The 144,179-nt window shown below is 44.5% G+C and overlaps 1 protein-coding gene across 1 annotated transcript; it reads left to right on the top strand.

Moving 5' to 3' along the window:
* Positions 1-34,902: 34,902 nt before the first annotated feature.
* LOC130369614 (organic cation/carnitine transporter 2-like) lies at positions 34,903-92,824 on the top strand. Its single transcript, XM_056575052.1, has 10 exons — positions 34,903-36,169; positions 52,778-52,881; positions 54,703-54,857; positions 56,955-57,126; positions 66,038-66,164; positions 73,669-73,769; positions 76,011-76,225; positions 79,291-79,473; positions 85,225-85,360; positions 88,266-92,824. The coding sequence occupies exons 1-10, from the start codon at positions 35,777-35,779 to the stop codon at positions 88,354-88,356; spliced, it is 1,677 nt and encodes a 558-aa protein (XP_056431027.1). The 5' UTR covers positions 34,903-35,776; the 3' UTR covers positions 88,357-92,824.
* The last annotated feature ends 51,355 nt before the right edge of the window (positions 92,825-144,179 follow it).

A 144,179-nucleotide genomic window follows, 5' to 3' on the forward strand; every position in this document is an offset into this window, starting at 1 on the left:
TGAGGTTAAACATCATAGAACATACCCTGAATACTTGCCAATGCAATTTTTTTGTTTTTGCTTTTAGTGAATTTGCAAACAATTCTACAATTCTATTTCACTTAGTCATTATGGGGTATTTAGTGCAGAATGATTAGGGAAAACTTGATTTTATTTTAGCACAAAGCTTCATAACAAAATGTGATAGAGTAGCGGACACTCAGGGGGAAAAAAAAGTGTCCACTATTAGGAGATGTCCCCTATTTGGAAAAAAAAAGGCTCAAAAATCTTTCTAAATGACCGAATACTTTACCGTACTTACTCCAGAGTGTAATTACCTATGAAACATGATAAAAAGCAATATAACAGTAGAATCTCCCAGTGCCGTTTTATCACCCCCCTATACCATTTCATCACCCCCCATATCATTTCATTCCCCTTTTAATACTTTCTGTGTAAATTCATCACCCTCTCTTTGCCACCCTCTGTGCCATTTCATTACTCCTTTATCCCCTCCATTTATCCCCCCTGTGCCAAATCATCCTCCTCCTTACCCCTTGTGCCACATCCCTTTTCCTCTTTCCTCTTCTCTCTTTTGTTCTTCTTACCTGGCCAGCAGGTTCAGGTTCAGGGGCTCTAAGTGGGTTTGACGTTCTCCTGACGCCCTCTGCACTGCACTTAATGAGAGGCTGTGAGCAGCTGCGGTTGCAGCACTGACAGGCGACGCTCCTGATGTCACTCGTCACAAGGGGTAAGGGGGAGGGGATGATTTGGCACAGGGGGAATAAAGTGGTACAGAGAGATAAAGGGGAAATTAAATAGCACAGGGGGGGGTGAAATGGCACAGAGGGGATAAAGGAGGGAATGAAATGGCACAGGAGGTGGTAAAGAGGGGATGATGAATTTGCACAGGGGGAATGAATTTGCGCTGGGGGGATCAAGGGGAACTTATGTGGCACAGGGGAATCAGAGGAGGGCGAATGTTGTGGCCAGCAGATATGCAGAAGTAGGAGACCGTTTTTTAAACAGCAGACTTCTGCTTCTGTGCTGGGGCTCCTGCAGGGGGGTGCAGCAGGGGACAGGGCCCCTTACTGGGGTATTGGCTGTACCCCACTGACAGCGGCCCTGTGTACAAATAAGGGCCGGCACATAAGCCTGGTTGACCTCTATTGGGAGTGTTTTGTTCACTATTGGGATGTTTTGTTCCCCATTGGGTCTGTGTCCACTTTTGGGAGTGTTCCCTATTCAGAGGGTGCAAATACATGAAGTCTTATGGGACTCTGCCAGGGAATAAAAAACTGTCCTCTATTGGAAGTTGTCCCCTATTGGGAGGTGTCAACTAAAGGAGATTTCACTGTAAAAGTGAAAGGGTATGAAAACATTCGAATACTATTGTAAATAATAGCATAAAAGCATGATACATTTTTAATGAGAATTTGAAGGGTTGACAACATTTCCTGTATCTTTTAGAGTATAGTTAGGGTAAATCTTACTTTTTACTAACTTACTAAGTATAGGATTTTCCTTGTCAAAAAGCAAATTCTTACTTCTGAAAAAGACAGCACAACCTGTTAGAAAGCTTGCAGAATATCTCTGCTGACGTCTAGTGGTTGCTTGCAGGTAGTGTAGAGTCTGCAGTCAGTATCTTTAGTATATTTTCACATTGCATAAATCTGCCTGTGTTATGAAGGGGTTTAAATAAATAATACAACATACAACACCTATAAAAATTATTAAAATGGACCCTGCACAGTGGTACAAGTTGTTTACTAGCCAGCAAATAGGGTTTAGTGTTATAGTTAGCAGGAAAGGGCATCCCTCTATTTCTTTTACTATACATCACTGATCTATAGAAAAATGCCCATTACAGTTTTTCTTAACCAGGGCGCCTCCAGCTGTTGCAAAACTACAACTTTCAGCATGCCCAGAAGGACAAAGGCTGCCCGGGCATGCTGGGAGTTGTTAGTTTTGCAAAAGCTGAAGGCACCCTGGTTTGGGAAACACTGGCCCATTATATCACTGCGACATGATTTGAAATCCCATATGGTATGGGAATGGAAAATACATATTGAAAATGGTTACCCCACTTACATGTTTTTAGTGGCATCTTTTATTTTGTGTCATTTTGTGCAGTCATTTTCCTGGCATTCTGGAGTCCTGTAGAAAAGATTATAGAGGCACACGCCAGAAGATCTAACATACTTGAATGCAGTCTCACAAGTAGAAGTAGGAATGGAGCACTCACCATGTACTTTCTTGCTTCAAAGTTGCTTTATTTCATGACAATGGCTGAACTCCCCCACCTGCACCATCTGTCTGCCTCCCAATGTGTCTGCATGGTCATGAAATAAAGCAACTTTGAAGCATGCAGGAACATAAATACCAAAGCCAAATAGACTTCTAGCCAGCGGGCACTCTCCATCGAGTGATCAAGAAACTGACCTAGGAGGAAACTGAAATGCTAAATACAAGCAAACACGGGTACATACACAAGACACACTCACTCCTAGATAGATGAATTAGCCCAAGGCTCAGAGCAGGATTCTATCCTAGGCATATACAAGGTAAAAACTGGACTGACTTAATGCATTAACTCTTCCCAAACCATGGAGAATTAGCACAGAAACTGTTCAGACACAAAAAACAGGACCTAAATCTGAAAAAAATCCCAAAACACAGAAACGGACGTTACAATGGCATTATGTTTAAAGGGGATCCGACCCCCAACACTTTGACCCCCAACACTTCAACCCCTTCACTGTTTCTCCGATCCACCCTGGGAGATGGAGAAGTGCTGCAGTTTGTCTGAACAGTGATTGGCTGAGGTGTTGCTGTGCTGGGAAAGAATGTGAAGAGCTTGCAGCCCCTTAATGCTTAATATCAGGGAGGGTCCCAGAGGTCAGACCCCCACTGCTCATGAAGTAATGACATATCTTAGAAATTTGCCATCACTGCATGAGATAACAATACCCCTTTAAATGTACAAGGGGCCTTTTAGAGTCAATAATTAAATCACAAGGCCTCCAAGCGTGTTAGCCATTCAGCTGACCTGGACCTTCCAACGTGGAATAATACTTCAGCTAAGTACAAGGGGACAGTTCAAAATTCACAGGTGGTAAAAAGTCTGAGCTGTTGTTCATCTGTCCTGCTGAGTTCGCTCAATCTGAAAAGCATAGAAAATAGTTTACCACAAAAGAAATTCAGTAAATCATCAGCTATAGGATGCCTGTTTGTTATATGAGAGCCACGCACAAGCACGCACACTAGTCATGTAAAAAGACAAACTATAAAAGGTTCACTATTTACTAACAGAAGAAGACATATCAATAGTTTATCATTCAAAGAGTATATGGAAAAGTAACAATTAATTATTGAACATAAAACACAGATCTTCCATTTTCTTTCTATGGAAAAAGAACCAATTCCTAGTGTTTTCTCTTTGGCAGAAGGGTTGTCTTATATCTGTCTGTCTGTCTTTGGCATTGAGTGGCTTATTCCTACATGTAAAGTTTATTAAAGTATAAGGGGTCATTTACGGCCATTCAGTTAACACAAAGTTCAGGGACGGTGCTGCGACAGGAGCTGACTCCACACCACCAGCAACAGGTAAGAGTTATAACATACTGGTGTCAATAGACATCGAAAGTCATCAGTATTCCCCAAGGAAAAGAGTTTCCTCGAGTGTTCTGGAAAAGGTACAGTTTATATAAATTTCATTTGTGATTCCTTGAGCCTGTACACTAGCTAACTTGTATGTTGCAAGCTTAGATTTATCCTCTCAGACAAGAATAAGTACATCCTAGTCCATTGCCTGCTATTGCAGATTCGTGGATGACAATTTCATTGTGTTGGCGGACACGAAGTCCACCTTTGTGGACTTCGTGTCCGCCCTAAACGAGGAGAATGACTTGAACTTGAAGTTTACCTGGAAAACGGGGGTTCAGAACTGGAATTTCTGGATGTGTCAGCAGTGAGTTTGGTAGAAGGAGAGATAGTTACCAAGGGTTACCGCAAACCCACAGCATGCAACTCTCTCCTGCATAACGGGAGTTACCCTCCTGAGCATGTTAAAAAAGTTCTCCCTTGCAGACAATTCCTAAGATTAAATGCTTACGTACACAGCCCAATATGACTTTAAGGACCAGAGCATTTTTTGCATATATGACCACTATCACTTTATGCATTAATAACTCTGGAATGCTTTTAATAATCATTCTGATTCTGAGATAGTTTTTTCGTGACATATTCTACTTTATGTGGCAAGGTTTCCATTTTTTGGGGGGCAAAAATGCCAATAAAAAACGCCCATTCTGCCGCATGGCGTTTTGGTGAAAAAACGATGCGGCTAGATGTTAGCTGCAAGTCAGTAGGGAACTGCAAAATGCCATATCCACTTTGGGTTTTTCAGTTTGGCATTTTCTTTAATCCTTTTAGTGTTTTTCAGCTATTTTTGGCTCCTTGGCAGTTTTTCAAAAAAGATCTCTTGCTGAGACTTGAGAAGTCTATGGGAGTGAAAAAAAGCCAAGAAAAACGCCATGTGGGTTTTAACTCTGGCGTTTTTGCTGGCGTTTTATATTCTTTTTGGGACTTTAGCGATCCAAAAAGTGATGGAGATACCTTTTTTAATAACATTTCATAGGGTACCATTAAAAAGAAATAATAAAAAGATACAGTAGTGATGGAAAAAATTGTATTTAACGAAATGTATCTTTTTTTATAAACATAGAAACATAGAATGTGTCGGCAGATAAGAACCATTTGGCCCATCTAGTCTACCCAATAATCTGAATCCTATCAATAGTCCCTGGCCCTATTTTATATGAAGGATAGCCTTATGCTTATCCCATGCATGTTTTAATAACAACATTTTTATTCATTTTTAAACAGGGATCAATTTATGTGTGCAGGCAGGGCACTAAAAATGTAGCCGACAATAATAAAAATGTAATGTGTGTGTGTTCTTCCCTTTTTTTTTTTTTTTTTTTTACATTTTTTAGGTAGTACTACTACTCCCAGAATGGAACACACTGTTTCATGATGGGAGTAGTACTACCTGTACAAATTGACAGATTGCCCCAGGTGCATTGCGATCCATCTGTATCATTTATAGATGCGGCCAGCTGCTCTTCTATGCACTGCTGTATATACACCTATTAATATTGGTTCCAGCCAATCACAACTCTCTGTGGGAAATATGAATAGGTGTATATATAAGTCAGTGCAGGGGACCATAGAAGAGCGGCCGCCCGCATCGGGTGTCAGAAGTGACACTTGCTGCAATCTGTCTATTAATGCAGGTACTACAGCTTTCAGGATGGAGCAGAGTGTGCTCCATGTTGGGAGTAGTAGCACCAGCAGTTAAGATCAGATCACAGTGGGTGTCAGGAGTGACACCCGATGTGATCGTCCTATCTATTGCAGAGATGCGGAGCGGCTTTCTCCTGCGCTCCGCATGTCTGCACTAAATTCCTGCCGGCCAGTGATATGAATAGAACATCACTGATTCATATTTCCCGCTGAGAGCGGGGATTGGCTGTAACCCTCCGGCCAATCCCCACTCTGAGCGGAAAATATGAATGAGTGAGGTGAATATCTATTCACATCACTGGCCGACCGGAGTACAGAGCAGAGATGCGAGCTCTGTATAGAGCCGCTCCGCATCTCTGCAATAGATATAAACGATTGCCTTGGGTATCAGGAGTGACACCTGGGGTGGTCTTTCTATTAGTACAGGTACTACTACTCCCATCATGGAACAGTCTGTTCCATGCTAGGAGTAGTAGTATTACCTAAAACATTTAAAACATAGAGGAAAAAAAAGTGAAACACACATGCACACACTTTATTAATAATTAAGTAACATCTCACTATAAAAATTTTTTTTTTGCTAACTACATTATTTCCCATCCCTACTGCATTATTATTTATTTTTTTTGATACCCAACAAATTTAGAAAAAAATGCCAGAGGGGCCAAAAATGCTTTTTCCACTCAAAGGCAAAAACGCCAGAAAAACTGGCAAAACCTAGGAGAAACCTGTGGCAGTTTTTTTGGCATTTTTGCTAGCGTTTTTTAAGTGTAATAAAAAATAAAAAAAAAACAAGTGGAAACATAGCCTATTAGTGGTAAATTTTTGTCGATACTTGCATCATTTCTTGGTGAAAAATTCCAAAATTTTATGAAAATTTTTAAAATATTGGATTTTTCCTAACTTTGTAACTCTCTGCTTGTAAGGAAAATGGACATACCAAATAAATCATATGTTGATTCACATATACAATGTGTTTACTTTATGTTGGCATCATAAAGTTGACATGTTTTTCCTTTTGAAAATGTCCTAGGGCTTCAAAGTTCAGCAGCAATTTTCAAATTTTTCAGAAAATTAGCAAAATCTGGATTTTTCAGGGACCAGTTCAATTTTGAATGGGTTTGAGGGGCCTTCATATTAGTACTACCCCATAATGACCCCATTATAAAAACTGCACCCTTCAAAGTATTCAAAATGACATTCAGAAAGTTTGTTAACCCTTTAGGTTTTTCACAGGAATAGCAGCAAAGTGAAGGAGAGAATTAAAAATATTCATTCTTTTACACTCGCTTGTTCTTGTAGACTGAGTTTTTGAATTTTTACAAGGGGTAAAAGGAGAAAAATCCCCCCAAAATTTGTAACCCAATTTCTCTTGAGTAAGGAAATACCTCATATGTGGATGTTAAGTGCTCTGCGAGCGCACTAGAGGGCTCAGAAGGGAAGGAGCGACAATGGGATTTTGGAGAGTGATTGCTGAAATGGTTTTTGGGGGGCATGTCACATTTAGGAAGCCCCTATGGTGCCATAACAGCAAAAAAAATAAAAAATAAAATAACACTCGGATTACTATTTTGGAAATCACACCCCTCAAGGCAAGTAACAAGGGGTACAGTGAGCCTTAACACCCAAGAGGTGTTTGACGACTTTTCGGTAAAGTTGGATGTGTAAATTAATTTTTTTTTCCATTAAAACGCTGTTTTTTCCCCCCCCCCAAATTTACAATTTTTACAAGGGGTAATAGGAAAAAATGCCCCCCCCCCCAAATTTGTAACCACATCTCTTCTGAGTATGGCAATACCCCATATGTGGACATCATGGAGTAGATTTATCATTGCTTTTAGAGCATTTCTTTTGTCTATATTTTGGCGCAGTTCAGGCGCAAGCAGCATATTTTGAGACTTTTATGCGCCTTTTGATGTAGACAGTTTCACTCTTTTTGCCTACCCATAGACCTTTTTCTTTTTGACCATGCAGTGGTCACGTATATATAATTTGCGACTTTTGTGAAAAGTTGCTATTTTGTGCGCAAATATACACCTACATCACCTACCAGTAGCCGTGAGAATAATTTCTACCTTCCATAGTTCAACCTTTAACCCCTTGTGGACGACAGCGTCCCACTCCCCTTCTATGACACGTGCTCAGGAGCTGAGCGTGGGTCATAGCTGGGTGGTCCTGGTGGCAATCTGCCACCAGGACCCATCTCTAATGCCAGACATCACTTATCACGGTGATGCCCGGCTTTAACCCCTTAGACACCACAATCAAATTTGATTGTAGTGTCTAAAATGCAGGTAAAAATGTCCAGGCAGTTCTGTGAAAGTAAATAAAAACACCTAACCTGCCAAATTCAGGACCCGGGAAAGTGTCTACTTCCCTCCCTCACAAGCATCTAGAAAAAGTATATGTGGTAGAGCTTTTCCCACCACAGCAGAGCTGCGCAAAATTCATCATCCTGCTGCACCTTCTTGATAAATAAGATGAACGCTAGTCAAACCCACCCCCCAAATAAATGTGGGAAAATAGCTCTACCGTAGACATTCTTTGATAAATCTGGGCCCATGTGCTCTGCTGGCACACTACAATGCTCAGGAGAAAAAGAGTCACATTTGGCTTTTGGAGAGAGAATTTTGCTGAAATGGTTTTTGGGGGGCATGTCACATTTAGGAAGCCCCTTTGGTGCCAGGACAGCAAAAAAATAACTATTTTGGAAACTACACCCCTCAAGGAACGTAACAAGCAGTACAGTCAGCCTTAAAGGGGTACTCCACTTGCGACTTTTGTGAAAAGTTGCTATTTTGTGCGCAAATATACTTTTTTAGGTGCAAAGCTACACCACCTACCAGTAGCCGTGAGAATAATTTCTACCTTCCATAGTTCAACCTTTAACCCCTTGTTGACGACAGCGGCCCACTCCCCTTCTATGACACGTGCTCAGGAGCTGAGCGTGGGTCATAGCTAGGTGGTCCTGGTGGCTATCTGCCACAGGACCCATCTCTATAGCCAGACAACCTTTAACCCCTTAGACACCGCAATCAAATTTGATTGTAGTGTCTAAAATGCAGGTAAAAATGTCCAGGCAGTTCTGTGAAAGTAAATAAAAACACATAACCTTCCAAATTCAAATTCTAATAACCAGGGCACATTTGCTATCTCTGGACAGTTCCTAAAATGGACAGAGGTGTCAGCAAATAGCACTGTGGTCAGACAGAAAGGAAATTCAAAAAGAAAAGAACTTCCTGTGGAACATACAGCAGCTGATATGTACTGGAAGGATTAAGATTTTTAAATAGAAGTAATTTACAAATCTGTTTAACTTTCTGGCACCAGTTGATTTAGAAAAAAATGTTTTCCAGCGGAGTACCCCTTTAATACCCAACAGGTGTTTAATAAATGTTCACTAAAGTGGGATATGAAAAGGAAAAATTAGATTTTTTTTACACTAAAATGCTGGTGTTACCCCAATTTTTTTTATTTTCACAAGTGGCAACAGAAGAAAATGTCCCCCACAATTTGTAAATACATTTCTTTGGAGTAAGGACATACCTCATATTTGGATGTTAACTGCTCTGTGGGTGAACGCCAGGTCTGAGAAGAGCAGGAGCGCCATTCAGCTTTTGGAGAATTTTGCTGGAATCGGTCAGGGGCCTTGGGCATTTACAGAGCGACCATTGTGCCATTGACCTCCCCTCAAGGGCCATAATTTTGGAAACTACACCATTCAAGGAACGTAACAAGGGCTCACAGGTGTTTTGAACAGTGGGCCGTAAAATAACAAAATATTTTTTTCACAAAAATGCGTGTTACCCCAAATTTTTCATTTGCAAAAAGGGTAATAGGAGAAAATGCCCCCCAAATTTTGTAACCCCATTGCTTCTGAGTATGGAAATACCCCATATGTGGAAGTAACATGCTGCGCGGGCACACTACAGGGCTCAAGAGTCATAGAGCTATGTTTGCATTTGAGGCCTATGGCATATCAGTAGCTGACGGTTACATAGTGGTCCCTCAACATATGATGGTAATCCGTTCCAAACGGACAATTGTTTGTTGAAACCATCGTGTTGAGGGATCCCTGCAATGTAAAGTATAGGACAGTGGTCTTCAACCTGTGGACCTCCAGATGTTGCAAAATTACAACACCCAGCATGCCCGGACAGCCGTTGGTTGTCTGGGCATGCTGGCTGTTGTAGTTTTGCAACATCTGGAGGTCCGCAGGTTGTAGACCACTGTTAGAGGAAGTTGTACTCACCTGTCCCCGCCGCTCCGGACCGTCACCGCTCGTCACCGCTGCCCGGGATGTCGCCGTCCATCGCTGTTGCCGTGTCCCTGAGGTGTCCCCGACGCTCCGGCAAGGCCTCTGCTTCCCCGGCATCCTCGCTCTCCGTCGCCGCCATCACGTCGCTACGCACGCCGCTCCTATTGGATGACGGGACGGCATGCGACGTAAACAGGGCACCGTAAACGGCTATCCGGTGGCAGCTGAAGCAGTCTGTGCTGCCGGATAGCCGTTTATGCGATGGCCCTGACATACAAAAGCATCGTATGTTGATGCTGAGAGGCCATCGCATTTTTTAATTATCGTATGTCGGGGCCATCGTAGGTCGAGGGGTCACTGTATTCAGTGTAAAATAACAAAAATAAACACCCACATGTGACACCATTACAGACAGTACACCCCCTGGGGAAGGTGTATAGGGGGGACTTGACATTTGGAATGGACGGGTGTTCCCGAAATTTATTTTCCCGGAGTGGATGAAGTGTACTATGGGGAAAATGAAAATGACAATTTTACTACTGATATGCCAATTATGATCCCAGAATGATGACCCAGAGCATAGCCAAAAGTAAAAAATATGCCCGCCCCAAACCCTATGCTCAGAATCATCATTCTGGGAATGTGATGTGTGTTGCCGTCCCTAACCTTTTGCCTCAAATGTGCACCCCGCTCAGGTGGAGAGAGCGCTGCGCATTTGAGGCAACATAACCCCCCCTAATGATAGTGACTCAGTGACCCACGACCCCTTTTTTTTTCAGTTTTTTTGGGCAATTTAGTGGTTTATGGGGTTAAAATTTGGAATGTACTCTGGACTTGGTACATTGGGGTGAGATTATGGAAAATTAAAATAAATAGGGAAAATGTAGTACTCCATGGAAGTGTGATACTCCCTGAAGCAATCCTTAATGCAGATTGTGGCAAGTGTCACATTGAGTGGTGGTGTCCTTCCGTCCTTTTGTCTGGGATCATCCCTTCGTTCCAGTGTGGGGGACCTCACCTGGAAAGTGCTGGCCTGGGACGATCCTGGCACCTATAACTCCAGTTCCTTGGGAACTCCGGCCCTGGAGGAATGTCCCTGTGTTGCCAGCATACTGGGACAGTACAAACGAGTTGTACATGGCAACCTGTACCAAGTAGACCGCAACTTTTTTTGTATTATACCCGTGTTTTCCGCATGGTGTTATATGGCTTAAGAGAGATCAACTCCCCCCCCCCCCCCCCCATATACCGATTGTAGTCCAGAATACAATTGGGCTCGAGGACCGGTGTTGTGGTACCTCGCACAGGGACAGGTGAGCTGATAGTACCATGAATTGTGGTCAGCATAAGGACATCCCTCTTATCCTTATACCTAATCAGCAACAGGTTTTCAGGGTAAAGGCATGGGACTCACCCTTGAGCATAGGCGTTTGCAGAAAATTTAGAGGGAGGCCTCTCTGGTTCTTCCACATGGTCCCACAAGCGGACATGGATCTGGCGGCGAGGTATGTGAACAGAGGGATACTGGTATAAAAGTTTTCTATGTAATGGTGGTAACCCTTATCCAGCACTGGGTGCACAAGGTCCCAAACGAGTTTCCTGCTAACACTCAGAGTCGGGGGACATTCTGGGGTTCAATACGGGAATCTCGTCCCTCATATACATATACTGTAAACTTGTAAGTGTACCCAGAGGTACTCTCACAAAGCTTGTAGAGTTTCACTCCATACCGCGCCCACTTCGAGGGAATATACTGGCGGAAGATGAGTCTCCCCTTAAAACTGATTAGACTCATCTACAGAGAGCTCCCTGAGGGGTACCTCACTTTGTAAAGCCGGTCACAGGCAGGATCACTTCGGGGGGACAGACGGACGGACATGCAGCATTATTAGTGTAATGCAGCCATTTCCTTATGCCTTGAACCATCCTCGTGTCATGGCCATACAGTAACCCCCCGACCTACGATGGCCCCGACATATGATGAAATCGACATACGATGGCCTCTCAGAGGCCATCGCATGTCGATGTCAGCATCGACATACGATGCTTTTATATGTCGGGGCCATCGCATTAACTGCTATCCGACAGCGCAAAATGCTTAAGCTGCTGTCGGATAGCAGTGTAATGTGCCCCAGCAGGTTCACTTACCTATTCCCGATGCTCCGGGTCCACTTCGCGATCCTCCGGTGTCTTGCGCATCTTCTCCAGGGTCCGGGCCTTGCTTTCCGGCATCGTTATTACATCACTACACACGCCGCGCCGGCACAGCAGCGTAATAATGTCACCAGAAAGCGAGGTCCGGACCCTGCAGAAGATGCGCAAGACACCGGAGGATCGCGAAGAAGACACCGGAGCAGCGGGACAGCATCGGGAGCCCCTGGAACAGCATCGGGAGCAGTGAGGACCTGGTGCGGAGCGGCGGGGACAGGTGAGTACAGCTTCCTATACTTTACATTGCACAGATCCCTCAACATACGATGGATTCGACAAACGATGGGTCGTTTGGAACGAATTACCATCGTATGTTGAGGGACCACTGTACTGTAAAGTGGGGTCTGGTAGAGGACGTCCCCACTACAGTACTGTCTGACACTTGGTTTTTTGACTAGGCCCATATGCAGCGTGAGGCCCCAAAATGTCATCATTTCAGCTGCATTGATGGCATACCATCCATTGGGCCTAGCCAAAAACGAAACTGGTTGGTGGACAATGAAATGTTGGGCGTACAAGTTTGTTTGCTCCACAATTAGATTCACAAAGTCGTAACTGAAATAAAAACTAAAAAAGTCAATTTCAGTGTACCCGACTATGTCAATCTGGATTCCCGAGTCACCAACAAACTCAGGAATCCGGGGGGGAAAAAACACAATGTGTGGGATGTACTCAATCTGTCGGGCGACCGAGAACTACTTGTCAGGGTATAATCTCCTTGTTACCCAGAAACAATAAAATAAATAGTAGAGAAGAAAGTGACTGGTTCTCAAATTCAGGAATCCGTGGCTAATATCCCTCTGGGGGTTTCCAGACAGGTTCACCGGAAGGGGGCTCCGGTACGCTTGTCTGGGGGGGGTCGGACTCCTATTACGAGGGGCATGGCCACTCGTGCTAGTGTCAGTCTCTGGGTCACTATCATGGGGGGGGGGCCTCGCCTGGCGGCGTCTCTGCCGCCCTACATGGGGCTCATCATCAGATGATGATGAGGACGAGGAAGAACACAGGAAAGTAGGATCTTCCTCATCCTCGCTGGCAGATTCGGAGGCACGTAAGGCATGTAAGGCATATGCCTCCTCCAGCGAGGCTACTTTTTCTGCCCTCAGGGGTACAGATCTTTGCAGAGGGGGGGGGGGGGGGAGTCCCTGGCACCTTGTCTCATCTCTGCTCACTGACTGATATTGGTGGGCTGGCCGAGCTGAGAGAAGGGGACATTAACCCCTCCTGAGCCTACTGCTATTGGTCGAACAATCGTCCGACCAATAGCAGCCCTCCTGGGGAGGTAACGTGATCGCCACCTCCCCCCAGCAACAGAAGGTGATTGTCAGTGTATAGTACACCGCCGATCACATTCTAATTCTGGATCGCCGACACGGGGGGGGGGGATCTCAGTACCCCCCCAGGCATTGTCAAGGGATGCCTGCTGAACTATTTCAGCAGGCATCCCGGTCCAATCCCCGACGGGCGAGATGCAGGGACCGGAACTCCCACAGGTGTACAGGTACGCCCTGGGTCCTTAAAGGGGTATTCCACTGCTCAGTGTTTGGAACAAACTGTTCCGAACTCTGAAACCGGCTTCGGGAGCTCATTACGTCACACTCCACCCACTCAATGCAAGTCTATGGGAGGGGGATGGGTGTAGGGAAAAACAAACATCAACAACATTTTCCTTTCTCTTACACTTACAGACCAAAAGTGTCCCAACCCCCCCCCCCCCCCCCCCCCCCCCCCCAAAAAAAAAAAAAAAATCTATTAATAGATACCTCCTCCAACTGGCTTGATAAGGAAACACCAGAAGGAACCTATTAGTGCGGAAATTGTAACTGGTGCAGTTTTTGCTGCACAAATAATTATGTCACTCTAGGAGGAGTTGAGGTTACAAGATTTTATATGCTGTCGGACTAAAAATGTAGTCTATGCCATTCGCTGTGCTTGCAATAGGTTTTATTTAGGCTGTACCACTCGCCCCGTTAATATTAGATTCAAAGAGCATGTAAATTCCCTTAAAACAGGAAAAGGCTCCCCTAGCCTCATCTCTCATGTGCGAGAGGAGCACAATAGCAATCCTAAAACTTTCATGTGGTTAGAGAAGAAAAACCGTCTGGCACCGCTAGCTGTGAATCAGTCCTCTATTATGCAGTATAGTAATCAGCATTCAGCACGTGTGTTGGTCTTGGTATACTGTTGATCGTGGAGGTGCTATATTTCCAAGGGACAAGACTTCAACATATGTAGAAAAAGAGAAATTGCGGTTCAAGCACTCTCCACCAATATTGATCGATGCAACAAACCAGGCTTTATTCAGTTCAACGCATGATAATACATCCAGTTGGACAGACACACTAGGGAGAAACGGTGGACAGGTGAGGCGGGGGCGTATACAGGGGCGGCATCAAGTTTCGCGCACAAAGGCGCTTCCTCTAGCCCGTATTCACCACGGGCTGTACGGGCCAGAGGAAGTGCCTTTGTGTGCAAAACTTGTTGCCGCCCTTGTGTACGCCCCCCGCCTCACCTGTCCACTGTTGCTCCCTAGTGTGTCTATCCAACTGGATGTATTCTCATGCGTTGAACTGAATGAAGCCCAGTTTGTTGCATCGATAAAGATTGGTGGTGAGTCCTTGAACCGCAATTTCTCTTTTTCTACAGATCCTAAAACCTTGCATTTTATGGGGATCGAAAGGGTGAGCACAGCGGATGGCATGCATATAAAGAAATCCTTTCTGAAAAAAGAGGGGAAATTGATATTTTAAACACATGCCCAGGGAGGGCTCGGATTAAATGACAGACTAGATATGAGCATCTTTTTATAGTAGTATTATTGCAGTATTTGGATTTATTATTCTTCTTGGTTTTAGTGTTTGTATGGGAACGCCTACCTTCCGTGACGTGGAAAGAGAGATGCATTTACCAGCCTCCAGGTGCCCTTGGCGCAAAAGCCGCTGTTCACTTTACCTGACTGGCATCCTGCGTTATGAATCGATGTATGCACCTTGAATAAGGACAACGTTTTTACCACTGATGTGCCTCCGGATCATAAGGGCTTCCCTAATTCTTTTTTTCTCCTGTTATAACATACAGCGTAAGGCTAAGTTTCTACTTGTTTTTTTGGGGGGGAAAACGTCAAGAAAATCGCCAATTCTGCCGCATGGCGTTTTTTGCCCAAAAATCGCTGCGGCCAAATGTTAGCTGTAAATCAATGAGAAATTGCAAAATTCTTTTGGTGTTTTTTCACTCTTTTTTGGCGTTTTTCAGCTATTTGGCGGTTTTGCAAAATCGCAGCATGTTGAGCCAGTGGCGTTTTTTCCCCTGAAATTGTGGCATTTTTCTCCCATAGAAGTCTATGGGAGTAAAAAAAACGCCAAGAAAAACGCCATGTGGGTTTTAACTTTGGCGTTTTTTATTCACTTTTGGACTTTAGCGATCAAAAAAAGTGACGGAGATACCTTTTATTAATAAAATTTCGTAGGGTAACATTACATTTTTTTTTTAAAAGATACAGTAGTGATGGAAAAAATTATATTTAACAAAATGTATCTTTTTTATAACAAATTTTTTATAAATTTTTAAACAGGGATCAATTTATGAGGGCATTAAAAATATAGCCGGCAATAATTACAATGTAGTGTGTGTGTTTCACTTTTTATTCTATTTTTTTAGGAGGTACTACTACTCCCAGCATGGAGCACACTGCTCCATGATGGGAGTAGTAGATCCTGTACAAATTGACAGATCGCTCGGGTTCCATTGCGATCCTTCTGTATAATGTATAGATGCAGTCGGCTGCTCTTCTATGGTCCCCTGCACTGCCGTATATATATACACATATTCATATTTCCCGCAGAGCTGTGATTGGCCAGATGATTCCAGCCAATCACAACTCTCTGTGGGAAATAGGTGTATATACGTCAGTGCAGGGGACCATAGAAGAGTGGCCGCCGCATCCATACATTATACAGGAGGGACATCCGCTGTGATCTTTCCTTAACTGCAGGTACTACAGCTCCCAACATGGAGCAGAGCGTGCTCCATGATGGGAGTTGTAGTACCTGCAGTTAAGGACAGATCACAGCGGGTATCACTCCTGACATCCGCTGTGATCGTCCTTTCTATTGCAGAGATGGAGCGGCTCTATACATCGCTCGCATCTCTGCACTGTACTTCGGCCAGTGATGTGAATAGAACATCACTCATTCATATTTCCCACTGAGAGCGGTGATTGGCTGCCACCATCCAGCCAATCCCCAATCTGGGCAGAAAATATGAATGAGTGATGTTCGATTCACATCACTGGCTGGAGTACAGAGCAGAGATGTGACCGCTGTATGGAACTGCTCCGCATCTCTGCTATATTATGGACGATCGCATATGGACTTATGGACTGACACCGGGGCAATATGTCTATTAGTACAGGTACTACTGCCCCGATAATGGAACAGTCTGTTTCATGCTGGGAGTAGTAGTACTACCTATCCTGCTCTGGAAAGTTCCTAAAATGGACAGAGGTGTCAGCAGAGAGCACTGTGGTTAGACAGAAAGGAAATTCATAAGAAAAGAACGTCCTGTGGATCATATCAGAAACTGATAAGCATTGGAAGGATTAAGATTTTTTAATAGAAGTAATTTACAAATCTGTTTAACTTTCTGGCACCAGTTGATTTAAAAAAAAAAAAAATTCCAGTGGAATACCCCTTTAAATTGGATGCCACATACGGCCCAAAAAAGTCTCACACTGTAATGCACATACTGGGAGGAATTTATCAATGGTTTTTCTGTAGATTTTGGGAAAAATTAGTTGCAAGTTTCTAAGCAGTCCCTTATTTGCGCAATAAATGTATGACTTTTCCTGTTTGGCACTAAAATTTAGAGCATTGCGCAAAAATTTGCAACTTTTTTCTCCCATTTTCTGGTGAAAGCATTAATTAAATCCCCCAATAGTCTTGAGTTATAATTCACCTGTACCTAACTGTTGGGAATCCAAATAGCGGAACCCCTGTACTAATGGCTGACACAGAATCCTTGGGGCAGGTTGCATTGAAAATCCAGGTCTATTCTCCTTTCTATTCTTCTAGAGTTGTGGAAATGGAGACTTCTCAGAGGTGATATGGAAGGTCGGGCAAGTGAACCATTGTCCTACATGGTGCCCACTTGCTCCTGTGTATCCGTGCCACAGCAATGCATTTGTTCACCCTCTAGCTTTTTGTGCAAAAAGCTATGCTTCCTGGCCACCCGCCCGCATCTATCACCCACCCGCTAGCTGTTGCAAGACTACAACTCCCAGCATGCCCTTACAGTGAGGACATACTGGAAGTTGTAGTCTTGTGACAGCTAGCGGGCGGGTGGTAGATGAGGGCAGGTGGCGGAACAACAGCTCACAGGAATATGGAACTACCGCAATGCAATTTCATATTTTCTGGCCAAAGCTGATGGGAGTTGTAGTTTAGCAACAGCTGGAGGCACCCTGTTCCTAAACTACCACTCTCGTGATGGGAGTTGTAGTTTCGGAACAGCGACACACCAGCTGTTGGTAAACTGGAGGCTTGCTGTTGCTAAACTAAAATACCCCTCATTCGCAGACTGCCAAAAGCTGTATGAAAATGTCGGGTTGTAGTTTAGCTACAGCTGGAGTCTCCTTGTTTGGAAATGCTGCTTTTTGGCATTCTTCCCAGGGGAGAGCACCATAAATGTACTAACCTATTTTTTGTGGGGTTTTTTAATTATCATTTCAGATCTGTGTATGCACAGGGCTACTTCAGATCCGCTGGACTACACTGATGACCCACATTGTTTTGTTTAATATTGATAAAATGGTTAACGCGGGCTCGTGGGGGAGTGTTTTTGGAATAAAAGTTTTTAACCCCTTAAGGGCTCAGACTATGTTGGCCTTAACCCCTTAAAGATGCAGGATGTATATTTACGTCCTGCGCCGGCTCCCGATATGCGTAGCGCACTCAGGGGCTTCATACCCGGCAGGTCCCGGTTGCTATCAGCAACCAGGACCCGTGGCTAATACCGTACATCACCGATCGGGCTGATGTCTGGTACTAACCCTTTAAATGCCAAGATCAAAGTTGATCGCAGCGTCTTAAACGGGAGAAAACTGTTGCCGGTTAGCTCAGTGGGCTGTTTGGGATCGCAGCAGTGAAATCATGGTGTCCAGAACAGCTGAGAGGACAGCAAGAGGCTTCTTACCTTGCTTCCCTCCATCCGATCTGCTGTTCCATGCTTAAACATATGTGGTATCGCCACGTGCGTAAATGTCCTAACTGTAAAAATACAATGTTAACTAAACCGCACGGTCAATGGCGTACACGTAATTTCCAAAGTCCAAAATTGCGTGCTTTTGTATAGCCTAAAAAATAAAAAACGAAAAAAATTAGCCCTCATATATCCCTGGATATGGAAAAATAAAAGTTATAGGGGTCAGAAAATAAAAATGTTACACATACTAATTATGGTGCATGTAGTTATAATTTTTTTAAAGTAGTAAAATAAAATAAAACCTATATAAATTAGGTATCCTTGTAACCGTATGGACCTACAGAATAAAGAAATGGTGCTGATTTTACCGAAAAGTTTGTTGCTGAAATGATCGATGTCATTATACAGTTCAATTGGTGGTGCAAAAAACAAGCCCTCATATGCGTCTGTAGGTGGAAAACTGAAAGAGTTATTGTATTGTATGAAAATGCTCCGTGAAACTGAGGCCTGTTGGTTTATAAGAACAAATGTCCAAGAAGCAGCGGGTCTCAATGACCGGATTGATATGGGATATTTTTTATTTTTAAACTTGTTTGTTATTGAAGTTGTATTCCTCCGCTTGTAATCCCCGCCCGTTTCAGACAACACCTTGGAAGGTGTATTTAGATGTTGTACCTGAACCGGAAGGGGAGGGTCTGTTGAAGCGGGAGCACGTGCAAAACAATTGCCACCTGAGCAGAGCACACTGGCATCCGAGCCTCAAGCGGCGTAATGCCTTTTTTTTGTACCTGCACCTGAATTTGATAAAAGTCTTAAGAAGTACATGGTGAGTGCCATTCATACTTTCTACTATCTCGTATTGGATTTTGCTGTACGGCGTATTTCTGAAGAGAGCACTACTGACAAGACGTGTCCGATCTCCCGGGTCAGCAGTTGCCAGATATCTCGTGCACCCACATTAGAGGTAGTGCCTGTCACGAACCGACACGATTGGGTCGTAGGGTTATCCATAAAATCACAATTTGTCTATGCTAGAATGAAAAAAATCCCTCTTATACCACCCAAATTATGCCCCTTCCCATAGACTTGCATAGCGGGGGCGGGGGGGTGACGTCACACGGGGTCGTGACATCATGATACTCCGGCCCCGTGGTCGGAACCCAGCAGTTTGTGAGCTGGCAGCGTGGATTGCAGCTCAAAGAATGAAAGATTGCCGGGGTCCCCAGCGGCGGGACCCCAGCGGTCAGACATCTTATCCCCTATCCTTTGGATAGGGGATAAGATGTCTTAGGGCCGGAGTATCCCTTTAAGGACCCAGCCAATTTTCGTTTCTGCATTTTCGTTTTTTCCTCCTCTCCTTCTAAAAATCATAACGCTTTAAAGGGGTACTCCAGTGGAAAACTTTTTTTTTTATTAACTGGTGCCAGAAAGTTAAACAGATTTGTAAATTACTTCTATTAAAAAATATTAATCCTTCCAGTACTTATTAGCTGCTGAATACTACAGCGGAAATTATTTTCTTTTTGAAACACAGAGCTGTCTGCTGACATCATGAGCACAGTGCTCTCTGCTGACATCTCTGTCCATTTTAGGAACTGTTCAGAGAAGCATATGTTTGCTATGGGGATTTTCTCCTATTCTCCTACAGTTCCTAAAATGGACAGAGATGTCAGCAGAGAGCACTGTGCTCATGATGTCCGCAGACAGCTCTGTGTTTCAAACGGAAAATAATTTTCACTGTAGTATTCAACAGCTAATAAATACTGGAAGGTTTAAGATTTTTTAATAGAAGTAATTTACAAATCTGTTTAACTTTCTGGCACCAGTTGATTTAAAAAAAAAAGTTTTTCACTGGAGTACCCCTTTAAATTTTGCACCTACAGACCCATATAAGGGCTTGATTTTTGCACCACCAATTGTACTTTGTAATTGGGGGGGTTGAAGTGGGTGACATGAGGGTGGACATGGGTGACAGGGAGGGTGGACAAGGCGGACATGGATAACAGGAGGGTGGACATGGGTGACAGGGGGGGTGGACATAAGTGACAGGGGGAGGGGGGACATGAGTGACGGGGGGAGGGAGGGTGGACATGGGTGACAGGGGAGGGTGGACATGGGTGACAGGGGGGGTGGGCATGGGTGACAGGGATTGACACAAGGCGGACATGGATGATAGGAGTGTGGACATGAGTGACGAGGAGGGAGGTTGGACATGAGTGACAGGGATGACAGTGGGTAGACATGGGTGACAAAGGGGTGGACATGGGTGACAGGGGGGGTGAACATGGGTGACAAGGGGGTGGACAAGGCGGACCTGGATGACAGGAGGGTGGACATGAGTGACTGGGAGGGAGGGTGGACATAGGTGACAGGGGGGGTGGACATGGGTAACAGGGAGGGTGGACAAGGCGGACATGGATGACAGGAGGGTGGACATGAGTGACAGGGGGGTGGACATGGGTGACAGGGGGGGTGGACATGGATGACAGGAGGGTGGATAAGGAGGACATGGATGACAGGAGGGTGGACATGGGTGGGGGGAGGGTGGACATGAGTGGGGGGAGGGTGAACATGAGTGGGGGGGTGGACATGGGTGACGGGGGGGTGGAAATGGATGACAGGAGGATGGACATGAGTGACAGGGGGAGGGTGGACATGGGTGACAGGGGGGTGGACATGGGTGACATGGATCACAGGAAGGTGGAAAGGTGGATATGGTTGACGGGGGGGGGGGGGGGGGGGTTGGACAGGGTTGAGAAGCGGTAACAGAAAGGAGGGGTGGAAAGGGTACAGTACCTCAAGCAAGCGGGCACGGGAATCCGGCACGGCTTGCAGTTCCACGGCACGGGAATCCGGCGTGGCTTGCAGTTCGTTCCACGGCATTCAGGGCACCAATTTCGGCTCACTGCGCCACAAGGGAAGGGTGGACATGGGTGACAGGGGGAGGGTGGACATGGGTGACAGGGGGGGGGTGGGCATGGGTGTAAGGGATTGACACGAGGTGGACATGGATGACAGGAGGGTGGGCATGAGTGATGAGGGGGGACATGAGTGACAGGGATGACAGGGGGGGTGGACATGGGTGACAAAGGGGTGGACATGGGTGACAGGGATGAGAGGGAGGTGGGCATGGGTGACAGGGGGTGGACATGGATGACAGAAGGGTGGACATGAGTGACAGGGGAGTGGACATGGGTGACAGTGGGGTGGACATGGGTGACAGGAGGGTGGACATGAGTGACGGGGGGGAGGGTGGACATGGGTGACGGGGGGTTGGACATGGGTGACAGGGAGGGTGGACAAGGCGGACATGGATGAGAGGAGGGTGGACATGAGTGACGGAGGTGGACATGGGTGACAGGGGGGTGGACATGGATGACAGGAGGGTGGACAAGGCGGACATGGATGACAGGAGGGTGGACATGAGTGGGGGGGAGGGTGGACATGGGTGACGGGGGGTGGACATGGATGGCAGGAGGGTGGACATGAGTGACGGGGGGAGGGTGGACATGGGTGATGGGGGGTGGACATGGGTGACATGGATCACAGGAGGGTGGACATGGGTGATGGGGGGGGGGGGGTTTGGACAGGGTTGAGAAGTGGTAACAGACGGGAGGGGTGGAAAGGGTACAGTACCTTAAGCAAGCCAGCACGGGAATCCGGCGCGGCTTGCAGTTCCACGGCACCGGAATCCGGCGAGGCTTGCAGTTCGTTCCACAGCATTCAGGGCACCAATTTCGGCTCACTGCACTGCAAGGGGGAGGGGGATGCTGGGGGACGCTGTGTGCGCAGTACGCACGCACGCTTCCCTTCCCCCCTGCAGCGCCGTGAGTCACAGGCGCACAGGCTGGGGCGGGAAATAAAAAAAAAATTCTAAATTCATGACAGAATCCCGCGGCACCCCGGGCAGTGCCGAACTGGGCCACCCCAGTTGGGAATCACTGTGCTAGAGTAATAGAAATCTCACCAATAATTGGAACAGATATGACCACCACCTCCACCTCTTTTTAAATCAACTGGTGCCAAAAAGTTAAACAGATTTGTAAATTACTTCTATTAAAAAATCTTAATCCTTCCAGTACTTATACTACAGAGGAAATTATTTTCTTTTAGGATTTCTTTTCTGTCACAACCACAGTTCTCTCTGCTGACATCTCTGTCCATTTTAGGAACTGTCCAGAGCAGCATATGTTTGCTATGGGGATTGGCTCCTGCTCTGGACAGTTCCTGACATGGACAAAGGTGTCAGCAGAGAGCACTGTGGTCGTGACAGAAAAGAAATCCAAAAAGAAAAGATTTCCTATGTAGTATACGGCTGCTAATAAGTACTGGAAGGATTAGGATTTTTTATCAGAAGTAATTTACAAATCTGTTTAACTTTCTGGCATCAGTTGATTTAAAAAAAAAATATATACGTTTTCCACCGGAGTACCCCTTTAAGGTGGTCAGTGATACTGCAGAAAGAGGAATTGCTCTGACAAAAAAGTTTAACGAATCAGTCAGGGACGAACAACAAAAACAATTATTGTTGAGGGTGCGTTCACACGGAGTAAATCAAGAGTAATTCACGCCCAAAATTTTTTTTTATTTAGCGCAAAATTTGCACGCAATTTGTGCGGAATTTGCGCAGAATTGCACGTGGAATTGCGCACGGAAATGGGGGAGAAAGAAGCGAAGGGTTTTTCAGCCATTTTCGTGCAAATTACGCGCAAATTACGCACAAAAACGATGTTGGGCGGAATTTTTTTTTAACCATTGACTTCTATTGATTTCTGCTAGCGGATTCCGCTTGAAAAATGAACATGCTCATTCTTCAAGCGGAACTGAATTCAGTGTCGGAACTCCGCTAGCAGAATTTCCGCAGTGTGAACAGGACAGCGGAAAAAACATAGAATTCAATGGGCAGAGGGGATGTGCATTAATTTGGAGCGGAGAATTTAAGAGGAATTACTCGAGTAAACTCCTCTTGAATTACTCCATGTGAACGCACCCTGAGGGTAGTCGAGCGTCACAGAAAAGTCGTCACCAAGCGAACAAAAGAAGGGATTGCATCGTTCAAAGTTGATTAATATAACACATGTTTTGCCTATCATACTACTTATTGATCTTAGTGTCTAGTTTTAATATTATTTTACATTTGTGATTTCTAGTTTTCCCAATAAAAGTAATTAACTATAAAAAATCATATTTGTTGCCTACTTTTACAAAACTGATCAAAGTGTGTAACCTCTAAATATTATCCAATCTTCTTGAAATTTGGCATACCGTATATCCTCGAGTATAAGCCGAGTTTTTCAGCACGATTTTTCGTGCTGAAAACACCCCCCTCGGCTTATACTCGAGTGAACTCCCCCACCCGCAGTGGTCTTCAACCTGCGGACTTCCAGAGGTTTCAAAACTACAACTCCCAGCAAGCCAGGGCAGCCATCGGCTGTCCGGGCTTGCTGGGAGTTGTAGTTTTGAAACCTCCGGAGGTCCGCAGGTTGAAGACCACTGCGGCCTTCAACCTGCGGACCTCCAGAGGTTTCAAAACTACAACTCCCAGCAAGCCCGGGCAGCCATCGGCTGTCCGGGCTTGCTGGGAGTTGTAGTTTTGAAACCTCCGGAGGTCCGCAGGTTGAAGACCACTGCGGCCTTCAACATCATCCAGCCCCCTCTCACCCCCTTTAGTTCTGAGTACTCACCTCCGCTCGGCGCTGGTCCGGTCCTGCAGGGCTGTCCGGTGAGGAGGTGGTCCGGTGAGGAGGTGGTCCGGGCTGCTATCTTCACCGGGGAGGCCTCTTCTAAGCGCTTCGGGCCCGGCCTCAGAATAGTCACGTTGCCTTGACAACGACGCAGATGCGTCGTTGTTAAGGCAACGGCTCTATTCCGGGCCGGAAGCGCGGAGAAGAGGCGCCCCCGGTGAAGATAGCAGCCCGGACCACCTCCTCACCGGACCACCTCCTTACCGGACAGCCCTGCAGGACCGGACCAGCGCCGAGCGGAGGTGAGTACTCAGAACTAAAGGGGGTGAGAGGGGGCTGGATGATGTTGAAGGCCGCAGTGGTCTTCAACCTGCGGACCTCCGGAGGTTTCAAAACTACAACTCCCAGCAAGCCCGGACAGCCGATGGCTGCCCGGGCTTGCTGGGAGTTGTAGTTTTGAAACCTCTGGAGGTCCGCAGGTTGAAGGCCGCAGTGGTCTTCAACCTGCGGACCTCCGGAGGTTTCAAAACTACAACTCCCAGCAAGCCCGGACAGCCGATGGCTGCCCGGGCTTGCTGGGAGTTGTAGTTTTGAAACCTCTGGAGGTCCGCATGTTGAAGGCCGCAGTGGTCTTCAACCTGCGGACCTCCGGAGGTTTCAAAACTACAACTCCCAGCAAGCCCGGACAGCCGATGGCTGCCCGGGCTTGCTGGGAGTTGTAGTTTTGAAACCTCTGGAGGTCCGCAGGTTGAAGACCACTGCGGCCTTCAACATCATCCAGCCCCCTCTCACCCCCTTTAGTTCTGAGTACTCACCTCCGCTCGGCGCTGGTCCGGTCCTGCAGGGCTGTCCGGTGAGGAGGTGGTCCGGTGAGGAGGTGGTCCGGGCTGCTATCTTCACCGGGGAGGCCTCTTCTAAGCGCTTCGGGCCCGGCCTCAGAATAGTCACGTTGCCTTGACAATGACGCAGATGCGTCGTTGTTAAGGCAACGGCTCTATTCCGGGCCGGAAGCGCGGAGAAGAGGCGCCCCCGGTGAAGATAGCAGCCCGGACCACCTCCTCACCGGACCACCTCCTTACCGGACAGCCCTGCAGGACCGGACCAGCGCCGAGCGGAGGTGAGTACTCAGAACTAAAGGGGGTGAGAGGGGGCTGGATGATGTTGAAGGCCGCAGTGGTCTTCAACCTGCGGACCTCCGGAGGTTTCAAAACTACAACTCCCAGCAAGCCCGGACAGCCGATGGCTGCCCGGGCTTGCTGGGAGTTGTAGTTTTGAAACCTCTGGAGGTCCGCAGGTTGAAGGCCGCAGTGGTCTTCAACCTGCGGACCTCCGGAGGTTTCAAAACTACAACTCCCAGCAAGCCCGGACAGCCGATGGCTGCCCGGGCTTGCTGGGAGTTGTAGTTTTGAAACCTCTGGAGGTCCGCAGGTTGAAGACCACTGAGGGCGAATGATGAGAAGAGGATGATGAAGGGGGGGGGGGGGGGTGTGGGGATGATGAAGGGGGGTGGGGATGATGAAGGGGGGGGGGGTGTGGGATGATTACAAGGGGATGATGAAGGGGGGATGTGTGGGATGTGTGGGATGATGACAAGGGGATGATGAAGGGGGGATGTGTGGGATGATGACAAGGGGATGATGAAGGGGGGATGTGTGGGATGTGTGGGATGATGACAAGGGGATGATGAAGGGGGGATGTGTGGGATGATAAGGGGATGTGTGGGATGATGACAAGGGGATGATGAAGGGGGGATGTGTGGGATAAGGGGATGTGTGGGATGATGACAAGGGGATGATGAAGGGGGGATGTGTGGGATGATGACAAGGGGATGATGAAGGGGGGATGTGTGGGATGATAAGGGGATGTGTGGGATGATGACAAGGGGATGATGAAGGGGGGATGTGTGGGATGATGACAAGGGGATGATGAGGATGTTAATGACGGGTCTGGATGATGACAGGGGGGGATGAGGTATTTCCCACCCTAGGCTTATACTCGAGTCAATAACTTTTCCTGGGATTTTGGGTTGAAATTAGGGGTCTCGGCTTATACTCGGGTCGGCTTATACTCGAGTATATACGGTATATATCTTTTACATCACTGAGACTCAGGGCGTAAGCAAAGTCTGCAAAAAAAATTACATTTTATTTTTTGCCTTACAAAAGGAAAAGGTGCATATTTTGTTACAGATTTTCTGACAACACATTCTAAAACAGGTTGTACAGGTTTAGAACACCTGATTGTTGAGTAAAGTGTTGCTTATTCTTTAGGTAATTGCCTCAATCTAACAAGAGTGGAACAAGCTGTTATGATACCGATGTTAATGACTTCAGGTAATGAAGGTAACTTCACGTCAAGCACTTATGTATGAAACAAGTGTAGACACAATGGGGGAGATTTATCAAATCCTCTCCAGAGGAAAAGTTGCTGAGTTGCCCACAGCAACCAATCAGAAAGCTTCTTTCATTTTTGAAAAGGCATGTGAAAAATGAAAGAAGCAATCTGATTGGTTGCTATGGGCAACTGGGCAACTTTTCCTTTGCACAGGTTTTGATAAATCTCCCCCAATCTACAACAATCAGTTAAGATATTGAAAAAGTCAGCACAGCTATATCCCATGAACAGAGTTGAAATGTCCTCCGAATTATTGGAGTTCCAGTGCTCCATTTATTCTCTATGGGGCTTCCTATAATTGCCAAGCTCGGGACATTTTTCTTAAAGGGGTGTCCAGGAATATAAATTCAGAGCTAATATTTTTCGAAAACAGCATCACCCCTATACTTAGGTTGTGTGTTATTAAAACTTGTCTCCATTCACTTTAATGAAACAGAGCTGCAATACCACACACAACCTGAGAACAGGGGTGGCACGGTTTTTGGAAGAAATTAGCTCTGGTTTCCTTTTGATAGGTGATAAGTGACTGATAACTATAGTTCCCCGGACTACCCCTTTAAAGGAGTAGTCCAGTGGTCCAAGTTGCAGATCGCGGGGGGTCCGACCCCTGGGGCCCCTGCGATCTCCTGTACGGAGCCCCGACAGCCCGCGGGAAGGGGGCGTGTCAACCTCCGCACGAAGCAGCGGCCGACACGCCCCCTCAATACAACTCTATGGCAGAGCCTAAGCGCTGCCTTCGGCAATCTCAGGCTCTACCATTGAGATGTATTGAGGGGGCGTGTCGGCCGCCGCCTCGTGCGGGGGTCGACACCCGCTATCTCGGCGGAGAGCCGGGCCCCGTACAGAGAGATCGCGGGGGGCCCCAGCGGTCGGACCCCCCGCGATCTCAAACTTATCCCCTATCCTTAGGATAGGGGATACGTTTTTCACCACTGGACTACCCCTTTAAGATATGGTCTGGTTTCCCTGGATACATGAGGAAAATACAATCCACTAATAGTAATAACCCCCATGTAGATTCTAAAGCATTGTATACATTGCTCCGTATGAGCTCAGCAGTAAGGACTGAGGCGCTAGCACTACCACTGAGTGTTTAGCACTGTGCCAATAGTTCCACACATTATGGAAGAAATAATAAATGGGGCTCAAGGGTCAAAGATATCTAGTTTAATTAATAAGTATTTATTAATATAAATGTAAAAAAGAAACCAAATAGGGATGTACAGGGCCCTTGTACCTCCCTAATTAATTACATAAAAATATAATAATCCCAATATAAAAAACTAATAACAACTATAAAATTGATATGCAATTTGAGCCTGTAATATCAGTATAAAGATATAAAGATCTCCTGATCTTGAGGAACAGCACAATATAAATGTTCATTCAAAAAACACTTGTTGCCGGAGATCTTCAATATAAAAAATATAGTAAAATGTATCCGCTTGTGAGTAATCAATTGATGCGGTAGTGCTGTATCCGTCCAAATCTTGGCAACTAATTACACCAACTGAGTGATACAATGTGGCACTTTGTGAACAGTGGACAGTCATTCAAAATCACTCTTTAAGCATTTCTGCATATGACATACATCAAAGAAGCCAGTTGGTAGTACATTGCATATAATGCTCACCACTCCGAAATGTCACGGATCTCCCTTTAGTATGGTTCTGGGGGCCGGCTGTCAAGCGTCGTATGGCCGGTGCCTTGCCTCTATCAGGGATCGTGCTGCTGGAGTCTCGGCCAACTCCTAAGATCGCAGCACTCGGTGGTGGGCACCGTTTGGGGGACTGCAGCGCTGTCAAGCGGAGTCCCTTGATCTGGTCAACTTGAAATGATGGTGGTCTATAGACCTCAAGTCCTTATTGCAGATGGTCCAATTGGCTTCTCACTGGTAATTTTTATATTCGATAAGCAGAGTGAATAACCCGGCGGCGTTCCTCGTGCAAAGTTCGCGCGCTCGGGAGATGGTTCACTGTGATGAATGCCTTGGATCTGGCGAATGATTGCTTATTCTCTCAGAAGAGTATTCTTTAATAACAGGCTCAATATCGCAATGTCTGAATTGCTGGACGCGTTTCAAAACCTTCCTCGGTTTTTTCTTCAGCAGCGGAACGTGTGAATTACAACAAACTAATGGTTTATATATCATTAAATCACGCCCCTTCCTAATGACCTAACTGATGACCTCACATCCTGAACAAAAAATCTATTAATTACCATTGTGGGCACTATCCAAATATAAAAAGAAAAAGTAAATAGATAAACACTATTTAAGCTCATCTGTGAACATATCAACATTTTTATACAAACTATATAACATCAGAATTTATATATACTACATATATAATTAAAAGACATACAGGAAAAAAAGGAGAAAAGCTGTTAATACTATTCAATACCAGTAAGATACTGGAACTGACACTGAAATAACATAATATCTAATTGTGGAAAGGGAATAATATATATAAACGAATATGTATAAAAAATATATATAAAATGCAAATAAAAATCAAATATAATAAAAAATAATGATAATATGTAAAACATATATATATATCCATATATATACACGGAAAAATATTAAAAAATAATAAAAATAAAAATAAACATAAAATAAAATGATACATGTATCATTTTATTTTATGTTTATTTTTATTTTTATTATTTTTTAATATTTTTCCGTGTATATATATGGATATATATATATGTTTTACATATTATCATTATTTTTTATTATATTTGATTTTTATTTGCATTTTATATATATTTTTTATACATATTCGTTTATATATATTATTCCCTTTCCACAATTAGATATTATGTTATTTCAGTGTCAGTTCCAGTATCTTACTGGTATTGAATAGTATTAACAGCTTTTCTCCTTTTTTTCCTGTATGTCTTTTAATTATATATGTAGTATATATAAATTCTGATGTTATATAGTTTGTATAAAAATGTTGATATGTTCACAGATGAGCTTAAATAGTGTTTATCTATTTACTTTTTCTTTTTATATTTGGATAGTGCCCACAATGGTAATTAATAGATTTTTTGTTCAGGATGTGAGGTCATCAGTTAGGTCATTAGGAAGGGGCGTGATTTAATGATATATAAACCATTAGTTTGTTGTAATTCACACGTTCCGCTGCTGAAGAAAAAACCGAGGAAGGTTTTGAAACGCGTCCAGCAATTCAGACATTGCGATATTGAGCCTGTTATTAAAGAATACTCTTCTGAGAGAATAAGCAATCATTCGCCAGATCCAAGGCATTCATCACAGTGAACCATCTCCCGAGCGCGCGAACTTTGCACGAGGAACGCCGCCGGGTTATTCACTCTGCTTATCGAATATAAAAATTACCAGTGAGAAGCCAATTGGACCATCTGCAATAAGGACTTGAGGTCTATAGACCACCATCATTTCAAGTTGACCAGATCAAGGGACTCCGCTTGACAGCGCTGCAGTCCCCCAAACGGTGCCCACCACCGAGTGCTGCGATCTTAGGAGTTGGCCGAGACTCCAGCAGCACGATCCCTGATAGAGGCAAGGCACCGGCCATACGACGCTTGACAGCCGGCCCCCAGAACCATACTAAAGGGAGATCCGTGACATTTCGGAGTGGTGAGCATTATATGCAATGTACTACCAACTGGCTTCTTTGATGTATGTCATATGCAGAAATGCTTAAAGAGTGATTTTGAATGACTGTCCACTGTTCACAAAGTGCCACATTGTATCACTGAGTTGGTGTAATTAGTTGCCAAGATTTGGACGGATACAGCACTACCGCATCAATTGATTACTCACAAGCGGATACATTTTACTATATTTTTTATATTGAAGATCTCCGGCAACAAGTGTTTTTTGAATGAACATTTATATTGTGCTGTTCCTCAAGATCAGGAGATCTTTATATCTTTATACTGATATTACAGGCTCAAATTGCATATCAATTTTATAGTTGTTATTAGTTTTTTATATTGGGATTATTATATTTTTATGTAATTAATTAGGGAGGTACAAGGGCCCTGTACATCCCTATTTGGTTTCTTTTTTACATTTATATTAATAAATACTTATTAATTAAACTAGAAAAAAAAAAAAAAAAAAAAAAAAAAAAACAGCAATTCAGACATTGCGATATTGAGCCTGTTATTAAAGAATACTCTTCTGAGAGAATAAGCAATCATTCGCCAGATCCAAGGCATTCATCACAGTGAACCATCTCCCGAGCGCGCGAACTTTGCACGAGGAACGCCGCCGGGTTATTCACTCTGCTTATCGAATATAAAAATTACCAGTGAGAAGCCAATTGGACCATCTGCAATAAGGACTTGAGGTCTATAGACCACCATCATTTCAAGTTGACCAGATCAAGGGACTCCGCTTGACAGCGCTGCAGTCCCCCAAACGGTGCCCACCACCGAGTGCTGCGATCTTAGGAGTTGGCCGAGACTCCAGCAGCACGATCCCTGATAGAGGCAAGGCACCGGCCATACGACGCTTGACAGCCGGCCCCCAGAACCATACTAAAGGGAGATCCGTGACATTTCGGAGTGGTGAGCATTATATGCAATGTACTACCAACTGGCTTCTTTGATGTATGTCATATGCAGAAATGCTTAAAGAGTGATTTTGAATGACTGTCCACTGTTCACAAAGTGCCACATTGTATCACTGAGTTGGTGTAATTAGTTGCCAAGATTTGGACGGATACAGCACTACCGCATCAATTGATTACTCACAAGCGGATACATTTTACTATATTTTTTATATTGAAGATCTCCGGCAACAAGTGTTTTTTGAATGAACATTTATATTGTGCTGTTCCTCAAGATCAGGAGATCTTTATATCTTTATACTGATATTACAGGCTCAAATTGCATATCAATTTTATAGTTGTTATTAGTTTTTTATATTGGGATTATTATATTTTTATGTAATTAATTAGGGAGGTACAAGGGCCCTGTACATCCCTATTTGGTTTCTTTTTTACATTTATATTAATAAATACTTATTAATTAAACTAGATATCTTTGACCCTTGAGCCCCATTTATTATTTCTTCCATATTGATCCTATTTTTTATACACCGTGGGTATAGGTGTATGTTGGGTTGCTCGGGTCCTCGGTGATTGTCAGATAGACAGGAGCCTCTCCATTTTGTTTATAAGTTCCACACATTAGTCATTGCTGCCAACAAATGATTGGTCCAATCATTGTCATTGTGCCCTTGAGTGAATGGGTAGAATGGTGACAGCCAAAGGTGGCACAATGCACTATGGGGGGAGATTTATCAAAACCTGTGCAAAGGAAAAGATGCCCAGTTGCCCACAGCAACCAATCAGATTGCTTCTTTCATTTTGCAGAGGCCTTGTTAAAAGTGAAAGAAGCGAGCTGATTGGTTGCTATGGGCAACTTTTCTTCTGCACAGGTTTTGATAAATCTTCCTCTATGTATTCATGGGATCAGGATGTACTCCCATTAATTAATGAATTTGCTGCCACTGCCAGCAGCGCAGGTAAGCTTATGGCTGTGGTATCTTTTTGTGGGCATGTGTCAAAACCTAGGGGTCACTTTAGGAAGGCAGTATGTGGTGTCCCAGCACCAATAGCTGTCCTGTGGCTTCGGACTGCTTCAGGCAGTTTGGCAGCACAAGGTGTTGGACCCACCAGAGACTTTTTGTTTTATTAAATATAGCAAACAACGTAGAAAGAAAGCAGCGGCAGCTCACCAATTAAAGCAGGGCTTCTTTATTTTCAGCGGGTTGACATACAGGTGTAAGTTTCACAAAAACCAAGCGATGTTCGTTTCACACAGGATTGTGCTTCTTCTGGCTCTCAACACTATGTCAGCACTACTTTGGTTATATACAGGTAACAATTATGACGTATGCCGAGCCGGTGGCGCTGGACAGGTAACTCCTGTTGCGGCGTGGGCGCCGGCGTCCCCGGGTTCTTGGGAGACGGGGATTCCGCACAACTTTGAGTGATGACATGCCGGACAGAAGGTAGGTGGGGGCGAACGTCATCATGCGGCGCCTCCGGCTCGGCATACATCATAATTGTTACCTGTATATAACCAAAGTAGTGCTGACATAGTGTTGAGAGCCAGAAGAAGCACAATCCTGTGTGAAACAAACGTCGCTCTGTTTTTGTGAAACTTACACCTGTATGTCAACCCCCTGAAAATAAAGAAGCCCTGCTTTAATTGGTGAGCTGCCGCTGCTTTCTTTCTATGTTGTTTGCTGCATTTGAAGACTTCATTATTGTGCTGAGCACCACCTTGAGGCTTACTATAAGTGACTGTGCTGCACTGAAGAGTTGGGGATTGCCTAACCCCAGGGATATTATAGCAGTGCTAGTTGATCCTCTATTTACATTTTGTTTTATTGCATATTCTATTGCAAAATAATATATTTTATAAATTACAGTGACCCCCCCCCAACCTACGATGGCCCTGACATACGATAATTTCAACATGCGATGGCCTCTCAGAGGCCATCGCATGTTGAAGGCAGCATCAACATACGATGCTTTTGTATGTCGGGGCCATCGCATAAACGGCTATCCGGCAGCGCAGACTGCTTCAGCTGCCACCGGATAGCCGTTTACGGTGCCCCGGTGATGGTCTCCTACCTGTCCTCAGGGCTCTGGCGCGTTCTCTTCGGGATCCTCTGCATCGTCGGCGCTCTCCATCATCGATGGAGACTCTCCCAGTCTTAAAAGTCGCTATTAATCTGTTTGATGAAAGCACCACAAGTCCCAGCAAGGCAACAGGGCACCCATGGGGTTACGCTGCAGTCTCTCACCCAGAACCTGCGGTATGTGTAATACCATCTGCACCCAGCTCAGTAAATCCATAACCTGACATCGGTGTGTTTATTGACTTCCCGTGTCTGGCTCAGAAGCTGTCTCCAACCTTGGACTGCGTATACGATAACTGTGCCCTGGCGTCATGATGTGATAAGGTATTTCTCCTAACATCCCCATGGCTACCACAGATATATATAACTGCATCTGTAGTTGGTATGATGTATGTGTGGCTGGCACAATGTTATGGGGTATCTGAGGATGGTACACAGTTATGGAGTATATTCTGCTCCCAAAGAGTGGCATGGGTTATAGGACTTTTTTCATTTTTAAAAAGGCCTCTGAAAGATTAAACAAGCAATCTGATTGGTTGCCATGTTCAACAACATATTTGGTATTGTGTAAATGTCCGAACTATCAAAATATAATGTTAATTATCCCGTATGGTAAATGGCGTAAACGTAAAAAAATGTAAAAAAAAGTCCAAAAATTTTTGTCACATTTCCAAAAAATTACTAACAAGTGATAAGTTTCATATATGCAAATGTGGCATTGATAAAAAAAAAGTACAGATCACGGCGCAAAAAAATTATCCCTCATACCGCTCTGTATACGGAAAAAGAAAAAAGTTATAGGCGGTCAAAATAGGGCGATTTTAAACATACTGATTTTGGAAAAAAAAAGTTTGATATTTTTTAAAAGCAGAACAATATGGGAAAGTATGTAAAGATGGGTATGATTTTAATCGTATTGACCCACAGAATAAAGAAAACATGTCATTTTTACTGTAAAGTGTACAGTGTGAAAACAAAACCCCCCAAAACTTGCAAAATTGTGGTTTTCATAAAAATTTCCTCACCAAAAAAAACAATTTGGGGGGTTCATTATACATTTTATGGTAAAATTATAGGTTTCATTACAAAGTACCAATGGTCGGGCAAAAAACGGATGGAAATATAAATATGGATTTTAGAAGGCGAGGAGGAAAAAATGAAAATGCTTTCAGATAGTGGGGGTCCGACCAATCTTCCGTACGGGGCCCTGGCAGCCCGCAGTTGGAGGGGGGGGCGTGTTGACTACCACCCAGAGCGGCGGCTGACACGCCCTCTCAATACAACTCTATGGCAGAGCCGAAGTGCTGCCTTCGGTAATCTCCGGCTCTGCCATAGCGCTGTATTGAGGGAGTGTGTCGGCTGCCACTTCGTGTGGTGGTTGACACGCTATCGGGCCAGAGAGCCGGGGCCCGTACGAGAGATCGTGGGGTGTCACTGCAGTCGGACCCCGCTATTTGAAACCAATCCCCTATCCTTAGGATAGGGGATACGTTTTTCAGCACTGGATATGTCCTTTAAACCCTTAACGACCATGGACGTAAATGTACGTCCTGGTTTGGCGGGACTTCCCGCACCAAGACGTACATTTACGTCCTGTGTATGACCGCAAGCATCGGAACGGTGCTCGCGTCATACACAGCAGGATCCGCCGGTAATGGCCGACATCTGTGATCGCGCGGATGTCCGCCATTAACCCCTCAGATGCCGTGATCAATACAGATCACGGCATCTGCGGTAGTGCGGTACTTTGAATGGATGATCGGATCCCCGCAGCGCTGCCGCGGGGATCCGATCATCCAGCATGGCGGCCGGAGGTCCCCTCATCTGGCTCTGGCCGTCTCCTAGGATCTTCTGCTCTGGTCTGAGATTGAGCAGACCAGAGCAGAAGATCACCGATAATATTGATCAGTACTGTGCCCTATATATAGCACTGAATAGTATTAACAATCAAAGGATTGCTATAGATAGTCCCCTATGGGGACATAAAAAGTGTTTTATAAAAAAAAAAAATACCGCCCTATATATGGAAAAAGGAAAAAGTTATAGGTGGTCAAAATAGGGCGATTTTTGATTACTGATTTTGTACAAAAAGTTTTAGATTTTTTTTTAAGCGGTACAAAAATCTAAAAGTATCTAGTCATGGGTATCATTTTAATCATATTGACCCACAGAATAAACAACAGATGTCATTTTTACCGTAAAGTGGATAGTGTGAAAACGAAACCCTCCAAAATGTGCAAAATTGTGGTTTTCATTTAAATTTCCTCCCTAAAAATTTTTTGGGGGGTTTGCCGTACATTTTATGCTAAATTGAGAGGTTTCATTACAAAGTAAAATTGGTCACGTTAAAAACAAGCCCTTATATGGGTCTGTAGATGGAAATATAAAGGAGTTATGGATTTTAGAAGGCGAGGAGGAAAAAACGAAAACGCAAAAATAAAATTGGCCTGGTCCTTAAGGTGAAAATGGGCTTGGTCCTTAAGGGGTTAATAAAGTGTGTGTGGCTGGCACATTGCTATGCAGTACCTGCCCCTTGCACTGTTATGAAGTATCTGTGGCTGGCACAATGCCATGGAGTTTGAGGCTGGTAAACCTTGTTATGGGGCAGGCTGGCACCATTGCTGTGTAGTACCCGAGGCTGGCACACACCGTTATGGAATATGTGGCACCTGTACATCTCTCTCGTGAACATTACAGCCAGTACACCAGCCCTGGCCGTACAGTACAGTGTGTGAGGTTGGCATACAGGGCACAGGCTGGGCGGCCACATGCAGCGCTCTACAGATTGTCCCGGTTCCTAGGGTAACGCTCAGTGTGAATGGCGGCCTGTAGTAAATAAGGTGACAGGTGACCATAAGCGGTGCCCTCTGCTGTGAGTGGAGGGCGGACTGTGGAGGGCAGGCTGGGGGATGCCAGCTCTGGGACTGGTCAGGGTCACCATCTGGGAGTCACCGTGCCCAGCCCGCTCCGCCCGGCGGGTGTATTAATGTGTGTCGGTGCAGGGTGACCGCATTGCCCGTCGTCTCCTCATCCCCGCACCGGACTCCTCCTCCTCCTCTTCCGCCCGGGCGCCCGCCTCCCCCGGCAGCGCCGACCATGCGCGACTATGATGAGGCCACCTCATTTCTGGGGGACTGGGGACCCTTCCAGCTCTCCGTCTTCTTCCTCCTCAGTGCCAGCATCATCCCCAATGGCTTCACCGGCCTCTCCGCCGTCTTCCTGGTGGCTATCCCCGAGCACCGCTGCCTGGTGCCCGACAGTGCCAACCTGAGCCAGGCTTGGAGAAATGTCAGCATCCCGTGGGAGGAGAGGGACGGGCAGCGGGTGGAGAGCAAGTGCTGGCGGTACCGACTGGACTCCCTGACCAACTACTCTGCCCGGGGGCTCCTCCCTGGGGTGCACGTCAATGTCAGCGACATCCAGAAGGAGAAGTGCCTGGACGGCTGGCACTATGACCGGGACCTCTACCACTCCACCGTGGTCACCCAGGTCAGTACCGTCCATCAGGCTGCTCCGTAGGAATGTGCACCACCTGTGTGTGCTGTCAGTGAATAGACGATTCTTCTTTACATCTAGTGACATCATAAGAACAATATCTAGTGACATCATAAGAACAATACTCAGGGGGACACATAAAGACAAATAGCAGACATCACAATAGTACACACTATTTGAATGGGCAATGTCACTTAAAAGATCATTTGACATGTCAAAGGTTTTTGATTGGAGAACTGTTTCCCAACCAGGGTGCCTCCAGCTGTTGCAAAACTACAACTCCCAGCATGCCCGGACAGCCTTCGGCTGTCCGGGCATGCTGGGAGTTGTAGTTTTGCAACAGCTGGAGGCACCCTGGTTGGGAAACACTTGGTTGGAGTGTCACTGCTGAGAACCCCACTGATCAGCTCTGAGCGATCTTTGTTTCACTGCTCCATTTTAAGTGTCCCAAATAATAAACACTTGAAAGAATGTCAAGGCACTGCTCCCAAGAGCTTACAATTAGAGATGAGCGAACTTACAGTAAATTCGATTCGTCACAAACTTCTCGGCTCGGCAGTTGATGCCTTTTCCTGCATAAATTAGTTCAGCTTTCAGGTGCTCCGATGGGCTGGAAAAGGTGGATACAGTCCTAGGAGACTCTCTTTCCTAGGACTGTATCCACCTTTTCCAGCCCTCCGGAGCACCTGAAAGCTGAACTAATTTACGCAGGAAAAGTCATTAACTGCCGAGCCGAGAAGTTCGTGACGAATCGAATTTACTGTAAGTTCGCTCATCTCTACTTACAATCTACCACGTCACTTCTCAGAGTAAGATTGTTAAGGCCCTTTTCACATTCGTTCTGCCCCCCGTCAATTACGGCCGTCAGACTATCATTTTATTTTATTTATTGGAGTTTGACGGCCATCATTTTGTCGGGTCATAACGGCCAATAACGGGTCCTGATGGACCCCATTATAGTCAAGGGGGTCCATCGGGCGCCGCTATTTTCAGAGAGAATAGCGGGAGAAAAAGACGGTGCAACCACTATTTTTTTTTTCTCCTCCCGCTATTCTTGATCCTAAAATAACAGGCTTCACCCTGCCGGAGGTAGCCAGCATTGTGAATGTAGTAGCCAGAAGCTAAGTTTCTACTTGTGTTATTTATTTTTATTTTTAAACACCAAGAAAAATGCCAATTCTGCCGCATGGCGTTTTTTGGTCAAAAAACGCTGCGGCCAGATGTTAGCTGTAAATCAATGAGAAATCTCAACATTTTTATTCCACTTGGCGTTTTTCAACTGGTGTGTTTTTTTTTAAATCCTTTTGGCATTTTTTCAGTCCTTTTTTGGCGTTTTTCAGCTCCTTGGCGGTTTTCCAAAATCGCAGCATGTTGAACCACTGGCGATTTTTATTTAATTTATTTATTTTTTGTCAAAATCGTGGCTTTTTTCTACCATAGAAGCTTATGGGAGTGAAAAAACTCCAAAAAAAACGCCATGTGGGTTTTAACTTTGGGGTTTTTTCAGGCGCTTTTTATTCTTTTTTGGACTTTAGCGATCCAAAAAAGTGATGGATACCTTTTTAAATAAAATTTCGTAGGGTACCATTAAAAAAATTAAATAAAAAAGATACAGTAGTGAAGGAAAAAATTGTATCTAAAGAAATTTATCTTTCTTATTACAAAATTTTAATTAATTTTTTAACAGGGATCAATTTATGTGGGCGGGCAGGGCACTAAAAATGTAGCCGACAATAATAAAAATGTAGTGTGTGTGTGTGTGTTTCACTTTTTTTCTCTTGGTTTTTTAATTGTTTTTAGGTGGTACTACTACTCCCAGCATGGAACACACACTGTTCCATGATGGGAGTAGTAGTACATGTACTAATTGACAGATCGCCCGTTGCGATCCTACTGTGTAATGTATAGATGCGGCCGCCCTCTCCTCTATGGTCCCCTGCACTGACGTATATATACACCTATTCATATTTCCTGCAGAGAGCTGTGATTGGCTGGAACCATCAGGCCAATCACAGCCACTGGACACTGACACCCACTGTGATCGTCCTGTCTATAGCAGAGATGGAGAGCGGCTTTCTCCTGCGCTCGCATCACTGCACTGTACTCCGGCCACTAGGGATGTAAGAAAAAATCGATTCTCGCGATAATCGCGATTTTTTCATTTGCCGATACAGAATCGATTTAAAATATTTTTGAATCGATTCTTTTAGGGATGTGGAATTTTTATCTGCGGACGCCTGGAACAGCATGTCCTGGGCATCAGGAGATAAAAGTTCCACATTTGTGGAGCCGGGCAGGCCGGATCTGACACGGCGTCGCTCTGGGTGTATGGAGCGGGCTCCGACTCGTGCCCACTCCGTACTATGCGACCCCCGGCTGATTTCAGTAGCCGGGGGCCGCCGCTAATAGCCAGCATGCGGCAATCGCCGCGGCTGGCTATTAAAGGAGTATCCGGTGCGCACTTTTCTCATTTTATCCTATCCAGGCTGCAAAATAAAATAAAACGCACTTTCTCTTACCTGCCAACGAGCCCCCGGAGCTCCGGTACAGGTGTACGGTCCCCGGGCTGTATTCTTCTTACTTCCTGTTAGTCCGGCACGTCACACGGAGCTTCAGCCTATCACTGGCCGCAGCGATGTTCCGCCTCCGCTGGTGATAGGCTGAAGCTCCATGTGACGTGCCGGACTAACAGGAAGTAAGAAGAATACAGCCCGGGGACCGAACACCTGTACCGGAGTGTACCGGAGCTCCGGGGGCTCGTTGGCAGGTAAGATAAAGTGCGTTTTATTTTATTTTGCAGCCCGGACGGGATAACATGAGAAAAGTGAGCACCGGAGTACTAGATCGCCGCTGTCAAAGCTGACAGCGGCATCTATTGGGATCTATGAATGCTCCCAGGTGGGCGATGTATCGGGATATATCGCGATGTATCGTCACCTAGACGGTATCGCGATATATCGGGATATATCGAATCGCCACACTGGTATCGCGATTCGAATCGAATCGCCAAATTCTTGGCGATTCACACCCCTACCGGCCACTCACTCATTCATATTTCCCTCTGGGCTGTGATTGGCTGCCACCATCCGACCAATCGCCACTCTGGGCAGAAAATATGAATGAGTGATGGTCTATTCACATCACTAGTCGGAGTATAGTGCAGAGATGTGAGCACTGTATAGAGCTGCTCCGCATCTCTGCTATATTATGGACGATCACATCGGGTGTCAGGACTGACTCCCAGGGCGATATGTCTATTCCCATCATGGAACTGTCTGTTATACATTAGACATTTTTTTTTCAATCACTACTGCATCCTTTTTTTTATTATTATTTATTTATTATAATTTTTTTGGTACTCAACAAATTTTGGGTACCAAAAAAAAAAAAAACGCCAAAGGTGCCAAAAATGCAATTACCACACAAATGAAAAAACGCCAGACGCAGCACATTGCACTGGCGTTTTTTCAGTTTTTTTTTTTTTCCAACCAAAAAAAACGCAGGACAAAAAACCAAGTAGAAACTTATCCTAAGATTGTTAAGGCCCCTTTCACACACAATTAGTGCCGTCAGACTATCATTTATTTATACATTTTTTTGGGGAGTTTGACGGCCACCATTTTGTCAGGTCATGACGGCCAATAACGGGTCCTGATGGACCCCATTATAGTCAACGGGTTCCGTCGGGCGCTGCTATTTTCACAGAGAATAGCGGGAGAAAAAGACTGTGCAACCACAATTTTTTTTTCCTCCCGCTATTCTTGATCCTAAAATAACAGGCTTCACCCTGCCGGAGATAGCCAGCATTGTGAATGTAGTAGCCTAAGACATATCCATCAAGTATACTCTTTGGGGGAGATTTATCACAACCTGTCCAGAGGAAAAGTTGCTGAGTTGCCCATAGCAACCAATCAGATCGCTTCTTTCATTTTTGAAAAGGCCTCTGAAAACTGAAAGAAGCGATCTGATTGGTTGCTATGGGCAACTCAGCAACTTTACCTCTGGACAGGTTTTGATACATCTCCCCCTTTGTTCATATGTCATTTCTTGTGTTGCTGTGTATAGTGGCAGATGTTGCCTCTTGACTGTGTATTCACATGTACAATATCCTGGGCAGGATTTGAAGCTGCAGATTTTATGATGCAGATTTCAATGTAAACTATATGATTAAACACAGCATCAAATCCTGCACATCAAATATGGGCAGGATACTGTACATATGAATAGACCCTAAAGAGTTATTCCACTTGATAATACTTATCCCCTATTCACAGCATCGGGCAGTGTTTCCCAACCAGGGTGCCTCCAGCTGAAGCAAAACTACAACTGGGAATTGTAGTTTTGCAACAGCTGGACATACCCTGGTTGGTAAACACTGTCATAGAGGTTAAGGGCCTGATCACAGGGGGTTGACCCTACACTAAAAAGTAGGGATCGACCGATATTGATTTTTTTAGAGCCGATAACCTGTGAACTTTCAGGTCGATATACCGATATTCCGTGCATTATATGGGCACATGACGGGGGGCGGGCTGTCTTGTGCCCCTCATATATAATACCCCCTGTCCTGCAACCCCCCTTATATAATGTCCTGTGTTCCTGACATGTGCCCCTCACTTATAATTTGCCCCCCTCACTTATAATTTGCCCTTCCATACCAGTGGTCACCTTTCTCACACGCTGCTCCGTTCTTGCAGTGTGAGTGAGAGCTGCGGGGACGTCATCTCTAGGCGCCGTCACGATGATGTGATGTCATCGCGCCGGCCTGCTGTCGATGGCGTCCCCGCGGCTCTCACTCCCACTGCAAGAACGGAGCAGCGTGTGAGAAAGGTGAGGGAGTGGGGGAGCGAGACAGCTCCCGCTCCACCATGCTGTCAGCTGTCAGGGAGAGGCAACAATCTCGGGGGGGCCCCGTTGCCCCCCCCCCCCCCACTTCCCTGGATCCACCATTGCTTCAGGGCCAGGACTGAAGTCCCGCGATTCATGCGCCTAGTGTGCATGCCTTGTTTTGCCGTGCGGAGCAGCGCTGGACACATTGAGGGACATTTATCAATGTTTGCTTATGTATTTTTTTTTTTTGTAATTTTTTCCTTACTTTTTTTTTTTTGCTTATGTGCGACGTATTTATCAACTGGTTTCAGCCTGTTGATAATTTTCTTTCACGTAAGCAATTTTTCTTTTTTTACTTTGATAGTAGCTTTTTCTGCTCCATGCTTGAGCTGGAGTAAATTTAATCAATTTTTAACGCTGTTGCGACTTTTTTTTGCGCAGTTGCGACTGTCGCAGTTAATAAATACCTTACTACCCGTAGTCCATTTTAAAATTATTACTACATAGTAAATCTTAGGAAAACTTGCTTTTCTCGCTTTCCAGTCAAAATGTCGCACGAAAAATCGTGTAGTCGCAGTTGCGACAATTTTGCGACAATTATAGTAAAGAAAACCTGACTAAACCCATTGATAAATGTCCATAATTATCGGCAGGTTAGATGCCGATAACTTTCAAAATCGTGAATATCGGCCTGTGTCACTGGAGCCGAGACTATATTGTGACCACTGCTTGAAGGTGAAAACTCACCAAAATGCAGCAGCCAATTACCGCAAGACTTAAACGACATCTGCAGCGTTACAAACACTTATCCCCTATCCTCAAGATAGGGGATAATTGTTTGATCGCGGGGGGTCCGAACGCTGGGGCCCCCGGCGATCTCCTGTATGGGGCCGCGGCTGTCCCGTGCAGGGGGCGTGCCAGCCGCAGCATGACTTTGCGGCCGGCACGCCTCCTCCATACATCTCTATGGAAGAGGCGGGGAGGCAGCATTCGTGCCTCCCCGCATCCCCCATAGAACTATATGGGGACGGGGAGGAGCGCTTATGGCGGCGCCCCATTACGGAGATGGGGGGGGGGGGGGTCCCAGCGGTCGGATCCTCCGCGTTCAAACACTTATCCCCTATCCTGTGGATAGGGGATAAGTGTAATTCCGCTGCAGTTGTCCTTTAATATATGGGTCTCTATATAAGGGGTAAAACTCTCCTTATTGCAATCACAGCTCAGATTTTATGTTACCAAAGCAGATTAAGAAATTAAAGGAGTACTCCGGGATAAGTAGCTGATCACAGGGGGTTAGCTTAAATGTGTGGTCAGGCTGCATGGCCGATCACTGGATTGTTTGTGCGGGCCACTTAATTCATCACGGTCAGCTGCACATCACCAGTTTACACAGGGCAATGTGCATCCTATAGAGATAATTTAAATATCCACAGACTGCTGGGACCCCCTGCAATCTCTGGAATGGGACCTGGCTCTCAGTGAGGAGCACCGTAGATGGCACGCACTCCATTCATTTCAATGGGAGCGCTATAGAGACCCGAGTACAACACCCGGGCATCATCAGCGCTCCTATAGATATAAATGGAGCGTGTGCCGTCTGAGAGAGTCAAGGTCTTATTCTGGAGATACTGGGGGGTCCCGGCAGTTGCGCATGTGACTAGTGAGTGACCGCTCTGTTTTTAGGCACTAGCACTTTTGCTAGAACCTGTGTGTTTGTTTGTGTACAGATGTCCATATGCTAACTCGTGCAGCAGTTCTTCCAACCTTTCCCGATTAAGGATAAGTGCTGTCCAGTTTGTGCTATACACTTTTTTAAAGCAGCTTGTTCTTCCAGAGTACAGCGGACTGTGGGGAGTATTAGTTCTGGAGTCTCCGATTTTTAACAGCGGCTAACATCGACCATTGGCTGTTGAATTGGATGTACTATAATAATGTGAAAAAACTGTGACAAGGTTTCACAATTCTTTTTAAGGGTAGGGTCACAAACAGCGTATGTGCTAGAAGCAGCCACACAGGGCTTTTCCATCCACAGCCCTGTGTGTGCAGTGAGGGTCCGTGGTGGGCCTAGCGCACCAGCGTAACTGGGACACGCAGCCTGTCTCCGAACCTCACTGCACACACAGGATTGCTGCGGGGAAAGCCCTGTGTGTCTGCTTACACTGTGTATGTGCTATATCAGTCCTGAGACAACTTTCAAGCTATTTTATGAACATATCAAAGGTCAACCATGATTTGGTTATAAACCAGCTAAGGATCTTTATACAGAGCCATATTAAGCTGAAATGACGAATGAGTGTTTATTAAAAGGATTGTTCCCAATAACTGGCCTGTGTAAAAGGGCCATCGATTAGTCGATGAACAAGACAACACTTGTTTGTCGGCTGATCTGATCTTTTAAACAGACATCGGCTGCACATCGCACGAAAGATCCAGTGATTGTACAACAAGCCAGATCAGCTCCTGTTGTCAGCACCTGCTCTGCATATTCTCTCAGAAAAGAAAGGCTGATAAGAAGCCCAGGATATAACTGCTTCTCTGAGGGGCTTTACTGATAATTGAAGCTGAAGGACATATAATAACCTTTTAGGTAATAGTGTTTTTTTTTAACCATAATAAGTACAAAGCAACAATTAAAACACAAGTCCTTAGCCTTTACTCGTATCCCAAATGGATACATTGCTGCCCCTATGTCAGGAGAAATATTGAAAATGGGAAGATACAAAGGGGTGAATAAATTAAAACTGTGTAATTCTTAGTGTAAACTTAGACTAGTTAGTGTTAAGAATGCACCAGATTTATAACAGACTGTTTAGTCTAAGTGTGCACCTTCTATAATCTGGCTTAGTTTGGGAAACATGTATGACATATTTTGGTGCATTTAAAGGAGATATCCAGGCTAGGGGATAAGTTTCCGATTGCGGGGTTCCAACCTCTGGGACCCCCCTCGATCTCCCGTACAAGGCCATGGCAGCCCGCGGTAAGGGGCATGTCGACCACCGCACAATGCGGCAGCTGACGCGCCCCCTTAATACAACTCTATGGCAGAGCCAGAGCGCTGCCTTCGGCAATCTCTGGCTCTGCCATAGCACTGTATTGAGGGGGCGTGTCGGCTGCCGCTTCGTGCGGTGGTCGACACGTGCTCTCTGGCTGGAGAGCCGGGCCCCGTACGGGAGATCACGGGGGTCCCAGCGGTCAGATCTCCGCAATCTGAAACGTATCCCCTATCTTTAGGATAGGGGATATGTTTATTTATTTATTTTATGCTGGATATCTCCTTTTAAGCCCACTTTATCCAGCTAATTGAAAATGTGCATCATGTAAGACAGATTTAGGGCACAAATTGCACCACACAGAAGCAGGATCTCAGCATGTATCTGTTACTTGCAGAAGAGGTAGAACATGAATATTCATTAGGGGGCGTGAGGCACCGGTCGGGAATAAGAAACAGTGCACTTCAGGGCTAGGGAATGCCCGGAGTGCATCAAAAACCTCATTTACATATAGAAATTTATAGGTTATCTTATCTTATATTTATTAACTTGGGAATGGCGCACCTATGAAGATAAGGCAGCTACCTTTTAGATCTTCGCCACCCGCACTAACAGGCAGTACCAGCAGGTTAGTGTGGGTAATGCTGCCGTCAGATTCCTTTTTATCTGGAGAATATCCGACAGAAGGAGAGAGTGTTTCCATTTTTACCCATATGGCCTCGGCAGTGTACCCTCATACTTCCTATCCAGATCTGACTAATCCTAGGAAGGACACTGCATTAGGGGATAGGCTGCATTTTCATAATGTTTTTGACATCATGTCGGTGTATATGTTTGTAAAACTTTGATGTGTGCCAAATATTGGTGTAAAGTAAACCAGCCAGGCAAATGGTCTGACATGTCTAGGGTGATATAGTATATTTAGTGTAGTTTCTACCTTTCATGCTGCCCAGATATAGGACAGTAATAATCTGCCGGACTGATCTGGTACAGATAAGTGTCATGGACTGAGCATTTTCCCATCGTTTTCCTGATGGTATAAGTATAGGTGCGGGCAGCCTCCATATGTGTTCAGTCTGTGTTCTTGACAACTGTGTTACGTATATGTCACTTTGTGAACAACCATTGATAACAATGTGATGATAATACAGCAGTGTTACAAAGGTCACCAGTCTTGTCAGGATAATTGTTCCAAGGTATGAAATTACGTTTTTTCCTCTGGTTTAGAGAGATAATGTCCTATGTAAAAGAAACACCCCTTGTAGTGGCCTAACAAATCGCAAGGGGTAAACACTGAATAAAAGTCATTATCCAGAATTAGAAAATTGTGGAGTTTTTCTCTTTTTAGCCCAGCCTGTCAGTTTGGGTGGGTATGCAGTTGTGCCATATTCTTTCTATTTTTTGATTATGCATATTATGGTGCTCGGGGAGATGTAAAGCTTGGGATATTTTTTATTATAACCTAACCCTGTTTTTTACTTCTCCGCAACTTTATCCCTGGCCTGTTTGGTGAGCTCCTTGGTCTTCATGCTGCTGTTTGTTCAGCAATGTTCTCTAACAAACTCCTTCACAGAACGGGGAGTTGTAGTTTGCAACAACTCAAGGCACACTGGCAGAAAAACGCTGCCCTGGAGTTTAGACCAATGGTCTCCAAACTGTGGACATCCAAATGTTGTAAAACAACAATTCCCAGCATGCTTGTAGGTCCACAGTATGGTGACCCCTGATTTAGACCATTTAGCAGTTTTCAGCCATTATTTTTATTACTATAGACCTTACAATTCTCCTAGTAATCTGTGGTAACATTGACATACCGTAATTGTGAACGAATGTTGACACCTTACCCCTGGTCTCCTATGTTACCTTACCCAAGGTCAGTGTAGAATTGAGGAGGTACTGAGATAAGTATTTGCTATATTCTGATCCAGTGATGATTGACAGCTCTATCGCATACACATCTGGTAAAAGCGGTCAGCCATGTTTTGTGGGTGGGAGAATCAGGACTTCGGCTTTCTCTATATGTCGTGGTGTAAGCTGCTGTTTACACGTTACAGATTGTATCATAAGTTTACTATTACAAGTAAGAAAACATTAAAATGGAGAAATATCCAAGGGCATATAGTCTGTCTCGTGATTGCTGAAAGGAGAACTCTGCATGTAATTTTTGACCAGAAGACGTATGGTTCACTTAGTCACATGTTCATTTCCTCATAAGTCTAGTCAGACCAGCATCTGTACTAGAGATCAGCTGAATATTAGACGGCATTGCTAAGGGCATCAGTAACTGTTGACTGGTAAATAAATGGCATTTCCAGTTCAGCCAGTTAACCCACATAAGAGCTCTGTCAGGGTGCTTATATAAGAGCCGCTACGAAAGTTCACATGTACAGTGATCCACATAGAAGAAATGGAAAGAAATCCAGTGCTCCAGAGATTCCATAAGGCTGCGTTTCCACTTGGCAGGTTTTTTTTGTTTGTTTTTTTGGGAAAATTGCCACATCAGTTTTTGAGCCCAAGTCAGAAATGAATGGGAAATATATAGGAAGGACTCATACTTCTCCTTCCTACTGGATCCACTTCTGGCTTTGGTTTAAAAACTGCAGTGGCAGTTAAAAAATTTTTTTTTTTTTTAAAGCAAGTGAAAACGCAGCATAAAAATAGAATTATTATTATTAAAAATATACCTGTACTTACCTCCAGCACACGACCTCCTATTGTCACTCCGTCTCACTCCGGGCCCAAGCATCATGCTGCAGCTCTGTAGAATGGACATTTGTAAAAATAAATAAATAAAATTAAAAACTTCCTGCTGGATAACCCCTATTGAAAACAGGGCTGTACATCATCTCAGCAGGACAGGTAAAGCTGTCAGGTAGGACACTAGATTGGGCGTAAAATTATTCCCTCCCATGGGTAAAGGGATCCACCTCCTCATGTACCAGAAAGGAAGAAGATGAAGGAACAAGAGCAAAAAGGAGCAAGAGAGGGGACTAAAAGGGGAGCAAAGAAGTAAAAGCCGAGGGTGAGTACCGAGTTAAGGGAGAGCTACACCAGACCCCCAAATCTTTATAGAACTTATCAGGGCATTTTCTAGTCTTAAAGACCAGCTGCTCAAAAGGGATAGTAGCATTAACCAATCTTTTCCACTGCGGGAGGGAGGGGGACCGAGGGTCCATCCATCTTAAAGCCACTGCCTTCATGGCCAGGAACAATGCCTCCCGGAGAAAAATCTTCAAGTAATGTTGCCAAGACTCATCCAGAAAAATCCCAGAGACAAATCAGAGGATCTAACGGAACAGGGATAGAGGCCAAAGAAGAAAGGAAGTCAACAATACCCTGCCAATAGGATTGAAGGGGGGTACACATCCAAATCATGTGCCATAAATCAGACCCAGGGGCATGACACCTATGGCAAGCATTAGAGGGTGCCTGTCCCATCAAGTAAAGTCTGACCAGGGTATGATAACCATGATGTATGATATATAACTGTATCAATTTGTTGTTTGCTGCTGGCGAGACTGTGAGGTGGGAGGCCATCATTTCAGACCAGTCCTCATTGGTGAGGAAAGGGACGCAGGCCCTCCAATGAGCCTCCGCAGTGCCTGAGAAATCTTCACCCTAGTCAGGAGGGAACGCAGAAGGGAAACCAGACCACCCGGTCCCTGAGAGCGGGGGATCCCTATGAGGGGATAGACAGAGATAGGCAGCCTGAGGGCGGGAATAGAGCAGCCAAAGCATGCCTCCCGGGGGATGTTAAAGTCCGATTGAACCTGCTAAAATGATTTCAGTATGTCATCTTGAAACAGGTCGCCCCGCTGAGTAACCCCATGGGCCATCCAGAAAGGAGCGTCAAGATCGTCTGTAAAGTGTGTGAAGTGTCCCAGAGGGGGAGGTCAGCCTTAATGTTGGTGAAGGAAGTGGCAGTTTGCGTCTGGCGCCAGACCTGCAAGGCGCTTTCTTGCTGTTTTTGATCTTCACATTAAATTGCCACAACTTTGTCAGTGTTGATTTGCTTACCTCAGACGAGAAGATGCAGTTTATGCCTATATTATACTTTGCCCTTGTTACTCTAGACACAAGCCAAATGGCCTAGAACTAAGACTGGATTAATATATAAATAAACCCCTACATGATGGCATCCACAGGAAAACAGGCCCGCAGAATGTTATGTATATCTGGATATCTCTACAAGGTTTTTCTTTAGATACAAGGGGGGAGATTTATCAAAACCTGTGCAGAGGAAAACTTGTCCAGTTGCCCATAGCAACCAATCAGATCGCTTCTTTCATTTTGCAGAGGCCTTGGTAAAAATGAAAGAAGCGATCTGATTGGTTGCTATGGGTAACTGTGCAGCTTTTCCTCTGCACAGATTTTGATAAATCTCCCCAATGGGCCTTGTAAAGTCACCAAAATATTAATTGTGTGCAAGCTTTGTATTACTGTACAGTATATTTGTGGGTTCTGCATGGACAACAAAATCGACATACTCCTTGAAAATACTCTAATAAATAAATTACCAAAGACAAGAATTTTGGCATAAAAAGGCTGCAGTGTTTTATTTATGATTACCAATAAATAAATAAACATACTTATTAATAAGAATCCAAGAAATATATAGCAATATACCAATTATATACCAAACTCTATGGGGGAAAAAAGGGCGATCAACACGTATAAAATTAAATACATAAGAAAGAGGGGGAAGTCCATGTGTATCTATGGGCCCCCTACTGCATACGCTTAAGGGGGGGGGGCTATCAATTGCACATTATTTTCAGTGCCATCTTGGTAACAAAACATTGATTCCAGTGTCTTGTGTTCTCCGCTACTCAGTGATGTCACTACTGAGTACAGGCGGGGTGCACTCTCACCTACTTTCACGTTTTCCTAGAATAATCTAATCGGCTTTTCCAGAGGCCAAAGAGCACAGTAACCGTGATATACTGGAAGTGGTGCCAACTAATGGATTTGTGAGTTACAGCACTGCGCTCATGTAGGTGACACATTAAACCCAGTGTGAACACAGGAATACAAGGCAGCACCTACATAACAGTGTGCTTGTGGGAGAGCGGGTCGATTCAGGCTATTAGATCTACAGTCGGGCCTAGACTGTCAAAACAGAATAAGGCAGCAGAATTACATTTTTGTGAAACTGGCTTAACCTGAACTCTCAATGTAAAAATTGTATCCTCTCTTTCAGCCTCACTTCTGCTAGTGGTTTACTTTTCCCTCATTACAAGATACTGGCATTATGGGGTTAATAAGTCACAATGGAGAGCTATTTACACTGGGTTCACACACCTTTTCATTGATTTAGTCAGGATGCCAACATATACCATGGGGCACTGCAGTGGTTGGAACGTAGTCAGCTTTTGGCTATGCTCAGACCATGTCTCACACATATGTTTATTTAGTGGGGCTCACACAGCAGAGTGCACTATTTAGTCTCTGTAAATATATATTATATACATATATGTTTGGGAAATGGACCAAACATAGTTAAAGGGGTATTCCATTCCGGGCAAAAACATTTTATCCCCTATCCAAAAGATAGGGGATAAGATGTCTGATCACAGGGGGGGGGGGATCCCCGCTGCTGAGACCCCCCGGAGGTTTCCAAAACTGGAGATTCAGCACCCTCATAGAATGTGGGTGCTGCAGGGAAATCGCGGGGGGTCTTGGCAGTGGTACCCCCGCAATCAGACATCTTATCCCCTATCCTTTGGACAGGGGATAAAATGTTTTTGCCCAGAATACCCCTTTTAAAGCTGAATACATTTTGTCCATATAGTGAATGGGCCTGCTGCAGTGTCCCTTTTATTGATGAGATGTTGACATATACCTAGGATAGAATCCTTTAACACTGTGTATCCCTGACCTTAGTGATGACCATCCGCTTTAAGAATCCTGATAAACTCCCAGTAGTTCAGCTTCTCGTGTTAGGGGGTGGTATATAGTGCAGGCCGACATAAGAACCCAAAGCTCCATCTTCATTGTGTTTTTTTTTTCTTTTCTCCCGAACCTTTGGTAGAACAGGTTGTCTTCAGTTGTCTAACTTATTTTCTAGTGTTTTCCATGCTTATTTTTTAGGTTTAGTATTAATGATCTTTTTGGTTAATAATTCTTTCTTTACTCTCTGGATTTTTGTCTTCTTCTTTCTACTGTGTTTTCTTAAAGGGGTACTCCACTGGCCAGCGTTCGTAAGTAAATGTTCTGAATGCTGTTTTCGGGCTATGGGGGTCGACCACGCCCCTCGTGACATCACGGCCACTCCCCCTCAATGCAAGTCTATGGGGGGTGGAGAACCCCTTTAATTCTAGGCTGAACCCAGGCCCGTACATTTGCATGACGTGCACCAGACGAGAGCCTGGATACTGGATACTGCACTGGATACTGGCGTGCCTTACGGCCTGTACCCAGTGTACAGCAAAATCTGAACACACCGGCACCAAATAGAGGAAGAGGACCTCTAGTGATGGACAATATGAGGAAGGATTTTTATTAAAACAAGCATGATTTTTTTTTTATAACAGTATATTAAAAACATTATAAATAAGCTATTCTTGCTATGATATAAAAAGTTTTATCTGATGACAGTGCCCCTTTTAACCCTCTGTGCTCTATTTATGTTAATCGTTTACTTATACTCCCTAGCATTTAGTTTTCATTTTCAGATTGACTTTTTTTGTGTCCTCTATTTACCGTAGTTTTTCCATATTCTGGGCATGCACACTATGCACCCAATGCCCTATTTGGCATTTGTTTTTTGTGTCCCTTATCGGCCCTTGGTGTTCAGGTTTGTGTCTGTATAAACCCCACTCATTCTCTAGGTTCACTTGTGTTAAAATATATTTTACTTCCTTGAGTTGATCTTCAGCTCTTGTTACAAGTACTTCCTTTCAAGTCTGTGATGTTTGATGCCATCTTCTGGTCATCTATGTGTATTACACTGTAGATTGTATATTACAGTTTTATTAGGTTCCCTGAATACACCAATTTTTGGTTATATTGGATTTTGACCCTCTCAAAGTACAGGAGAAAGACAGCAGAGTGCAAAATGCCCCTTTCTGGGCAGAAGTGAACTGTTTTACTGCAGGGACTACAGATCTTGGGATCCATCTACAAGTCCTCCTTCAACCAGCATTTTACCTGGGTAAAAGACTCCTTTTAATAGGCATACATACAGCAAATGAAAGACTAAAGAGTACCTATCATGAACTCATCCGTCCCTAATTGCCCCCTATTTGTCCCTGACTCTAATCCTACTTTTTTTTAAATAATTTTTTTCCTAAAACCCCTTTTCCTACCTTTCCCTTGCTCAATTAACTGTTGTCTGTGAGAGCGGAAGGGGGAGTGGCCCAGCTGGTGTGATGTCAGCCTGCCTGGGCTCACTTCTGCCCTTCTTTCTCACTGCAGACCAATTTGTAATCAAGGTTAGCTTGCAGTGTCCCCGACGCTGCGGGTCACATTATAACCATGGGGGGGGGGGGGGGGGATGGGGTTGGCTTGTGGTGTTGCCTGGGCTCCGGGCCACCTTATAACCATTGGGGAGGGGGGGGTGGCTTGCGGTATCACCAGGGCTGTGGGCCGCCTTGCAACCTCGGGGGGAGGGGGAGGTGCCGTCGGGCGCTGCGGAAATCAACAAAGGAGAAAGCTTTTGACTTCATATCCCGTCCTCATATATTGTTGTCATATCCCAACCCCATATCCCGTCCTCATATGCCGACCTCCTATCCCGACCATCCCGTCCTTCTATCTCGACCTCCTATCCCCACCTGTAATATGTGCAACAGGTATTGAAATATCTCCAGCCGTTTGGAAGTTATGCAGTAACATTTATTTCCCATTGACTTGTATGGGGACTTTAAACAAAAATCCCGACCCTGGCAAATGGGGGTGAGTAAGGGTTAAATCACCTATCCTATGTTTGTTGACATATAAGTAACATGTGTGCCAAGTTTCATGTTAAAATCTTTAGCCGTTTGGACGTGATGCTGGAACATACACACACACACACACACACACACACATACATACTTACACACACACGCGTTGTTTTATATAGATAGATAGATAAAATAGGTACTTAATAGGGGTACAACTTTGGGGTCCTTACATTAGGTCAGGTTGTTTTTTTTTTTTTTCGTTTTTTTTTCTTTTCTTTGCTTCCATGTTCCGCGCCCCCTATTACAGAAAGCTATGTTGAATATAAGGAAATTGCTGGTGGTATGCTTTTGACTGAATTAGTTGTGCAGAACCCTCCAGTAGTACCCACTGATGTGTGATAAACAGAGGGGAAGATTTATCATTGCCTTCCTGACATTTTATTGGCTGAAATTTTGCACGATTTCAAAATAGATAACTTTGGCAAAAGTGACTGTGAAAAGCAATGCTTCATTCTTGACTATGTATGTAGTGCATGAGATTTATTAACTGTCTTTTAAAAAAAAAAAAAAAAAAAGCGCAAAAAAATGAGCAAACATTAAAAAAAATAAATAAATAAAAACGCAAATTCATTCCACTTCTGCCTTGCCTTAGAAAAATGACATCCTATAGCAAGTTCTGAGGTGATTTTTAATTTGTGCAAAATGTATTAAAGTCTGATTAATTTGGACACATATTGATAGATGTGCCCCAGAGTGTCTTTATAGGACCGCTCTTGTATCCTTCCAGCGCAAAACTCAGAAACTGAAGATAATACATGGTGGTACCTGTGCTATGAGGTTTATTATTGACTTTCATATTATTATTTGCTTAAATGCCTTTTTCTTTATTGCTCCAGTGGGATCTGGTCTGTGACAATGACTGGAAAGTGCCATTGACCTCCTCGCTCTTCTTCCTGGGGGTGCTGCTTGGCTCATTTGTATCGGGACAGATGTCAGACAGGTAAACTGCTTTTCCATCAATGTGGTATGATCACTAAATAAAAATTAATCTGCATATAAATATCTTAAATCCCTATTGACACAATGGATTTTGACACAGAATCTGTGCCAAATCCATGTGAATACTGCCCATAATATGCCTCCCACAGTTTTTTTTTTTTTTTCCCCCCGCTGAACTCCGTTAAAATACTGGACAGCCGATGGACTCAATTTAAAGGGGTATTCCAGTAAAAAACTTTTCTTTCATATCAACTGTTCATACTTCTATTAAAATATCTTAATCTTAATCCTTAATCCAGAATTTATCAGCTGCTGAAGCTGAGTTGTTCTTTTCTGTCTGACAACAGTGCTCTCTGCTGACACCTCTGCTCTGAACAGTTCCTGAGACACGTCTCCTTTACAATATGGCCTTAAAATGTTGTGCCCCAATTAAAATGATAGCATCTGTTCATAGCTATTGCCCCTAGGATATGAATGTTTGGGTTCTTCTATGGGCGGACGGAATTTCTAAGATGAGAAATTCTGAGGCAGCCTGCCTCCCATTGTCTTCAATGAGAGCACTGTTGTCAGACAGAAAAGAACAACTTAACTTCAGCAGCTGATAAGTACTGAAAGGATTAAGATTTTTTAATAGACCAAATCGGTTTAACTTTCTGAAGCCAGTTGAGATATATTATATAAAAAAGTTTTTTGTTTTTTTTACTGGAATACCCCTTTAAGTCATTGGGATCCGTTGGGACCTGGTGGTGTCAGTTGGCCTGTTTAGAGTCCATTCGCACACAAAAATGAGAGCCAATCAGACACTGAATGAGAACAAGAGACTTTTCACATGACAAGGCATTTGTTCACTAAAAAAAATTGGCACTGTACAATTAGACACGGGGCTAACCTGCCTCTAAATCCTTAGTCTAGCAATCGGAAATATTCCGCCAAAATCCCATGGTACTGCTCACATTTCTGATGTGTTTTGAAGTACTTTATGCCACACTGTGCACACATTTTTTTGGCACACTATGGGGAGATTTATCAAACCTGGTGCAGAGGAACAGTGGCGCTGTTGCCCATAGCAGCCGATCAGACTCCAGCTTTCATTTGCTGTGCCCCACTCTTTCTCTGCACAAGGTTTGATACATCTCCTCCTATGGGCCTCACCTAAAAAGTACCTAGAAAGAAAACTATATTCTTTTCAATAGCAACCAGTCAGAGCTTTTTTTTTTTTCTTTCTTAAACTGATCTGCTAAAAATGAAAGCTGAGCTCTAATTGGTTTCTGTGGGCAATAAAGACAATTTTGAAGAGTGAAGAAACCATACCGATTGGCGCCCCTTCACAATATGGATTCTCTGCCGGTAGATATTTCGGTCGGAGATTTTTTTTTTTTACCGGCAACTGAATTTTACAGCAGAAGTTTAGCGAGTGCACAATGCAGCAGAATCTCATTGAAGACAATGGGAGGCAGGCTGCCTCAGAATTTCTCAGTTTAGAAATTCCGTCATGTGAATGGGCCCATAGAGGAACCCAAACATTCAAATCCTAGGGGCAATAGCTATGAACAGATGCTATCATTTTAATTGGGGCGCAACATTTTAAGGCCATACTGTAAAGGAGACGTGATACATTGATTCGGAGAACACGAGAATGTATCTGTCTTTCACCTCCCGCACAAGGTATCACCCTTTGTATCTGTTCAGGTGTAGAACATCATGTGGAAATGTCACTCAGAATACTGTAATGTTAGTGTTGTTCTACAACATGTTGTATAAAACATTTGACATTCTGGAGTTTTGCATAAAGTGACATTTTTGTCTAACACCATGTTCACAGGTTTGGCAGGAAGAAGGTCCTCTTTGCTACTATGGCAGTGCAGACCGGGTTCAGTATAGTACAAGTTTTCTCTGTCAACTGGGAAATGTTTACTGTGCTGTTTCTTATTGTTGGGATGGGACAGATCTCCAATTACGTGGCAGCTTTCATACTTGGTAAGATGTTCTTATACACAGTGCTATGTGTTTGGACATAGGTAGTTTTTCTTTATCCCCCCTAAGGGTACGTTCACACGGACAGATGCACAGCGTATTTTGATGCTGCGGATCCACTGATAATGGACCCCCTACATTGTGCCTCAAGCTGTGTCTGCTCGTAGCAGTCCATCGTCGGCGGATCCGCAGTGTATAATACGCTGCGGATCCGTCCGTGTGAACGAGGCCTGAGGGTCTTTTCACACGTACAGTACCCTGCGCATATTTGATGCTACAGATTTACATTTAAATCTGCAGCTTCAAATATGCTGCATCAAATATGTGCAGGACACTGTACGTGTGAATACACCCTGAAAGAGAAACTGTCTTAGATGCCCTTGGCAACCAGTCATACCAACTTTTATTTTAAGTGATCAATATCCAAAATTAGACTATATTAGACAAAATTAGCTGTAATTGGTTGTTATGGGCAACAAAGAAAGATTATCTATTAGCAGTTTTTATTTATTTCCCCCATTGTCTACCTTGTAGTATCTTTATTATATGGAAATACACAGACTTCTTCCCCCCCCCACAGAGGCCTATTTTACAGAATACCTGGACTGTAGTCACATCTGCATCGCTTTCTTTGTTAGGATTTGGTAATTGTGAAGAGGACCTTATCTAGGATATACTGTCCTTTATTTGTACAGATGTAACGACAGGGACAGTTGCCCTATTCTTGTCAGTCTTTTGACTCTTAGAGGGTTTTACCACTCCAGGCGCTAACTTGGGGTATTCCCAACTCTGTTCTTGGCTCTGGCAGCTGTATGATCTTAGTAGTCCTCTCCATTATATCTGATTATGTATGATCTTAGTCCTCTCCATTATATCTGATTATGTATGATCTTAGTCCTCTCCATTATATCTGATTATGTATGATCTTAGTCCTCTCCATTATATCTGATTATGTATGATCTTAGTCCTCTCCATTATATCTGATTATGTATGATCTTAGTCCTCTCCATTATATCTGATTATGTATGATCTTAGTCCTCTCCATTATATCTGATTATGTATGATCTTAGTCCTCTCCATTATATCTGATTATGTATGATCTTAGTCCTCTCCATTATATCTGATTATGTATGATCTTAGTCCTCTCCATTATATCTGATTATGTATGATCTTAGTCCTCTCCATTATATCTGATTATGTATGATCTTAGTCCTCTCCATTATATCTGATTATGTATGATCTTAGTCCTCTCCATTATATCTGATTATGTATGATCTTAGTCCTCTCCATTATATCTGATTATGTATGATCTTAGTCCTCTCCATTATATCTGATTATGTATGATCTTAGTCCTCTCCATTATATCTGATTATGTATGATCTTAGTAATCCTCTCCATTATATCTGATTATGTATGATCTTAGTAATCCTCTCCATTATATCTGATTATGTATGATCTTAGTCCTCTCCATTATATCTGATTATGTATGATCTTAGTCCTCTCCATTATATCTGATTATGTATGATCTTAGTTGTCCTCTCCATTATATCTGATTATGTATGATCTTAGTTGTCCTCTCCATTATATCTGATTATGTATGATCTTAGTCCTCTCCATTATATCTGATTATGTATGATCTTAGTAATCCTCTCCATTATATCTGATTATGTATGATCTTAGTCCTATCCATTATACAGTCTCTCCCTATATAAGAAAGCAGAGACTGTACTCTGTGAAGGGTTCTTGTAGATCTAATTGAGTGTCATACAGGTTATACAGGTAATAGTGGTGAAGCATGACCTAGTCATTGTCACGGTGCTGCTGCAGGTGCCACAGGCCTACATATAGTGGGTGGTAGCACCAACAGTGAATAAATGTTCTGTTGTTCTACCCAATGTAGAGGTCATAGTATGTAAGTGCTGGGTGGAAGGACGTGGGAGGATTCCAGCCAAAGCTTAGTGTACCATGGTGGCTATCTTTTTCCTTTTACTATCCTGTATATTTAATTTATCTGATTATGTGATTCAGTATCTTCCTATTCTTTATATAAAAGGATATCACCTTTCCAGTAAATATAACTTTTTACTTTCTTTAAAATAGGGACAGAGATCCTGGGCAAGTCAGTTCGCATTTTATTCTCCACGCTGGGTGTGTGCATTTTCTATGCTATTGGATACATGTTGCTGCCGCTGATCGCGTACTTTATCAGAGATTGGCGCTGGCTGCTGCTGGCTCTCACCGTTCCTGGCTTGTTCTGTATTCCTCTGTGGTGGTAAGTTTCCTACTGACTTTACCCTCAATACGAGAGCTTTATTATAATGCAGATGAAATAGGGAACTTCTCCACATTTTATTTAGACTAATGCCGGTAACCCTCCCCCATTATCTTAGTAAGATTCATATAAAAATACAATCCATAGTCATGATATCTGAGTGCAAATTACAGGTAACATTGTTGGCCTGCTAATTGTAGTGTATTAGGGTCTATTCACACGTACAGTATTCTTCGCAGATTTGATGCGCAGGATTAGAAGCTGTGCTCAGTCATTCAGTTTACATTGAAATCTGCAGCAGAAAATCCTGCGCATCAAATCTGTGCAGAATACTGTACGCGTGAATAGACCATTAAGGGTCAATACTATCGCCATGAGCCATAACAGAGAGTTTAGTAGGATATTAGTAGTAGAATCCCCTCGTGGCAAGTGAACAAATGGGTTTAAACAACTTAGAGTGGTACTCCGGCCCTAAAACATCTTATCCCCTAATCCAAAGGATAGTGGATAAGATGTCTGGTGGGGGTCCCGCCGCTTGGAACCCCCGCAATCTCTCATGCAGCACCCACCCAGTCATGCCCCCTCCCATAGACTTGCATGGAGGGGGCGGAGCATGACATCACACGAGGTCGGAGTCGTGATATCACGATACTCGGGCCCCGTAGTTGTGAGGCTTCAGACTCGGAGCCTCCAGCGCTGGCGTGCAGCTCACACAGGTGGGTGCTGCATGAGAGATTCGGGGGTCCCCAATGCCGTTTCTTCTCAACTATCCCAGACCCCCTACCTTTGCTTGATTGATACTTTTGCAATCCTTTGTCACTTTCAGGGATGGGACGTCAAAGGCGCTGTCAATCAAGTCAAGGGGGTGGAATAGTGGAGGAGAGTCTAAGCACTTACAGCAGTGTCTCCCAACCAGGGTGCCTCCAGATGTTGCAAAACTACAACTCCCAAGATGCCTGGACAGCCTTTGGCAGCCTTTTGCTGTCCAGGCATGCTGGGAGTTGTAGTTTTGCAATACCTAGAGGCACCCTGGTTGGGAAACACTGACTTACAGTAATTGTCCACAGTGTAGATACCGGCACTGTCTGCAGGCTTCTGCCAATAATGACTCTGCTCCTTGCACACTAAAACAGACCCTCTCCTCACAGATGGTGCGCTCAGCAACAAACAGGTAATAGTCTACAGTGTAAATCCAAATGACAAAGCATGAAAAATGAAAAAAGCAGCACTCACCACAGAGGTCATTCGTACAGGCGTTGATCTTGGGTTACATGGTCAGATGTCAGAACAACGGGAGTTGTAACTAAGGTCTTTATTAATAGAAACTTAATAGGCAGACCTAAAAATACTTTAACCCCTTAACAACCAGGGCAATTTTCATTTTTGCACTTTTTCCTACTGGCCCTATAATAGTCATAACTTTTTTATTTTTCCATCTACAGGACCAATTCATTTCATTTTTCCATAACATATGCTCCAAAAAATAATAATAATAATTTGTGAGGTGAAATTGAAAAAAATAATGCAAATTTGCTAGTTTGGTTTAGTTTTCTTGACATTGTGGTAAAACTAAGGTTATTTTGATACTTAAGGTTGGCCTGATTACAGCAATACCAAATTTTTACAGTTTCCGTCATGTTACTAATTTAAAAAAATTCTGAACTTTTTAGTATTTTTTATTTAATTTCTATTTTCTTACCCTAATAACTTTTTTATTTCTCGGTCGGCTCCATTGGGGGACACAGAGAGAGTAGGTATATCTTGCTACCACTAGGAGGCTGATACTAGGCAAAGAAAGTTGGCCCTTCCATGCAGTGTATACCGTGCCTACTGACCCTGAGCTAATCAGTTTTAGATTAGTGTCAGTAGGAGGCAGACACAGGTCTGGAGTTCTCCAGACCTGGTCTTCTTTTTTTATTTTATAGCGAGGGCCTCTTTTTAGGTTTTCTCCTTTTTTATTTTCTTGTTTTTAGGTGGGTATTCAGGAGCATGGCGCTACCTGTTCCCCCATATGCGGCTAAGTGGCTCAGGGCATAATGAATGCACCGTTAACCCCTTCCTGCCAATGGACAGCACCTGGGGTTGCACCTTGGGTTAGGGTCCCCCTATCTTCCCTTCTCGTCATGCTGTCTCAGCCTGACATGACGCAGGTGACCATAGCTGGCTGAAGACATCTTAGGTGGGTATGGCTGTATACAGGGTGAGTTTTTCCCCCCCCTCTCCTCCCCTCCCCTCATCTTTCCTAGGCTGTTTAGGCTTCTAACTTTGCATTTGGTGAGCAACTTATATCTGGGGCCCCAGGCGAAGTTTTCATCATTTATTTATTATCTTTTTGGGGGGGACAGCTGGGTGTAGGACAGTAGTGCTCTTCTGTCAGCATTTCTTTTCTTTTTTTAGGGGACTTTAACCCCTTAAGGACACAGGGGGTATGGGTACACCATGGCTCCCTGATGCATACCTGTACACCCGTAGGAATTTCAGTCCCTTCCGGGTGGGGACCAGACCAGGATGACTGCTGATATCTATTAGTAGGCATCCCATGCAAATGCCCTGGGGGTTCCTGAGGCCCCCCCATGTCGGCGATCGTCGCAAATCGCCGGTCAATTCAGACCGGCGATCTGTGGCGATTGCGGGTCATACGGGTCTCCGGTGACCCGGAAAAATAATGGGGATCGGGAGTGTCCAAGAATGCCACCTCACTCCTATCCCTGCTATTGGTCGGTCAGAAGCAACCGACCTATAGCAGATCGGGGGCGGGGGAGTTAAAGTTTGGTTCCCCCGTTCTGCCCACCCACAGTAATGCGGGTAGAACGGGGGAACTGTCCGGTGATCGGTGACGTGTGGCGATGACATGCGGCTGGCTCCCTGGTGCGACGTGCTGCAGACTACAAAAGCCGGTGAGTTGCCTACCAACATCTGGAGGGCTACAGTTTGGGTACCACTGTACAGTGATCTCTAAACTGGCCCTCTAGATCTTGCAAAACTACAACTCCCAGCATGCCCACACAACAGTTTGCTGTCTGTGCATGCTGGGATTTGTAGTTTTGTAACATCTGGAGGGCCACAGTTTGGAGATCACTGTGCAGTGGTTTCTAAACCGTGGCCCTCTAAATCTTGGAAAACTAAAACTCTCAGCATGCACGAACAGCAAATGGCTTTCTCGCCATGCTGGGAGTTGTAGTTGCATACCTCCAGCTGTTGTATAATCTCCCAGCATGCCCTTCGGTGATCAGTACATGCTGGGAATTGTAGTTTTGCAACAGCTGGAGGCACACTGGTTGGAAAATACTTAGTTAGTTAACAGAACTTAACTGAAGGTTTTCCAACCAGTGTGCCTCCAGCTGTTGCAAAAGTAAAACCCCCAGCATGCACGGTCTGTCAGTGCATGTTGGGAGTTGTAGTTTTGCAACAGCTGGAGGTTTTGTCCCCCATGTGAATGTACAGGCGGGTTTACAGTGAGTTTCCTGCTTCAAGTTTGAGCTGCAGCAAATTTTCCGCCGCAGCGCAAACTCCTAGCGGGAAACTCGCGTAAACCCCCGAATGTGTGAATGTACCCTAAAAACACTACACTACACTAACACATAGTAAAGGGTAAAACACTACATATAACCCCCTTACACTCCCCCCCAATAAAAATTAAAAACGTACGGCATTGTTTCCAAAACGGAGCCTCCAGCTGTTGCAAAACAACAACTCCCAGCATTTCCGGACAGCCACTGACTGTCCAGGCATGCTGGGAGTTTAGCAACAGCTGGAGGCACCCTGTTTGGGAATCACTGGTGTAGAATACCCCTATGTCCACCCCTGTGCAATCCCTAATTTAGTCCTCAAATGCGCATGGCGCTCTTTCACTTTGGAGCCCTGTCGTATTTCAAGGAAACAGTTTAGGGCCACATATGGGGTATTTCCGTACTCAGGAGAAATTGCATAAAAAATTTGGGGGGCTTTTTAACCCTTATGAAAAAGAAAAGTTGGGGGCTACAGCAGCCTGTTAATGAAAAAAAAATTAAAAAAATTTACACTAACATGCTGGTGTTGCCCCATACTTTATGGTAAAAGGGAAAAAAAGACCCCCAAATTTTGCAATTTCTTCTGAGTACGGAAATATCACATATGTGGATGTAAAATGCTCTGCGGGCACACAACAAGGCTCAGGAGTTATAGAGCGCCATGTACATTTGAGGCCTAAATTGATGAATTGCACAGGGGTGGCTGATTTTACAGCGGTTCTGACATGAACACAAAAAAATACCCACATGTGACCCCATTTTGGAAACTAAACCCCTCATGGAACGTGACAAGGGGTATAGTGAACCTTAACACCTCACAGGTGTTTGATGAATTTTCGTTAAAGTTGGATGGGAAAACAAAAAAAACAAAAAAAATTTTAACTAAAATGCTGGTTTTACCCTACATTTTTAATTTTCACAAGGGAAAATAGGAAAAAAAGCCCCCCAAAATTTGTAACCTCATTTCTTCTGAGTAAGAATATACCCCATATGTGGATGTAAAGCGCTCTGCGGGTGCACTATAATTCTCAGAAGAGAAGGAGCGCCATTGGGATTTTGGCTAGAAAATTTGTCAGGTATTGAAGGCCACGTGTGTGTACAAAGCCCCCCGTAGTGCCAGAACAATGGACCCCCCCTCCCACATGTGACCCCAATTTGGAAACTACACCCCTCACGGAATGTTGTAAGGGGTACAAGTGAGCATTTACGCCCCACAGGTGTCTGACAGATTTTTAGAACAGTGGTCCGTGAAAGTGAAAAATGTAATTTTTCATTTGCACAGCCCACTGTTCCAAAGACCTGTCAAACGCCAATGAGGTTTAAATACTCACTGCACCCCTTATTAAATTCTGTGAGGGGTGTAGTTTCCAAAATGGGGTCACATGTGGCGGGGTCCACTGTTTTGGCACCATGGGGGGCTTTGTAAATGCACATGGCCCCCGACTTCTATTCCAACCAAATTTTCTCTCCAAAAGATCAGTGATGCTCCTTCCCTTCTGAGCATTGTAGTGCACCAGTAGAGCACTTGATGTCCACACATGGAGTATTTCCATACTCAGAAAAAATGGGGTTACAAATTTTGGGGGGCATTTTCTCCTATTACCCCTTGTAAAAATGTAAAATTTGGGGAAAAAACAGCATTTGCACCTCCAACTTTAACGAAAAGTCGTCAAACACTTATGAGGTGTTAAGGCTCACTGTACCCCTTGTTACGTTCCTTGAGGGGTGTAGTTTCCAAAATAGTAGGCCATGTGTTTTATTTTTTTTAATATATTTTTCTTTTTTTTTGCGGTTCTGGCACCATAGGGGCTTCCTAAATGTGACATGCCCCCCAAAAACAATTTCAGAAAAACTCACTCTCCAAAATCCCATTGTTGCTCCTTCCCTTCTGAGCCCTCTAGTGCACCCACAGAACACTTCACATACACATATGAGGTATTTCCTTACTCAAGAGAAATTGGGTTACAAATTTTAGGGTGATTTCTCTCCTTTTACCCCTTGTAAAAACTCAAAAACTGGGTCTACAAGAACATTTGAGTGTAAAAAAATGGAGATTTTTAACTTTTTTTTTTCCTTCACTTTGCTGCTATTCCTGTGAAACTCCTAAAGGGTTAACACACTTTCTGAATGTCCTTTTGGATACTTTGTGGGGTGCAGTTTTTATAATGGGGGTCATTTATGGGGTATTTCTAATATGAAGGCCCCTCAAAACCACTTCAAAACTGGTCCCTGAAAAATTCAGATTTTAAAAATTTTGTGAAACATTTTTAAATTGCTGCTGAACTTTGAAGCCCTCTGATGTCTTCCAAAAGTAAAAACATGTAAACCTTATGATGAAATATGCTAAATTTTCAAATTTTTCATCACATTTTGGAATTTTTCACCAAGAAATGATGCAAGTATCGACAAAATTTTACCACCAACATATAATAGAATATGTCACGAAAAAAAAATCTCGGAATCAGAATGAAAAGTAAAAGCATCCCAGAGTTATTAATGTTTAAAGGGACAGTGGTCAGATGTGCAAAAAATACCCAGGTCCTTAAAGGGTTACTCCGGCGCCAAGACCTTTTATCCTCTATCCAACCCCCGTGATCTTGCACCCCGTTAGAATCAGTCCCCAGAGCACGTTCGCTCCGGGTCTGATTACTGGCGATCACGGGGGCTGGAGCATTGTGACGTCACGGCCCCGCCCCGTGTGATGTCAAGCTCCGCCCCCTCAATGCAAGCCTATTTGAGGGGGCGTGACAGCTGGCTTCCTTAGCTGGCAGACAGGAGGCTACCAGCTGATCTCTTGTTGCCATAGCAACCAACGCCGACATGTGATGGTATCGCTGCGCCACCCTTGGTAAACAGTGGGAGCGCGCTCCCCCTCTCAACACCATAGATGCTGTGATCGGGATTGATCATAGCATCTATGGGGTTAATTCTGCCAGGTCCAGCGCGTTTGCAGCCCCGGTAGCTGCGGTGGGACCCTGGCTGTGATTGACAGCCGGGTCCCGCCGATGATCTCCTGCACTGCCCGCGGCAGTGTAGGAGATCGCTAGGACGTATGCATACGTCCCAGTGCACAAACATGTTGGGTGCTGGGGATGTATGCATACGTCCTATAGGGGGAAGGTGGTTAAGAGAACTAAAAGGGGTACTCTGGTGGAAAACAATAAAAAAAATATATATATATTTTATCAACTGGTGCCAGAAAGTTAAACAGATTTGTAAGTTTCTTCTATTGAAAAATCTTAATCCTTCCATTACTAATCATCTGCTGTATGCTCCACAGGAAGTTCTTTTCTTTTTGAATTTCCTTTCTGTCTGACCACAGTGCTCTCTGCTGACACATCTGTCCATGTCAGGAACTGTCCAGATCAGGAGAGGTGTTCTATGGTGATATGCTTCTTCTCTGGACAGTTCCTGACATGGACAGAGGTGTCAGCAGAGAGCACTGTGGTCAGACAGAAAAGAAATTCAAAAAGAAAAGAACTTTCTGTACAGCATACAGCAGCTGATAAGTACTGAAATGATTAAGATTTTATATAGACGTAATTAAAAAAAATTAGATTTAAAAAAAATGTGTCCTCCGGAGTACCCCTTTTAAACATTTAGATGAATGTTACCTGAAGGGACAAGCTTTGTCTGGATCAGCTGACAATTTCTTCTATATTAATGGGCCAGACCCTTATCTCTAGCTATTGAAATAAGCATGTGTGTTCAGCCAAACAAAGCTAATATATTTATTGGGGAGAGACAGCTGTCACCCAGTAGGTCATTTCCCAGTGGTCCCATTATGGTAGTATGAGCTAAGCTCAGAAGTCACATAAAGGTTCCCAGTTCTGATTTTTCCAGCCCACTAGATATACATTCTGGTCTGCCTGTTTAACAGGAATAGTCACTCACTTATGGGTAAATGGCTTTTAATTATTTTCCAAATGCTCACACCGACCCTGAGCTATCAATGTATCTGTGTAGTCTACAGCATTGACAGTGCTGGTTGGTTATATGCACATATTTTGCCCTTTTTTTTTTTTTTTTTAAGTGAAATGTATTTTTTTTTCCTACATGGGCTCAGATCTGCAATGCTAAATACAAAAGCCAGATATGGTACAAAGTGCCTTGTGTGATCACGCCTATGTATTTAATGTGCATTAACATACATGTGAACACCTTATACCTGCATTGACTTATTATGTTACATCAGCATAAGGGTGCATTCACACCCCAGTTCTTTAATACGGTGACCGGATCCGGCTGGGAGATGTAAAAACCGGACTGAAAACCGTGACCGTTTTCAGTCCAGTCACAAAACCAGATACGGGGCAATAATGAGCCATTCGGAGCCACTATCTGACTCCGGTCAGCTCATTCAAAGAATGGGGTGTGAGTCGGGTCCAGCTAGGATACGGCAGCACACTGTTTTTACATCTCCCAGCCGAATCCAATCACTGTATTAAAGAATCGTGGTGTGAATGCACCCTAAGAGAGAGAGATTATTAAGAGGTGTGAGCATTCTGGGCCTCAAGAAGTTTCATGTTGATGACAGTTTTTAGCTGTGCATGGTTTGATGACACACCCCTTGCATGTACCACGTTGCATGTCCCAGGACACACGGTTTGATACCAGTATCAGCTCTAGAAATGTGGCTGCTACCCTCCTGTGCCATTTAATTTCCCCTTGATCAACACCTGTGCCATTTCATTACCCCCTGTGCCATTTCTTCCCCTCTCCTTTCATCAGCCTCTGTGCTATTTCACCCTCCCTTCATCACCCTCCTCCACCACTTCATCACCCCCTGTGCCATTACAATTCACCCCCCCCCCCCCCCAATCCTCTGCGGTGCCACTGCTTTCCTCACCTGGCCTGTGTCCCCTGGTGCGCTCGGCACCTTAGGAGGTCAAATGATCGACATCCTCTGCGTGGCACTGGCGAGTAACGTCCTCCCACTCCACTCCTCGGTGCGAAGTAAGAGGTATCATTTGTCAGTCCTGGCAGCCACCGCTGCTCACTGATTTAAAGTGCCCACAGCCCGTGCTGCTGATCTTGAACAGGCAGCCAGCCCCGTGGCCACTTTAAATCATAGAGTAGTGATGAATGCTGGTGCGGGACCAGACTGTCTAGCAAAACACCTGGAAACTGATGCTGACACTAGTATATCATTGCACCCAGTTTGAAAAGGCTAATATGGCCAGCTGTCAGTTCTGTTCATCAAACCTGTGGTTGGCCTGGGACTTGCAACATAATACAGATGTAAAAAAATGCATCCATATTAGGCTAGTATTAACCCAGCCCTCTGCTCTCATCCCGATCATATCTGATAATTATTACTATTATTTGAATGCTATGAAATTTCTTATACTGTAGGAGTAAATACTGTAGTAACTGCATGGAAATAACCCTGTTTATTCCAGGATCATTCCTGAGTCCCCTCGATGGCTGCTATCACAGGGCAGGATCAGTGAAGCTGAAGAAATCATTAGAAGAGCTGCTAAGAAAAATGGCATTACACCACCTGAGATAATATTCAGCCCCGCGGAGGTGAGCGCTTTTCCATTGGAATTAAATGCAGGAGTTGCATTGAATTAACAGAAAACTCTTACCACATTTCTAGAAGATGATTTCAGCTTTCCTTTGTCGATACTTACTATAGAAATTGGGTACAGTGATATGGCCTAAGCCTGGGGGTTGAGGTAGTGGATTGCACAGACTAGATGGATCAGACACAGTGATATGGCCTATGCCTGTGGGTTGGGGGTAGTGGATTGCACAGACTAGATGGATCAGATACAGTGATATGGCCTATGCCTGTGGGTTGGGGGTAGTGGATTGCACAGACTAGATGGATTAGATACAGTGATATGGCCTATGCCTGTGGGTTGGGGGTAGTGGATTGCACAGATTAGATGGATCAGATACAGTGATATGACCTATTCCTGGGGGGGTTGAGGTAGTGGATTGCACAGACTAGATGGATCAGATACAGTGATATGGCCTAAGCCTGGGGGGTTGAGGTAGTGGATTGCACAGACTAGATGGATCAGATACAGTGATATGGCCTATGCCTGTGGGTTGGGGGTAGTGGATTGCACAGACTAGATGGATCAGATACAGTGATATGGCCTATGCCTGTGGGTTGGGGGTAGTGGATTGCACAGATTAGATGGATCAGATACAGTGATATGACCTATTCCTGGGGGGGTTGAGGTAGTGGATTGCACAGACTAGATGGATCAGATACAGTGATATGGCCTAAGCCTGGGGGGTTGAGGTAGTGGATTGCACAGACTAGGTGGATCAGATACAGTGATATGGCCTATGCCTGTGGGTTGGGGGTAGTGGATTGCACAGATTAGATGGATCAGATACAGTGATATGACCTATTCCTGGGGGGGTTGAGGTAGTGGATTGCACAGACTAGATGGATCAGATACAGTGATATGGCCTAAGCCTGGGGGGTTGAGGTAGTGGATTGCACAGACTAGGTGGATCAGATACAGTGATATGGCCCATGCCTGTGGGTTGGGGGTAGTGGATTGCACAGACTAGATGGATCAGATCAATCACTTTCCCTGTACTGTCTACAGTCGTAGCTGACACAAAGTTTGTTTTTCACAAGGTTTGTTACTTTAATGTTTTTAGATCTTTTAGTCAGCATACAGTACAAATATAAGCATTTCATAAGTTTAAACTTTTGACAAATAAAGTTTATGCAAAGACATAAAGGAGAAGTCTCTTGGTGAAAAACTTATCCTGCGGATAGGGGATAAGTTTTATACCGCGGGGAGTCCGCGGTATATCTATATGGAAGAGTCGTTCGGCTATCTTCGCTCTCCCTTAGAGCTATATGGAGGGGGTGTGGTGAACCCTGCTTCAAGCGGGGGTCGTTACAGTGTTGACCCTTATCAAGACTTATCAAGCGTTGCGAATCTGTAGGCGCTATATAAATAAATAAAATCAAGACTTCTGCAGTTTGCCCTGGAATGCTGGGTATCCGCTTCTGGGCCAGGTACTGGCTGATGACAGCCCATTGTTACATAATCAGTGCTTAGAATTTTTCACAATTTTTATGTCTTTGTTTGTCCACCTTCTTTTTAAGTATTATTCCAAGTTTTCTTAATGGGGTTGAGGTCTGGCAATTTTTTTTGGCCATGAACCTAAAATTTCTGTATTATGTTCAGACACTTTTGCCTTGTGAAATGCTTATACTTGTACATCAGTATTATTAAATCTTTAGTAACATGTATTTATAGAATACTGAAGCAGCAAACTTTCTAGAAACCATATTTGTGTCAGTCTCCAAACTTTTGCCCACAACTGTAGAATCAGAGGTCTGACAGCCATACCTAGAATGATAATACAGGCCTCAGACATTTACATGAAAGGTTATTGGAGGACAGGTGAGGCTGGCTTAGGGTTATTAAGTCATATGGGTAAAGACCTTATTTCCATCTCTTTTCTATGTACATTATATGCTGGGAAAAGCTCACAGACGGCAGCCGTGACAGATGCCAAACAGTTATATATCTTACCCATAGGCTATGGATATGTATTTCTTTTATACAGGATCCTCAACATAGAATACCATAGCCTTTAAAGCTATTCCATGCTTCATATTTTACAGTATTGTAGACCTTCTAATGACAGAAGGACACTCTTCTGGCCTCTATCTGGGTAATTTTACCCTATAAATAGATTTAGCCTGTACATATGGAGCATTTCTGGCATTTTTGACACAGTTTGCTTATCTTAAAGTGCTTGTGTCTGGCTTGCTTATGTGTGACAAACAGACGCTCATTTAAATAAAGAGTGACTGCATGGAACACCAAGGCTGGCACTGATTGGCCCAGCATCCCAGCCTTCCGATTGTCCCGCTCCCCCTGTCAATCATAGGGACGGGTGGTGCCACACCTGACAGCCCTGGTTTCCCCTTATAACCAGGTAATGCTGTGTGGTCAAAAGCGAGAGTAGTGACAGAGACCAGAACAGAAGTGTCAGGGGCCAGAGCATGGATAAGTAACTTACTGATACCAGTTATTATGCCCAGATTCAATGGAAATGTACTTGTATTGGATTGGAGCCTTAACAGCCGGAAGGTAAGTAACAGGGCCTGAGTACAGTGCATTCTAAGACTCTATTACACCATTCAATTCCTGAGAGGTCTCCTGCGTCTTGTTTAGGCATTTATTTATTACAACATCAGTAATAGAATTAAACAGGGCACTCACCAGGATGAAGCTTGCTTCATCTTTCATTTATTACGAAAGCTTCAACAAGTACAAACGTGTTTGGAATACAAGTCTGACAGAAAAAGAGGGAATGGGGGGTTCTTTTACTGAAGTTGTGGATATCCTGGATCTTGTGCTGTAACTACAGTGAGCACCAGTTATTTTGTTGTAACAGGGTAGACTTGCCGTGCCTGTGGTCAAGGGTGATTGGGCATTGCAGTGACAAGTTTTCTTCTACTGTGGGACATTTAGTCATTACATTTGCTTCTATGTTTTTGGATCTGGACTTGATATATATTAAAAGGACATTCATTGAAGATTATGAAGGTATGCATCTATTTGTGAGTTGTACATTCAGAGGATGAAGACCTGTAGAGACCTTCTATTTCTCACAGCTAAAGGTTTCCTAAAAGCAATCCCATGTGAGCCAACTACATAAGAAGCATACATCATTTTTGTGTTCTGATAGTTTGCTAAACATACAATGTAGGTGTCGTGGAGGGCAAGTGACTGTGCCCGAGAACAGTGCTGTTTCAGCATTCTCAGACACCATTACTTCCCCTCCGGCTGTGAGGTCTCTTGCATCGTGTTTAGGTATTTATTTATTCATTACATTTTTAAAATGTAGTTGTAACACATGGACCTGTTCCAGTGCAGGCTCCATCCTCTATTCATTCCGACCATGGCATCGCTCTGTGTAGTAACAGTAGTTCGGTGTCTCAGGCCCTCTTTTCGCTAAGTGACTTTCTCAGCCTTGTCCAATCAGAAGGTGCAATCAGCATCGGCGTGCATGCCTCTCAGAGGTGGGCTATTTAAAATCCGCTATTCCCGCCCAGTCTTTGCCCGTTTTGGGTGACTTTTCCCTGTACTCGATTTTATGTGCGACAAAATTGATGAAAAAACACTATTTTGTAAGTTTTGGGGGCTTCCGTTTTTACGCAGTACATTTTCGGCCAAAAATTACACCTTATCATTATTCTGTAGGTCCATACGGTTAAAATGATACCCTACTTATATAGGTTTGATTTTGTATCACTTCAGAAAAAAATCATGAATACATGCAGGAAAATTTATACGTTTAAAATGGTAATCTTCTGACCCCTATAACTTTTTTATTTTTCTGTTTTCAGGGCGCTATGAGGGCTCATTTTTTGCGCCGTCATCTGAAGTTTTTAGCAGTACCATTTTTGTTTTGATCACTTATTATTCACTTTTTTGTGGTATAAAAAGTGATCAAAAATGCGCTATTTTGGACTTTGGAATTTTTTTGCGTGTACGCCATTGAACAAGTGGTTTAAAAAGCGGTATATTTTTATAATTCGGACATTTCCGCACGCTGCGATACCACATATGTTTTTTTTAAATTATTATTTACACTGTGTTTTTTTTATTCTTGGAAATGCCGGGTGATTCAAACTTTTATTAGAGGAAGGGATAATTGAAAGGGTTAATGATTTTTTTAACACTTTTCTTATGCAATATTATAGCTCCTATAGGGGGCTATAACATTGCATGTACTGATCTTTTACACTGATTGATCCATCTCCATAGGAATGGATCAATCAGTGTTTTCGGCGATTGAATGCTCAAGCCTGGATCTCAGGCTTGAAGCATTCATTCGGTGATCGGACACCACAGGAGAAGGTAAGAAGACCTCCTCCTGTGCTACAGCTGTTCGGGATGCCGCGATTATACCGCGGCGATCCCGAGCAGCTCCCTGAGCTAACCGGCAACTTTCACTTTCGTTTTTAGCCGTGCGGCTCAGCTTTGAGAGCGCGTCTAAAGGGTTAATAGCACGCGGCACAGCGATCAGTGCCGCGCGCTATTAGAGGCAGGTCCCGGCTTCACTATGACGCCCGGCCCGCCGCGCTATGATGCAGGCTCACCGTGTGACCCCGCGTTATATCGCAGGACCGGGACCCAGGACGTACCCATACGTCCTGGGTCCTTAAGAGGTTAAAATAAATGTAAAAAAATATATATTAAGGCTGCACGTTTTTGGGAAAATGTGCGATTGCGATTATGGAGGTAAAAATAGCAATTTCGATATGCGATTGCGATACAATAAACAAATTGTGAAATCCCTCCCATTTCATGTCCAATCCCCTCATTTCATATAGCCAACATAAAATGGGGGGATTGGAGTACTCCAGTGCAGTAAACATATCCCCAATCCAAAAGATAGGGGATACATTTTTTATATTGCGGGGAGTCAGACTGCTTGGACCCCACGCGATGTCCTGCACAGCACCCGGCAGTCCCCAGGAAGGGGGCGTGCCGACTCCCGCAGTAAGTGGCGGCCTACAGTGGCGGCCCCCTCCATGTAGCTCTATGGGATACATGGAGGGGGTATGTCGGCCGTCTCTTTGTGGAGGGATCGGCACACCCCCTTCCTGGGGACTGCCAGGGTGCCATGCAGGAAATTGCGGTGGGTCCCAGCGGTTGGAGTCTCTGCGATCTAAAATGTATCCGTTATTCTTTGGATTGGGGATAAGTTTTACTGCACTGGAGTATGCCTTTAAAATGTCCTCTTCCCCTAAAACTTTCTTATTTTTATGTTATATTTTAATAGTTTGGACATTTATGCATGCAGCGATACCAAATATGTTAATGTTTATTTTTGTTTATTTTATTTGAAAAATGGGGTGATTTAAACTTTTATTAGGGGAGGGGCTTTTTCACATTTATTGCCTTTTTATTTAAAAAAAAAAAAAATTTCCCCACAATTTTTTTTAGTCCTCATGGGGCAGAGTTCTCACACAGTATGTCTCTTGTTGCTGCAGAACTACAACTCCCAGCAGGCACAGGCAGCCAAAAGCTGTAAGGGTATGCTGGGAGTTATAGTTCTGTGACATCTGGAGACACACAGATTGATTTTTTTTTTTCTTGCAGACACTGATCAATGCTGTGCCATAGGAGCCTATAGCACAACAGTGTCGGCGCTCCCTTGCTACAGGCTGCTATTGTAGGGCCGATTGGATAAAAAGGGGTCTCAGCTGATCAGGACCCCGCAGGTTTTGCCGCAGGTGTCCCGATCAGCTCCACTGAGCTACCAGCATTTGTTTTCGGCATTTTAGACACCGCTATCAACTTTTGATCTCAACATCTAAAGGGTTGATGCCCTGCATCACCCGGATAGGTAATATCCAACATTAGCTAGTATAAAGCGAGCTCATTTGCTGAGCTGGCTTCATAGACCCACCGCATGGCTGCGCCGTATACATACAGGGGCTAGACAAGGGAGGGTTGAGTCCCCTCCTCCCAGCGCTGCGCACTGCTGGGAGCAGAAACAGTGAGACACAGGCTGCAGGGGCCGGACTGCACCGCACGGGAGCTGAGCCTACTAGAACCTGGTGACCGGCTCACATCTGCTTGTCTGCTTCTGTGGGGCGTGGCCCAGCCCCTTCAGTGTGCGTCTCACTGTTTCTCCTAATAATCTCAAATTTTCAAAGGGCCAAATCTAGAAAACTAGATGTTATCTAGAGCAGTGTTTCTTAAGCGTGGTCCTCAAGACCCTCTAATAGGTCATGTTTTCAGGATTTCCTTAGTCTTTCTCTGGTAATATAACTGTGGTGATGCCTGATTCACTGACCATAATTATATCACCTGTCAAAGACTAAGGAAATCCATGACCTGTTGGGGATACTTGAGGACCGCGCTTGAGAAACACTGATCTAGAGATGGGGACAATTCCCCCATCAAACAAAAATTGCTGCTCTTCACCAAAATCTTGTGCAGGCCCAGAAGAAGTGCTATCCCTGTTAATCAAGCTGCTTCTGGGGTTACGAGACCTCAGAGATCAGAGAGGTGATGTCGGAAATGCCCAGACTGTCAGTCATGCTGGAGTGGTTACAACCCAGAGTACCGTGACTACATCAGGACCTAGAATGCCTAGTGACTACTTGCTCCTGATCTACATATGGTGCAGGAGACTTTCCAAACATATTTTCTTCACTGTCGCTGCCAGATCCTCTGTCCGTTGAAGCTCTGTGACATGCCCCCCCAGCTCACATAGTACGTATACATTACAACACAGTTTCTTCCGCCTTATATCAAAAGGCTTGATTTTCTTTTCAATAGCTATTGTGGAATGTTTTATGTTGTATTATTTTTATTTTTTTGCCTTTAGCTCAGCACTGTTTAAGGTGGATACATTTGCATATAAAGTATCTTTGCATGTAAAACTGTGAAAAATGTTAGATTTAGAGGTCTTTTAAGTCTGGGGTTGTATGTTTCCAATCACTGATGACAAACAGATTGTGAAAAGTGAGTACCTTTCATTTTGCAGTCTCTAATCTTTAGTTATATACAACCATCTCCCATAGTAGCCCATAGTAAATTTGCCCAGATCTCCATTCCAGTGTGGAATCCATAGGGATCTGTTTCCTTCTCTGAATTACATTTTGCCATCTCGCTGACAGTAGATGTAGTACAAAGTCTGTGGGTAACACTACTGGTGGTCCATCTGGATGTTGTACATTACATAATAGATACATAACAGAAGATACAGTTGTCATACAGTATGTTGCATTTATGCTGAAGGAACTCTGTTGACTTAAAACTTTAGTTGATATTATTCCCTCTCCTAGAATAAGAAACATTGTATGTAGCACTGACTAACATTTTAGAGGCAAAAATTAATTCTGCTTTGCTACATGATATTGTCTTCTCATAGCAATATTGTTATTCCATCCTTTTTAATAAAAGGGCGTAGTTTTTTTTATGAATCATTTGTACATTACTACATTGTTATTTAGTATAGACTTCAGTGTGACCCATGATAAACTATGTTATCCTTTATTTCTTATTGCTTGTAGCTACAAGACCTTAAGGACCAGTCCAACAAAGCATATACATTTTTTGACCTGCTGAAAACTAGAAATATTCGTATTGTCACGTTTTTATCAATCTTTCTGTGGTAAGTGTAAGCATAAATTTAGGACCGCTTTGGCTAAAGACTTTACATGTACGTGCATTTTAATGGTACTGTACTTTACTTTTCATACAAAATTAGAAATTGCTGCATCCTATTTTTCCTAGATTCATAGTTGTTATTGGAATTGTTAGCCCTTGTATTGAGGCAATAATCATGGTGGTCCTATTTAAGTCATACTCCTTGCCAGCAAGTGAGGAATGTCTAAATAGAAATGCCCATTAAATCCTCAGAAATGATTGTTTTAGCCACCACTGGTTTAAAAGGTGTTCCATGTAAAGTGTCCTTAAAGGAAATCTGTCATCAGTCACCTGCACTAACCTGTTGGTACAGATAGATAGTTCAGGTGACATTGATGACAATAGTACTTACCTTGTCCCGTTCCGTGCTGTCATTCTTCGGCTATCATCTTTTGTATCTTCAGCTCCGGGCCCGACTTGACGCATGGGCAGAGCTTAGTGACGTCACCAGCAAACCGCTCCGGTGATGTCATTAAGCTCAGCCCATTCTCAGTCTGGCCCGGAGCTGGAGATACCAAAGAGGATTGCCGGAGAACCACAGCACGGAACGGGACAAGGTTAGTACTTTTGTCATCAGTGTCACCTGCACTACCTGTCTGTACCAACAGGTTAGTGCAGTTGACACTGATGAGTGATTTCATTTAACCCTTTAACGACATAGGACGTAAATGTACGTCCTGATGCCCTGGTACTTGGACCTGGTACCTGATGCCCGCCGGTAATGGTGGACATCCGCAATGGCGCTGATGTCTGCCATTAACCCCTCAGATGCTGTGATCAATACAGATCACGGCATCTACAGTAATGCGGTCGTTAACATGTATGATCGGATCGCCCGCGGCGCTGCCGCGGGGATCCGATCTTCCAGCATGGCAACTAGAGATTCTCTATCTGCTCTGGCCATCATCCTGGAGTCTTCTCTACTGGTCTGACATCAAGCAGACCAGAGAAGATCACCGATAATACTGACCAGTGCTATGCCTATGCATAGCAATGTTCAGTATATGCAATCTAATGATTGCTATAAATAGTTCCCAATGGGGACTATAAAAGTGTTAAAAAAAAATAAATTTAAATGGACCTTTTTTCCCATGTTATCCCAAAAAGCGTCCAACATTGCTGCATTTTTGTGACATCACATTCCAAAAAAATGTATAAAAAGCTATTTAAAAAAATACAGTGATTTTAAAAAGTTACATTTTTTTTAAAGCCGTACAATAATAGAAAAGCATATAACATGGGCATAATTTTAATCATACTGATCCATAATAACGAAAACATGTAACTTTTACCGTAAAGCATACAGCGTGAAAACAAAACCTTCCAAAATTGCGGTTTTCTTTTCAATTTCCCCACATAAATAATCATTTTTTGGTTGCGCCGTACATTTTATGGGAAATTGATTTGTCATTACGAAAGACAACTAGTCATGCATATGGGTCTGTGGATGAAAATATTAAAAAGTTATGATTTTTAGAAGGGGAGAAGGAAGAAACGAAAATGCTAAAATAAAATTGTCTGTGTCCTTAAGGGGTTATAGGGGTATCAGAGCATCAGTTTTTGTTTATTCTGCTCTAGGAGGTGGTGAGCAACATACAGTTGCCTTCCTTGCCCTATTACCACAGGTCCTATGTGCAATGCTTCCAGGTTTAGAGATGTAATGTCATAGACTCACTTAACCAATCAGTGGCTTAAACAGTCACCGCTTCTGCAACTCATTGGCTTAGCAAGTCTATGATGTCACATCCCCGAACCGCACAGCATGGACCAGAGCTCCGTATGGCAAAAAGAGTAAATTCCATTCAGTAGATTTGTTGCAGAAATTTCTTTGAAAACTGATGCCATTTATCTAGTGTGTTTTTGTCTGCATCGTGTAGCATGGACATGGTTTTCTGCAAACCCCATTTAAAGGAATGTGGCAGTTTTAGAAATTTCTGCCTCCAATCTGTTGTGTCAATTCATCCTAAAATGATTTTCCAGTGAGAGTAACCCCTATTGATATGCATTAGAAATGCTTCATGACATTTACTCTAGACACCCACCCCGCACCTCTTACTATAGTGGAATTAGGCCATATATTACACAGAAAATCATTCAACCCTGTAATGCTACATGCTGTACAAACATTACATGCCTTTTGCTAATGCTTCTTTTTGTTTGCAGCATTTCACATTCCTTAGCTTAAAGCTGTGTTTTACTTCTACAGGATGATAATATCTGTCGGCTACTTTGGCTTGTCACTTAACACTCCCAATTTACACGGCGACCCATATGTAAACTGCTTTCTGTCAGCGATCATTGAAGTCCCAGCTTATATCATAGCCTGGTTGCTGCTCCGAAACTTCTCTAGAAGATACTCTACAGCCAGCACATTGTTCCTCGGAGGAGTTGTCCTTCTTTTTATACAACTTGTGCCTCAATGTAAGAGGAGTTTACCCTATATCTTGTCGTATTCGTTATGTGTACATTTTTTATCATAGAAAGTGCATTGTAAATGAAAAGTAAATATTCTGCTAGAGCAGCATAGATTTCTCTGTACTAGGTTTATCGCTTCCAGACTGCACTCCAGGCCGCAGTCTCTGTACCGGAGCTAGGCCACAAATGTTGGAGGCCAGAAGTATGATCAAAAAAGCACAAAGAGGGACTGGTGGGGCGGAGGGAACGGGTCGGGGGTGATATAAGGGGAGAGGGAAGGGGACATTTAGGGACAGACTGAGGGGCTTAAAGGCAGGGAAAGTAGTAACAACAGTAGGAATACTATGTTACTAGGCCACGCCTCCTGATGCCTGAGACCACACCCCCAACAACTGATGAATTGATGATGGAAATCATCTACAGTGATTTCTATCAATAATATCGAATGGTCGTTGCTGCCCTTCATTCTAACTCACTGCATGAATAGGCGCCCTCCTTTTAATTCAGCCCCATAATATTATGAAAAAGATTTCTCTGTGTTCTCACAACCTTTTTCTAATTATTCTGCCATTTGTAAACTTGCAAAGTCACATTTCCACTTGCGTTCCTTTTGAAGTTTGCTCTGTATAGTTTATTTACGCTCAGCTATAGCCCTAAACAAGTAGTTGTTCAAGTCATTTCCACCCAGCCACCATTTTGCATTACTGAACATAGTATTATAGTTCCTAACTCAATATTGAAGCCAATGTAAAGTTTAGGGAAAATGTGCAATTGCAATTATGGACATAAATTTTGTATGCAATTGCGATATAGCAAACAGATGGTGAAATCCCCCCCATTTTTATGTCCAATCGCCTCAATTTCATGCCCAATTCCCCCATTTCATATAGCCAATTCACTAATTTCTTCATAGCCATTCTCCTCAAACTATGAGGGGAATGGCTATATGAAATGGGGGAATTGGCTTTAAGAGGGGATGGGCTATAGGAGAGGAAACTGCTATACAACATGAGGGAAATGTGCTATAGGAGGGGGTGGCTACATAACATGAGGGAATGGGCTTAGGAGGGCAATAGGCTATAGGAAGGGAATGGGCTATAATGCATTAAGGGAATGGCTATAGGAGGGGAAAGGGTTAAAAAACATGAGAGGAATGGGCTATATGAGGGTAATGGGCTATAAAACATGAAGGGAATGGGCTATAAAACATGAGGGGAATAGGCTATAAAACATGAATGGGCTATATGAGGGGAAATGGTTATATGAAATGCGGGAAATAGATATATAAAATGCATATAGTCATTCTCCTCACTTCATATATCCCATTCCCCTCTTACAACCATTCCCATGATTTCATATAGCCCATTCCCCTTTTATAGCTTTTCCCCTCCTATAGTTATGAAATGGCAAGAAATGTATTTAATTCCTCCTCCATTTCATGTCATGGACCATGCGTGACCTGTGCGCACACTGTCAGACGTTGTTCTGCTGCCATGCGGCTGCCATGACAACACCATAGAGCACTGTAAGGAAGTAGCTTTAAATCACTTCCTCCCATCACTGCTGGGAGGAGCAACATTTTGCGCACACTGGTGTAGTGCCATATTTTATGTTTTGCCATGGAATGTGTTACATGACTCAGCACTCTCCAGTGGTGAACTAAGACAGCTCCATTGGCTGACAGGCACACATCCTCCTCCTACCATTGGTTCCTGGCAGGGCTGGGGATGTGTCCCCATAGTGGAGAATGAATGTAATGTCAGCCGCAGCGCTGAGATCCCCATGCAGGCGAACGGTCCCCATAGCGGGGGATGAATGTAATGTCATCTTCCCGCGGGCGCACGGTCCCCATAGCGGTTGATCAATTACATTACAGCCAAAGCACGAATAACATTGCAGCCGCAGCGCTTCGGCTATCACAGCAGGAGACATCCTCTTGCTGTGGTAGCCGTACTCACACTGAAGAGAACGGTGTTTGAGACAGCATATTTGTGGTCATTCCCCCCAGCCCCGCCAGGAACTGATGGTAGGGGACGGGAGTGCATGTGTCACCCAATGGATTTGTCTTAGTCCAGCACTGGAAAGTGCTGAGTCATGTAACACATTCCACGGCATAATACAGCAAAGCACCAGCAAACAGCTGGGATGCCAAAGCCACAGCAGATAGAAAATGAGCTGAGACACAGGAAGCTAGGGCGAGCTGTCACCGCTACGACAATTCGATTGCAATTCAGATTATCGTGCAGGCCTAATATCGATCGATCCCACTGAAAAGACATGAATCACACCTGCAGGTTTGTTTCCCAGACAGGTTCACTAAGTTGTATCCTCTATAATCGTAGTGCAACATTAAAGGTGTATTCCAGGCAAAACCTTATTTTATATATATCAACTGGCTCCGGAAAGTTAAACAGATTTGTAAATTACTTCTATTAAAAAATCTTAATCCTTCCAATAGTTATTAGCTTCTGAAGTTTTCTGTCTAACTGCTCAATGATGATGTCACGTCCCGGGAGCTGTGCATGATGGGAAAATATCCCCATAGGAACCGCACAGCTCCCGGGACGTGAGTCATCAGAGACCAGTTAGACAGAAAACAACAACTCAACTTCAGAAGCTAATAACTATTGGAAGGATTAAGATTTTTTAATAGAAGTAATTTACAAATCTTTTTAACTTTCCGGAGCCAGTTGATATATAAAACAAAGTTTTGGCCTGGAATACCCCTTTAATTTATTTATTTTCCTTAAATTAAAGAATATTTATTGTTCTAGAAATGCCAAAGTGATTCCTTTTTCCTATGTGGGTTATATAGTTCTTATATAGATAGCCAACATAAATGTTTCTCTATTTACTTGTTTTGTCATTGAAGTACTTATAACAATATGTGACATATAAGCTGTATTCTTTGCTACCAGACCCTAAAGTCTCCTGGAAATGTAATTTTGTGTTGGTTCTTCAAAAACCTCTTTATTTAGTAAAAGTCATTTGATGTGGATGCAACATGTTTTTGATCTTGCCGAATTAATAGAAATGTGTGGTATCTGTTTTTTGTTTTTTTTATTTTGCAGCCCTAAGTATCCTGTCTATCCTGCTGGTCATGCTTGGGAAGTTTGGTATCACATCTGCATTCTCAATGGTTTATGTATACACTGCTGAGCTGTACCCTACAGTCGTAAGAAACATGGGTGTTGGAGCCAGTTCTATGGCATCTAGATTGGGCAGCATTTTATCCCCTTATTTTGTTTACCTTGGTAGGTCCTGTTACTTTATAAATGTTTCTAGAAAAGTATTTGTTATGTATAAATGTTGAACAAGAAATGTATTACTATTTAGAAAAAAAAATCAAACACTGGACACACAAAGTGACACTTAGAATTAGAAATAAACATAACAGAAATGTAGCATCCTTCTGCTGATAGGTTTTTTAGAGAGATTATTATTACTACAAATTTAAAATTTAGATCAATGTATGTAAGGACCGTGCTCCAGCATGGAAGACTCTACTCTAGCCCTAAAATATTTTCAAGGGTTAGTGCTGAGACTCTCATGAGATGTAGCCAGGTAAAGTGCCCGGCATTAGCGCGCTTTACTTCCCACTCACACTCAGCCTATCTAATTGCAGCTGACTGCTTTATAGACTATAATGGAGCCTTATGATGTTCTGCTCACCTCCCTTGTGGTCCTGCACGGATCCAAGCCTGGCCCAGCTTCATACGTGACAGTAAAGAACAGCAATGGACGATCCAGCAATTCCTTTAAAACTTCAAGCTTTATTCCAATATAGGTTAAAAGTAGCAGGAAATACAAACAACACACCACTTAGCCGGTAACACACTCCACATGGACGCGTTTCAAGCGCATGCGCGTTCTCGTGATCACCACAACACCTGTGCAGTCCTCTTCCGCTAAGTAGATCACCCAGAGGGAGGAGTTATAAGTCATGTGAATATAAAATACATGTACTGGAAAAGCAAAAAAGGGGAAAAAAAACACGGAGGGCCGGACGCAAACACAGGAGGAGAAGTCACGGAGGAAATCGCTACAGACCCGCAAAGAGAGTAGTAGGTTCTGTCACGCGGCTTAAATTTTGCTCCAAAAAAATGAATTGAATGTATTCCATACTGTAAAGGGGTACTCCAGTGGAAATCATTTATATATACATATACTGTATATACTCAAGTATAAGCCGAGCTTTTCATCATGACTTTTTGTGCTGAAAACACCCCCCCTCGGCTTATACTCGAGTGAACTCTCCGCCTGTTCAGTGGTCTTCAACCTGCGGACCTCCAGATGTTGCAAAACCACAACTCCCAGCATGCCTGGACAGCCATCGGCTGTCCGGGCATGCTGGGAGTTGTAGTTTTGAAACATCTGGAGGTCCGCAGGATGAAGACCACTGCAACCTTCGTCATCATCATCCAGACCCCCCCCCCCCCCCCTTTTTTTAGTTTTCTACTCCCCTCCCCTCGGTGGGAAGGAAGGGTGAGCTGGTCTGGGCCATCTATGCTGAAGGGACCGTCCGGTGGGAGGGATAGTCGTTCCGGGCTGTCCATCTTCACCGGGAGGACCTCTTCTCCGCTCCGGCCCCGGACTAGTGACGTTGCCTTGACGACGACGCACAAGGACGTTCGTCCCTGCAACTATCCCTCCGCACTGGACGGTCCCTGCAGCATAGATGGCCCGGACCAGCTCACCCTTCCTTCCCACCGAGGGGAGGTGAGTAGAAAACTAAAGGGGTCTTGATGATGAAGAAGGCCGCAGTGGTCTTCAATCTGCGGACCTCCAGATGTTGCAAAACTACAACTCCCAGCATGCCCAGAGTTGTTGTTTTGCAACATCTGGAGGTCCGCAGGTTGAAGACCACTGGATTGACATGCGGTGATGATAACAGGCGGTGATGATGGGGGGGGGGGGGATAGGATGATGACAGGGGGATGATGACAGGCGGGGATGATGAAAGGGGGGATGATGACAGGTGGTGATGATGAAGGGGGGGGATGATGACAGGGTGATGATGACATGGGGAGATGATGTATTTCCCACCCTAGGCTTATAGTCAAGTCAAAAGTCAATAACTTTTCCTGGGTTTTTGGGGTGAAATTAGGGGGCCTCGGCTTATATTCGGGTCGGCTTATACTCGAGTATATACGTTATATAATTTTATTTATTTATTTATTTATTTATTTTTTAAACTGGCTCCAGAAATTTATACAGATTTGTAAATTACTTCTATTAAAAAAAAAACTTAATCCTTCCAGTACTTATCAGCTGCTGTATGCTCCACAGGAACTGTCCGGAGCAGGAGAAAATCCCCATAGCAAACCTATCCTACTCTGGACAGTTCCTGACATGGTCAGAGGTGGCAGCAGAGAATGCTGTGGTCAGACTGGAAAGAACTACACAACTTCCTGTGGAGCATACAGCAGCTGATAAGTACTGGAAGGGTTAAGATTTTTTAATAGAAGTAATGATGTGAAAAACAGAAATCAATAAGTTCATACGCAACTTGACAGTAAAGGGACACTTCTACGACCTACAAGAAAACGAAAGCAACACACCAGATATCAAAATATAAAATCAATATACATCATTAATGTTCGCAGAACAACAAGCATTATTTGCCCTAGAGGATCTAAACTCTGAAAATGAATTGACAACCAGAGATGTCACCTGGAATGCTAATCACAGAAATAAGAATCCATTTTATATCCATTGTAGTCACGCACCAAAGGAATGGACAAATTTCAAGAAGTTATGGAACACGAACTGGTGACTCTAAACAAGAATATAAAATCCAAAAGAAATAAGTTCAGCAACCTTAGCACTGCACAGCGTGCAGCATTAAAAGAGTTGCGGGATGATGATTCCATAATAATCTGTCCGACAAAGGTGGAATTGTAACTGTAATGGACAAATGTAACTATTGCTCAAATCCATGACCTACTGTCCGATGAAGAGGTAAATGGCAGATTGGATACTGACCCCACCTCTAAATACACCAAGGAACTCGAAATCCTCCTACAAGAGGGGGTAGTGTTAAATGTTTTAACAAACAAGGAAGCAGAATATCTTCTAGGAGATAACCCTGTAAGGCCTATCTTATACACGTTACCTAAAATGCCCCCCCCATGTGGCCTTTCGTATCCAGTCGGGGCTGCCTCGTAGAGAGACTATCTCTATGGCTGGACCAGATGCTACAACCTCTGGTCCAGCGTGTTCCGGGGTACTTGCTGGACTCCACGTGCTGTCCTGGGAAATCTTAGTACAGTGATGTGATCTGAGGGGTGCTGGCTAACTAGCAACCTTGTGTCACTGCATACATGTATTCCGCAGTCTGTAGCACTAGACGCACTGGGGTACCACTTATACCGCCACAGCAAGTACTCCAAAGATTTCTGTGGATTCCTTAAATAGGTCACATGGTTTTTGATGTTGCACAATTTTTTTTCTTTTTACAGAAAATTCTTTATCCAGTGCAGTGGAGTTTCCATGGGGGCGAGGCATTCCCCCTCGTTAGCAAACCTCACAATGTCCTACTGGAAGGAGTAAACTTTATTTTCAGTTGATAATGCGTTTTCACGCCATGTGCAGTGGTATGGAAGATTCATAGATGATCTCCTCCTCATTTGGAGGGGTGATATGTCTTTCATACCACTGTTCATGAAATACCTTAATTCTAACACATTTAATTTAAAGTTTACTCACCATGTAGCTTCCTGGATTTAAAACTTAGAGGAGTTACTGGTCAAAAAATTCAAACATCCACCTTCAGAAAAAGGGGTACTCCGGTGGAATACAGTCAGGTCCATAAATATTGGGACATTGACACATTTCTAACATTTTTGGCTCTATACACCACCACAATGGATTTGAAATGAAACGAACAAGATGCAAGATGTGCTTTAACTGCAGATTATCAGCTTTAATTTGAGGGTATTTACATCCAAATCAGGTGAACGGTGTAGGAATTATAGCATATGTGCCTCCAACTTCTTAAGGGACCAAAATCAAACTTTCAATTTTTAATACTTGGTTGCAAATCCTTTGCAGTCAATTACAGCCTTAAGTCTGGAACGCATAAACATCACCACCAGACATTGCTGGGCTTCATCCCTGGTGATTCTCCATACTCTTCTCTTCCTATCACTCTGGTACAAGTTGATCTTGGCCTCATCTGTCCATAGGATGTTGTTCCAGAACTGTGAAGGCTTTTCTAGATGTCGTTTGGCAAACTCTAATCTGGCCTTCCTGTTTTTGAGGCTCACCAATGGTTTCCATCTTGTGGTGAACCCTCTGTATTCACTCTGGTGAAGTCTTCTCTTGATTGTTGACTTTGACACACATACACCTACCTACTGGAGAGTGTTTTTGATCTGGCCAACTGTTGTGAAGGGGTTTTCTTCACCAGGGAAAGAATTCTTTGGTCATCCTCCACAGTTTTTTTCCTTGCTCTTCCGGGTCTTATGGTGTTGCTTAGCTCAACGGTGCGTTCCTTCTTTTTAAGATTGTTCCAAACAGATGTTTTGGCCACGCCTAATGTTTTGGCTATCTCTGATGGGTTTGTTTTGTTTTTTCAGCCTAATGATGGCTTGCTTCACTGATAGTGACAGCTCTTTGGATCTCATCTTGAGATTTGACAGCAACATATTCCAAATGCAAATAGCAAACTTAAAATGAACTCTGGACCTTTTATCTGCTCATTGTAATTGGGATAATGAGGGAATAACACACCTGGACATTCAACAGCTGAGAAGCCAATTGTCCCATTACTTTTGGTCCCTTGGCAGATGGGAGGCACATATGCAAACTGTTGTAATTCCTATACTGTTCACCTGATTTGAATGTAAATACCCTCAAATTAAAGCTGACAGTTTGGAGTTAAAGCACATGTTGTTCGTTTAATTTCAAATCCATTGTGGTGGTGCATAGATCCAAAAATTTTTAGAATTGTGTCGATGTCCCAATATTTATGGACCTGTCAGTATGTAGGGTGCACTTCACGGCCGTTAAAAACAAGAATTAGGGACCATCTAAATGATTCCAGATTAGATAGTACCAGAAACAAATCCGGCGCTGCTATACATTTTTCAGCAGTACATTGTGGCCGTACAGACAGTTTTAGGGCATATGGCATAGAGAAGGTGAAAATGACCACCAGAGGTGGAGACCTACAATGCAAGCTCCTCAGTCGTGAGGCTTATTGGCAGTTCACATTGCAAACAACATTGCCCCGAATGGGTTAAACAAGAGAAAGGAATTGATGTTTAATTACTAAAAACCCATAGGCTGCCCCTCGTGGTCACATAATCCCGTTACATGTACACTCAAACATACTGAAACAGTTTTCTAGTGACACAGCACACACGATACTATTACTGTTCAGTGTTGTGTGCACACAGGAACTTTCCATTCTTGAAACTATGTAGAAGTACTTTTGAAACCTGTAACATGTTTTAAATAGTACATGTATTTTATATTCACATGTCTCCTCCCTCTGGGTGGTCTACTTAGATGAAGAGGACTGCATAGGTGTTGTGGTGATCAAGAGCGCGATTGCGCTCGAAATGCGTCCATGTGGAGTGTGTTACCGGCTAGGTGGTGTGTTGTTTTGTATTTTGTACTACTTTTAACCTATATTTGAATAAAGCTTGAAGGTTTAAAGGAATTGCTGGATCGTCCATCGCTGTTCCTTACTGTCATATAATAGAGCCTTCACCTGTAATAAAACAGGTTACGTGATGAGTCAGCAATGAAGCCCGCTATTGCCGATCAAAACGTTTAACATGTCTCTGCAACATGTCAAAAGTTTTCATAATCTGGCTTTAACCTGCATTCTGCTGCCTTCGCAATGGTGGTCCTGGCTGAGCAACGCTTTCTACTTTTCTTTCAACACACAGAAAATTCCTGTTCATCCGGTCAACCCTGTTACTGCACATAATGTTATGTTAATAGGTAAATAATAAAAAAAATACATATATATATTTATATCTTTTCTTCTATAGGTGCCTATGACAAACATTTGCCTTTTGTCTTGATGGGCAGTCTAACAGTTCTGGTGGGTATTTTTACCTTGTTGCTACCAGAAACCCATGGTATGCCTTTACCAGACACAATTGAAGAGATGCTTAGAGTAAAGGGGTGAGTGTGTATTTTTTTTATTACATTTTTTTTTTTTTTTTTTTTTACAAATGCTGCAATACATTAAATCCAGTACACAGGGTGTGTCACATGTCTGTCTTAAATAAAAACCTGCTGGCACTTTAGCAGCTACCCTACCCGTTCTCCTCCCTGAACTAATATGGATTTTGGCTACAATTTACACAAGCTCTTTAGCGTAAATTGAAGTAAATCTGAATAACTGTAGAGAAGAATGACTGAAGTCGCACTCACCCGGGTTGTTCTTCAGCAATTTGTGGAATCTTTATTCCTAAATCATAGCTGTGAAACAGATAAAACAATGTTCCATAGCGGGGAGCAAAAGCCAGCAAGCTCTCGGACGTGGGGAACACCAAAGAGAGGCAACTAGTTTCACATCTCCAAGGTGCACCTTGCTATATGTAATCTTGCTACAGTTGCTCTTATATTTATCTGAAGTCTGCACCAACAAGCACAGCTTCATGCAGTCAGCACTAGTGTAACGGAGCTACTATTGGGAGAGCGAATTATAGGCAGTGCCTGATCTGTCTCTATATCTGCTGCTTTAGAGTAAATCTGAATAAGGTTACACCTCTTTCCAAAAGCTCACTTGGTGAGAACTTAAAAAATGTTTCACATGTTTGTGTTGGGCTAGTAGAAGCAGCAGTACAGTATAGAATATAATGGGCAATGCAGAAGATGTGCAACTATGTAGGGCTAGAAGTGGAAGCTGCTATTTTGACAAATCCTCACAGGCCAAATTTCAAAATTTTCGGTAAGAGCAAATTTAAAGAACAAACGACTTGGATGTTGTAAGGCAACACCTGTAGCAATGCATAATGGATAGAAATGCCCTTGCAGAATGCGATTCCAAAACTTTAATGTAAAAAAACGACATCAGGAAACAGGTAGTGTCATGTGACGCATTTCAGATGTTGTGCACACCCTTAATCGTCCCATAACATAACAAATTTGGTCTGTGCTAAGTCGAATAGCTGATCTCTGTTGAACATACATGCATTAGAATGTGGAGTTGCAGCACAGTACAGTAATTGTAAGAATATCAGAGGCCGTAGTGTATGAATATATCATATACATTTTGGACATCAGTTATGCCCAATGCTTCAGATACATAAATAAAAATAACACCAATACAGAGGTAGTGAAGGTGTCCATTTAGAAATGAAACCTTCAAGATTTAAAGGTGTATATTGGTGGGTATTTTTCATAACTATCTGAGCTCAGGCTGAAGGAAATTAGACTATCCTTCCATGCTCCCCTGCTATCATTCTCATGGAGCCTGGATCCCACTCTGCAGCATGTCATTGAACTACCAGGAGGGATTGCCTATTCAGCCCAGGAAGTACTGCGCAAAGAGTACCGGTCTGACTATAAATACTTCCCTTTAAGGGATTACTTAAAGTTGAATGTTCATTCATGTTTTCTTCTATTTTCTCTTAATATCACATGTATCTGTGCTGTGGCTGTGTATCTACATTATACATTCATTCATCAAGTGCAACCTTATATACTAACCAATCCTGGTTGATCCAGAAGATCATAGACCACTTGGTAAGGTGGAAAACAAATCATTTTTGACAACTAGACAACACCCTGGATCAATATTGTACATTAATACCAGTTACCGGTTGTATTCTGGGAAGTTGTCCAAAATATTCTTTATTCTTTCAGTTCTTTCAGCCATTATACAGTCATGTGAAACCAGGTAAAAAAAAACATGTCTGATTTCCTCCAAAAACAATGACACCCACACAATGGCCCTCATTTACTATTGCAAACCTGACATGTTTTGTCGGGTTGTGCGCCAGAATTGAAAAAAAAACCCGATTCTCCATTTTACTAAGAAAACCCCAAAAAGGGCGGGGCTGTTAGGAAAAGGGAGCATGGTCACCAAAAAGGGGCGTGCTCCCGACATTTTCACAAAAACCCAACATAACTAAGGTTTCCACAGAAAATGTGGTGGATTTGAGCTGAGGAAAACCAGACAGATCAGAACATGTGTAAAAAAAGCAAAGTGTAGGGAAAGTGGAAAATGTAGGGAAACCTTAGTAGGGAATTAAAACCTACAAAGAAACCTACACTCCACTCTTAGTAAATAAGGGCCAATGTGTTTCTTAGGAAACTCTGTGGGAAACTTCCATTGACATTCTTCCAGATCTCATCTGACAAAATGCTATAATCGTATAGATTTCTCATACTAAATAAGTTCTAAACTCCCAGTGTAATGTATAATGTTATGACGTGGATCTGGAGGGACAAAAACGGCAGAGCTTCCTCATGGAACAAGTATCGTCTGATACACAATATGTGTGTCGAGCAGATGGTGTGTAGTGAGTGTTATTATACCACTCGCCTTGCTTAGTTGTGTATAATGACACAACTGCAATTGCGCTTAGACAGTCAAATAGGTGATGCAGCCTCCTGGTTCCGGGTCTTGGAATGCTCCAGGCCGGTCAGTGGGATGGTAGGTTTAGGGATAAAAATACCAGGTTATTGGCGCAGACCACCAGCGATGGATAACAGTTTCTTAAAAAAGAATTTTTATTGCCAAAGGAAACAACGCGTTTCAGAGCTTTATAGCTCCTTCATCAGGTAAGCATGGCAGTGTTTCCCAAATGGAGTGCCTCCAGCTGTTGCAAAACTATAACTCCCAGCATGCCCGGACAGCCAACGGCTGTCCGGGCATGCTGGGAGTTGTAGTTTTGCAACAGTTGGAGGCACTCCATTTGGGAAACACTGCCCCAGGCTAAGCATAATAGTTTAAAAAAAAAAATCTACTCTGAATACTTTTTGAATCCTGAACTGCAGTGACTCACGAATAACTTTATACATTGCTATGTCTACTGGTATAACAATAATATCTGCATTCTCATTTCCTACTTTCCAGATTTAAATATAAGAAAGGAATTAAAAAAGGATTGACACTTCAGAAGCAGAGTAATGGGAGTCTGAAGGTTCTCTCAAATACTGCATTATAGACCCCCCCTTCCTTTACTCAGAGCAGAACTGCTATCTTCAGCCTATGGAGACCATGGTTTCTCATGGACAACGCAATGCTGAATCCACTGACTAAATCCTGTCCGAAACTCCGATGCCGTTGATAGTTCACTGACCATGGACAACAAGAAGGACGTCCTGCATATTACATTGATAAAGGTGCTGAAATGACCAAGACAAAAATGTTCTAGGAAGTTTTTCATTTTATTTTATTTTGTTGGCACTGGACACTATTTTGCCCGAGGCACCTGAGGGGACATGTAGAAGTGGCCAATTGTCACACCACTGGTAATACATTTATAAGGAGTACAGTTTTCTATAATATTTCTAACATATATGATATTGTGCTTTAATTTATTAACTGCTTCTTTGCCAAGGACACTACACGCACCTTTCTATGCCCGATTTTAGAAACCTCGTTGCAGGTACCTGTGTATGTATAGAGGCCACCTGCATTCCAGTATCCTCTAAACACACTTATGAAATGGTAATATCCTTAGATCGGGCTTTACCAATGGTTACTCTGCAATTTTATGAGAAAACTTCAAAAGCATCACAATGAAATTGTTACAATATCAAACTGTGGTCCTCAAAAATGAAGGAAGTCCTGAAGAAGAATCTGACTGATGGATTGAGCCACTTATAGCATAAGTGAGACACTCTTTTATCCTATTCTTTTTTTATGTCTCTTCTTACCTCTTTATATTAGTATCTCCTAATGACAGCTATTGGTAAGTAGTCTTTTTTTAATTAGCTGCTACACAATATTGACTTCCTAGAACCATGTACCCTATTTTCTGGCGCATAAGATGACTGGACGTATAAGACGACCTGCAACTTTTACAGTTTAAATATAGAGTTTGGGATATACTCGCCGTATAAGACTACCCCTCCTACCGCAATGTATGGTACCTTACCAGTGATTGGCTGGTTGTATCCAAAGCCTGCTTGGATTGGTCAGCTCTCCCTGTCTGCCCAGCCCTCCCCGTCTCCAACATTATCAAAGCGGTATATGCCTCTTTCACCCATCTGGCCAGCCCAAGTATCCTATTACCGTAGCTCCTCCTCTGCCTCTGAGATCTCGCACATGCGTCACCCTTGTCTCCCATTAACGTACCTCCTTCTCTGCCTCTCTGATCTCTCAAATGCACACCAGCACCGCCTGTCAGATTTTGTACCTGTGCCGACCTCTCAGATCTTGCACATTCACGCCTGCGCCACCTCAGGTCTCGCACATGCGCACCGCTTCACTGCAGTCCTCAGGAGCGAGATCTGAGCGGCAGAGAAAGAAGTACGGTAATAAGATACATACAAGGGCGGGCCAGCCGTTTGAAAGATGCATGTTTTTCTGGACACAGCGCCACTCTCTCTCAATCCATACCCCAGGTGGCCCGCTCTATCTCTAGTCATACCCCGGGCGTCCCGGCCGATTGCAGCACCCGCCCTATAAGACGACACCTGGAATAAAAGACGACCCCTGACTTTTGAGAACATTTCCCTGGGTTAAAAAGTAGTCTTATACGGCAGAAAATACAGTAAGGCTGGGTTCACACTACGGTTTGTAACTACGGTTCCCGTATACGGCTGGGAGGAGGGGTGGGCGGGGCTTAATCACAGTGCCCGCACTCAGCCGTATTCGGGAACCGTAGTTACAAACCGTAGTGTGCGTTAGTGTGAGAAGATGTGGATCCCCTCCAGACCAAGTGAGAGGTAACCTACCATTATAAGGTTCCTGCCACCGGTGTGGTTTGTTGAAATACTCACAATGCTACCGCTAGAACATGAGTGGTAAAAGGACTGACTTCAAGATTTCTCGCCAAGTCCATTTATTCATCTCTTGGATTACCTTTATATACATACATTGCACATCAATTATCTGTTCTTCTATTCTAAGGCTTGGTTCACATATTTCCAGCCATCCAGCACTGTTTATGATAGGAATGGTTGGGAACCACGCTTGCCACAAGCATGATCTTTTTTGGTTGAAATTGGGCATGGCGCTGGACCTATGAATCATCCAGCGTGGCAAATATACTGGGTAAATGAGAACATGGTGTTACTTTCATCACCTTACAGAGTCCATGCACACTTCAGAAATTAACTTTACCAATTTGTACAGTATATAATCCTTTTTGTATTGCTGGATTAGTTTTTTTTAGAAGTTTACTAGATCCTACACAACAACTCATCTGCACTGTTTGATCTTCTATGTGTCTGAGGATGAATGAGGTCTGTTCAGTACACTGCTTTGTTTGGCTCTGTTCACACCATTGACATGGCTTCCATTTGGAATGAATTGTTTTTCTAATGGATGTAATCAGACAATGATGGACCTTATTGACCTATTTTTGACCTATTTTTGGGGTCCAATGGTGTTTCCGCTGGAGTTTTGGTATTTCTGATGGCGGATAAATCTCTGCAGACTTCCCTATTATTGCTGTCAAAAATACAGAACGCTTGTTGAAAACCCTGACCTACCACCCAAATGCAGGTGTGACTATAATTTGCACTGGGTAGATCTATCTGCTCTGATGAAGAGCCCTTTTAATGTATAATATGTGTAATTTATAGATTGTATGTATAAATTATTGATAACATCTTTGTGTTATAGCTGATGTAGTTTCATTTTACATGTTTTCATGTGCTATTTTCTCCATTACAATTCCATTTAAAGGGGTATTCAGGCTTTATACATCTTATCCTTTAGATAGGAGATAAGATGTATGATCGCTGGAGACCCCCAGGGATCTTGGTGCAGCTCCAGGCATTCTGTGCCGGACGCTGCCTCCGAGACTGTGATGTGACGTCACGCCCCTTCCATTCATGTCTATGGGAGGGAGCGTGGTGGCCACCATGCCCCCTCCCATAGACATGAATGGAGGGGGTATGGCCGTGACGTCATGTTCCCATCTCGGAGGCAACGTCCTGCACAGAGATCGCAGGGGTCCCCAGCGGCAGGACCCCTGCGATCATACATCTTATCCAAATCCTTTGGATAGGAGATGAGATGTATAAAGCCGGAATTAATCTCCTTCCTCCATTTGGGCTCTGTTCACACTAGGTATTTCCTTTTGGCCTCTTCAGTATTTTTGATGTCAAGATAGTAATCAGTGGTATTCTTGCCGCTTAAAGGTGTATTCCCATCTCCGAAAGGCGCTAACCCCTGGGACCCCCACCGATCATGAGAACAGTGGAAAATTGTTCCTCAAAATGAACAGAGCTCACTGCGCGTGAGGCTAGCGCTCCATTCATTCTCTATGGGCATTCTCTATGAACATTGCTGAAAACAGATAACAGGAGCAGCAAACTGCTTCTGTCTTCTCTGCAGCATCCAGCACCAGACATTCCACTGTCTGATCGCTTAGGCAGCTTGGTAAAACATGCGGCATATGTATACAATGGCGCAGACTTCAATGGTATGGGCAAGGTTTTTTTTACCCTGAATCCTTACATATCTGTCATTGGTAAAATGTTACCTCTAGCGCCAAGGTATTAAAGTTTAAAAGGATATGTAAATTAGGTGTTGGAACCCACAGAATCTACAACCTTTTAGTTGTCACTTCACAATTGAGGGCAGACTATCATGGCCCAGTGGCTTCCATTATAACCAGAAACCACTACACTAGTTCGATCAGAACCTAGAACCATGTGGCCGGGAGTTACTAAGAAGCAGAAACAAAAGTGATCACTAATATGGTTGTGGATCCTGTTGTGGTTTTCCAATAGTATAAAATCCTGATATGTTTGCATATGTAAAAACATAGCACATCTTGGCTATAAACATATGCAGAGAAAATGGAAATAGAGACGATGAGTAGAATTAGGATTTTCGAGATTTCTTACATTCTGTCTCCATAGCATCAGTGGTCTCTTGCTAAGGAAACAGTGGAAAGAAACGGACAATATTAAAGGGGTACTCCGCCCCTAGACATCTTATACCCTATCCAAAGTTAGGAAATAAGATGTCTGATCGCAGAGGTCCCACAGCTGGGACCCCCCGCGATCTCTGTGCAGCACCCAGTGTTAGCTATGAAGGCTGAGTGCTGGCGGCGGGGGTCGTAACGTCACGGCCACGCCCCTTGTGATGTCACACCACACCCCCTCAATGCAAGTCTATGGGACGTGTCTGCCACGCCCCCTCCCATAGACTTGCATTGAGGGGGTGTGGCTGTGATGCCACGATCCCCGCCGCCCGCTCCAAGCGTTCAGAACAAAATGTTCCGAACGCTGGGGCAGTGGAGTACCCCTTTTAAACTCTTTGGCAAATATCAGAAAATGTAAGCGATACATGGGACCGTACCCTAAAAATTTGTTCACATATACGTATTTTGCTGCTGATTTTCTGCTGCAGATTTTTCTACACAATGACTTCAATGGGTAGGAAAATCTGTAGCAGAAATAATGCATGTGTGAACATACCCTAAACATATGCTTGTGAATAAAAGACAAGCCGTTCTGGAAAATGTTCAGTATTTCCCCATTAAAACCTCTGCAGATTTCATTGCTTCCTGGTGTATTACTGGCAATAAGAGTTTCCTTTTGTTAGGTAGCTGATGTACACACACCAGCCCAGTCTGCATGATGGGGTCTCTTCTACAAGCTGTACACCATCCATTATTCTGGATCAGTTGTATTTATTATAAATGGCACTTTCTTACTTGAATGTATATGAGCACAACAGTGCAAATGTCTGTAAAATAGCTGTTCATATTTCTATTGTGATTTAGAAGCATTTTGTAATAAAGATGTAATTATTTCCTGACACATGATTATATAATATATATATATAAGGAGGAAAGTAGAATGATTGAGTATACCAGACAGAAATAAAGTAATACAACAACTGCCATGTGTGTTGTGGAACTTATTGCTGAAATATACTTAAAGGGAATCTAATATAGCTTTCATGCTACATAAATCACGAGTTGTTGCAGGGATTCCTGTTGGCTTCTCCCATCAGCATTAAATATATACAGTCATGGCCATAAATGTTGGCACCACTGAAATTTTTCAAGAAAATTAAGTATTTTTCACAGAAATGGATTGCAGTAACACATGTTTATTTGTGTGTACTGGAATTAAACCAAAAAAGGGAGGTAAAAAAGCTAATTGGTAAAAAAAGCTAATTGACATAATGTCACACCAAACTCCAAAAATGGGCTTGACAAAATTATTGGCACCCTTAACTTAATATTTGGTTGCACACCCTTTGGAAAAAAATTACTGAAATCAGTCACTTCCTATAACCATCAATAAGCTTCTTACACCTCTCAGCCAGAATGTTGGACCAACCTTTGCAAACTGCTCCAAGTCTCTCTTATTGGAAGGGCGCCTTTTCCCAACAGCAATTTTATTTTAGATCTCTCCGCAGGTGTTCAATGGTATTTAGATCTGGACTCATTGCTGGTCACTTCAGAACTCTCCATTGCTTTGTTGCCATCCATTTCTGGGTGCTTTTTAACGTATGTTTGGGGTCATTGTCCTGCTGGAAGACCCAAGATCTTGGATGCAAACCCAGCTTTCTGACACTGGGCTGTACAGTGCAACCCAAAATCCATTGGTAATCCTCAGATTTCATGATGTCTTGCACATGTTGAAGGCACCCAGTGCCAGAGGCAGCAAAACAACCCAAAAACATAATTGAACCTCCACCATATTTCACTGTAGGTACTGTGTTCTTTTCTTTATAGACCTCATTCCATTTTCCGTAAACAGTAGAATGATGTGCTTTACCAAAAATCTCTATCTTGGTCTCATCTGTCCACAAGACGTTTTCCCAGAAGGATTTTGGCTTACTCAAGTTCATTTTGGCAAAATGTAGTTTTGCTTTTTTATGTCTCTGTTTCAGCAGTGGGGTCCTCTTGGGTTTCCTGCCCTAGTTTCATTTCATTTAAATGTTGACGGATAGTTTGTGCTGATACTGATTCTCCCTGAGCCCGCAGGACAGCTAGAATATCTTTGGAACTTGTTTGGGGCTGCTTATCCACCATACTGACTATCCTTTGTTGAAACCTTTCATCAATTTTTCTCTTCCGTCCACGCCCAGGGATACAGTGCCATGGGTTGCAAACTTCTTGATAATGTTGCGCACTGTGAACAAAGGCAAATCTAGATCTTTGGAGATGGACTTGCTTGAGATTGTTGATATTTATCGGTTCTCAAGTCCTCAGACAGTCTCTTCTCCTCTTTCTGTTGTCCATGCTTAGTGTGGCACACACAGACACACAATGCAAATAAAAAGTGAACTTCTCTCCTTTTTATCTGCTTTCAGGTGTGATTTTTATATTGCTTACACCTGTTACTTGCCCAGGTGAGTTAACCCCTTAAGGACCCAGCCATTTTACACCTTTAGGACCAAGCCATTTTTTGCACATCTGACCACTGTCACTTTAAACATTAATAACTCTGGAATCTTTTAGTTATCATTCTGATTCCGAGATTGGCCCTCATTTACTATTCTAAACCCGACCTCTTTTGTCGGGTTTTTTTGTCGCATCTTTGTCTGCGCCATGTCGCAGACATCGTGCGCCAGTCTGCGACACGATGCGACATTTTTTCCCGACGGACCCGATGTGGATTCTCCCAAACCCGAAAAAGGGGCGTAACCCGACATTTCTGAGCTTTCCCACGTATTTATAAAGGTTTCCAACCCGAATTTGTTGTATTGTTGTGGATTTTCTTCCCGACAGCTCAGAGGAGTTGGAAACCAAAACCAACAAAACCCAGTGCGACAAACAGGATGCAACATAATAATAAATACCAGGGGAAAAAAGCAGTCGGGTAAGAAAGCAAGATAGACTTACAACCCGATTTTCTTAGTAAATGAGGGCCATTGTTTTTTCATGACATATTCTACTTTAACATAGTGGTAACTTGCATCCTTTCTTGGTGAAAAATCCCAAATTTTGATGAAAAATTTGAAAATGTTGCATTTTTCTAACTTTGAAGCTCTCTGCTTGTAAGGAAAATGGATATTCCAAATAATTTTTTTTAATTCACATATACAATATGTCTACTTTGTTTGCATCATAAAATTGATGTGTTTTTACTTTTGGAAGACACCAGAGAGCTTCAAAGTTCAGCAGCAATTTTCCAATTTTTCACAAAATTTCCAAAATCACAATTTTTCAGGGTCCAGTTCAGGTTTGAAGTGGATTTGAAGGGTCTTCATCTTAGAAATACCCCACAAATGACCCCATTATAAAAACTGCACCCCCCCCCCCCCCCCAAGTATTCAAAATTACATTCAGTCAGCATTTTAACCCTTTAGGTGTTTCATAGGAATAGCAGCAAAGTGAAGGAGAAAATTCACAATCTTCATTTTTTACACTCGCATGTTCTTGTAGACCAAATGTTTGAATTTTTACAAGGGGTAAAAGGAGAAAATGTATAGTTATATTTGTAGCCCAATTTCTCTCGAGTAAGCACATACCTCATATGTCTATGTAAAGTGTTCGGCGGGCGCAGTAGAGGGCTCAGAAGAGAAGAGCGACAAGGGGATTTTGGAGAGTACGTTTTTCTGAAATGGTTTTTGGGGGGCATGTTGCATTTAGGAAGCCCCTATGGTGCCAGAACAGCAAAAACTACCCACATGGCATACCATTTTGGAAACTAGACCCCTTGAGGAATGTAACAAGGAATAAAGTGAGCCTTAATACCCCACAGGTGTTTCACGACTTTTGCATATGTAAAAAAATATATAATTTTTTTCACTAAAATGTGTGTTTCCCCCCCAAATTTCAAATTTTTGCAAGGGTTAATAGCAGAAAATACCCCCCAAAATTTGTAACCCCATCTCTTCTGAGTTTGGAGGTACCCCATAAGTTGACCTGAAGTGCACTACGGGCGAACTACAATGCTCAGAAGAGGAGTCATATTTGACTTTTTGAGAGCAAAGTTTGCTCGGGGGCATGTCGCATTTAAGAAGCCCCTATGGTGCCAGGACAGCAAAAAAAAAAACACATGGCGTACCATTTTGGGAACTAGACCCCTTGAGGAACGTAACAAGGAATAAAGTGAGCCGTAATACCCCACAGGGGTTTCACGACTTTTGCATACGTAAAAACTAATTTTTTTTCACTAAAATGTGTGTTTCCCCCCCAAATTTCACATTTTTGCAAGGGTTAATAGCAGAAAATACCCCCCAAAATTTGTAACCCCATCTCTTCTGAGTTTGGAGGTACCCCATAAGTTGACCTGAAGTGCACTACGGGCGAACTACAATGCTCAGAAGAGAAGGAGTCATATTTGACTTTTTGAGAGCAAATTTTGTTTGGGGGGGCATGTCGCATTTAGGAAGCCCCTATGGTGCCAGGACAGCAAAATAACCCCCCCCCCCCCCCCATGGCATACCATTTTGGAAACTAGACCCCTTGAGGAACGTAACAAGGGGTACAGTGAGCATTTACCCCCCACTGGTGTCTGTCAGATCTTTGGAACAGTGGGCTGTACAAAAAGCTCTGTCAGACGCCAGTGGGGTGTAAGTTCTCACTGCACCCCTCATTACATTCCGTGAGGGGTGTAGTTTCCAAAATGGGGTCACATGTGTTTTTTTTTTTTTTTGCGTTTGTCAAAACCGCTGTAACAATCAGCCACCCCTGTGCAAATCCCCTCAAATGTACATGGTGCACTCTCCCTTCTGGGCCTTGTTGTGTGCCCCCAGAGCACTTTGCGCCCACATATGGGGTATCTCCGTAGTTGGGAGAAATTGCATTACAAATTTTGGGGGGCTTTTTTCCCTTTTACCCCTTGTCAAAATGAAAAGTATAGGGCAACACCAGCATGTTAGTGTAAAAAATTAATTTTTTTACACTAACATGCTGACGTAGACCCCAACTTCACCTTTTCATAAGAGGTGAAAGGAGAAAAAGCCCCCCAAAATTTGTTAGGCAATTTCTCCCGAGTACGGCGATACCCCATATGTGGCCCTAAACTGTTGCCTTGAAATACGACAGGGCTCCGAAGTGAGAGAGCGCCATGCGCATTTGAGGCCTGAATTAGGGAATTGCATAGGGGTGGACATAGGGGTATTCTATGCCAGTGATTCCCAAACAGGGTGCCTCCAGCTGTTGCAAAACTCCCAGCATGCTTGGACAGTCAACAGCTGTCTGGCAATACTGGGAGTTGTTGTTTTGCAACAGCTGCATTTTGGAAACAGTGGCGTACCAGATGTTTTTCATTTTTATTGGGGAGGGGGGCTGTGTAGGGGTATGTGTATATGTAGTGTTTTTTACTTTTTATTTTGTGGTAGTGTAGTGTAGTGTTTTTAGGATACAGTCACACAGGCGGGGGATTACAGTGATTTTCCCGCTGCGAGTTTGAGCTGCCGCGCAAAATTTGCTGCATCGCAAACCTGCAGCCTGATACTCACTGTAAGCCCCCTGCCCATGTGAATGTACCCTGTACATTCACAGGGGGGGTAACCTCCAGCTGTTGCAAAACTACAACTTCCAGCATGTACAGTCTATCAGTGCATGCTGGTAGTTATAGTTTTGCAAAAGCTGGAGGCAGATGGATTGGGAAACAGAGTTAGGAAACAGACAATGTTTCCCAACCAGTGTGCCTCCAGTTGTTGCAAAACCACTACTCCCAAACATTCTCAGGAATGCTGGAAGTAGTAGTTCGGCAACATCTTTAGAGCCAGATGTTGCTGAACTACAACTCCCAGCATGCCTGGACAGTAAGGGCATGCTGAGGATGTGTAGTTTTGCAACATCTGGAAGGGCACAGTGGTCTCCAAACTGTGGACCTCCCAGATGTTGCAAAACTGCAACTCCCAGCATTCCCAGACGCCAAGGGCTGTCTGGGCATGCTGGGAGTTGTAGTATACAGGGTCCCATTACAGCAATGCATGTCGCTTTACGGCGACGTGCATTGCTGTAAAGGGCCCGACAGCGGCTGAAGAGGAACTCACCTGTCGCCGCCGCTGCTGTCTTCATCGCCGGGATCTGGGTCTTCAGGGACGAGGTTAGTACCGGGGCTGGGCCCAAGCACTCCCCTGTCCCCCGCCGCGTCCTCCGGTCTTCCTCCTATCCTCTCCGGACTTTCAGGGGCCGGGCAAGGCGGGAGGAAGTAACCGCCCCCCCCTGCGATTGGTCGGTTAACTGTCCAACGGCTTGCCACCTCGCTCCTAGCCTCCAGCATGGTCCTGGCTGTCTGTGACAATCGGGATCATGCACAATTACCGGGCGGTCGGGTCCCAGAGACCCGATCAGCCCGGTATCGCCGCAGATCGCGGGGGCGATTTCCCTCACGACATGGGGGGCCCCCCTCGGCGTTTGCCCTGGATGCCTGCTGAAGCATTTCAGCAGGCATCCGCTTCCGATCTCTGCCCGGCCCGTGGCAGGGACCGGAAAACGCCAGGGCGTAAGTTTACGCCCTGGGTCCTTAAGTACCAGGGCGCCGGGGCGTAAAATTACGCCCTGGGTCCTGAACAGGTTAAAAGGAGCATCACATGCTTGAAACTAATTCTGAAAGGGTGGCAATAATTTTGTCCAGCCCATTTTTGGAGTTTGGTGTGACGTTATGTCCAATTTGCTTTTTTTCCTCCCTTTTTTGGTTTAGTTCCAATACAGACAAAGGGAATAAACATGTGTATAGCAAAACATGTGTTACTGCAATCCTTTTCTGTGAAAAATACTTAATTTTCTTGAAAAATTTCAGGGTTGCCAACATTTACGGCCATGACTGTATATACCTTATTCTTCTCCTGTGCTATGTACGTACTATAGCTCTCAACAATAAGAACAGTTGCAATAAAAATTATTCAACCCCCCCCCCCCCCATTGCGCCTAATTCAACACAAAATGGCGTTTTTAATGACTACTGTAATTCTAGAACTATTCAACACCTTGAATTGAATCCATCATAAAAGCAAACACTACATTTCCAGAATTGGGGGGGGGGGGGGGGGGGGTGTTATTAAAACTTATGCAAACGAAAGGTAGAACAGTTGCCTATAGCAACCAATCAGAAGTCAAAAATTACTCCTAAAGTCATGGCATTAGGGGTCTCATGTTTCTGCAATCTGCTGTCCATTGGCTGTTGTCAGGGAAAATCTGTCTTTAGTAACAGCTATATTAGAATAGATTATGGGAAGCGGGGGAATGGCTTGTGCTTTGTGCTGGAGTGGGGTAGAGAGTCTGAGAAAACCTGAGCTGTGTGCTGAGCCAGTTTACCTGCTAAAGATGATCCTCAAACATAAATCACGGTTTCCCTCTCATCTGTCACCATCCATAAAGCTCAGGGCAACTATTTCTTGTGTAAGTACCTACTGCTGTATGTATGTTTTAATCTTCCCATTCCCTTTAGCATCTCAGCAGCTCAGTGATTAGTGTAACCCTTTCTTGCTGTGATGCTGCTGCTATTTCTTTTATGCTCACATGCAAACCCAGTGCATCAGCCATTGTACTATAGTGTAAATCATTACCTAGCACATTACAGCCTGTTCAGTGCACTTTCACCAGCACTGTGTTATGGCACAGAAGAAAGGAATATGTCCTATGCGGTGATTGGATAAGAAACTAAGAGAGGAAGTAACTGTGTGTGTGTACTAATAACAAACAGTCCACTTCTTAAATGGATAGAAAATAGAGCAGCAAAATCCCCTTTTCACTATGCAGGTTTTTAAAAATCTTTGGAAACAACAAATCATTTAAATAATTTTGCTAGCAACAGTAGCTTTCCTGCAAAAAGGTGGTCAGGAGGAGGAGACCGCTTACAGGGCAGGTGTCCCCTTAGGGTTTAACGTCAGGTAGGGGCAAAGTCAATGTTTCCAAACCAGGGTGCCTCCAGCTGTTATAAATAAGCAATAAGACATAGCATTTTATGAGATTATCAAAATTATTAACTTTATTAAAGAGCAAATTTAAAATAGCCTAAAAGATACAACAATCATGTGTTCCTGATAACCGGAATCAAGAGACTAGGCCAGCATAGCACTGGAACCAAAATAAGAATTCACTCATAGTAAAATCGTATAATAGTAGAAAGTTACATAGTGATAGTGCCAGTGCACATAAGGATTATACATAAGATAGTAAGAAAGCATAATATACACATAAATAAATACCCAGTGGTTATAATGACGGTGATTTGTGAGTCCTTACTGCCCGACGTTTCGCCAGGGAGGCTGGCTTCTTCCGGGGCGTGGTTAGTGTGTAGTATGCCCTTCCTTAACTATCATACATCGACCAATAATAGTGTAGACCAATAATCACCTGACTCCATTACGTGCGTGGGTCAGGAAGACAGGAAACGGTCATCCCCATGGAGACGGTGGCACGCAGGTCGAGGCCCGCCCACCGACAAACCACCTGAAACGCCGGCCCGCCAGAAGTACAGGCCGCAACCCACGCCACACACGGAGGAACCAATAAGAGTAGGGATCGCGTCACCGTGGCAACGCGGGAGGGCAGACGGGGCCCCGCACCCCGGCAAGCCGCACCATGTGACTCGCCGGGGGGCGGGACCCGATACCAAACGGCGGGGCCCGGTCCGCCCTCCCGCATTGCCACGGTGATGGAGACGCGATCTCTCTACCTTTACTCTTATTGGTTCCTCCGTGTGTAGCGTGGTTTGCGGCCTGTACTTCTGGCGGGCCGGCATTTCACGTGGCTTGTCGGTGGGCAGGCCTCGACCTGCGTGCCGCCGGCTCCATGGGGATGACCGTTTCCTGTCTTCCTGACCCACGCACGTAATGGAGTCAGGTGATTATTGGTCTATACTATTATTGGTTGATGTATGATATTTAAGGAAGGGCATACTACACACTAACCACGCCACGGAAGAAGCCAGCCTCCCTGGCGAAACGTCGGGCAGGAAGGACTCACGATTCACCATCATTATAACCACTGGGTATTTATTTATGTGTATATTATGCTTTCTTACTATCTTATGTATAACCGTTATGTGCACTGGCACTATCACTATGTAACTTTCTACTATTATACCATTTTACTATGAGTGAGTTCTTATTTTGGTTCCAGTGCTATGCTGGCCTAGTCTCTTGATTCCTATTATCAGGAACATGATTGTTGTATCTTTTAAGCTATTTTAAATTTGCTCTTTATTAAAGTTAATAATTTTGATAATCTCATGAAACACTTTGTCTTGTTGCTTATTTATATATGGTTAGCGTGGGATTTGTTACCCTTGCAGGGAATCTTTGTTTTGATTATTGCCTCCAGCTGTTGCAAAACTACAACTGCCAGCATTCTGGGAGTTGTAGTTTTGCAACAGCTGGAGGCACCTTGGTTTGGAAACACTGGCATAAGTCTATGCTTTGGGACAAGGGAATCCTAGCTACTATTTTATATGCAAATAATTTAATACCCTAGTTCCCCAGTGTGTTGAGTCTTTTTCTTACCATTTCATTCAATGCTGTGTAAATTATGCCATATCCAGTGCCAGACCACAAACCTTCAGCTTCCAAAGAAGGGAAGGAACTCCTAAACTGACATTTGGGAAGTGGATATACTGCAGAAGATATTTGTCTTGATATATTCTGATTATGTTACTGCATGTAAATGAAATCTACTTTTTAAAGGGGAAATAGGAACATGGTTGAAATCTATGGTACTCTATTGTGCGCCCTGTTGGAGATTTTCAGTGACAGAAATGCAAAATACAGCGTGTAGAGAGGTGCGTGCGGCACTGTGGGTATATGGAACGGTAATGCTGTGCGTGTCAGACTTAGCTGTGATGAAGCTTACGTGGTGCTCTGATAGGTAAGTAGTATCCAATCCAATGTGAAAAGTATATTGCAGGAAAAATCGGCACTCACCAGGGCTTCAGTTCTTCATGCTTTATTTGCAAAAGTGCATACTCACATATAAAGGAAGGGAGACATACAGTGGGGGGGATATCGGGCGACAAAGCTCTGTTTCGTACAAAGGCTGTACTTTCTCTGGCCATCCATGGCCGGAGGAAGTACAGCCTTTGTACGAAACGGAGCTTTGTCGCCCGATATCCCCCCACTGTATGTCTCCCTTGCTTTATATGTGAGTATGCACTTTTGCAAATAAAGCATGAAGAACTGAAGCCCTGGTGAGTGCCGATTTTTCCTGCAATATACTTTTCACATTGGATTGAAATGCAAAATACAGTAGCGTACTGCAAACGCCAAGACATACAGTATGTGAACATTGAATATAAGGATTATTTTGAAGTGTCTTACTGCTCTGTTTACATGTGCAAATTCTGATAAAATTGTGTAAACTCCTTTTCTAGCAACAGGTACCACTTCATTCAGATGGGACATTACTGCTAAGTGTACATAAAATGTAACATTATGATTATACGGTGTCAATTTTCGGACATCGTCAGTCTTCTGCCGTAACTCCATTCTCCGTCAGGTGAAACAGCGTCCAGCCTCCTCCCTCGGACCAATCGCCGTTAGTCGTCAGCCACAACTCCGTCCTCCGTCAGGTAAAACGGCGTCTCGCCTCCTCCCTCGGACCAATCGCCATCAGTCGTCAGCCGCAACTCCTTCCTCTATCAGGTGAAACTGCATCCTGCCACCTCCCTTGGACTAATCGTCGTCAGCCGCAACTCTGTCCTCCCTCAGGTGAAACGGTGTCCCGCCTCTTCCCTCGGACCAATAGTCGTCAGCCGCTATTCAGCCCTCCATCAGGTGAAACAGTGTCCCGCCTCCTCCCTCGGACCAATCACTATCATTCCTCAGCCGCAACTCTGTCCTCCGTCAGGTGAAACGGCGTCCCGCCTCCTCACTCACATCAATCGCCGTCATCATTCAGCCACAACTCTATCCTCCCTCATCTGAAACTCCCTCATCCCAAACGCTATCATGCCTCAGACGATTCTCCCTCAGACGCAACTTCCTGCCGCATAGCAGAGCCGACGCTGCACAGCATGTATAGCAGAGTTGAAATTGTGAAACTTGCACGTGTACTACAGACACTGCATGTTTTACCGCGTTGGCATAGCAGAGCCGACATTGAATAGCGTGTACAGCAGAACCCGTATAGCTGAGAGCCGACACTGACTTGGCTCTGCTACAGGGCAGGAAAGTTTTTCGTCTGAGGGATGACGGAGTTTTGGATGAGAGACTAGGATGACAAAGGAGGGAGTTGCGGCTGACGCCTGAGGTAGATTGGCCCGAGGGAGGAGGCGGGACGCCGTTTCACCTGACTGAGGACGGAGTTATGGCTGACGACTGATGATGTCCTAAAATGGATACCTTATGATTAAATTGTGTGAGACCATTCACCACTTCTCTTAGACCTCAGGGTAGGTAGCGTCCAGCTATATTTAAAAAACAGCCAAAGTGAAGGTAGATACTTGCCTACACATACAATGCTAAATACAAAACTGATCCGCAAACAAGGAAAGAAATTCACAGGCTACAATTTAAACATTTTAATCTATATCTTTTTTGAATTCCATTAATGCTACTGCTTTATTTACGATACATGTAAAACAGATTCTTAGCACACATTTGGATGTGTAGCTGAATACTAACTTCTCTGAGTATTTCCGCAGTACAAGAATTAGCATTTTTCCTGCCACAGCAAGAATGGATGTGAGTCAGGCTGGAGGTGGGCCTAGGATCAGGACAGGGTCAAGCGGGATCATCTTTTCCTTGTTCTTGAAAATCGGATTAGCTTTTACATTACCCCTCAATAGATGCTTATACAACCCACTCTAAGGCTTTCTAACTTGCTACAAAACTTTCTAAATTCTTTAAAGTGGTACTCCGCCCCTAGACATCTTATCCCCTATCCAAAGGATAGGGGATAAGATGTCAGATCGCGGGGGGTCCCCCTGCTGGGGACCCCCGGGATCTCAGCTGCAGCACCCACCTCAACAGCTTCCGGCAGCGCTGGAGGCTTTGGATCCCGAGCACGTGAGTGAAAGAGCGTGACGAGACGACTCCGCCCCCGTGTGACATCACGCCCCGCCCCTCAATGCAAGTCTATGGGAGGTGGCATGACGGCCATCATGCCCCCTCCCATATGCTTGCATTGAGGAGGCAGAGCGTGATGTCACAGGGGGGCGAAGCCGTGACGTCACAACGCTCCGGCCCTGTGATCAACAGTAATCAGACCCGGAGCGAACAGACTCCGGGGCTGATTTTAACAGGGTGCGGCGTGCAAGATTACGGGGGGCCCCAGCGGCGGGATCCCCGCGATCCTTTGGATAGGGGATAAGATGCCTAAGCGCCGGAGTACCCCTTTAAATAATGCCTTTTAATTGTTTAGATACTCTGTATTAGTGTTATCTACCTAACCTAATGTATCTTCAAAATTATTATTTTTAATTGATGGCCCATTGCTTCTTATTTCTTGTTTTATGTATGTTTATTATTCAATGACGTGATAGAACACAAAAAAGATATGCTACAAATGTACATTTTACATGTATAGTAAATATAGCAGTGATGCAGTTCAAAATAATTCATATATTTAGTGTCCACATCTGACTCAGCATTTGCTGTATTCTGTATTTCTTTGTGTGCATCTGTTTGCTGTGATGTGGTTGTGGCACCATGTACCTGCGCATTCATCTCATTTTATATGATTTATGTTTGTAGGGAAAAACATGACATGGTCCAATGTAATATGTCACTGTGACATACAAGATTCTCCTTCACTACTCATTAGTCCATGTGACTTATCCTGAAGAGCTAAGCCATCCTAATAATTAATGAAGGTGGACTACAGACCATAGTTTCAAGTCCGCAGTCATAAAAGGATGTTATTATAGTTGCCGAATAACTTTCAGGTTAATAACTACTGCTGCAATCTTGCGTTGCCCTTAATGGTATATACTGTATATATTTACCTTTTACATAGTGTTAGTTATTTCGTTCTTCAGGCTGATGACTCAGAATATTGGTTACAACTAAAAATTACGAAAAAGGATATGAATCTTCTTGTGTTGTCATTCAATATACAGGTTACAACACATGGATTATGTAATAGGTTTGTAACATTTCTTAGTCCTTGGAACATAAAATTGTTACCATATGCGACCTGCTGCCTTACAAATACTACAAAAGCAACTGGTTACTGTGGTTTTAAATGTACACCATTTGTGGCGTCTGTTGAAAAATTTGTAGCAACTTACTCTTGCGCACTTTGTTTAAAGACCAGGGTATAACATGCTGGTATTTAGTACATCTGCCCCAGTGTGTTTTCAACGCAGTTTCATTTCATTACATTTCTCAAGAGATGGAAGCTTAAAAAAAAATTGATAACATTTTTAATATGTGTCAGAATTTTTTTGGGGCTTCTTTTGACTTCTAAAAAATTTTTACAAAAGTCTGCTCACCTCCTTTCTGTTTTCACTTGCATGTACATAGTGGCCCTTATTTACTAAGAGTGGAGTGGAGTTTTCTTTGTGAGTTTTAATTCCCTACGTGTTTTTTAAAGTTTTGCACTCTTCCCTAAATTTTTCATATATACTTAAAGACCCCCTCTGTGCCCTCATATAGTTGTAGAACATCTCTCCTCTATATGCCCCCATATACGTATATATAAGTATTGGGGCCTACACTGTTGAAAGCCCCTATACTCCCCCCTTATATATTTATATGCCCCCTTTGTGGCCCCATATCTAAGTATTCTGCAATTTCTGCAGAAACATACTCATCTCAGCACTGTGACACTCACTATTCATATAGCAGTATCACAAACATGAATGTGGCACCATACTGCCCCCAGAGTGACCCAGTCATTTGTAGGCAGAGGTGTGGTTGTAACCAGCAACCCATACACTAAAGCTGCTGTTGGGTCCCCCCTACATATTCACCCATATGCTCCCTCTCCTCTGTTCCAACTGTTGAGGTAAGGAAACCGGCTGGAAGGAGAGGTGGGGGCCCTACAGATAGTGTCGGGGAAGACAGAGAATGGGCCGCACCATATGTATAATGGGGCCAGGGTGACTGAAAATAGTAGTGACGTGATGGTGGCCCTGGCAGCAAGACATGAGGTTCTGATGGGGGGGCCTATAGAGGAAGACCACGTTGAGTCCTCCTTTGCCATGTGCCCCATAGCACAGGAGTGGTCAGTCTCTTTGGGTGTTTCTTCAGTGCCTCTGCTCTATCTTCTGTGCCCGAGCAGGGGCATCCTCCGAGCCAAAAAATGCATTCACTGAGCAGGTTGCAGTTGCAAGAAGATGTCTGGCTCTGTGACTTAGCAATATGTGATGGATCCCCAACTCCCAACCTGTACTCCCTTACAGATCCAGGTCCACCTCTTAAGACGCCAGCCGCTGGGATCCCCCGCGATCTCTGGGCTGGCACTGCAGTGTACCAAACATGGAAGCCTGGGGCTTCCGCATTTGTGATGTCATGCCACGCCCGCTCGCATCATGTCTAAGGGACGGGCTTGACAGCTGTGTACTAGCCATCATGCCCCCTCCCATCGATACAAATAGAGGGTATGGCATGATGCAACGAATACGAAAGCTCCAAGCCTCTGTGTTCAGAACGCCATGGTGCCAGCCCGAAGATTGCAGGGGGTCCCAATGGCCGGATCCCCCGCGATCAGACATCTTATCCCCTATCCTGTAATGGCTCATGACTGTGTAATGATTACTGGGCTATGAGTCTCTAGGGCTGTCACACACAGCTTTTCCAGGCTCCTTATTGGCATATCTGCCTTCTAGTGCTGCAAACTCATGGCCACAATTAAAAGCCCTGATGTCATTAGAGGTACTGTTATATGACTTCTGAAGTGTTCCTGTTATAAGCAGATATGCCATTTGGGAGTATGGAATGGCAAGGTGAGACATGGCATACTGTATGTGTTACTAGCTTTATCAATGTATGCACATGCACACTTAAACTCATATAATAGGCCCTGTAAAATACTGGAGGCCATGTTGGTTGGCAGATGTACCATTTCAGAGCCTGGAAAAGTTGGGGGATAGTGTTAAAGAGAACCTGTTTATCATATATAACTAGTTGCAGCACATTATATATAATAAATTAAGCTTTCTCATATCCTGATGTCCTCCAGGTCAACAGCAATAGTAAAGCAAATACGTTTTTTAATTCTCCTGCACCATGTGGTAATGAGGCGCAAGTAGTCATCGGGCGTGCAGGATCCTGAAGTAGTCACAGCGCTTCGGGCTATAATCACTCCTACTCCTGCGTGATTGACAGCCCAGGTACTGCCAATTTTTACCGAGAGATCGGTAACAATAAGAACATACACTATGTAAAATATATTTTAGGAAAAAACTTACTGATAGTGACCACATGATACGTGGAGGTGACAAAGAAAAAAAGTAATTACAAACTCAAAAACAATATGATAATAATAACAAATGTTCACTATTAATTATAATAACACATATTCCATATTAATAATGAAATAGCAGCTCACGTTGGGCATTTATGCCAAAAGGGGCACGTGTGCCCAGCGTGAACTGCCAATAAGCTTCTCTATCAGCCAACCTGTTACGGATGCAACCTTTGCGTGGTCCATCTTTGATACATAATACCATAGGTTTTGAACCTTACCCACATGGACAGTTTGAGAATGTGATGATGCAGCCGACTTACGCAATACAGTGGTGCTGCTGTCATTTATATGCTCTAATGCCTTGGTTCTCAACCAATGGTACGCGTACCCCTAGCGGTATGCCATGGGTTAAGCAGGGGTACGCCAAAGCGCTGACAAATACCGGCCATGCATTGTAAGGGAGATGCGTCGTTGCTGGGGAGACGTGTGACCTCCCCTGAAGTTGCGCGGAGGTGCCGCACAGCGCAGGAGGACGTCACACGTCAGTGCATTAAGATGGAGGGGGAGAGGGATAATGGAAAAGGGAATCAGAGGGAGGGAGGATAATGGTACAAGGGATTAATATGAAAGTGAGGGGGATTAATCACCCCCCTCCATATTAATCCCCTTGTTCCATTACCCCCCCCCCCTCCCTCTGATCCCCTTTTCCATTATCCCTCTCCCCCTCCATCTTAATGCATTGTGCTTTATTTCTTCCCATCCCCCCTCCGCCATTATCCCTCTCCCCCTCTATTTTAATGATGGTGGGGGGGATGGAAAGAAATAAAGCACAATGCATTAAGATGGAGGGGGGAGAGGGATAATGGAAAAGGGGATCAGAGGGAGGGGGATAATGGCACAAGGGGATTAATATGGAGGGGGAATGATTGATCCCCCCCCATATTAATCCCCTTGTGCCATCATCCCCCCCCCCTCCCTCTGATTCCCTTTTGCCATATTCCTCCCCCCCCACCTCCATCTTAATCTCTTGTGCCATTATTTCTCCCTCCCTCTGATCCTCTTGCGCCATCCCCCCCCCCCCCCATATCGTAATCCCCTTGTGTCATTTTTCCCCCTTCCCCTGATCCCCTTTTGCCATATCGGATAATAATAGCACAAGGGGATTAATATGGAGGAGGGATAATAGCACAAAGGGATTAAGATGGAGGGGGTAATAATGGCTCAAGGGGATTAAGTATCACATTAGTAAGAAAGTAAGAACACGCCTTTTGTCACGCGTAAAATTCCGCTCGAGGGGGTACCCGCGGACATACTATCATCCTTTGGGGGTACAATCTCCAAAAAGGTTGAGAACCACTGCTCTAATACATGAACCTTCAATTTACGTGTTGTATAACCTACATATTTAAGATTACATAATGTGCATTCCACAATATAAACAACATTATTGCTGCTGAAATGAATGTACTGTTTGATATAATAAGTTTTAGTGCCATCCACATTCTCAAACTGTTTAGTGGGCTTTACATATTTGTATGTACGACAAATTCTATGTCCACATTTGAATATAGGTGAGCTGGACTTTCCTGTTTATTTATGCTGATGACTACCTGCACCATAATACTTTCTTTACTATTGCTGACAGCCTGGAGGACATCAGAATATGGTGAGAAAGCTGACTTTACCCTTTAATGGCTATTGTGGGTCATCCCCTTTCAGTGAGGAATATAATATATAGGAAAAATTCTGACAAAAATCACATCCTATGACAAGCCAAACCCCCACCCACAATAAAACACACCCATAACAAAAAGGCTGACCATATTTGCTTGAGACAAAAACAGCACATTTGGATAGTAAAAAATGGGATGGGGTTATGTTATATATTGTTGTAGGCCCCCATATACTCTTATATAGTTGTAATCCTCTGTAATCTCTTATATAATTGTAGCCCCCCTATAGCTATATATATATATATATATATATATATATATATATATATATATATATATATATAGCAAGACACCCCTAATAAAGGAGTGGTTCTGCAGGTGGTGACCACAGACCACTTCTCAGTTCCTATGCTTCCTCGCTGATGTTTTGGTGACTTTTTAATGCTGGCGGTGCTTTCACTCTAGTGGTAGCATGAGACGGAGTCTACAACCCACACAAGTGGCTCAGGTAGTGCAGCTCATTCAGGATGGCACATCAATGCAAGCTGTGGCAAGAAGGTTTGCTGTGTCTGTCAGTGTAGTGTCCAGAGCATGAAGGCGCTACCAGGAGACAGGCCAGTACATCAGGAGATGTGGAGGAGGCCGTAGGAGGGCAACAACCCAGCAGGACCACTACCACCGCCTTTGTGCAAGGAGGAGCACTGCCAGAGCCCTGAAAAATGACCCCCAGCAGGCCACAAATGTGCATGTGTCCACTCAAATGGTCAGAAACAGACTCCATGAGGGCCCAACGTCCACAGGTGGGGGTTGTGCTTACAGCCCAACACCATGCAGGATGTTTGACATTTGCCGGAGAACACCAAGATTGGCAAATTCGCCACTGGCGCCCTGTGCTCTTCACATATGAAAGCAGGTTCACACTGAGCACATGTGACAGACGTGAAAGAGTCTGGGGACGCTGTGGGGAACGTTCTGCTGCCTGCAACATCCTCCAGCATGACCGATTTGGCAGAGGGTCAGTAATGGTGTCGGGTGGCATTTCTTTTGGGGGCCGCACAGCCCTCCATGTGCTTGCCAGAGGTAGCCTGACTGCCATTAGGTACCGAGATGAGATCCTCAGACCCCTTGTGAGACCATATGCTGGTGCGGTTTGCCCTTGGTTCCTCCTAATGTAAGACAATGCTAGACCTCATGTGTCTGGAGTGTGTCAGCAGTTCCTGCAAGAGGAAGGCATTGATGGTATGGACTGGCCCGCCCATTCCCCAGACCGGAATCCGATTGAGCACATCTGGGACATGTCTCGCTCCATCCACCAATGCCACGTTACACCACAGACTGTCCAGGAGTTGTGAACTTGAAAAAGACGCCTGTCCTGGCGTCGAAACGCGTTGTTCCTAGTAAATCGCCTAGTGATCTATCCTGTTCCTCATCCATGCTGCGCCGATTCAAGTCCTTGTGGAGTTTGGAGGTTTTGCTAAAATTGGCTTAGGGGATACTATCTCTCAAAATATTTGAGGGAGCGGGCTGGATTGGATTAACATTTTGCGAGAGCGGGAAAAAGAAAACAGTCCAGTGCACAGTTCCCATGTTCATATACAAGTGCTTTTATAATACAAACTGAAGCTCTGCCTACATGTTTCACTTCACCAGGAGTGTCATCAATAACTAGGACAAACGTTCCTCTGTTGTCCTGAATTGAATCCTGTTGAGATGCTGTGACAATTCCTGGGCTGTTAAAATTAAAAACTCTCCAATGTATAAAAATTAAAACAAATCTGCCAAGAAGAGTGGAATGGTATTCCTCAACAGTGATGAAAAAGACTCCTCGAAACTTATCACAAACATGTCATTGCAGTTGTTGCAGTGTTAGCACAGTATCTTCACTACTTACAAATTTTTGAAGGACTCTTGAATAAATAAAACGCCTCCTCGCTACCATCCATCTCCAGTGTTCCTAAAAAACTCAGGCACTGTATATCACAGAATAAAAGGGAAAAATACTAAAATTAATGAATAATAGATTAATACTAGCTCTTTATCATTAGGGAAGCCGTAAAAATACAAAATGGCAAACAATGTTTAAGGCAAAAAGTGCAAAGCGGCTGTGCATAAGAGCTTACAGAGTAAATATTTATGTAGGGCAGGGGTGTCAAACACCCGGCCCGCGGGCCGGACCTCGTCATGTGGCCCCCCGCCGGCCACCAGCCTTCACCTTTAATCTTGCTTTTTTTTTTTTTTTAAAGAAAGCCGCCTCTTCAGCGCATGCGCGGTGATCCTCCTTCGGTCCTCCTGGTCCTCCGCCTCTATGGTTGTACGTCAGTGACGTCCCGTGCGTACAACCATAGAGATGCAGGAGGAACAGGAGGATGGCAGGATAATCGCAGGAGGACACGCGCAGGCCCCCGTAAGTGACCGACGGCGCGTTATCTTCTTCAGCGTTCCGGTCACCGCTCGACCGGTCCTGGCACCTGCTGCTATGGTCCATAGGCCAGAGCAGTAAATGTGACCCCGGCCCGGAGGAGCGGTGACCGGATCACAGTGGGGGATGCACACAGACATACAGCCTCCAGCCATACGCTGTATATGGCTGGAGGCTGTATGTCTGTGGGGAGGGAGGGGTTGGGGTGCTGCCAACCTAATGTGGGGGGAACTATACTGCCAACTAATGTGGGGGAACATGCTGCCTACCTAATGTGGGGGGGAACTATACTGCCAACCTAATGTGGGGGAACATGCTGCCAACCTAATGTGGGGGGAACTGTACTGCCAACTAATGTGGGGGAACATGCTGCCTACCTAATGTGGGGGGAACTATACTTCCAACCTAATGTGGGGGAACATGCTCCCTACCTAATGTGGGGGGAACTATACTGCCTACCTAATGTGGGGGGAACTATACTGCCTACCTAATGTGGGGGGGAACTATACTGCACCTAATGTGGGGGGAACTATACTGCCTACCTAATGTGGGGGGAACTATACTGCCAACCAAATGTGGGGGGAACTATACTGCCAACTAATGTGGGGGAACTATACTGCCAACTAATGTGGGGGAACATGCTGGCAACTAATGTGGGGGAACATGCTGCCTACCTAATGTGGGGGGAACTATACTGCCAACCTAATGTGGGGGAACATGCTGTCAACTAATGTGGGGGAGCATGCTGCCTACCTAATGTGGGGGGAACTATACTGCCTACCTAATGTGGGGGGAACTATACTGCCTACCTAATGTGGGGGGAACTATACTGCCTACCTAATGTGGGGGGAACTATACTGCCAACTAATGTGGGGGAACATGATGCCTACCTAATGTGGGGGGAACTATACTGCCAACTAATGTGGGGGAACATGCTGCCTACCTAATGTGGGGGGAACTATACTGCCAACCTACTGTGGGGGAACATGCTGCCTACTAATGTGGAGGAACATGCTGCCTACCTAATGTGGGGGAACATGCTGCCTACCTAATGTGGGGGGGAACTATACTGTCAAGCTAATGTGGGGGGAACTATACTACCAACCTAATGTGGGAGGAACTATACTGCCAACCTAATGTGGGGGGAACTATACTGCCAACTAATGTGGGGGAACATGCTGCCTACCTAATGTGGGGGGAACTATACTGCCAACCTAATGTGGGGGAACATGCTCCCTACCTAATGTGGGGGGAACTATACTGCCTACCTAATGTGGGGGGGAACTATACTGCACCTAATGTGTGGGGAACTATACTGCCTACCTAATGTGGGGGGAACTATACTGCCAACCTAATGTGGGGGGAACTATACTGCCAACTAATGTGGGGGAACTATACTGCCAACTAATGTTGGGGAACATGCTGGCAACTAATGTGGGGGAACATGCTGCCTACCTAATGTGGGGGGAACTATACTGCCAACCTAATGTGGGGGAACATGCTGTCAACTAATGTGGGGGAGCATGCTGCCTACCTAATGTGGGGGGAACTATACTGCCTACCTAATGTGGGGGGAACTATACTGCCTACCTAATGTGGGGGGAACTATACTGCCTACCTAATGTGGGGGGAACTATACTGCCAACTAATGTGGGGGAACATGATGCCTACCTAATGTGGGGGGAACTATACTGCCAACCTAATGTGGGGGAACATGCTGCCAACCTTAAGTGGGGGGAACTATACTGCCAACTAATGTGGGGGAACATGCTGCCTACCTAATGTGGGGGGAACTATACTGCCAACCTAATGTGGGGGAACATGCTGCCTACTAATGTGGAGGAACATGCTGCCTACCTAATGTGGGGGAACTATACTGCCTACCTAATGTGGGGGGAACTATACTGCCAAGCTAATGTGGGGGGAACTATACTACCAACCTAATGTGGGAGGAACTATACTGCCAACCTAATGTGGGGGGAACTATACTGCCAACTAATGTGGGGGAACATGCTGCCTACCTAATGTGGGGGGAACTATACTGCCAACCTAATGTGGGGGAACATGCTCCCTACCTAATGTGGGGGGAACTATACTGCCTACCTAATGTGGGGGAACTATACTGCCTACCTAATGTGGGGGGGAACTATACTGCACCTAATGTGGGGGGAACTATACTGCCTACCTAATGTGGGGGGAACTATACTGCCAACCTAATGTGGGGGGAACTATACTGCCAACTAATGTGGGGGAACTATACTGCCAACTAATGTGGGGGAACATGCTGGCAACTAATGTGGGGGAACATGCTGCCTACCTAATGTGGGGGGAACTATACTGCCAACCTAATGTGGGGGAACATGCTGTCAACTAATGTGGGGGAACATGCTGCCTACTTAATGTGGGGGGAACTATACTGCCAACCTAATGTGGGGGAACAAGCTGTCAACTAATGTGGGGGAGCATGCTGCCTACCTAATGTGGGGGGAACTATACTGCCTACCTAATGTGGGGGGAACTATACTGCCTACCTAATGTGGGGGGAACTATACTGCCTACCTAATGTGGGGGGAACTATACTGCCAATTAATGTGGGGGAACATGATGCCTACCTAATGTGGGGGGAACTATACTGCCAACCTAATGTGGGGGGACATGCTGCCAACCTTAAGTGGGGGGAACTATACTGCCAACTAATGTGGGGGAACATGCTGCCTACCTAATGCGGGGGGAACTATACTGCCAACCTAATGTGGGGGAACATGCTGCCTACTAATGTGGAGGAACATGCTGCCTACCTAATGTGGGGGAACTATACTGCCTACCTAATGTGGGGGGAACTATACTGCCAAGCTAATGTGGGGGGAACTATACTACCAACCTAATGTGGGAGGAACTATACTGCCAACCTAATGTGGGGGGAACTATACTGCCAACTAATGTGGGGGAACATGCTGCCTACCTAATGTGGGGGGAACTATACTGCCAACCTAATGTGGGGGAACATGCTCCCTACCTAATGTGGGGGGAACTATACTGCCTACCTAATGTGGGGGGAACTATACTGCCTACCTAATGTGGGGGGGAACTATACTGCACCTAATGTGGGGGGAACTATACTGCCTACCTAATGTGGGGGGAACTATACTGCCAACCTAATGTGGGGGGAACTATACTGCCAACTAATGTGGGGGAACTATACTGCCAACTAATGTGGGGGAACATGCTGGCAACTAATGTGGGGGAACATGCTGCCTACCTAATGTGGGGGGAACTATACTGCCAACCTAATGTGGGGGAACATGCTGTCAACTAATGTGGGGGAACATGCTGCCTACCTAATGTGGGGGGAACTATACTGCCAACCTAATGTGGGGGAACATGCTGTCAACTAATGTGGGGGAGCATGCTGCCTACCTAATGTGGGGGGAACTATACTGCCAACTAATGTGGGGGAACATGATGCCTACCTAATGTGGGGGGAACTATACTGCCAACCTAATGTGGGGGAACATGCTGCCAACCTTAAGTGGGGGGAACTATACTGCCAACTAATGTGGGGGAACATGCTGCCTACCTAATGTGGGGGGAACTATACTGCCAACCTTAAGTGGGGGGAACATGCTGCCTACTAATGTGGAGGAACATGCTGCCTACCTAATGTGGGGGAACTATACTGCCTACCTAATGTGGGGGGAACTATACTGCCAAGCTAATGTGGGGGGAACTATACTACCAACCTAATGTGGGAGGAACTATACTGCCAACCTAATGTGGGGGGAACTATACTGGCAACCTAATGTGGGGGGAACTATACTGCCAACCTAATGTGGGGGAACATGCTGCCAACTAATGTGGGGGAACATGCTGCCTACCTAATGTGGGGGGAACTATACTGCCTACCTAGTGTGGGGGGAACTATACTGCCAACCTAATTTGGGGGAACATGCTGCCTACTAATGTGGGGGAACATGCTGCCTACCTTATGGTGGGGGAACTACAAGGTACTGTACATTGCGGTAGGAGGGGTAGTCTTATATGGCGAGTATATCCCAAACTCTACTTTTTAACTGTAAAAGTTGGGGGTCGTCTTATACACCCAGGCGTCTTATACGCCGGCATATACGGTATGTGGGGGGGAGGGGTCCTACAGATACAACCGGCCCTTTGAGGGTGACCAAACTGCTGATGCGGCCCCCAATGAATTTGAGTTTGACACCCCTGATGTAGGGGCTGTATGACAGGGTCAGTGTGGGCAGGCATTACAGGGCACCAAGGGGCTAGGGAATGCCCACAGTGCACCAAGAAGGTAATTTACATATTTTTTTTATGTGTACATAACTTGGAACGACACCACAGATTGGAAAAATGGTAAACACCATTGGGATCAGCTTCACCCACACTATTACCCTATGTAAGCAGGTTGGTGCAGGTGATACTGCAGGTTGGTGTGGGTAATGCTGCAGGTCAGTTTCCCTTTAAAGAGTATCTGTCACTAAATAAACTTTTCTAAACTAACTCAGGCTATGTTCCCTAACTACTTTAAAAAGCTCTGTATCTCACCTTTTTTCTTGTTCACATAGTGTGACTTGCCGGCAGGAGGATGTGGGCGTGCCCCAGCAGGCGCTACGTCACTAAAGCCTGCTGAGGGGACTGCTTCCACCCTCACTTCACCAAGTAGAGCAGGGGGGGGGGGGGGGGGGGGGTTTGAGCCCACATTTGCAAGGCCCTGCTTGTCCTCACTGCTCAGAGCACTGCTTGTCCCCACTACTCAGATCCCTGCATGTCCTCATAGCACAGATCTCCGTTTGTCCTCACAGCACAGATCGCCGCTTGTCCTCACTGCACAGATCGCCGATTGTCCTCAATGTACAGAACGCCACTTGTCCTCACAGCACAGAGCACCGCTTGTCCTCAGTGTACAGAGCCCGGCTTGTCCTCACTGCACAGAGCCCCGCTTATCCTCACAGCACAGATCGCCACTTGTCCTCACAGCACAGATCGCCGCTTGTCCTCACAGCACAGAGCGCCGTGTGGTGTCCCGGTACAGGACCTGGTCCTGTCACTTTTCTAAGGTCCCCATAGCTAGAGTTCCTTCATGTCTATAGGGCTCTCCTGTAGGGCTTACCCCTAGTCGTCTCATATAAATGTATTATTTAATGTACATTTTAATTTAATGTATAGGAAATATATGCATAGGGCCGTAGTGGTCACGTGATTTACAGTTGTAATGTAAAATATGCTTAAGGACCTTTGGAGGTCTTGTGATGTACCCAGAATTCACTGGGTTCATAACTTACAGGTTTGCTGACCAATGAGCTTAGTCCAGACCCTTATTATATAAAGGGCTGTAGTCAATCAATTCTCTCTCTTTTTTCCTGGCTACAAAGCAAGCAACTCTCTTGCTTACCTCTCTTCCTGCCAAACTACAAAGCTAAGCACATCTCATCATCTCATCATCATCATCAATTCATCTAGGCCCAAAGCCTAAGAACCTGCAGCCACGAAACTTGAGTTACTCAAAGCTCAAACTACTGAATCCTGTGTGACTACTATCAGCTCAAATATTCTAAAACAGTAGCACAGTGGCTAGCATCAAAAGCTCATTGCTTCCAAGTACCAGCAAACCTGTGAGGAACCTGTATCACGGTTCACTCTTAAGAGACTGTTATGTTCAATACCGTTGCATAAAATCTGCAAGTAAAGTTTCTTCAGTTTACTTCATAAAATCTGCTGTGAACATTCCGTTATTTCTTCCTGACGTTTGTGAGATGGTTGGCGGTAGGAACATTACTATTGAGGAAACCTCACTCTGGCGTCACGACATTCAAGGGTTAATACCACCAGACCCTACATTAGTACCACAACACCATAGACACCATTACTCACTCTCCCGGCACAACAACTCTTTTGGCGTCTTACGAACAGGATACGGGTGTGTGCCTTAAAGAACTTTGCTACCCTGACAGAAGCCATAGTCCTCCCCTATACAGAAAAGTGTTTTATGAACTGTACAGAATTTTCGCATGCTGCGATTGAAATTGCGCCCAGAAGTGTACGGGACTCTACTGTATTGTTGATATTGTGCTTAACCGGTGCGCAAGAAAAAGTAAGGGGGGAGTTGAAGAATTCCGTGTGGTTGCTGTTTGTACCTGAAGAGGTTAAAGTCAGCACCGGGCCTTCCCGCATGCGCAAACAGCCACAGCTCCTCACTGCTAGGCCTCCGCAGTCACGCCTCCAGTGCCGGCCGGAACGAAAAGTTCCCTCCTGTGTTGCGGAGGGGAAGGATTTTTCACCTATACCAAACCAGAACTCCTTTAGGGGCGCAGCGACAATGTAAACACTCCAGCAGCTGCGCCCGCATCTTTATACAGCACCCCCGCTGCAAAAGCTCTGCAAAAGCAAAAAGAATGATCCTGACAGCACAGCCGGTACAATACCCTACAGCAGCAGACCGCACAAGTTGCAGCAGCACGCCGTGGTCCATCTTAAATGGGCCAGCGTACCATAAATTGTCAAGCTGCAGGACGACGCACTCAAGTTCCAGGACAGCGCACTCAAGTTCCACAACAGTGCACTCAAGCTGCATTTAAAGGACCAGCGCACTCAAGCTTCATTTAAAGGGCCAGCGCACCCAATCAAGTCTACAAGATGTCAGCACCAACAGCATCATCATCACCACCTAACCAACAGGATGGAGGTGCTCCTGCAACCCCACCAGATGGGTCACCACAGGATGTAGGAGAATGTTGCCCTCTTCACCTCCAGCTCAACGTTTAAACATGGGAGCTCCTGTAGCCGCACCTTTCTTCTTGGGGAATCCAGTGCTCCCTACCTATAATGGGGATCCTTTCACCCTACGAGACTTCAAGGAGAAGATACAGAGTCTCTTTGTTTTCTATACTTTTACTCCTAAACAGCAGGTGCAGTTACTCACGGGACAGCTACAGGGATCTGCATTGGAGCAGGTCCGCACCTGGCCAGCTGCCGACAAGGACACAGTGGAGCAAATTTTTGAGGGACTCTACCAAGTGTTCGAGTCTCACTCCCCATCTGAGGTACGTCTACGCTTGTATGAGAGACGTCAGAAACCAGGTGAGACCCTTTCGGGCCTATGCTGTAGCATTACAAAATGCATTGGAAACTGTGCAGAAGTTATACGGCATTACACCCGAGCAGGGTAACAAAGTGCTCATGGACAGATTCATAGATGGGGCACAAAATAAATGGGACAAGGCCCAACTTAGAATGCTGGCAGTGCAGAACCCTGACATATCTTTCCCTGCCTTTAAAAGATTGGCCATAAAAGTCATTGAGTCAGGGCCCGAGGCAGAGGAAGTTAGTGCCCCTTCCCCTGAGACATTAGGAGCCTCTGCCAGGCCAACACAACCCTCACCACCTGTTGTGGCACCAATACCTTCTCCTACAAGTCCTTCACCCCCAGACTTGCAGAGTGTACGACAGGACATTGATCAATTAACCAACGCTGTTAATGAACTGGCGAGCAGGTCTAGTCCACCTAGTCAAGAGACACTTCCACCCAGAAAGCCTGCTCCCTGTCCTGCTAATCCACCTCAGTATCCCCCTGTGAGGACTCCAGGGACTCAGAGACCTTTCTGTATTCATTGGAATAAGGCCAGGCATTGGAAAAGTCAGTGCTGGGCTTTAAACGGGAATCCCCTGAGGTCGAGGACCGCCCCTCAGGAGCATCATCACTAGGTCCAGAATCACCCTGCACAAAGTCAGGACTTTCCATGTATGTTGCCCCATGTCCTTATGTGAAAATTATTGTGGAAGGAGTACAGTTAGAGGCCCTTGTTGATACGGGTTCCCAGTTATCCACTATTCCTAAAGATGTATTTTATAGATATTGGGGGCCTCAAATGCTGTGTGAACCAAATGATGTGGATTTTAAAGTGATGGGAGGGAACGGGAAACCAGTACCAAGGCATGGGTGGGAGAGTATGTCCTCTGAGGACAAGGTGTTATTATAACCAATGTTGTAGATAAAGGGGCAGCAGAGTTTATCCTAGGGATGAACATTATGAGACACTATTTTGAGGAGCTTGTAGGGTCACTGCATGCATCTCTTCCTCACATGTCACCCTCAGGCCAGCGAGCTGCGCAACACCATCTGAAGACCCTGCAAGCCGAACAAAAGTTTGTCAACCGCAAAGGAAAGATCTGCCGTGTGTGTGAAGGACATCAGAAGCTTCCTGGGATTCGCTGGCTACTACCGGCGCTTCATCCCTCACTTTGCACAAATTGCTGGACCCCTTACAGCTCTTCTCTGGGGTACTGCGAAGGAGAATTATAACGGAAGACTCCCAATCCAGTGGGGTGAAGAACAGGAAACGGCGTTCCGGGCCTTGAAGTACCTGTTCACTGAGCCGCCTATCCTGGCATATCCTGATTATGGACAGCCCTTCCAGTTGTACACAGATGCCAGCTTTGAAGGCCTGGGAGTTGTTCTATCCCAGGTGCAGGAAGGTAAAGAAAGGGTGATAGCCTACGCCAGCAGACATCTGCGAGGAGCAGAGAAGAATTACGCCAACTACAGTTCCTTCAAGATGGAGCTCCTTGCCTTGGTCTGGGCAGTGACCGAAAATTTAAGGACTATCTAGCAGCCACCCCTTTCACCGTGTACACCGACAACAACCCATTGCCCCATCTGAATACAGCAAAGTTGGGAGCCATTGAGCAGAGCTGGTCCTCCAGACTGGCCAACCATGACTTAAATATTAAATACAGAAGTGGCAAGTCTAATGTGAACGCTCATGTACTATCCCGTATGGCTCCTGGCGAAGAACCACCTGTCGAGGACAAGTGGGAAGACATGGAGATGTCCCTATTCTATCAAAGGTTCGTGAGTCAAAACGTATTGACAACACAAGAAGATGGTGAACCTAGATCTACCAAGGTTCCTGAGGACCTCTATACATGGAAGACTCTACAAGATGAGAGTCGAGTCATGGGGGATCTGTTGGACTACCTACTTCTAAAAAAAGGTACCAACCCGTCTACGCCAGTCACAGTGTGACTTTAAATTGAAGAGGTTGTGGCGACAAAGAAACCGACTGTTCATCCACAAAGAACTGTTGTACAGGAACTCATTGGATCCAGTGTCTGGTGAGAGACTCCATCAGATCCTGATCCCTAGAAGAGATGCTGCCATGGTCCTGAATGCCTATCATGAACAGTCAGGCCACTTCAGGATCCACAAAACCGAAGCCACCATCAGTCAGAGGTTCTATTGGATAGGGATGCGAGGAGACATTGAAAAATGGTGCGGTGAATGTACTGTCTGCAACGTCACCAAGAACCTCCGCAAGGACGCTAGAGCACCCCTTCATCCCATTCAAACCGAAAGACCCACCGAGCTGGTCACCTTGGATCATGGAAAGCTGTCCTCTACAAGGTCTGGATACACCTACGTCCTCACCATGGTAGACCACTACTCCAAGTGGGTGGTGGTAGTGCCTGTCAAGGACCTCACGGCGAAGACTGCTGCGCAGATGTTCTATTCCAACTGGGTCCAGACCCTGGGATGTCCAGAGTCGGTCCTCACGGACCGGGGAACAGCCTTTGAAGCTCAACTGTTTCAAGAACTGTGCCAGTTTCACGACTGCAAGAAGCTCCGGACTACAGCCTACCATCCCCAGGGGAATGGATTATGTGAACGCATCAACCTTCTCTAAGGTCCCCGCAACTAGAGTCCCTTCATGTCTATAGGGCTCTCCTGTAGGGATTACCCCTAGTCGCCTCATATAAATGTGTTATTTAATGTACATATTCATTTAATGTATAGGAGATCTATGTATAGGACCTTAGTGGTCACGTGATACATAGTTGTAATGTATAATATGCTTAAGGACCTTTGGAGGTCCTGTGATGTACCCAGAGTTCACTGGGTTCATAACTTACAGGTTTGCTGACCAATGAGCTTAGTCCAGCCCCTTATTATATAAAGGGCTGTAGTCAATCAATTTTCTCTCTTTTTTCCTGGCTACAAAGCAAGCAACTCTCTTGATTACCTCTCTTCCTGCCGGACTACAAAGCTAAGCACATCTCATCATCTCATCAGCATCATCAATTCATCTAGGCCCTAAGCCTAAGAACCTGCAGCCACAAAACGTGAGTTACTCAAAGCTCAAACTACTGAATCCTGTGTGACTATCAGCTCAGATATTCTAAAATAGTAGCACAGTGGCTAGCATCAAAAGCTCATTGCTTCCAAGTACCAGCAAACCTGTGAGGAACCTGTATCACGGTTCACTCTTAACCCCTTAAGGACTGAGCCCTTTTTCACCTTAAGGACTCAGCCATTTTTTGCAATTCTGACCACTGTCACTTTAAACATTTATAACTCTGGAATGCTTTTAGTTATCAATCTGATTCCGAGATTGTTTTTCGTGACATATTCTACTTTAACTTAGTGGTAAAACTTTGTGGTAACTTGCTTCCTTTCTTGGTGAAAAATCCCAAAATTTGATGAAAAATTTGAAAATTTTGCATTTTTCTAACTTTGAAGCTCTCTGCTTGTAAGGAAAATGGATATTCAAAATATTTTTTTTTTTATTCACATATACAATATGTCTACTTTATGTTTGCATCATAAAATTGACAAGTGTTTACTTTTGGAAGACACCAGAGGGCTTCAAAGTTCCGCAGCAATTTTCCAATTTTTCACAAAATTTTGAAACTCGCTTTTTTTCAGGGACCAGTTCAGGTTTGAAGTGGATTTGAAGGGCCTTCATATTAGAAATACCCCATAAATGACCCCATTATAAAAACTACACCCCCCAAAGTATTCAAAATGACATTCAGTCAGTGTTTTAACCCTTTAGGTGTTTCACAGGAATAGCAGCAAAGTGAAGGAGAAAATTCACAATCTTCATTTTTTACACTCGCATGTTTTTGTAGACCCAATTTTTGAATTTTTGCAAGGGGTAAAAAGGAGAAAATTTTTACTTGTATTTGAAACCCAATTTCTCTCGAGTAAGCACATACCTCATATGTCTATGTTAATTGTTCGGCGGGCGCAGTAGAGGGCACAGAAGGGAAGGAGCGACAAATGGTTTTTGGGGGGCATGTCACATTTAGGAAGCCCCTATGGTGCCAGAACAGCAAAAAAAAACACATGGCATACCATTTTGGAAACTAGACCCTTCGGGGAACATAACAAGGGGTAAAGTAGACCTTAATACCCCACAGGTGATTCACAACTTTTGCATACGTAAAAAAAAAAAAAAAAATTCCCTAAAATGCTTGGTTTCCCAAAATTTTACATTTTTAAAAAGGGTAATAGCAGAAAATACCCCAAAATTTGATGAAAAATTTGAAAATTTTGCATTTTTCTAACTTTGAAGCTCTCTGCTTGTAAGGAAAATGGATATTCAAAATATTTTTTTTTTATTCACATATACAATATGTCTACTTTATGTTTGCATCATAAAATTGACAAGTGTTTACTTTTGGAAGACACCAGAGGGCTTCAAAGTTCCGCAGCAATTTTCCAATTTTTCACAAAATTTTGAAACTCGCTTTTTTTCAGGGACCAGTTCAGGTTTGAAGTGGATTTGAAGGGCCTTCATATTAGAAATACCCCATAAATGACCCCATTATAAAAACTACACCCCCCAAAGTATTCAAAATGACATTCAGTCAGCGTTTTAACCCTTTAGGTGTTTCACAGGAATAGCAGCAAAGTGAAGGAGAAAATTCACAATCTTCATTTTTTACACTCGCATGTTTTTGTAGACCCAATTTTTGAATTTTTGCAAGGGGTAAAAAGGAGAAAATTTTTACTTGTATTTGAAACCCAATTTCTCTCGAGTAAGCACATACCTCATATGTCTATGTTAATTGTTCGGCGGGCGCAGTAGAGGGCACAGAAGGGAAGGAGCGACAAATGGTTTTTGGGGGGCATGTCACATTTAGGAAGCCCCTATGGTGCCAGAACAGCAAAAAAAAACACATGGCATACCATTTTGGAAACTAGACCCTTCGGGGAACATAACAAGGGGTAAAGTAGACCTTAATACCCCACAGGTGATTCACAACTTTTGCATACGTAAAAAAAAAAAAAAAAATTCCCTAAAATGCTTGGTTTCCCAAAATTTTACATTTTTAAAAAGGGTAATAGCAGAAAATACCCCCCAAAATTTGAAGCCCAATTTCTCCCAATTCAGAAAACACCCCATATGGGGGTGAAAATTGCTCTGCTGGCGCACTACAGGTCTCAGAAGAGAAGGAGTCACATTTGGCTTTTTGAAAGCAAATTTTGCTCTGGGGGCATGCCGCATTTAGGAAGCCCCTATGGTGCCAGGACAGCAAAAAAAAAAACACATGGCATACCATTTTGGAAACTAGACCCCTCGGGAAACGTAACAAGGGGTTAAGTGAACCTTAATACCCCACAGGTGTTTCACGACTTTTGCATATGTAAAAAAAATAAAGCAAAAAAAACCAGATGGCATACCATTTTGCAAACTAAACCCCTTGGGGAACGTAAAAAGGGGTAAAGTGAACCTTAATACCCCAAAGGGGTTTCACAACTTTTGCATATGTAAAAAATAAAAATAAAATTTACCTAAAATGCTTGGTTTCCCAAAAAATTTACATTTTTACAAAGGGTTAAAGCAGAAAACACCCCCCAAAATTTGAAGCCCAATTTCTCCCGATTCAGAAAACACCCCATATGGGGGTGAAAAGTGCTCTGCTGGCGCACTACAGGTCTCAGAAGAGAAGGAGTCACATTTGGCTTTTTTGAAGGAAATTTTGCTCTGGGGGCATGCCGCATTTAGGAAGCCCCTATGGTGCCAGGACAGCAAAAAACCCCACATGGCATACCATTTTGGAAACTAGACCCCTTGGGGAACGTAACAAGGGGTAAAGTGAACCTTAATACCCCACAGGGGTTTCACAACTTTTGCATATGTAAAAAAAAAAAAAAAAAAATTACCTAAAATGCTTGGTTTCCCAAAAAATTTACATTTTTACAAAGGGTTAAAGCAGAAAATACCCCCCAAAATTTGAAGCCCAATTTCTCCCGATTCAGAAAACGCCCCATATGGGGGTGAAAAGTGCTCTGCTGGCGCACTACAGGTCTCAGAAGAGAAGGAGTCACATTTGGCTTTTTGAAAGCAAATTTTGCTCTGGGGGCATGCCGCATTTAGGAAGCCCCTATGGTGCCAGGACAGCAAAAAAAAAAAAACACATGGCATACCATTTTGGAAACTAGACCCCTCGGGAAACGTAACAAGGGGTTAAGGAACCTTAATACCCCACAGGTGTTTCACGACTTTTGCATATGTAAAAAAAATAATTTTTTTTTTTACCTAAAATGCCTCTTTTCCCAAAAATTTTACATTTTTAAAAAGGGTAAAAGCAGAAAATACCCCCCAAAATTTGTAACACAATTTCTCCCGAGTACGGCGATACCCCATATGTGACCCTAAACTGTTGCCTTGAAATACGACAGGGCTCCAAAGTGAGAGCGCCATGCGCATTTGAGGCCTAAATTAGGGACTTGCATAGGGGAGGATATAGGGGTATTCTACGCCAGTGATTCCCAAACAGGGTGCCTCCAGCTGTTGTAAAACTCCCAGCATGCCTGGACAGTCAGTGGCTATCTGGCAATACTGGGAGTAGTTGTTTTGCAACAGCTGGAGGCTCCGTTTTGGAAACAGTGGCGTACCAGACGTTTTTCATTTTTATTGGGGAGGGGGGCTGTGTAGGGGTTTGTGTATATGTAGTGTTTTTTACTTTTTATTTTATTGTGTGTTAGTGTAGTGTAGTGCTTTTAGGGTACAGTCACATGGGCGGGGGTTCACAGTAGTTTCACGCTGGCAGTTTGAGCCGCAGCTCAAACTTGCAGCCGGATACTTACTGTAATCCTCCGCCCATGTGAATGTACCCTGTACGTTCACATTGGGGGGGGGGGGGGGAACATCCAGCTGTTGCAAAACTACAACTCCCAGCATGTACGGTCTATCAGTGCATGCTGGGAGTTGTAGTTTTGCAACCGCTGGAGGCTCCGTTTTGGAAACAGTGGCGTACCAGACGTTTTTCATTTTTATTGGGGAGGGGAGGAGGGTTGTATAGGGGTATGTGTATACGTAGTGTTTTTTACTTTTTATTGTGTGTTAGTGTAGTGTTTTTAGGGTACAGTCGCACGGGTGGGGGGTTCACAGTAGTTTCTCGCTGGCAGTTTGAGCTGCGACCGAAAATTTGCCGCAGCTCAAACTTGCAGCCGGATACTTGCTGTAATCCTCCGCCCATGTGAGTGTACCCTGTACGTTCACATTGGGGGGGGGGGGGGGAACATCCAGCTGTTGCAAAACTACAACTCCCAGCATGTACGGTCTATCAGTGCATGCTGGGAGTTGTAGTTTTGCAACAGCTGGAGGCACACTGGTTGTGAAACACAGAGTTTGGTAACAAACTCCGTGTTTTGCAACCAGTGTGCCTTCAGCTGTTGCAAAAGCTACAACCCCAGCATGTACGGACAGCGGAAGGGCATGCTGGGTCTTGTAGTTATGAAACAGCTGGAGGCATACTACTTTGGCTGGGGATGCTGGGACTGTAGTTATGCAACAGCTGGAGACACACTGGTTTGCTACATAACTCAGTGTGCCTTCAGCTGTTGCAAAACTACAACTCCCAGCAGTCACCGACAGCCAAAGGGCATGCTGGGAGTTGTAGTTATGCAACCAGCAGATGCACCACTACAACTCCCAGCATGCACTTTAGCTGATTGTGCAAGCTGGGAGTTGTAGTTACACAACAGCTGATGGTACACTTTTCCATAGAAAAAATGTGCCTCCAGCTGTTGCAAAACTACAAGTCCCAGCATGCCCATAAGGGCATGCTGGGAGTTGTGGTGGTCTGCCTCCTGCTGTTGCATAACTACAGCTCCCAGCATGCCCTTTTTGCATGCTGGGAGCTGTTGCTAAGCAACAGCAGGAGGCTGTCACTCACCTCCAACGATCCTCGCCGCACAGGTCAGTCCCTCGTCGTCTCCGCCGCGGCCGTCGCTCCTGGGGCCCCGATCCAAACAGGGGCGCCGGGGATCGGGGTCCCCAGCACCCGGGGTGCACGTCCCGCACCCGCTCACGTCCTCCGGAAGAGGGGCGGAGCGGGTTGCGGGAGTGACACCCGCAGCAGGCGCCCTGATTGGTCGGCCGGTAATCCGGCCGACGAATCAGGGCGATCGTGAGGTGGCACCAGTGCCACCTCACCCCTGCAGGCTCTGGCTGTTCGGGGCCGTCGGAGACGGCCCCGAACAGCCTGTAATTCCGGGTCACCGGGTCACTGGAGACCCGATTGACCCGGAATCTGCCGCAGATCGCTGGACTGAATTGTCCAGCAATCTGCGGCCATCGCCGACATGGGGGGGCATAATGACCCCCCTGGGCGATATGCCCCGATGCCTGCTGAACGATTTCAGCAGGCATCGGGCACCGGCTCCCCTCCGGCTAGCGGCGGGGGGGCCGGGATTTGACAGGACGTACTCAAACGTCCTGAGTCCTTAAGGACTCGGAAAAGGGGACGTTTGAGTACGTCCTGCGTCCTTAAGGGGTTAAGAGACTGTTATGTTCAATACCGTTGCATAAAAGCTGCAAGTAAAGTTTCTTCAGTTTACTTCATAAAATCTGCTGTGGACATTCCGTTATTTCTACCTGACGTTTGTGGGACGGTTGGCGGTAGGAACATTACTATTGAGGAAACCACACCCTGGCGTCACGACATTCAAGGGTTAATACCACCAGACCCTACACTATTACCGCAACACCCTAGACACCATTACTCACTCTCCCGGCACCACAGCCGCTTGTACTCAGTGTACAGAGCCCTGCTTGTCCTCACAGCACAGAGCGCCGCTTGTCCTCACAGCACAGAGCCCTGCTTGTCCTCACAGCACAGAGCACCATTTGTCCTCACAGGACAGATCGTTGCTTGTCATCACAGTACAGATTGCCGCTTGTCCTCAGTGTACAGAGCCCTGCTTGTCCTAACAGCACAGAGTGCCGTTGTCCTCACAGCACAGAGCCCCGCTTGTCCTCCCTGCACAGAGCCCTGCTTGTCCTCACAGCACAGAGCACTGCTTATCCTCACAGCACAGAGCGCCGCTTGTCTTCACAGCACAGATCGCCACTTGTCCTTAGTGTACAGATCTCTGCTTGTCCTCACAACACAGAGATCCGCTTGTCCTCACTGCTCAGAGCGCCGCTTGTCCTCAGTGTACAGAGCCCTGCTTTTCCTCAATGCTCAGAACCCTGCTTGTCCTCAGTGCACAGAGCCGGGCAAGGTGAGGTACTGAAGGATAAGGCAGTTGTGTAGTCAGACGTAGCAGAAGGTCAAGGCAGGTGGCAAAGGTGCAAAGTCAAATAACGTAGCGGGAAGGTCTGGATACGCGGATAAGGCAAACAGGCAACAAGGAATGCTTAATCTCAGGCAAGTGGCACTGAAGATCTGGCAGGGAAGAGGGGGAGGTGCTGGAACTTATAGACCAGTGTCAGGTGTGTGAGAAGCAGCAGCGGAGGAGTCAGAGGAGCATGGTCAGTGACGGGCTGGGACTCACATGCGAGCGCATCCTGCGATGTGAATCCCAGCCCCGTCGACAGCAGAGGCAAAGCCGGAGCGCGATCCTTAACAGTACCCCTCCCCCCATTTTTGTCTCCCCCTCTTTTTGTAATTCAGGAATTTCCAGAGAAGGTCCTGGTCCAGAAGATTGTCCTGCGGCTCCCAAGAGCTCTCCTCTGGACTGAATCCTTCCCAATCCACAAGGTAAAAGCGCTTTCCTTTGACAAATTTGGAGTCCAAGATCTCCTTAACAACAAAAAAATCTGAGGTACCAGAGATGGGAGAAGGTGAGATTTACTTTTGAGAAAAACTGGTTTCAAGAGGGAAACATGGAAGGAATTCGGGATCCGGAGAGAGGAGGGTAGATGGTGGGAATAGGCCACAGGATTAAGTCTTTTCTTGACTTTATAGGGACCAAAATAGCGAGGACCAAGTTTATAACTGGGTATCTTGAAACGGATATATTTAGTTCATAACCAGACTTTGTCACCAGGAGAAAATTCACGAGGAGGACGTTTTTTCTTGTTGGCTTTGAATTTCATGCGAGAAGTAGCATGTAGAAGAGAGCAACGTGTCTTCTGCCAGATGAAAGAAAAATTCCGCACTTGTTCATCAATAGCAGGAAATTCAGAGGAAGACGATAAGGGGTGAGGAGGACGAGGGTGAAGTCCATAGACTACATAGAAGGGTGAAGTACCAGTGGAATCTGAATCTTTATGATTGTAGGAAAACTCTGCCCAGGGAAGCAGATCAACCCAGTTGTCTTGACGTGCAGAAATGAAATGGCATACATAGTCTCCTAAAACCTGATTCCCCCTCTCAACCTGTCCATTGGATTGAGGGTTTTAGGCCGCGGAAAAATCCAGCTTAACTTGAAGACGTGAGTAAATGGCCCACCAGAACTTAGAGACAAATTGGACTCCATGGTCAGAAACTATATGGGAAGGGACAGGGCCGGTTTTAGGCTTAGCGTGGCCCTAGGCAAAATCAAAAGAGGGGCCCAAAAGTCGTAATAGTGCACTAACCAGATTTGCACATTTTTGGTCACTTCACATACCATAAAAAATATCTAAAAAGCAATTGAGTCCCATTAAAACAAAAATGGTACCAATAAAAACTACAAATCAAAGTGCAAAAAATGACCCTCATACATCCCCATATACAGAAAAATAAAAGAGTTATAGGGATCAGAATAGTACAATTTTATATTTTTGTATAGTTCCCCCACATTAGGTTGGCAGTATAGTTCCCCCACATTAGGTTGGCAGTATAGTTCCCCCACATTAGGTTGGCAGTATAGTTCCCCCCACATTAGGTTGCCAGTATAGCTTCCAAACATTAGGTTGGCAGTATAGTTCCCCCACATTAGGTTGTAGTTCCCCCACATTAGGTTGGCAGCATAGTTCCCCCACATTAGGTTGTAGTTCCTCCACATTAGGTTGGCAGTATAGTTCCCCCCACATTAGGTTGTAGTTCCCCCACATTAGGTTGGCAGTATAGTTCCCCCACATTAGGTAGGCAGTATGTTCCCCCACATTCGGTAGGCAGTATAGTTTCCCCACACTAGGTTGTAGTTCCCCCACATTAGGTAGGCAGTATAGTTCCCCCACATTAGGTTGGCAGTATAGTTCCCCCACATTAGGTTGGCAGTATAGTTCCCCCACGTTAGGTTGCAGTTCCCCCATATTAGGTTGTAGTTCCCCCACATTAGGTAGGCAGTATAGTTCCCCAACATTAGGTTGTAGTTCCCCCACATTAGGTGGGCAGTATGTTAACCCACATTAGGTTGGCAGTATAGTTCCCCCACATTAGGTCCCCCCTCTCCCCCTACTTTTTCTATTTTTCATATTTCCTTACCTAGCCACGCTCGGCAGGCTCAGATAATGCAGCAGATCTTGTGGGGTGTGTGGATAATATGACGAGTGACATCTCCTGACGGCTCCTCTGCACAGCATCAGGGACATCACTCCAGCTCATTTCCTGCAGCAGCCGGCACTGCAGTGAATGAGGAGTGACGTCCCTGGAGTAGTGAGGAATGAATTGCCGATAGTAATTGGCAAAGCCAAGGAAGCGCTGAATCACTTTCAGACCAGTAGGTTGTGGCCAGTCCAGAACTGCGGATAACTTGTTGGGATCCATTTGAAGACCTTGACTGGTAACAATGTAGCCCAGAAAAGGGAGGCTAGTCTTTTCAAAAGTACATTTCTCCAGTTTAGCATAGAGATGATTTTCTTGGAGACGCTGTAACACTTGGCGGAGGTGAGAGCGATGAGACTGGATATTGGCCGAGTAGATGAGTATGTCATCCAAATAGACCAGGACACAGGAGTACAGAAGGTCACGGAAAATATTATTGACGAACTCTGAATGGCATCACTAGATATTTGAAATGTCCGTTACGAGTATTAAGCGCAGCCTTCCATTCGTCCCCTTCACGTATACGAATCAGATTATAGGCCCCATGAAGGTCTAGTTTAGAGAAGATCCTGGCACCTTGCAGACGATCAAATATCTCCGAGATTAAATTAAGTGGGTAGGGGTTCTTTACTGTAATTTTATTCAAACCTCGGTAGTCAATGCATGGTTGCCAAGACCCGTCTTTTTTTTCCATATAGAAGAAGCCGGCTCAGTTGTTTTTTTTAAAAACACCTGGAAAAACGCCAGTGCAATTTACTGCATCTGGCGTTTTTTCTGGCGTGTTTTCATGTGTGTGGAAATTGCATTTTTGGCCCCTTTTGGCCTTTTTTCTTTTTTGTAAAATTTGTTGGGTACCAAAAAAAAAAACGAAGCAGTAGTGATGGAAAATTTTTTTATTTTATGAAATTTATATTTATTACAACACAATTTTAATAAATTTTTAATAAACTGTGTATGTATCTGTTTCACTTTTTCCCCCCTCTCTTTTTTGACATTTTTGAGGTAGTACTACGGTAATTGATTTATCTATGTATAAAATGATTCATTTAGGAGCCCCCCTTCGCCATCTGTTTCCCCCCTCTGCTCCTTCCGGTATCTTGGCCCCCACCATCGTGTGAAGACTGAACAAAAGAGACTTGTGAAAAAGTTACAGGAAGTGGAATGCCATGAAGATGAGGCACATTCCTCATGATATTTGCACACTCCCTAAATGCTAGAACATCCCCTAGCAGTGGGTGGGAACTTATGTTAATGACAAAGGTGATATAAGCTTGAACGATTTGAAATAAAGACCAGTGGACAGCACACAGAACGCTAAAGCACAATGGCTCTCTCTGAGTTATTTCTCTATGCTTCGGTATATACATTATGTACAAGAACGATGAGTTAATCTACAACAGACTGGTCCATGATGGGAGTAGTAGTACATGTACTAATAGACATATTGCCCAAAGCAATCGTCCATAATATAGCAGAGATGCAGAGCAGCTCTATACAGCGCTCACATCTCTGCTCTGTACTCCGGCCACCAGTGATATGAATCCGGTGATTGGCCGGATGGTTGTAGCCAATCACAGCTCTCAGCGGGAAATATGAATGAGTGATGTTCTATTCACATCACTGGCCGGAGTATAGTGCAGAGATGTGAGCGTTGTATAGAGCCTGTAACTTGCATCTCTGCTATATTATGGACGATCACAGCGGATGTCAGGAGTGATACCCGCTGTGATCTTTCCTTAACTGCAGGAACCATCTGGCCAATCACAGCTCTCTGAGGGAAATATGAATAGGTGTATATATGTGTGTGTGTGATATATATATATATATATATATATATATATACACGACAGTGCAGGGGACCATAGAAGAGCGGCCGGCCACATCTATACATTATACAGAAGGATCGCAACGGAACACGGGGCGATCTGTGTATTAGTACAGGTACTACTACTCCCATCATTGAACAGTGTGTGTTCCATGCTGGGAGCAGTAGTACCACCTAAAAAATAAAAAGTGAAAAACACACACACTACATTTTTATTATTGTCGGCTATATTTTTAGTGCCCTACCCCCCCCCCCCCCCCCCCCCCCCCCCCCACCACATAAATTGATCCCTGTTTAAAAATGTATAAAAATTTTGTTATAAAAAAGATACATTTCCTTAAATACAATTTTTTCCATCACTACTGTCCTTTTATTATTATTATTTTTTATTTTTTTTTAATGGTACCCTACGAAATTTTTATTAAAAAAGGTATCTCCATCACTTTTTTGGATCGCTAAAGTCCAAAAGAGAATAAAAACCGCCTGAAAAATGTCAAAGTTAAAACCCACATGGCTTCTATGGGAAAAAAAAACGCCAGTGGCTCAACATGCTGTGATTTTGCAAAACCGCCAAGGAGCTAAAAAATGCCAAAAAAGAGTGAAAATGCCAAACTGAAAAACACCAAGTGGAAAAAGAATTTTGCGATTTCTCATTGATTTACAGCTAACATCTTGCTGCAGTGTTTTTTTTTTTTGGCCATATTGTGCAGAACTGGCGTTTTTCTTGGCATTTTAAAAAATAAAAAAATAAAAAGTAGAAACTTAGCCTTAGAGTGGTACTTCGGTGGAAATTTTTTTTTTAAAATTAACTGGTGCCAAAAAGTTAAACCTCTCCAGCTCTGGACAGTTCCTGACATGGACAGAGGTGTCAGCAGAGAGCACTGTGGTCAGTCAGAAAATAAATTCAAAAGGAAAAGAACTTCCTGTGGAGCATACAGCAGCTCATAAATTCTCAAAGGATTAACATTTTATTTATAAAAGTAATTTACAAATCTGTTTAACTTTCTGGAGCCAGTTGATTAGAAAAAAAATTCCAAAAAATTTTCCACCGGAGTTCCCCTCTAATGTTGTAAAACAGAAAATACCCAAATGGATGCCAAAATTACAACTTTTTGGCTTCTGTTAAATGATTGGGTTCCATGAATATGTTTGCCATATGCACCAGGAGTAAAGTGAAAGGACTCACACATGATGTTTCCCTGTAGTCCTTGTTTTTCCTTTTTCTGCGCCAAACTGCCATGATGACTTTTTACAGCTATGACTCTTTTCTTAAAGGGGAACTAAGGCAAAAATAAACTCATAGCTCATCGTAGGGGGTCTAACCGCTGGGTGCCCCCGCAATCTCTGGGACGGGACCCGGCGCTCAGTAAGAAGTGCGTGCTTCACACGGCACATGCTCTATTTATTTCTATGGCAGTGCCGAAAAGACCCGAGTTCAGCACTCGGCATCATCAGCACTCCCATAAAAATTAATAAAGCACATACTGTCTACCAGCAGTCGACAAGTTAACTTTCGCTAGAGTACTCCTTTGAGGAATGTGCCAGGAAAACATCCTAGGCTCCATTCTTTACCAACACACATCCTACCATTATACATTCTCCCAATCTATAGTTACCCAAATGGCAATTATGCCTTCCTTGGTGCCACGCACAATAAAAGTGGGTAGGTAAGTTGGTCCCCCATTAGGTAGATAAGTTCCTCATTATGTCGTAGTTTTTTGGTTCCCCCATTTAGTAGGTATGTCTGTAGGTACGTAGCTCCCCCATTATGCAGTTAGCCCAGCTCAATAAGGCAGGTATATCTCCCCAGTAGGCAAGTACTCTATGTCTCACCAGTATTAAGGTAGTGTGCCAAATAGGCAAACAGTCCCCCTATTTAGCAATTTGACCCCTTAGTAGAAGGGTAGTTCCCAAAGAAGACAGGTAGTCCACCCTAGTGGCCAGGTAACCCCCCAGTAGGCAAGTTGTTGCCCCCCCCCCCCCAGTAGGCAGGCAGATATCCCCATTAAGCTGGTTGGTGACTCCCCTCCCCCCCCCCCCAACACACACACACACACACATACACCAGCTAAGGCCTTTTACACTATATGTTGCTCCTTTTTAAAGAACCGTTACAATGTCCCATTAAGAAAACCCCTAAAAATGGCCATTTTTTGATTATCCGTTATCACCCAATATAACCCGTTATGAATAACGGACGTTATTTGTGATGGGAGAAATTTTTTTCCCATCACAATAACAGGTGAATTAACTACCGTTATTTTTTACATTGAAGTCTATGGCTGACGGATGTTCGCAAAAACACCTGTTAATGCCCGTTATTATAACGTCCGTTATTTGTACTGAGCATGCACAGTAAAGCCTTCACACCCCTGAAGTCACATGGGAATGGGGCATTTTTGCCAGCAGTTTGTATGGGGGTATGAATGCTTTGGCTACGAAAGAGTGCAGGATGATTTTGGACCGTGTGGTGCCACTCTGCGGCATTTTTCTGTCTGCCATGTGCTTGCCAGTTTTCAGGCCGTGGGCACTTTTGCTGGCAGTTTGTATGGGGGCATGAATGCTTTGGCTAGGGAAATGTGCAGGAATATTTTGGACCGTGTGGTGCCACTCTGTGGCATTTTTCTGTCCGCCGTGTGCTTGCCAGTTTACGGGCTGCGGACACTTTTGCCCGCAGTTTGTATGGGTGCATGAATGCTTTGGCTAGGGAAATGTGCAGGACAATTTTGGACCGTGTGGTGCCACTCTGCGGCATTTTTCTGTTTAGCATGTGCTTGCCAGTTTGCAGGCCGCCAGGCCTGGACTGGCCTACCGGGATATGGTTTGGGATGTGGCTGCGCATTTTTTCCCCCTTCAGCGGCTGCCAGGGCCGGATCATTGGTGCTCATGGAGCGCCTGATCTGGGCCCCGTGCCCGCAGGGGGCCCCTGTCACATTAGTGACATCCCTGTGTCCCAAAAAATCTTTTCGGGACACAAGGATACCCTGTTACCTCTGTGTTAACTTTAAAAACGCAGGGGCCGCCAGTAAGTAGCGCACGCAGGGACATCACTGACGTCCCATGCGTGTGCCCATAGTAACAGAGCGGAGCGGTGAGGAGGACGCGCGTGCATGGTAGGTAAGTGACCAGCGGGCAGCTGGTATTCCGACCACCGCTCCGGGGTCACGATCATAGGCTATACGGCACCTAATGTGGGGGGAGCTATATGGCACCTAATGTAGGGGGGCTATACTGCACCAAATGTGGGGGAGCTATACTGTACCTAATGTGGGGAGGTATACGGCACCTAATGTGGGGGAGCGATACGGCACCTAATGTGGGGGAGCTATACTGCACCTAATGTGGGGGAGCTATACTGCACCTAATGTGGGGGAGCTATACGGCACCTAATGTGGGGGAGCTATACGGCACCTAATGTGGGGGAGCTATACGGCACCTAATGTGAGGGAGCTATACTGCACCTAATGTGGGGGAGCTATACTGCACCTAATGTGGGGGAGCTATACTGCACCTAATGTGGGTGAGCTATACGGCACCTAATGTGGGGGAGCTATCATAGGCTATACGGCACCTAATGTGGGGAAAGCTATACGACACCTAATTTGGGGGCGCTATACGGCACCTAATGTGGGGGAGCTATACTGCACCTAATGTGGGGGAGCTATACTGCACCTAATGTGGGGGAGCTATACTGCACCTAATGTGGGTGAGCTATACGGCACCTAATGTGGGGGAGCTATCATAGGCTATACGGCACCTAATGTGGGCAAAGCTATACGACACCTAATTTGGGGGCGCTATACGGCACCTAATGTGGGGGAGCTATACGGCACCTAATGTGGGGGTAACTATACTGCACCTAATGTGGGGGTAACTATACTGCACCTAATGTGGGGGGGAACTATACTGCACCTAATGTGGGGGGAACTATACCGCACCTAATGTGGGGTGAACAATACCGCACCTAATGTGGGGAGCTTTACGGCACCTAATGTGGGGGAGCGATACGGCACCTAATGTGGGGGAGCTATACTGCACCTAATGTGGGGGAGCTATACTGCACCTAATGTGGGGGAGCTATACTGCACCTAATGTGGGGGAGCTATACGGCACCTAATGTGGGGGAGCTATACGGCACCTAATGTGGGGGAGCTATACGGCACCTAATGTGGGAGAGCTATACAGCACCTAATGTGGGGGAGCTATACTGCACCTAATGTGGGGGAGCTATCATAGGCTATACGGCACCTAATGTGGGGAAAGCTATACGACACCTAATGTGGGGGAGCTATACGGCACCTAATGTGGGGGTAACTATACTGCACCTAATGTGGGGCGAACTATACTGCACCTAATGTGGGGCGAACTATACTGCACCTAATGTGGGGGGAACTATACCGCACCTAATGTGGGGTGAACAATACCGCACCTAATGTGGGGAGCTTTACGGCACCTAATGTGGGGGAGCGATAAGGCACCTAATGTGGGGAGCTATACTGCACCTAATGTGGGTGAGCTATACGGCACCTAATGTGGGGGAGCTATCATAGGCTATACGGCACCTAATGTGGGGAAAGCTATACGACACCTAATGTGGGGGAGCTATACGGCACCTAATGTGGGGGTAACTATACTGCACCTAATGTGGGGCGAACTATACTGCACCTAATGTGGGGCGAACTATACTGCACCTAATGTGGGGTGAACTATACTGCACCTAATGTGGGGGGAACTATACTGCACCTAATGTGGGGGGAACTATACTGCACCTAATGTGGGGAACTATACGGCACCTAATGTAGGGGAGCTATACTGCACCTAATGTGGGGGGAACTATACTGCACCTAATGTGGGGCAGACTATACTGCACCTAATGTGGGGGGAACTATACTGCACCTAATGTGGGGGGAACTATACTGCACCTAATGTGGGGGGGAACTATACGGCACCTAATGTGGGGGAACTATACTGCACCTAATATGGGGGGGGGAACTATACTGCACCTAATATGGGGGAAACTATACTGCACGTAATGTGGGGGGGGAACTATACTGCACGTAATGTGGGGGGGAACTATACTTCACGTAATGTGGGGGAGCTATTCTGCACCTAATGTGGGGGACTATATACTGCACCTAATGTGGGGGGAACTATACTATACTGAACTATACTGTGACATATATGTATATGTGTATGTGTATATATATATATATATATATATATATTTATATCCATGTAAAGCAATACGCCTGCGCACACGGTGGCCGATGGCTGGCACAATGTGTTGTGGGGCTGGTATGCAATCATTTCCAGGGCTGTTTTTTATCCCCAGTCCCGCCCTGCAGGCTAGGGGAGTGTGCAGGACAATTTTGGACCGTGTGGCGCAACTCTGATTTTTTTTATTTTTATTATTATTTAATTGCAATGATTTCTGAAATGTTTTTTTGTTTATTTGTATTTTTCAGAAGCAAGTCTCCATAGATTCCTCATCCGAGGATGAGGGTGAGGACAAATAATTTGTCTCAAGATGGGCTTCAAGCCCAAGTGTGAGTATTTATTTTGGAGAAATTATATTTATGTTTCCATATTTTATCCATATTTTATTTTTTACTTCCAGTTGGATAATTACTAGTGAAGTACACAGGATGATTTTGGACCGTGTTGCGCCACTCGTTTTTGTTATTTTTTTTTTATTTTTAGGATTTTATTAAACTGAATTTTTTCTTCTAGAAATAAACTATGCCACATATAAAAGTCAAAAAAATAAAAATAAAAAAGTCAAAATCCAAAAAAGTGAGTTTTCATTTTTTGACAGTTTTGACAATGATTTCTGAAAATTTTATTTTTATTTTATTTCAGAAGTATGTTGCTGTTGAATCCATCTCAGAGGTGAGGGAGGGTCCGATTTCTGAAAGAAAAAAAAACTGTTCTGAAGTTGGATCTACACGGTCAAGGAGCCCAAGTGTGAGTATTTTTCTTTTTGAGTAATTATCCTAAATATTTTTCTATAATTTACTAACTTTTTATTTCATTATATATTATAATAAATAAGATTATTATATAAGCAGTGACTTGGAATCCGAGGAGGAGAGTGTCCCGCATGTGTCGGCCCCCCAGGACTCCCAGGATAGACCTTCCAAAGAGCCTGCACCAGTATGTATTGTACAATTATATGGCAGTTTTTTCTACATGTTGTTATACCGTAATATAAAATTATTATTATTTTTATTTAAAACGCGTCCCGCACCTCTGCCAAACAGGGGAAGAGGCAGCAGGATTCATGGCAGAGGACGTGGTCGTGTGAGTATTTAATAAATAGATATACTTGTTTTAAATATACTTTGGAAGTCAGTTGCCCATAGCAACTAATCACATTGCTTCTTCATTCTTTTGCTTGTTTTCTTAAAGCTTTAAAGAGCCAATATGATTGCTTGCTTAGTCAACTGAATACACTACAGTGTTTGCAAAAATATTAACAGAATCTTTCACATTTCAGGGTGGTGCTTGTGCTGGTCGGGTGAACATTGAAGGGGGGCAGGACGAGCAGGAGATCATTATAAACAACCATCTCCTGATAACGATGGTCACGGCTCATCCTGCTCTGTGGGATTCGTCCCACCCACACCACCCCAAGCCCCAATATTCGTAGGCTCTTTGGATTGAGATTTATAGTGCCATCTGCAACAACTGGGAGGACCTGTCATCTACTGAAAGATGGAGTGTCTGTAAAGATCTTTTTTTTATGTTTTTATACTATACAATTTTTTTCCTTCTAGGCGAGCAGATAAAAAAATCGGTGGGCATCCATCAGGGACCAGCCCATGTAGGACCTTAAAGAGGAAGATGAGAGGCCCAGTGTATCCGAGGCCTCCAGTAAAACCTCCGACTATAACCGGCCACTCCTCGGATTCCTTCAAAAGTGTCATGAGATGTGGAAGTATGTTCAAATTTTTATTTATTTTTTTATGTTTTTTGTTAATAAACTTTTTTTTTCTCTTTCAGGACTCATTCCAGTGTTAAAACGAAAAAGGGCTCAGACCCTCCAACAGACACCCCATTCACCCACCCCCCACCTTCCCTGCCGCAGTCCCCAACACTGCTGATCAAGGGCAAGAGCCTTCTCCCCTACCAGCTTCCTCATTGTCGCAACCAATTCGCCAGAGGATCGAAGCATTCTTTGGAGATTTGGTCCGGCCAGTGAGGACTGGTAGGAGACAACATGGGATCCTTGAAGATCTCATAAAGCTGACAAAGGAGAGCTTTATGAGATTGGATAATAAAGTGGAAGTCTTGAGGGAGGAGCTTTGCCAGTTACAACAGGCAGGGGCAGGGCTGTCTACGGGTCCCCCTTCAGACGCTCTACTTTATCTCCCGAGCCTGGCTCCCATGCTGGAGAAACTGTCCCTTGAAAAGCAGTGTCAGTTCCGTAAGTAGACTCTTACGCCTCAGTGTGACTTTGACACTGGGGCGTACAATCTAGCCCCTCCTATATCCTGAAAGCAAAGTGTACCCCCAATATGAAGATTACATAAGCACCTTGCTAGCAGGATAGGGGAGGGGGTAGTTTTTACGCCTCAGTGACTTTGACACTGGGGCATACAATCTACCCCCCAGGGGCGGACTGACTGGCCGGTTCGATCGGACGTCATCCGAGGGCCCGGCTGGGTCAAGGGCCCACCGCCGCCGCTACTTAGGATCCAAGACACTTGTCCCAGATCCCCTGCAGACAGCGCTGCTTTCTCCGGTATGTGCGATACATGCACATACAGGAAAAGGCGTCCCCTCTGTCTGAGCCACATCTGCAGCTTACACAGAGGAGACATGACCTCCGCCCCCATGCAGCATGCAGTACAGGAGCTGACGTCACTCATCGGCACCTGTACTGTGGAGGGGAGAAGGTGCGGGCCCCTGATGCTGAGGAGATTGCTGCGTGGGACATCAGGTGAGCATAATTTTTTTTTTACTCTGCCCATACCTATGGGGAAAAGGGGGAGGGTAACTCTGCCTATACCTATAGGGAAGAGGGGGGAGTAACTCTGCCTATACCTATGGAGAAGAGGGGGGGAGGTAACTCTGCCTATACCAATGGGGAAGAGGAGGGAGGAGTAACTCTGCCTATACCTATGGAGAACAGGAGGGGGGGTAACTCTGCCTATACCAATGGGGGAAGAGGGGTAACTCTGCCTATACCTATGGGGAATCGGGGGGTAACTCTGCCTATACCTATGGGGATCGGGGAGGGGGCTGGTAACTGCCTATACCTACGGGGAAAGGGGGGGGGGACTCTGCTGCCTAGACCTAAGGAGAGAGGGGGATTAACTCTGTTCCAATACCTATTGGGAAACGGGGTTAACTCTGCTGCCTATACCTATGGGAAAGGGGGGGTTGTGTCTGCTGCCTTTAGCTATGGAGAAGGGTGGGAGCTAACTCTGCTGCCTATATCTTTGGGGGGGGGGGGGGTAACTCTGCTGCCTATACCTACAGGGAAGGGGAGGGGTTAACTCTGCTGTCTATACCTACAGGAATGGGGGGGGTAACTCTGCTGCCTATACCTACAGGGTAGGGGGATTTAACTCTGTTGCCTATACCTGCAGGGAAGGGGGTTAACTCTGCTGCCTATACCTACGGGGAAGGGGGGGGGGGGGTTACCTAACTTTATACCTGGATGCCTAACTACTTACCTACATACCAGGCTATCTACCTACCTACATACCCAGCTACCTAACTATGTACATACCTGGCCTTCATACATGGCTGCCTAACTACCTAGCTAGCCCTCTACCTACCTGGCTTGTCACCTACCTACATATCTGGCTTCCTGATCTACCTACCTACCTGCCCTTTTACTGTGCAGGACACCAAGGAGGGCATTATTACAGTTTGTGGGCCTATAGATGGAAGGATTGTAGAGGAGGGGAGAACACTGGAAAAATATAAAGTCTGACATGTTTGTCCTGCAGGTGTTAAGAGATCCACATGGCGGTCTTATCCGGACGGAGAAGGAAAGGAAAGAGGACGCTGCTGATCAGAAAAGACGTAACTGTAAGTCCCAAAATGTAACTGTAATCACTTATATGGTATACACATCCTGTGTACAGCTGATATCTATCACCATATGGTCCTGTATATAATCACTTATATTGTATACAGATCCTTTATAGTATACTGGCCTGTGTATAGTGATTTTATTCAGTCCAGTATGGCGGTATTATCCAATTATTGTGTGGTGGTATATATTTACTCCTTGTATACCAGTATTATGTGTTTCTTACATATATAAATTTTATTTTAGTGTCTGTGGGATTTTGGTGGAATAGGGTGTGGCAGAAGATTCACGAGCTGCAGAGCCTAGCAGGGGCCCTTGCCTTTTTTCATCTGGGGGCCCCTGTCTACCCCTCCCCTATCCTGCTAGCAAAGTGCTTATGTAATCTTCATGTTGGGGGTACACTTTGCTTACAGAATATGGGAGGGGGTAGATTGTACACCCCAGTGTCAAAGTCACACTGAGGCGTAGAAACTACCCCCTCCCCTATCCTGCAAGCAAAGTATTTGTTATGTTATATTTCCCCATGTTGTGTACAATTTGCTTTCAGGATAGTAGAGTGGTACCTTCTACCCCCTACTGGGGAGTAGAAGGTAACCCTCTACTATCCTGAAAGTAAACCCTAATGGGCTGTTAAATAGACAAAGTCATTAGATAAACTGAAAAAAAAAAACTCTTTTATTAGAGTTTTTTTTTTTAAACAAAAATAATTTAACTATTTACATGTCTGTTTGTTTTTTTGTATAAAGGGCATATGTCCTATAAGTCCATAAAAGTGGGCTGGAAAGGGGGTCCTGGGAAGGGTTTTGGGAGCTGGGGTCCTCCGGGGGATGCAAGGAGTTGATGCCTCAGTGTGACTTTGACACTGGGGCGTACAATCTACCCCCTCCCATATTCTGCAAGCAAAGTGTACCCACAGCATGAAAAATACATAGGCAGTTTGCTATCAAAAATTAATTTAACCTAAAAAAAAAAGATCAAAAACAGTCCAAGAATGTTCAGAACATACGATCCTGCCAAGACACTCTTCCAGCTTCTGTCAGGAAATACTGTGCAAAATCGCATGACGGCCTGAGTTGATCTTCTTGATGACTCCTGTAGTCCAGGCAGAGCTGCTTCTACTTCTTCCAGATCACTGGGGGGAGGCTCCTTGGTTAGGACGAAGTTGTGGAGAACAACAGATGCCTTAAAAACCTGATCAACCACGTCCGGGTGCAGTTTGATTTGCAGTGTGAAGATTCACCATTTGCCCACAAAAAATCCAAAGGCAGACTCCACATAGCATCTTGCATGTGACAGTCTGTAGTTGAAGATCCGCTGGCGGTGGTCGAGTCCTTGGCTGGAGTAAGGCTTCAGCAAGTTGGCACACATCTGGAAGACTTCGTCCCCAACAAAAGCAAAGGGCATTGGACATCCATCAGTCCCAGGAAAGGCCCTTGCTTTAGGAAGTCCCATCTCACCAGATTAGATCCTCCTCCCCATGGCAGATTTCGTAAACACACGGGAGTCGTTGGTTCTTCCATATGACACGATGTCCACAACGATGAATTTGTACTGTGCATCCGCAATGGCCATAAGTATGGTGGAGAAGAACTTCTTGTAGTTAAAATACTCCGACCCCATGTGCACCGGCTTCTGGATCCTGATGTGCTTCCCGTCGATTGCTCCAACACAGTTCTTGGAACTTCTCTGCAATGCCAAGCCAATGTTCTTCTGAAGGATGTGGAAGAAAGTCTGCTAGAAGGCAATCCCACAGGGCCTCACAGGTGGTCCGGACAATCCCAGAGATGGTGGAAATTCCCAGGTGAAACTGAAAGTGGAGCGACGAAAAACGCTCACCGGATGCCACAGTTAAAAAAAAAAAAAAAGGGTTTTAGTATTTTACTAAACACATTGGTTGAACACTGCAAAAAAAAAAAAAAAAAATAGGATTTTGACTACATACCTGAGAGTTACGATGAGGCATTCCTCTGGCAAGATGCTCCTTCTGAGGTGGGTGTCTTGGCGACGGATCCTTTCATTGATGCATTGGAGAAGGTCATCAAACTTTGCTACAAACATCCGTAGGTAGCTTGGGAACTTCTCTGGGTGCTGGCGCAGCTCCACATACAAAGTACTGTGCACCCCATGGGTCATCCGTGCTGCAGTGATGGGATGGATCCAACATCTTGGCGACATCTCTCATCTTTGCATCTTCTTCTTTGAGCATGCCACAGCAGCACATCGAAACTGTAGGAAAGGTGGGTGGGAAACATTGTGTAATTTGCAATGGTAAAGTCAAACAGCAAGAAATCCAAGCAACAGTACTCTCCCTCTCAATGCTGAAATTCATACTGGTGTCCCCTTTTATACCCTTCCCTTGGAGTTGGAGGCAGAGCTTCAGGTTTTGCAAGGTGTGAGAAATAGGAGAGGCCAAAAAAGGGTTAAAAATAATGAAGGTTATAAAAAGTCATAACCGATGTAATATTGGCTAACAACGGGTAAAAACGGCAAAAGATTTATCCGTTTCAATAATGGGACTTTTAACCCGTTATCAACCGTTATTTAATGATCCATTAACACAGATAACAGATGTACAATAACAGGTGAATATACTGTAGTGTGAAAGGAGTCTAAGACAATTAAAAAAATTATACTTAACTCATCTCCTGCGCAGAGCAGCAGCTGCCCAATTCCTTTCTCCTCAGCTCCAGTGCAGGTGCCTCCAGGACAGAGGTTAGGCTCCTGGTGTAGGCTGCAGCCCAGGTGTTCACTGGCCTGGGCATAAGAGCCAAGTGTGCTGGATTCCCCAGCCAGCAAGTGGGTTACAAAGTGGGCAGTTCATAAGGCCACCCAAACCGCCCACATTATATTCCACAGGGTGAAATGGGAGCGGGCCAATTGGTCCTTGACTGGGCTTTCCTTTCTGTTTACTTTGTTTCTATAGTAGGTATGGCATCAGAGAGAAGAGAGTTCTATTCTTCCATTGTAGACTTTGCGTAAGATCTGCTTATTATCCAGCATGCCAATAAACTTATGATGTGGGCAAATGAGTAAAATTGTTGGCTCCATTAACATCAGTTTATATCTTCAATTGAACACTGCCAGACGAAGTGCCGACAGGCACGAAATCGCGATCACCTCTTATCT

The sequence above is a fragment of the Hyla sarda genome, chromosome 4 (assembly GCF_029499605.1).
Source record: "Hyla sarda isolate aHylSar1 chromosome 4, aHylSar1.hap1, whole genome shotgun sequence".
Classification (NCBI taxonomy): Eukaryota; Metazoa; Chordata; class Amphibia; order Anura; family Hylidae; genus Hyla; species Hyla sarda.

Bases quoted from the DNA above. Each gene is read 5' to 3' on its own strand.
- LOC130369614 (XM_056575052.1), top strand. From the start codon at position 35,777: ATGCGCGACTATGATGAGGCCACCTCATTTCTGGGGGACTGGGGACCC. The intron at 54,858-56,954 runs GTAAGATGTTCT...TCTTTAAAATAG, and splicing joins CGTGGCAGCTTTCATACTTG to GGACAGAGATCCTGGGCAAG. The intron at 79,474-85,224 runs GTAGGTCCTGTT...TTTCTTCTATAG, and splicing joins CCCTTATTTTGTTTACCTTG to GTGCCTATGACAAACATTTG.